The following is a 143593-nucleotide window of genomic DNA, read 5'->3' as shown; positions in this document are numbered from 1 at the left end:
TTTTTTTTTTTTTTTTTAATTTAACATCTCAAGCAATTACAAGAGTGCTGAACACACTGAAACTCCCCAACCACAGAATGATGCTTTTGGACACATTAGGTCTATATACTAGGTCTGCCTCAGCCAGGGTGGTGGTCTGCAGCATGCCTAGCCCTTCTCTGAGAGTAACCTCATTCTGCAATGATATCGTGGTTGTGTATTGCTCCTGTGCCTCAGCTGGTTTTAACACAGTTTATTCGTGTGCTGAGAGCCACAGCAGCCCACCACAGCCCATTTTGGTGAAGCCACTGAAATATTTACCCAGTTTCTACTGCATCCAGTCCCATGCTGCACTGTCTGCAATGTTATCTGTAGCCAAATTAGCTCATTTGAATCTAGCTTGACTGTGCCCACACAGGAGTGACTGCAATGTCAATGAATCGAAATATAATCGGTGGGTGTAATTGAAAGGAAGGGGGAACTGAAAGAAAGAGCAAATATATGGTTGCAGATGCCAGCTATGTGCCCTGATGCTGCCTTGTGCTGAGTGTCTCAATGTATTTCTTTTAACTGCATAGAATATGGTACACATGTATTTTTGACATCAAGACTCTTGGTTGGCCCTCTAATGAAAATGAAACCACTTGCAGTAGCAGCTTGTACATGTATTTTTCATGGCAAGCTAATGGAAATGACTTAGGTCCACCTGAAATAAAAAGTTACATTTATTCAGCTTCTTGGCGAAGGAGAATGTGATGTGCTTAAGGCAGTGCAGGCTGCACCAGGCTTTGCCAGGCTCCCAGACTGCACAGGGGCACGGGTGCTTTAACCCTGGCTCCGGATACTCTGCTGCCCATCACACATTTCCCTGCTGCTCGCCCCGGCAGTGGAGTTAGCAAATGATCATTACGGGAATGGCACTGGCTGCATCAGGGCACTGGCTGCATCAGGGCATTGGCTCTCTGCTGGCTGCTAGAGTGCAGAAAGTGCTCACTCAGGTGATTAAATGCTTCCACGTCTGCTGGAAAGTGCTCTGTGCGCTGTGATAGCACCGGCCAATGCAGCAGGAGTCATGCTGGGCCTGTTCCTGCTGGGACCATACCAGCTCAGAGCTGGAAACAATTAACCATTGAAATGAGTATTCTTTGCAAGGCAGTATTATTACAGTAATAGCTCCACAAGCTGTTATCTCAATGGAGAGCACACTCTTTTGCTTTCTACAGCAGGTTGTTTTGCATTGATCTAGGCTCATTAACTAAGTTTTGAAGCTGAAAATCCCCAAAATCCATCTGAAGCATCATCTACATTGCAGGCAGCACTAGGTTTTCTGTGTTTCAGAAGAAAAGGCAGGGGCAACTTCAGAAAGAAAACAGATGTCCCTTTTGTCCAGCGCTTTCTGTTGACAGCAACTATTCAACATTTCCTGAGTCTGCAGCACCAAATTAACCTGTGAGACTGGATGCAGCTGAGGAAGCAGAGCTCAGAGGGATGTAACAAGTGTCCCATCACCTAATCCTGAGTATGACCTCATGCTAATGTGAAATGTGGGCTGGGGGGTGGGGGGAGAATGAGAGGATTATCATTCCATTAGCCCCAAACCTGTATTTTTGTTGTTTTTGTTGACATTTACAGGAAGTTTGCTGAGATCTGAGTCAACCTTCGGCACATTTCAGGAAAGCACCAAAAGATGTTAAAAGGTCTTGAAAAGTTAAACAGAAAACAAAGGAAAAAGAGATGAATCAATGGCCTGACATCAGTGTTAGACAATCCAATAATTTGAGGCAATTCATTAAAATGAGGTTTAGTCAGTAAATTATTGAAAAAACAATGGCAAAATTATTGACAGCCAGTGTAGGCAACAGAAAATAAATCTCGTGAAACCCAGGTAGGTACCAGATTTTATCTTTGATCCAATCCTGAGCTCAGTGTATGTAAATTTATTCAAGAAGAGATGGATTGATCATGGTCTCCTGGTGATCACTGGCTGGCAGGTAGCATCCCTGGTCTGCTCGGCACCTATCCTGGCAAGGGGCCATGAATCCAGGATTCCTGAATCTCCATCAACCCCAACAGGTTTAGAGGGCTCTGAGACACCATGGGTGGCTTATTCCTCAGGATCCTCAGCTTGCTGCCTACTGAGCAGCTGGCTGCTGGCCAGGGCTGGCTTAGAAACCTCTCAGTGACAGCAAAATTGAGTTTCACTGCTCTGAGGGTGTGAATGGGGAGGATCTCACAGGGCCAGGCAGGCTCCAGCAGTAAGAGGTGTGGGGGGACACCCTCAAAATGCCCCTGGGAGCAGCCATCACACTTCCTGCAGAGCCTTTTTGTGTTTCACTGGACAGTGTTGCAAAGCAAGGAGCTGGAGAACAATGGTTTTGCCATTGCCCAGCGGCCATTTGTTGATCTTGGACTTGCTTTGCCACTATCCACAGCCCTCCTCAACTGAACATCTCACATCCTGTCCCCCTAAACTGGTAGCGAAAGAGGTTTCTGGACAGCTGAGTGGCACCAGAGCAAGCAACTGGCCACATGAGAAACACAGGGGAAGGGTTGTGTCACCTGCTTGCCAGCTCTGGAGGTCTCAAATGCCTCTTCCCTTCAGGAATTCTTCAAAGAAGAAAGAACAAAACCAAACATTTTCTATCTGAAGGAGGTTCTGCAGTACTTCAGGCCTATAAATGCAATGTTTAAGGATGATATGGAAGTGCTTGAACCTGATGGAGTGAGAGCAGGTACTGGTGAACAATGTCTTTTGGCATAATTGATGCAAAAAATCTGCCTACAGACCAATAGATTTTAAAGGCTAACTTCTTAGCATTTTAAGTTGGTCATAAAAGAATCTATTAATCTACTTTTGCATGTTTTAACATCCCTCATCTACACTGCAGAGGCTCTAAACAAATAAACTGAGTTTTATGATGAGGGATAGAAGGAGACAGAAGATGTTACTCAACAGAAAAACACAGAGTTTGCCTTCAGTGTTCAGGCAGCAATTGCAGTTCCTACCAGCCCACCATGTGATAGCAGTGCCTTTTCCAGCTCTCACACAGCCTTGGGGGGCTTGGCAATCACACTTTTACACCCTGTGTTTTCAGACCTGCTGCACTGGGCTCTTAACGGGCAAGGGTTCGAAAAGGCAGCTGATTAACTGCAGTGCCTGTGTTCTTATTAAAGGGAGCTATTAAAGTAATTGTTTTCTTTCTGCAAGGACATCTTCAGTAACACTTGTAACAGATGCCCGAGGGAGAAGACAGGCAGTGTTTTTATGAAGACAAGTAATAGCAAGTAGGAGTTAGCAATTTCATAAGCGGTGGGACTTACAAAGTCTGATTCTTGGTGGCTCTTTCCTTTTTTGATTTTCTGGTCTTTATTAATTAAACTGAGTCTCCATTAGTGTCTCAGTGGGGTCACTAATCTGGATATCTCTGTTCTAAATGGCCATCAATATTTGTGGCTCTTTTAGAAACTTTGTATTTTCGAGACATTTAACCTTTATCAAATTCACTTGAAATTAGCCCACGCTCTAATAAAATCCCTGGGGAAGGGATGAGGGGTAGAGCAGCAGAGCACACAATCACATGAGGTTTTTCTTGGGAATCCAATGTCTATGATGTGAGCTCTTTTTCCTGTAAGGCATTCTATACAGCTGCCAAACTTGTTGCAAAAAAGTGATGTCACCAGTGCCGTGTTGCCAGGTTACGGGTGTCACATCCTACAGAGAAATACAGTCAGAAGGGTGAGCAGAAGTGAGTCATCCTCATACCTTGATTAGGCTTCACTTGGCTTGGACTTGAGTCTGAAACGCAGACCTCTGCCTTCCAGAGGAGATCTCAACCAGAGGCTCACCAGTGCTCAGTAGGACAGCTCATCCTAGAGGGAAACAAAAGGAACCCAAGCTAGAGAGCACAATCTCCAGCAGAGTGTGGGATGCATTTTCCAGTTTCCATAGACATCAGGGGGGATTTGATTCTCATGCCCCACATCTGAGGTGACTCAGATGCCCCTTGGGCACAAGGATAGAAAAGAACTAAAAAATCCAGTCCTTCCTTGACCACAGACAGACTCATTGAGGCCACGCTTACAGAAGCTTGCCTACTCCAGGCCTCCAGTGGCGGCATCTCCTGAACTTCCCAGATGAGAAACATGGGATGTGGTGGAGCTGTGACCCAGCTAATGTTTTCTTTGAGGCCTAGTCCATCCAGCCTCCAGTAAAAATGCCCATAAATCACTGCTGTGTGAACATGGCATGAGGGAGAGTCAGAATTGGTGACTTGTGAGCCAGGTGCCTAAGCTCTCACCCAGGGCAAGCTGTCTGTGGTTCCACACAAAGGCAGCATTAAGTGGGTTTTTGTGGAAGAGACACAGGCAATGAGATTTTAGGCATCTCAAAAGCCAAGCAGGAGAAGAGGAGAAATAAACCAATATGCTGGAAAGGGTTGTTAGTATAGCTTTCAGCACTTCACACAGCACTTTGGTCATCAGCAGTTGTACCGTCAGCCTCTCAACTGAATAAATTATTATTTTGCATAATTTGTAATTTTATCCTTTACCTGTAGTTACTAGGTTACCATAATTAATTTTCTTGCTAATAAATTTTAGAGAAATGTGTAAAAAATCCAAATAATGTTTACCTTTTACTTTTCAAAGAGTTTCATGACCATTAGTTAACTCATGCATACAGCTTTTTAACTCAGTGATTCTACAGTTACTGTAGCAGCCACTGCAATTCTACCCAGACTTATATATTACTTATAACTTCTGCTGTTTGGGGGGTTTGCTTTTGGTTTGTGTTTAGGGTTTGGTTGGGAGTTTTTTGTTATAAAAACATAAGGGATTAGTCTCTACTCCTTGAACAGTTGTGTTTCAGACCCCAAAATTATTCAGATAGGCAAAATCTGGACTCTTAGTTCTCTTAATTTTCTCATCTATAAGGAGGAGTCAGTCAGGTTTCTGTGTGGTTTACTTGTGTCATGTTTGTTTCCTGTCTTTTCCCCTTCATATATATAATTCTGTTTGCTGAGAAGAAAATAAGCCACAAAGTAGAGTCAAACTTTCCCTTAGTCCCAAATTCTCAGAGATCTGCAGAGGATAGAGCCCCAGTATAAAACCAGAGCTCTGTTGAGGATCAGATCATTGGTTTATGAAACAGAAAATGTTTTGATTAAGACTTTTCACACAAAACATAGCACACTGCCTAAATTATCATCTCTGCAATGCTCTCCTGAGAAAATATGTCTCTCACATTTCAAGTCCTGTACCAACAATTAAAATGGTTTAATGGCTTCAACCACTCCCAGCAGACTTTGAACTTCTCTGAGGAGCCTCCCTGACAAGCAGCACAAGTTGCCTCATTGTTACAACACCTTCAGTGAAAGCTCAATCCAATTCCCATGAAGACAAAGGAAAATGCCCAGAATGATTTAAAAGGCTGCTGTGTTGATTTAGGCAAGCAGGAGGTCCTGCACTGTTGGTGGAATTGACTCGTGTGGTTCTCTGAGAGCCAGATTTTATTGAAATGAAAGCATGCAGGAGGAAGAACAGCAAGACAGTATAGAGGTCTTCCTCTAGGAACAGGTCCTGTAGGATGGCTGCTTGGAGGAGACAGGTGAGCTCAGGTCAGCAGCATCTGGGGAATGGGCAGCAGAGCATCTGAGCAGTGCTGGACCAGTGGAGGACAAGCAAGCCCCTGAGCACCTGGAACTGAACACCACTGAGCTAATTAAAACCAAACCGAAGGACCTAGCTTTGATCACTGGAAAGACCCTGGCACAAATAAGGATTTTAAGTCCTTGGAATGTAATTAGCTGTTCAAAAAACCCCACCAGCATGGCTGTACCAAACTCGCTTTTTTCTTTGATGGGATGACTGACTTGAAGGATAGGACAGAAACAGCTGATTAATGACAGAGGGTGTGGGAGACCATATACTTACAAAGCTTGTGGGTGGAGTCAGAAAGCCTGCAAGGACTTGGGTGGGTAGGTTGAAAATTCAAAAGCCAGAGGGCAAAATGGACAAGATGAATATTGGTAGAGACCTAGGGAGGAGAAATCAACATCATCCACTCAAATTGAGAATACCTGAGTCACAGATGGGTCAGGAAAGGCTCGAAAACATAAATAAGAGTCATCAGGGTGGCCCATTAAGTAGAGACCAAAGTCTGTTTCTAGCTTATCTCACTAATTCCAACAGCATGATTAGGAAGATAGCTGTGCATTGACACAGCTGCACTCAAGAACATGGTGCTTAGAGACACCATGCCAAAGTATTGGTGAATTGCTGCCAGATGTCATACACATTGCAAAAACCAGAATTCTCCCAAAACAAACCCCACAGCCCTGAAGTGCTTACTATTTTAAGGCTAGATACTAGTCCTTGCTTACGCTCAGTAATATGTACTCTAATAATTGGAAACACAGGAACTCTGAAGTTCTGTTGGACAGGAATTAAGCTTACATATCCTGGGGTGAGGAGTTTGCTGCCTAAGTAAAGGTTTAAAGTAGGTAAGATGTTAGAGTATTCTTTTTACTGTGTGTGAGGTTTTAGCTGAGGTCACATCCACAGCTCCAAACCTTGTTCCAGCCAAATAACATGTTTTGGAGAGACTTTTTCAAAGTTTGAAGAGACGTGAGAAAAAATAGCTGTCACCATGTTACACAAGCTTTTGCATTATGTCAGAGCACGAGCTCCCCACACTCTGCAGGCCGCTCATTCCTGCTCACCTGGTGTGTGCTCACCACCATGACTCACCACAAAAACAACTCAGCACATCTTGGTTGGCTGTCATTTCCATGCAAACACTCTTCTGGGTATTGTGGGATGTCTGTTTTTCCTGTGATGGATTCTCAGACTTTGCTGTGGTTCAGACATGGCTCCAGCACCTCCTGCTTCAAAAGTAATCTCACCAGGTATCCTGAAATCAGGTTCTAATCCTTCTCCCAAGTGTCCCAAAGCATGCAGTTGATTAATTCTGATTTCACACCACATATAGCCATGTCACACACACGCATTCGTGCCAGCCAGTAAATGAGCCACATTCTTCCTGTGTTATTCATGGAGCATGTCTCCTTTAACCTGTGCACTTGCAACTATGGCATGTGGGGTGCTCCTCCCATGACTCAGGGGATGTTCTTGTCACCTGACACTGCAAGGTGCTGGGCATTCCTGTCCTGATACCTACCAAGTGACATCAGGGAATGCTGGTAACCCACCAGCATCACTCCTAAGACAGGACAGAAGGAAGACAGGACACTCAGTGGGGTGAAGCTCAGAGAAATGGTTGGATGAATGACTCACTTAAGCTGACTAAGGCCCATCCCAAAAGTGCATGTTGCTGACTCTGACTGTTTCTGACTGTGCATGCACACATGCAAACTGTGGCAATCAAACACCTTTGGGAAGACAGCTGCTGCTCCTTCAGTTTATGTACCATATTGCCATCCCAAACTGGATGAGAACTCACTCCACACTTAGGATTGACACTTAGGGCTGACTGCAAGGTGGTGTTCCATGGGCTAGTGTCTTGGGCTTCAGAGTGTCAGGTATCTAGTTTGGATGTGCCAGTTCCCTTGGTCAGCCTGACATTCAGCATTGCCTTGGCAAAGTCACAAAGTCCACACACAGTTCACCCCTTAGACCATTAGATTTGCCAGGTATGACTTACCTTAACCAAGCAAGCAATTGTTACATGCACTGTCACCTCCATACTGCACAGGGATGGGGAGACTGATTTTCACCAAACCAAGTCATCACTCCTACTATTTATTTTTTTCACCTGCAATTTTCTTTCATGGTGTTTCGCTGCTTGCCATTGTTACTCCTACTAGTATAGGACAGAAGGGTTTTAGAAAGGTGGGTTAAAAGAGAACCAACAGGGGTCTCCATGTATTTAGAGAACTTCAGTACAGTAATTATCCATCACACCAATTGGAGTTTGTAGGTTTCTAATGGCTGCTGGTGAAGCTCTGCGAGGTCTTTGGATCTGAGCCTGCCATTTCCACACTGTGCACAAGGATCTGCCATCTGCACTGCCCTTGTTGAGTCCAGCCCTCTCTGGTGTGATGGTGACTAGCTGGAGAGTGGGGGATTGCCCACTGTGAGAAAGGGTATCAGCATCTGGCCTTCACAGGGGCTGTTTGGGACAGGCAGCCATGCACACTAAGAGCTGGCAAGGACACTGAACTGCATTCGCATCAGTCAATCTTGACACCACCTGCTTCTGAAAGGGCTGATTCTTCCAAAGACAAACACTTGAGGCTTCTTGCCACCTTTGCCATAGGTTGAAAAGAAATGGGGAAGGAGTTTTGCTCTGTCTGTATTCTCTTTTCTCGGTACTTTTAGATAAGGTGACACAAACTTGCAGATTCCCTTTGGATTCAAGCTAGTCATTGTTTAAGGCACAAAGATAACTCTGTATCACAAGAAACAAGTCATGAAAGAAACATTGTCAGAGAAGAAATCCTTCGAGTCAGAAAGGCACTGTGTTTTGTCCTTCATTAAGCTCTGAATTTCATTTGGTTTTGCTGGGTGGAGGCTGTGGCAGGGACAATGTTGGGTGCACTGCCCAGCAAAAACATTCCACCAACTCACTGCAGGATCATAAGTCAAAGTGGATACCAGAGACATATTCTCTACAGTGTTTGCAGGTCCCTCAGCAGTGGCAGGGACATTCTTCCCCTTGGATTTCAGGAAGGGTTAGAGATTCCCAAGAGATCAGGCCAGGCACGATGCATGAAAACAAAAAGGCAAGACAAGAATTTGTGTCAGCATAAACCAAATGGGGGAAAAACACAACAACAACAACAAAAAAACCCCAAAACAAAACAAAACAAAAAACCCAACCAAACAACAAACAAAAAACCCCACCCAAACAGAAAACTGTAAAAACCATCTGTTTATATAAAGGTCCAGACAGGTTTCTTTCACATGATTCAGGAATTTCACAGTGCTTCCTCTAACTCATATTTTTAAATCAAAATGTTCAAAACATTGCATCAAGAAGTTTCAAATTCCAGAGCTGAAACATGCAATAAATAGTCAACTATAATCTTGGTTTTAAATGTTAAAATAAGCTTTAAAACAAACAAACAAACAAGGAAACAAATTAGAAAATTGGAATATCCCAACAAAAATTCCATTATTAGCATAATTGCTCTTGCTCCGAGTTTTGGATGTTTGTGATGTCAAACAATTGCTCTAAGCTCATTGTTAAAAACAGCCCCCAGACTTTTAAGGATTTTTTTTTTTTCAAAACAGCATGAAAAACCTGTAATATTTGACTGATTTACGTTGTTAAAGGAATCATCTGTAAGGGTCTTCACTCATTATAGTGTGTCACTTTGTATGGTCAGATATTTAATGCTGACATATTTTAATCTCTGGACAAAGTACAGAGACTGCTCACAGATAAGATATCCAACACTCTCCAGAATGTCTTCCCAGTTGCCTCGGACTTCATTTCACAGCTCCTTGACTCATATGGTGTCACCACAAGAGACTTATACTCAGGTCCATTTAATATCAAGGAACAAATTATCCAGGAGAAACCATTTGCTTTGCTTCCCACCTTCTGTGCCACCAGCTCACCTTTCCCTTGGCATCCACCCCTGATCCTCAGAGTTATTTATGCCCTGGAGCTAGCAGTGGCAGAGGAGCAGCAGCAAAGCCTGAGCTGGATGAGGAAGCATGGGATGGCACAATGATTTCTCTGGGCACACCAGCATGCTCCCACTTTTATCTCCTCTTCACAGCTCTGCTCAAAGGCTGTGCCAGCTGACTGCTGTGGCGTTTTTTGCTCTCCCTGTCAGGGAAGAGACTCCTGCCTATGCCTCTGAAGCATTAAAGCTGTTGGGATTCAAATTCAATGCTCAGATTGCTGAGATGGAGGAGAGTCCCTTATGCCTGGATGCAAGAGGAGAAAATCCATTACTGCTAACCATGACCTGGCTATTAAGAGTAATAGAATTAATTTTAACAGCATTAAACTCCTGAAATATCTTAAATTTCAGCAGAAAATTCTGAGTGATCTTTCCCCTGTACATATGCCCATAGCAGTGGTGCAGCCCAAGGGCAGGAGTCCAGAGAACCTGAGGAATCACCATTCTTGGAGATATCTGAAGCACAGCTCTTTGTGGTTTCCAGTAACTTCAACCACTAGGTCAGACTAGATGATCTCCCTTTCGACCTAAATTATTCTGCAGCTTTGTAGAAAATGGTGGTCTTGGACTTGTTGGCATGATAAATAGGAGCTGGGGGAGGATTTGGTAAGCTGCAGAGAGCACAGATATTGAGAGAGAGAAAAAGGAATAGATCAGGGGTTGTATGGCATTGATAGTTTCATATCCATTCTTTGCAGATCCATGGGGATAATCATCCCATTTTAAACAATAAAGTGGCTTACAGCTGTATGGTTTGGGGTCTTTTTAGTTAAAGAAGATATGCGATCTAAGCTGGATCAAAAAAAAAAGAAACAAGCAGAAAATAGTCATCCATCTGTTCTCAAATAATTAAGATTTGTTTCTGATTCTGATTCTGCAGGAAGGGATATAGTGGTTTGTTAATACTGTAAGAATAAAATCCACACGTTCTGAACCAAAGCTCTGTTGAAATAGTCCAGAAGAGAGACTCCCTAGTCAAGGGAGTCACCTTCTGTGGGAGGAGAGGTACCTTCTCTGAAAAAGGAGAAACAAGGCAGCTTGCAACCAGCAACATCACAGAGTTCTTATTCTGCTCTCACTCTGCATGTTATATGGGGTTAATTTGAAGAGAGAGGAAAAAAAACTGCAGGGCTTCCTTAGCCAAACAGGGAGAAGTTCGATCGCTTCAGAACAATGGAAGCAAAGAGAACTCAAGGGAATTATTCATCTTGTAAATGGAATTTGATTTTCTAATGCGAAGAGCAGGCTTTAATTACAGCAAATTGAAACAATAGAACATTTCCTTACTAAAAAGTTGGAGGGCTTTTTGTTGCTATGATTACTATGTGAAGGGCGTGTTTGTGCTTAGAAGCCCCAGCAATTATAGAAAGGTTTAACTTCAGCCAACTACTTTGTAGAAGTTACCATAATTGACAACGGGAGTGTTTTCCCGTAACTTACTGCTCTTACAGCCCAAACACCAATACCATGATGTGTGATGTACTACATTGGAACAGAAGGGGACAGATACCTCTGGGACTGGGAAAGAAACACTTTCTTCATTGGAGAGCATGGCCCCAAAGAGAAGCAACACAAAAGGAACTCCATCTGCCACAGCAAATGGAATTTCCCATCCCTCAGAAGAAATACATCAAACACTTAAGTCACATTATAGTTCTACCCAGTACTGCATGAAACATCCTTGCTAGCTCATGGTCATTATACTTGTTAGCACCTAAAAAAGAAAAAAACCCTATTTTATTGTATTTTTTATGACTAGTTGCATTGCTAGGATAGCCCAAGCCTCAGTGGATATGATGTGATAGACATGATATGATATGATATGATATGATGATATATGATTGATACATAACACTCTGGTCAGGTGTTCAGGTTTAAAATGTTTATTTTAAAGTTTATTCCATAGCCACACTCCCATCATGTGCTGGGGCCACATGTACTGGTTGCTGGCATCACTTTTGGAAACAGAGGTTCCAAAACTTGTGGAAACTGAAGGAAAAGAAGAAATTCCCACAGTACTGTGAGACTTTCTGAGTATGACAAAAATTCATGCTGTGTTTCTTAGAGGCTGCAGTCACATTAGAGCTTAATTACATTAACATTTAATGCTTAAAAATGTCAGGAAAGGACTAGGGGGGAAAAATAAATCAGAACTCAGAGACAGATGAGATGCATACAAGTTTAAATACTGGATTTGGATTCTCAATGAGGAACTGTTACCATTACTTTTGCCTCATGCCAAACTGTAAACAAAAACTTAGTGCGTTTAATCTTAAAATGCCCCCACCTACTCCTTGCTAAAGTAGTTGAAGCTAACCAAATTGAACTACCACTTCAAAATGATTTTGTTCCCTGAAATGTTGTTTCATAATGAAAATTGTGATGGGGATAAAACAGATCATGCTCTTCTGTGGTCTCAGGGCTATCAGCCACGCTCCATTTAGCCTTAGCAGTCATCTGAGCAGGAGCTTCAATCTCTTTTACAGGGAGTAGATGTGCTCAGAGCTGACTTGGCAACTGATGCTGCGCCTGCATAACAAGGAGTGAGTCTAGAAGGCTGCTGCTCATGCTCAGCACCTTGTTTCTTGAGCCATGTAGCTCAGAACCTTGTGACTTTGGGAGACTGGTGCCTGTCAGGCTGAGGGGAGACCGAGCATACAGCCAGTGCATCCAGCTGAGAGAGAATACAGAAGCTCTACATGGGGACAGTGCCTGCTAATGGAAGAGGATCTATGCTGCCATTCTTTTAGTCACGAGATTTCTTGTCACCATGGTATTTTCTGAAAAATCCTCTTTGCCCAGGATTTTCTCCTGGGAAGCTGAGAGGCCTCAGAAAAGAATGAAAACAATAATTATCTGATTGCTTGGGAATGTGGTCTGGAGATCATTTACCAACAGGTGCATCTTTGATTGGTTCCATGTGAATTTTTAAAATTAATTAATGACCAATCACCATCAGCTGTGTTGGACTCTGAGGAGTCAGTCACGAGATTTCATGATCATTCTTGTTTAGCCTTCTGATGTATCCTTTCTCTTTCTTTAGTATAGTTTTAGTATATAATTTCTAGAATAGAATAGAACAGAATAGAATAGAATAATAAATCAGCCTTCTGAGAACATGGAGTCAAATTCTCATCTCTCACCTCATCCTGGGGACCTCACAACACCACAATTTCTCCTATCAGTAGCTGTACAGAAGACTGATCCTGGTTATCTACTTCATAAAAGTCAGATGGAGTATTTTTCAAGCTCTTATTAAGGAATAACTTGGGATTTTTTTATTTTTTGTTATTGTTTCAGTTTTTTTAATTATCATCCCTTCAAATATTAGTGAGGATTCCTACAAAGTATAAGTTGTACAGTCCTAGAAAGTCCAGTAAAAGCCTGTGCTTTGTGTTATTTGCTGAATGATTCTCCGGTGGGATCACATTGCCAAGAACTTGGGATTTCATAGCAAAGTGAAATTACACATTAGAAGAAAATGCTCATAAAATATGTTAATTTTTAATGACATTTAAGACATTAAAATACCACTCAGAGCTTTGTCTCCTCACTTCTGTGCCCAGTCTACTGCTACTGTAATGATCCCAAGGCTGGGAACCTGAAGAAGAGAGAGGCCTCAGTGTCTCTCTGTTAGTGAGATTTCAGGGTTTTGATCTCTTCATTTAAGAAATTACTTTACAGTAATGGATAATAATGAAAGTAAAGTGTCTGAAAGATTTGAGCATAAATGTTTTTGAGTGGGACCAAGGACTGTATGGCTCATGAGCCTTCTCACCATACATAAAACACTAAGAAGGTTCTCTCTCAGACTGTGGCAAGCAGGGCAGTGGCCTGAGGTCTGAGGCAAACAAAGCAAAGGATCATGAGTCTCTGAATATAGCCAGAGGGGTTGTAGAGCATCACACAGAGCATTTAATCTCTCCTCTCTTCTAACAGCAAGGTTCAGACATAATATGTGGGTATCCTGTGTGTCCAGGATAGGACATGCAGGGAGAAACCCTTTAGGAAACTACCAGTGAAGGTATTTTCCTGGAGGTTTCTGATGATCTCAAGCCACATTAACAAACTACTCAGAGGCACTTGCTCTGCCTGATCCAAAAGGAGCAGGTCTGAAAAATGAAAAACTAACCATGTGGGATTGGAAATCATTTGCTGAGGTCCTTTCCCCAATCTCTCTAATCTACGTGCTTAAAGAACATCACAGAAATCTTTCCTCATAGCACCTTTGTCACAATGAAAGTGCCATTAAGCTCTTTTTACCACTGAAAAACTGGAGAATAAAATAAAATGCCTGAAGTCTCAGAGCTTGATCTGTCCCAGGCTTTCCCCTTGCTCCTGGAACAAATGCAACATACAGACAACACTGTGTAGTCAAGCTGGGCAGGATAGAAAATTGGAACAGCAATTTGTTTTGAGAAACACCATTCGGGCACTGCATTTATCCTGCATGAGTCAAAGCAAATATTTTCTTCCTTCAGTACCCTCTCCTGCCAGCTCACCAATTTTTCAAGACAATATCCATAGAAAGGTATTTCTGTATGCATATGAAAATTAAATGTCATTGTACTGTAATGGCTTGTGGCATGGACATATATTGCATTTAAATCCTTGCTCATGATGGTTTTATTTCTGGACTGTGAAATCTTGGCCACCTGACTCTTAGATTAATATATTAACAAGATAAAATTATATACCACAAGGCTTCTTAGATAAAAAGCTTAGCTATGCAAGGGCTTCTTATTATCCCTTTTATCCTTTGCTGTGTCAGAATGAATTATAGCATCTAACTTCAGCTAAACCCCCTATTCAATACTTAATGCTCAACAGATAGGATAACATTTATTTTGTTTCGGAGTTTAACTTTAGATGAGGTGACGTAACAGAATGGAGCACAGACACTGCAAAACAGTCTCCTGCAGTGTGACAAATTACAGAGTATAAAGGAGTAGTGCAGAGGCAATTAAAAATGGAATATACCCCTGGAAGCTGGCATGCTGCAAACCCATGATTAACCCATGATTAAAACTCAGCCAAGCTGAGTCTTCAGCAATGTTTGTGCTCACATCTAACCATACAGCAGAACGTGATGGGAAGTCCAAACAAGGAGAACTTGGTCTGGTTCTGTGGCAGTGGTTATTTTTCTGTAGAAGAAAAAGGGTCACCCTATACATCACCCTTCCCTTCCTTGCCATTATTCATGCAGTCATTCAAAATCATGCAGTGTAGCTGAGTAAGCTGGAAGATCTTGTTTGTGCTGAGACCTCCTTCTCCATGCAATAAAGTTTGCAAGCAGCTGCTCATTTTGCAGAGTATGCATAACCCCACTGGCTTTAGTGGCCTGATGGTCCTGCATGCATGCTTGTGTTCCTTTAGCTGGAAAAGGGCCCCTTCACATGTCCCATTTGCCTGGCTTCTAAGAGGCTGCTTGACCTCAGGAACATGACCTACAGACTTGCAGGAGCTGGGATTGTCAGCAGTGTCCTTTAAGCCTAGCAATGCATTCAGCAGTTGGCCCTGTCCTCTGGAAAAGATGATCTATACTGCAGCTACAAAAGGCAGCGGGAGCAGTGGGACAGGTGGATTGAAATATATAAATTAAAACTTTAAAATGGCCATGATAATAGAGCAGGAAAAATGTTATTCCTCCTCCTAGCTTAGACTGGAGGGTAGCAAAGACACTTGGCAAAGTCCACTTCAAAAACATGCTAAGACAAAGAGTTAAGATGGGCCTAACTCCGAGTTTCACATCTATTACCAAGGCATTGTATAGTCTTGTTCAGCAACTAAGTTATCACATCAAGGCACTGAAATTAGTCACACAACAGAACACTGTAATTCACACTGTCAAGGCTATTTTTATTCACTTGGAGCTGTTTTTATGGACTGACATAATTGAACAACAGGTATGACAAGCCTTTACTGTGATCTTATCTTTACCAAGCCTATTTTGTTGTCTTCACCTTATCTTCACCAAAATTTCTATTTTATTGCAGGAGAGGTTGAAACACAGGGCTCTGACAAACAACCAGCACAAAGGAAGTCTACCTACCTCATTCATGGAAATCAGGGGCCACATTTTTCTTTCTCTGAAGCTAACACCAGTCCCACCAGAGCTACCTTATTGTTAAGACAAGAACTATAGTGATGTTTCATTGGACTGAAAACCAGTTATAAACACAAGACATGAACAATAGGGAAGAAGAAAGAGGAGAAAAAAAAAAAAAAGAGAAAAAATAATACAATATATTTTTTATCTAAATATTCACCTTTCTGCAAGCTCTTGACCCAGGCAGCTGGCTTTTGTTTCCACTTTCACCTTCAAAGTCCATCTGCAGACCTGACCACACACAGCCACAGATCTTTACAGCACATGTCATGTCAGCACAATAGGATTTATTCATTTCTTAACCTTACCCCTTGCATGAGGTTGGCCAGAGAAGTTGTGGATGCCCCAACCCTGGCACTGTTCAAGGCCAGGTTGGATGGGATTTTTGAGCAACCTGGTCTAGTGAAAAGTGGCCCTGCCCTTAGCAAGGGACTGGAATTAGATGATCTTTTAGGTCCCTTTACAACCCAAACCATTCTCTGATTCTATGTTAGCCCACACACCTCATCTTTACTGAGCCAAGCAATACCCCAAAAGAGCAGGAATTTGTCTGGACTTCATCATTAATAGTATGCTTAAATGGCAACTTTTTCACAGTGCTTCCCAACTTGCAGACAGACTGACTTCTCGCGTTGGCCTCATCATGGAAATCGTTAAGATTTAGCCTCATTTCACTCAATGAGCAATTCTAGCAGAGAAATTAAGTGAGAGTTCTGCAGCCACACAAGGCCACAAACACTGCTGCTTGGCACAATAGACTGTGCCTCAGCAAAGCTGCACCTACAGGGGCATAAAGTCACCAAAATGAAATGAAAGATTTACTGCCTCCTGATTTCAGCCTGGTCTGATAAAGCAGAAAAGGAAACCTTTGCAAACCATTCCCAGATTTGCTCTGAGAGGTTCTGCTCAAAAGCAGCTGGCAGCCTGAGGCTTAAAACCCACATTGATTACAGCTGACCTGTGCTGCGTTAGAAAACCTGATGCTTAAAAAAAGGCAGCAAGTAGCTGCATCCCGTGTCATTAGGAGATGTTTTCTCCACAGAGCGCTAATGAGCTGGCGCAGCTTTGGCTTGCAGTGGGAGCTCCTCGTCTTCCTGAGACTGCCTGACAAACTTCCCCAGGCACAGGCTACTTCTTTGTCATCCTTCCTGCGGTGTTTAGCCCTGGCCAGGAATAACACAGGCTGCTAAAACATGAATAAGGAAAAAAGCATATCCCACGGTGCTGCTGACACCGGGAGAGCTCGCTGCCTTGTGGCGAACGAGGCGATAATAATTCTACCAGTCCTGATGGGGATCACCGAAATGTCAAGGCTGATAGCTGCCCTTTCCCTTCTGACATGATCATTAGCCCCTGGGAAGGAAATAAATTACTGAGCCACTTAACACCTCATTAGGAGTTAAAACTATGTATTCAGCATCTCCAAGTCGAGTTTTAAAGCAGCTTGGGTGTTTAACAGCCAGCTGTTAAGTTAGCTCTGAAAGTATACAGCTGGCTGTTTCCTTAAGGGAAGCTTTTCCTTTAAATGTCTCCAAATCCCAGGCAAACTATGTTTTCCATTCTCCCGGCTTAACTGTACTGGTTTGGGATGTATAGTCTGTCTGTATTTATAAATAACCCACTTTGTTTACCAATTCTTTTAAGTATTTTCAGGAAAGGAAGGGAAGGAAGAAAACTAGGAATATTGCAATTGCCAGTCTGCCCTCATTAACCCAGTAATTATTGCACTGTAATTCAATTATTTCTTGTACTCAGTTCCAGATAAGAAGACTGCAAAGGCAATAATAGCTTCAGAAGTTTCCTCTTCTCTTTTTGTTCTTTTTTGCTTTATTCTCTAAGGCTGTTTTTCTCTACCTCTGCATCATTCCATGCTCCTCGTTATGATATACAGGGAGCTTGCTGCTGTGCATTGAATCACAGCTAAAAATAATTATCTTCCTTTCCTTTTGTAGCTTTAGATTGTTTTAAAACCAAGATCAGTTGGCATTTGCATGGTGCATACACTCTGAAAGCTAAATAAGTTTTATCTTATTTTGTGCAAATTAATAAAATTGGCAAACATGTTGTGACCTATTACTGGCAACTATGATGCTTTAATACCCAAATCTGTGATGACTCAAGACAGTGTCAGAGCAAATGCTTTGAAGTATAAACCAGCTTTTGATGCTCTTTGCTGTAGCAATGGAGGTAGGGGGCACAAACACAGAACTCCCATGTATGGAACTCTTCCTACCAGAAGTATGAATGGTGCAAAATGGTCAGGTAAGGATGGAGTTTCTAGGTGGGACCAGCTTCCTTCTGCCTGGGGTAAAAATCACCTGTCAGTCTGGGCTGCTCTGTGGAGGTGCAGTGTTTTGGGCTGAACATCACCTCTCATCTTCATGGGTTTGTTGTGACCAGAGGTGCAACCACAGCGGCATCTCTGAGGGTGAGGGCACAGAGCTCTTCCTCCCTGTGGTTTCACTGCAGTGTTGCATCTTCCCTCTCCTGTAACCCCAAGGCTATGGCTTGGTTATGAAAACACAGCTGTCATCTACCACAGGGTATTTTTCTGTCACCCACAGCATTCCCTGGCTCAAAAGTGTGTCATTTGTTCTCCATTCAGCTTCACATGCAAGTTGGATCATATCCAAAGGCTGCCACCCAATTCATTTGCTAAGGGGTCTTCTTTTGCTGACAGATCTGAGAACAGATTTGAGTTGAAGAAAAGTGACTCTAACCTGCTACTAGGAAGGGGGGTGAGGATGTGATGTTTAAGTACAGCTCCTCCTTTTTAAAAAAAGCAAGCCTCAGGCTTAACTTGGTTGATGTAATTTCCTCAGTCAGTGTATGTTGGACCAAACTGCTTTAGAATTGTATCTTGAGCCCAGCTGTAAAGCAAAAATTATTAATCCTTCCACTGCTTTACAGAGAACTGCATTTCAGAGCTTAAGAGCTTTCCTTACTTGAGGAAGAGTGATATATTCCTCCTCCTGACACACACACTCCTACATAGCTCATCAGAGCAACTGAGGAGCTGCTGCACCAAAATCCTACTTTATAGACCAAATGGCAGCTACCATCCTTCCTCTGCTTGGTGTTCGAGTCTGTGTCCCTTAGATTTGGGAAGCTCCAGTGTGTGTGCCAGATCCCACCACAACAGCCAGGTGCTGAGACTGGACCTGTGAAGGGCCATGCACCAGGGCAGATGAAGCATCATGCTCCACAGATCAGCTCCAAAAATGGGGAAAATATCTCTGGTTTCACCCAGAGGAGCTGCATGTAATCTCAATGCATTTATCTTGTTCATAAGCTGGCCTCTTCTCAGGGAAGCCAGGATGTTTTGGGACCTGCATGAGAAGGGGGAACTTCCTACCTGATCTCACTGATGTCTCTGTAATGGGAACAACATGCATTTGGATAGCACAGCAGGGCTTTTTGGTCAGCCAAATGGCTACTGCCTTATCTCTTGTGAGCACTCCAGATCCAAATGGATGGAGGAAGAAGAAAATGAAGAAAAAGATTTTTTATTTTTTCCAAAAATAAGCCTGGGAGAACTCTCCAACTCCCAAGAGTGATTAAGAACTGGTTTATAACAACTGTTCTCAAAGCCAAATCTTCCATTAGCCTCCCTCTCCCCAGAGGCTTTTCTGGGGGATTATTTTTGAGTCCCACCACAGTTACAAATGGATTACCCAAGTCCTTGCAAGCAGTGTTACCTGCCCCAGCAAGAGCATTTGGGGGAAGCATAACCCAGAAGAAGAAGAAGGGGTGGTAGATTCTGCTGGGCTTGACTTAAGTCAGGCTGAGTCACCAGAAGGGATGACAAAAAGCGGATGGAAATGTCTTCTTCAGAAAGTTTTTGGAAGCTACCAAGGTCTTCTGAGACAGCCTCAGGCCTAACTCTGTGTCTGAATTCAACATCAAAGTCTGTTTCAGGCAGTACACATCTTTGGGTGCAATGTGAAGTTCTCCTCAGTGCCATGTTTTTTCTCAAGGGACACACAGGACCATGTTAGCATACTAGTAAATGTCCTTTAGCATTGTGTTTCCAGAAGGTTTTAACACCCAGCATCAGGAATGGGAATGGCTTATCTTGCAAAGGAACAAGAGGGACGGAAGTCTGCTGCTGTCCTTGGGGTGGGGGGGAGTCTGTTCCACTCCTTGCCTTCAGTCCTGCCTTGGCAACAGTGAAGGAAATTATTCTTCATGTTCTGAAACTGCAGACATTGACTTACTTTGCAGATTTTCCTTCATGCTTGGCAGCAAGCACCAAGGACTGGTGTGAAGAAGAGAAACTAGGTCTGGTGACAGCAGCCTGAGCCTTTTAAGTGGTGAGAGCTGCTTTTCCCAGAAAGTCACTGGTGACTTTCTAAATGACCTTGGCATGCAGTGGTGTGACAACCCAGCTGACTGGTTTGCTACAGCAATGTCATTTCCAGGTTTACTGCAAGGAAATCAGAGAAGTCCAACACCACATTCTTCCCAGAGAGGGGATGGCCAAACAGGACTCCTGCTGATTTTCCTGTGCATGGTGGAAATTTAATACACCCCAGCTCTCTTATCAGTCCTGCAAGTGTGTCTGTAGCATTTGCAGTACATCCAGCAATGCTGTAGAGCAGCAGGATTATCCTGTAGGGATGGGTGAATTTCTCTGACCCCATTTCAGATCTCCTCAGGTATTGTGGATTGGAAAGTTTGTCTTAGATTCATGCATTTCTAGGGGTGGAATTAAAAAACGGTAAACGGGAAGAAAATAATGCAGGGAGGGAATGGTAGCCAGCCTTTGAAGCCAACAATATAAAAATTATTATGAAATTAGAAGCTGAGATGGGAAAGAGAAAGTTTAGTAAGTCCCTAGCAGGCTGTGCCTTGTAGAAAATACATTGGCTCTTGAAGGAAGAGGGAAGATTACTTCATCTTTGGATCATTATCTGCTCCCTAGCTAGAGCACACTTTCAGTCTAGATTAATGGATCACCCTAGAAACCCTAATGTAACATTTTGAGAGGTGGGTAGATTTGCAAACCTCTTCAAAAAGCAGAGCAGTTTGTAAAGCTCTGTGTTCCACAATATCTACTTTTGGTACCAGAATTTTGGGAAACTGCAGCAAATGACACCAGGCTTTCACCATAGAAGACTCACTCCTTTTTTTCCTTTTATTAATGTTATTTTTAGAGTAGTTCTGAGACTATTGCTTATCAATATCTGCAGTCCTGGGCCAGCTTGCTCCCTCAAGGTGTGCTGACCCATGGCAGTGCTGCCTGCCTACCTGCTCTAAAGTCACATTTACTTTCTGGGCACTCCTTCACCCTGACAAGGGAATGCAAAACTCAGGCAGATAGGTTTTTCAGGTGAGTTGTGGGGAACTGAAACATCTTGCTTTAGGATATTCAGCTAGTCAGGGGCAGAAGTGGATGTCAAATCCCAGGCTTTTCAAGACCAGGTCAGTGTTTTCTGCTCCGAAATGGAACTTGCTTCAGGAGAGCCAGATGTACTCATTCCTCTGCTTGGGACCCTTCAGCAGCACAGCCCTTCCCATCTCACACCAATCCTGGGGCCACACAGCATGGAGAGGGACCTCAGACCTGCTTCTTTCTCCCAGTCTCTCCTCTGGTGAGTCCCTGGCCCAAAACCCTTCTCATCTACCCAAAAAAGAAAAATGCTATTTTATGTTCCTGGATAGCAGGAAATGAGCATGCTGCCAAAATCACTGGTATGGTACAGCACTATCCCAGGAGGCAGCCAGCTCCTGTCAGGGGAAGTGCTCTGCAGACACAGAGGGATGTGCTGCCCAGGATTGCATGGTGGCTTTTGGCAAGGCTCCCAATGATGGGCTTTCCAAAATGATTTCCCAAAACTCCTCCTCCGAGGAGTGAACTGAGAAATAAACTCTCATTCTGTTCAAAGACATCCATTAAATTCCCATTTAAAAATGTCTTTGGATGTAATTCAGCATTAACTGTAAACATGGATTCTTGACTATGTGAATATTTTATTATTTCCATTAGTCATCTATATTTTTAGAAATAGAGGGCATAAAAGATTGAAGCAATTTTGCTTCAGTTCTTCCATGCCAGAGATCTTTTTCTCCAAAATATATTTTGTTAGAGCCTTGTGTTTCTGATGAAAGAAATTGAAGTTAAAAGGGAGATCTGTGCTCTAACACCTGCCTGAAATATGGGCCTACCTGGGCAGATGGCAGTGTGTAAAGTTTCATTTAGGCAGGTAGGAAATTCTCCTCTCCAGGTCTCTTCCCAGCACTGACTGTTTTAAATTCCTCCCTTATCACACAGTCATATCCCTAGGGCTTACCCCTTCCTAGATAAAAGCATACCTTTTAATTTTAAGCCACAAAACATTTGTGCTCCACTATATTTAAAGACTTACAGTGGCTTTTCTAATGACCCATGGTGCTCTGATGGCTAAATCCTGCAGAAACCCATATCCTTATGCAGGCCCAAGGGCTCCTGATGCTGCTTTAGCCCCAAGGATCCTAGTCAAATACCATTTATCATGTTATAAAATATTCTAATTTACAGACAGTTATAAAATTTGGTGCCTTTTTGCCATCAGTGATCTGCTCAGTGGGATTTTTAAATTCCTTTACCCCCCCACCCCAGAGCTATTCCCCTGTAACTAGGTTTTGGTAATGTATGGCTGTACATTTTCAGTACATCCTGCTAATTTCCAGCTGGTCCCTGGGTTATAGATGAAATTTTGGAGCTGCTGTAATTCATACCATAGCTGTTCAAAAGCATGGTACCACCACAGGCAGGCTGGAACCCATTAGGCCAGGAGGTTTTTTCCCATATAATACTATTTCTCACAGCTGCTGGGGGAGCACACGTATTCTGACTTCTAAATATAGAGAGCTGGGTATCTTCCACCTCACTCCCATTTTTCCACAGCTTGTTTTATATCTTCCAGACATGCATTCTTCTTTGAGCTTTACATGAGTTTCTGAACTCAACTGAAAGAGCCAGCAGGTCAGCAGGTCCTTGATGGAAAGTCACCACTTCTTAAGCTCAGCACGTGCAAGGTAAAGGAAGACTCAAACTATTGCCAGTTATTTCCCTGCAGTGCTCCTATTCTTTTTGTTTGGCACTGGTAATCCAGTGAAAGTGGCTGAAAGGGAAAATGTTTAACATAGGGACAACAGGGAATTGAATCTTTGGAGGCAGATTCTCTCCTTTTTTAAAAACTCTTTACAGCTTACACTGTTTTAAAGAGAACCTGATCAACAAACTGTGGATTCACAGACCTTAACCTCAGGGTGCAGCATGAGGGGATAAAAGACAGCCCAGAGACATTGCATTGGTCGAGATTTCCAACCATGTATTTCTCCCTCCTGCAACTCCAAGAACCAGACTCAGAAATGTGCCAAAAGGTGGAAACCTCTACACTGCTCATGTCCTTACAGCCCTTGTTTCTATGAAGCCACATCAAGTGACCTCTCAAGGCAGATATTGGTCCCTTTGTACTACTAGGAGCCAGACAAGAAAGGGGAAAGTTATTTGGTCATTAATGTCAACACTGTGGAACAGATACCGTGGGACCAATCTCACAGCCCTGGGTGCCTATTTCAACTCTCTTCCTGCTCTCTCATGCACATTTTTGTAGTCACAAGGGATACAGGACATGAAAGCTACTCTAATTTTTTTAAAATTTTATTTTAATGTCCTGAGTACTTCCCCATGTATCTGTGAACTAGATTTTAAAAATTCCCTTACATCTGACTGAAACTACACAAAAAATATTCCAGTGCTTAATGAGATGCCTGAATGCTGCCTTGACATCAGAACTGAAAAGTACCTGCTGGCTTTGCTGCACTGAAGTTTACTCCCCTAACTGGTGCACAAAGTCTACTTTCAAGCCATTTAGGTTAGCTGGTCAAAGTCACAGGGTCAGTTCTTACAGCCTTTGTCACTCCAAATCTCTGCCAAGAAAGGTCAGTTTGATAACAGGGTTTCTCCATGTTGTCCTTCTTTTCATCATTGTTTTGCTTTATCACGCTTCATGATGCTTGCATCATTTTGACCCAAAACATGTCAGCTTTGAATTAAAAAGAAAACACCACCAAAAATATCACACACACCAAAACAAACAAAACTGAGGGGCAGCCTCAGGGAAGAATTACACCAAGGGCTCATCTGTCTGAGTAAGTTTTGGCACTGCTATTAAATATGCTTAAACTCAATGATAGACATTTTACTCCTATTCCTGTGAAAGAACACTTTATGTGTTTCAGAACAGCCCATTGTTTATGGGCTATTCCCTTTGGGCCAATGGAGTGATCCTTCTCCCCAGAAATTTTACTCCTTAAAACACTCTTCCTAAATTAGTGGTGACCAAGTTAAAGGACCAAGCCTGTGACATGGCAAACTGCTGCTCTTGTGAGGCTGAAAACTCAAAGCTTTTTCCCTCCAAATCTGTTCATTGGAATATTTTTGTGTATGCTGGATGTGTCCCATGTCCAGAGCCCCCATGTACTGCATGGGATCCTGTGTCCTATCTGGCATAAGGCTCAGGAGGGAGCAGTAAGCTCTGCAACATTTGGCCCAGGGTTGTATTTTCCAGGAGCAAGAGGTCCTTTATGTGCCTGTGGGACTGTCCTTAATCTTACCCTTTCTTTCAACGTCTCAGAAAGCTGCACAATGGAAGCAAGAAGAACCCAACAGAGCTGTAGCTGCTTTGCTGGCCCCACTAAAATAATTCAGAGGATCCTGGTCAAAATTCATTGCCTTGTCCTGCTTAAAAGGAGAAAGTACCAGGGAAAACACCTGTTCCCAATTCCTACATCTGCTCCATGACCTTAGCAAAGGCATTTCAGCTTTTACTGCCTTTGTGTCCACATCTGTGAAGATAAATTGTGAAGAAACACATGGCATATGAGCAGGGAGAGCTGTAGGAAACTGAAATATCCCATATCCAAGCACTAGGGATATCAATCAGCAAATGAAGGCTGAACAAGAACTGACTGTCTCTGCAGACTGCTATATTTTGCAATCCTACTATGTTATTTTTCTTCTCTTTTCCCTGCATTTTCTCTCCCAGGCAGTTCCACTTCTACAAGGGAAGTTTGCAGCTCTCCCCTCTCCTCCCCTTCCCCAGAGAGAAATTACAGATCTCCTGCCCAGAGCTGCAATGGGCAGGATGCTCGTATTTCACTCTGTGCCTCTGTGACCTTTAAAAATATAACCTGCCAGTGATAAGAAAAAGGTAAAGCAGGAATGTGTCCAGCCTGAAGCACAGGTTTTCACAGCAGTACAGCCTTGTGGGGCACACCTGCATGGAGGGGCTACCAAGGCAAGTGATGAGAGCAGCTGTGCTGCGTGCCCAGAGCTGGAGAGACACCCTGGCACAGACTCTGCAGGTGCAGAGTGAAGAACTCTCACTGCATTCCCCACCCTGCAGCTCCCTGGCCACATCTGCTGTGACTGACACCCAGAACAAAAGAGGATCAGCAAAGGGTGGGGTGGCATTAGGCAGAAATTCCTGAGCGGGAACAGGGAACATTCAATCATGTACTGAAGTGGAGCCAGCCTGGGGACTGAGATTTACAGTTAATAACACCGTATACTATTAATCCCCCAGTTGCACGGGACAGAAATCCACCATGCTGCAGGATTTTCATCCAATGCCTTCTTCTCTGTTTTCAGCAGCAGAGGATAGAAAATAGGAAGGAGGTGTAAGAGATAATTAACACTGTTAACTTCAGCTAAAATCAATTAGGATGAGAAACAACTGCTTTATTCACTTGAAACAGTTTTTAGGAAAAGAACTCAAAGTCTGCCCAAGAAGGGAAAACAGAAGGAAAAGCAGATCACAATGCTTCTGATGTCCTCCAAGCCACACTCAGGGAATTGGGATAAACAGCCATGTGGCCCAATGCACAATTCCAGTGGTATCATCTATTTCAGTAAAAGAAGTTATAATACTTTTGAGAATCCCAGCAGCCACTGGGGTTTTTTGGTGATCCTCAAACCTCAGAGAAGTTGTCCTACAATCACAGGCTCCTGGTTTTCTATTGTCACCATTGGGTGCCATAGGAATTAATTTGGGGAAGTATGTGCCTGGACAATGCTCAAGCTGCAAAGAGCAAGGCAGCTGGATTGGCAATTTTATCCCAATGCATCACAGGAGAGGGATGTTAAAAAAAAATTAGTTCCATTTTGATCTGGCTCAGTATGTACCCATTTATACAGAAATGCTGGAGAAGTTTATTTCAAGAAGAGCAACGTTTTCCACATAACACAAAAATCCAATTTCACACTACAGGAAAAATTTTGGAAGAAAACTTAAAACAACTTGAGCATTTTCACAAATTATTTTGAGGGTTTTGATTTGAAAGGAGACATTTTTAAGAAGAAAGACATTGTGTGAAAAATCCAAATCGCCTGTAATTGAATCCAGCATGGACTGATATAAAACCCTGGAAAGAGCTTGCCAAATACATGTATCCCATTATTTCTTTCCAGTTTATTGCTAGCACATTTAAGAAATGGAAAGCAAGCAATTACAATGGTTGTATTTGACAAACAACACTTGTAAAATGTAAATTAACAATGCCTGTTTCTGGGATTCTGCCTCCTTCTTATGCCATTTTATAATGGAGGGGAAGTGCTGCTTGTGCAGTGCTGGCAATAAAATATTAAGATGCACCCAGCAGATAATCGACTTGTTTCATCTTTCAGCTTTGGCTTAGACTCTACCAGGAGAAGCTAATTTTCCCATCAGGGCCAGCCTGGAGAGCAAAACTTGGTCACTGACAGCAGAAGAAAGCATTGCTTTGAAACCTGTTGAGCCACAGGACGCTTGCAGCCCCTTTGCTACCTTTTACTTTTTGGATATTAAGTGAAGGTGGCAGGTTTAAAATGAAGAAAAAGAAGCAACCCTTTATGCAAAGCCTCATCAAGCTGTGTCACCTCATGGTACCAACCCCATCAGTTCACAAGGACTGCAGGGATGGCAAGATAGCCTAGAAGACAGAGTACCTGAGGGCCAGGAAGTACCCAGAAAACACCAGTGAGTACCCCATCCTTATACCTGTTGGCAGGCACTCACATGAGGGTAGGGCGGCACAAAAATGGGGACCACGCTGGTAGCCAGCCACTGGTTTGGGCACAAGGAGAGCAAGGCCAGCCCATCCCCAAAATGAACACAGCAAGATGTAAAGAGTTAATCATATGCTGAAAACAATGTGCAGATCAGTTTTGAGCTTATCAGGGGACAAGGGCTGCCAGGCTGTTGTGGCTCCAGGGTCTGTCCAGGCCACAGTGACACTGGCCGAAAAAACACTTGATTGAATTTTGCCTTGCTGACCTGATTACCTGGCTGCAGCCCAGCTTTTGACATCAGTCTTTCAAGCCAGAAGGGAAATGCTGACCCATGGCCAAAAAAAAAACCAAAAAAACAAACAGGGGGACAGATTGAGTTGGACAGGCATTAAAAACATTTTTTAGAAAATACATTAAAAGTCCTAAAGTACAGGATTAGAGAGACTAGGGTCTTTCATATTTATTTGAAACTCTTATATATTTTCTTGTGATAACAGGCAGCTGCTGGGTCAGGAGTACCTTGTGATTTCCAGTCTAATTTCAATGTTTTACTGCTGCCTTCAGCTGGTAAAGAGATAAAGGCATCAGCCAACCACTGGGCTCCTTTTCTATAGAAGTGGACATTGAATCAGAACTCAAGTTGGTAAGAAAACAGAACAAAGCAAAAGGTCTTCAATCTGAGTGTTTCTTTGTAAAGAAAGAAAGCTGACAAAGCAAAAACAATGCATTTTTTTTGTGCAAACCCCACTGCAAATGATACCTCTGCCTCCATACTGATTTCCCTCTCTGTAGGGGATCTTGATGTGGGGCATGCCCTGAGCCCCAGTTCTTGCTTCAGGCACTGCTGTGAAACCATTTGCCCAGAACCAAGAATCCACCAAGTCTCCAAGACACATAATTTCTACTCCAGAAAGCAGTACTTGAAGAAAACTTCGGGAAAAATTTTCCATTTCCTATAGCATTTACTCTGCACTCACTGGAATTAAACTTCTCAGGGCATTCATAGCTCTCTGCAGGTGACATTGCATATACCAATCAATTTTTATCCCCAGATAAGATCTTGATATAAGGTACAAGCCATCTTTCTTTTCTGCTTGCTGAGGGCCCTGGCACAGCTCCCACATCCTACTGTGACACATGCAATAAATAGTAAATCTTTGAATTTTTAAGGGGTAATTTAGTACTGGCTTGGGAGTTTCCTCAGATCCTATGAAAGGACTCAAATCCTACTGAATTGGCAGCTGTTTGATTATGAATGGATGTCAGCTGCAGTGTAGCATGCCCATCCCATGAGGGATGCCTTTGCCTCTACTGTAGGGCCCTCTGCAAAGTGTTGGGGTGTTGGGGCTCCTTGTTTCAACTTTTTCTAACTCCTTGTCAGCAAACACCAGAGAATATCTGAAAAGTGTGTTCAGCCTGGCTAGCACTTCCTTTTTTGCTATTTACCCCTTGCCCAATTATTTTAATTTCTCTAGTTCAAGGGTACTAGGGATGCTCAGGTGAACAAGGTGTGCTGCCAGAGAACAGACTTCAGCAGGGAAGACTAAAATAATGCCCAGCTAATGTCCCAACAGGTCCTTTCCTCACAAAGTGGTCATTGCAATTAGAAACCTCATAATGTCCAGAGTTAAAAAGAGTTGCAAGTGCCAAGTTTCCTCCAGCACATGCCCTGGAGGACACCAACCTCTCTTTCTATACAATTCACTTCACTTAACATACATTACATTTTGCCTCCTGATTTTTGCAGACCTTAGGCAGACTCAAAATAAGAGTCTATTTAGAGAACAGTGGATCTGTTGTGCTGGGTTTATAGATCAGTACTGATATAAGCAGTGAAGAGTACCAAATTCAGAAGTCAATTGTTCTTAGATGATGCACACACACAGAGAGCTATATTTTGCTCAAATAATTTATAAACTCCTAAGAGACATTTTTATCTGTGTGCATCTGCAGGTGTGTCTATATGTAGTTCTGTGCATATATTTGTATACTTGGCACCTCTATTAGCCTCACCTTAGAAGCATGGTATGCAGCTCCATCTTCCCCATTTATTTTCTTTGTTTATCCTCCTACTCACATCTCCTTCCCTTTTGCTTCACCTGCTTATCCTCATTCCCCAGTTTCTCTCATTCCTGTCCTCCCTGCCTAGACACCTCTGATACCCCTCTGAATACAAATCCCAGGGGTGCTGTGTGTCCCAAGGCAGCTCTCTACACCTGTGGCACAGGCAGCAGCCACAGAAGAAAGGGAAAATAAAGATTTATCCTCCTGCCAGCTCGCTGCAGCAGCTAACCCACTTCTCACTGCTAGGAGCAAAACACAGGCTCTTCCACCTGGTTCAGAACCCTTAGGGAAAACTACACTTTGTTATTATTTTTTCTCCCTATCTACAAAGCATGTATTCACAGGATGGCCAACAAAAGCAGACCAGGCAAGCAAGAAATTTCTAAGCCAAGCCAAAAATACGGTTGAGCCAAATAAACTCCCAAACATAACAACAACAACATAAGGAACAGTTTTTTTGATTTTGTTTTTCAATCATTATAAGTTCGAAGTGCCTTCCATAAAATTTTAATAAAAAACACAGATCAACCTGCGTGGGTGAAGTAAAGGGAAAGAACATGTCTATTATTGGCAGACAGTTTGACTTCAGCTATAGAAGAGCTTGTATCTTTTAACATCTCCCAAAAAAGTCACTGAGAGTACAGAGAAGGGGGGAGGGCAGTGAAACAGCTCTGGATTAACTTCCTCATGACTCACTTGCCACTGAATTTCCCCCCTCCCTCTCCTGCACCAGTGCTGTGGGGATACACGGTCTCCCCTTCTGCCATGGGTTCCCTGTGATCCTCTTGAGACGCTCAAAAAGCCACAAGCCAGGAAGAAGCAGGGTGTGTAGGAGGACACCACAGCTTCAGCCTTTGCTTCTAAAACTAAAACTTGGCAACTAAAACTTTAAATGTAACAGGCCCTTGCTGGCAGAGAGCAGCCAGAGCCAGCTGTGTGCTAGGATGAAGTCCTGGCACTTGATGGTAACAGATAGGGCTAAAACTTCCCAGCAGCTCGCTGGGAGGCCAGCATAGCTCAGCAGGCCAGGGGGAAAGGTCTGCCTCCTGGCTATAATTAGCAATCATTCAGCATGCTAGGAATGGATCAGTGGACCAAAGCAGCTGGCGCCCTTGCGCTATAAGCAGTTCAAAGGTTTGATTTCAGAGGAGGTCTGGTCCCCCCAACAGTGTCCCTGTCACAAGGACTTGGAATTGGTCTGGGCCACCCCAGATGGAGCCAGACCAGTTTTGATGTGCACATGAAGGCAGCTTCTGGTTTGGCTTCCTTCCCAGGCACCTGGGTCAAATAAGCCAAAGTACCCTGCAGGTGCATGCAGCCCTCACATCCCAGCACACAACTGTTCCAGGTGAGTGGGAGGCCAGCAGGCACAGACTCAGACTCTCAGACTTGCATCTCTGTGCTGGAGGAAAAGGAGGGTTGAGTACAAAGACAGCCGGCCTGGCTCTGTACTGTTGCTAATATGCAGCTTGGGCAGATAATGGTTCCTGCAGACTTGGATCTGTCCTCTCCCAGGAGCTGGTCCCTCAGTCCCATAATCTCCCAGTTAGAGTAGGGCTTGTTGGGATGGTTCTGCAGCTCCTTGCATGCCTGAGACCAGCTGGTATCACTGGTACAGAGATGGGGGTTGCTACAGACCATCATATCTTCAAACAGAAATGGGAGAAGGAAAAAGGAAAAGCAAGCAAATTTCACATCATGCTACAAACTGAGGACTTGCTATTGACTTCTACCAGGGAAATGTCATAGCTTTGGATAGCCTCACACCCGAGGTGATAAATGGACACATTCATCACAGCTTGTGGCATTGCTTGACCTTTGGGGGAGGCTTCAAGGAATTTTCTTTCCTTTTTTTTTCCTTCTTCTTGGGAAGCAAGCTATCTGCATGAGAGGGTTTTAATTAGCTCAAAAATGTCATTAAGAAATAAAGCAGGCCAAGTTTGTGAAGGGAGTAAGTCTCATGAAGTCAGCCATATTGTACTCTAGGGGGTCAATGTTCTTTCTGCATATTTTGTAACTGTGTTATGAAATATTCAAGGAAACAAATAGATCTTTTGACTGGAAATAGATTTCTCCAAAGAAGCATTTCCCCATTTTCACACGCCTTTCACCTAGGACTAAGCCAGCAGCAGTTGTGGCTCCTCATCAGCTGCAGAGCAAATTCTTGTAGCAGTTTGCATAGCTGAGGCCCCAGATGGCCACTGCCATCCGTGGGCTATTAATAAGGACTGTTTTGGAACAAATTATCATTTCACAAGCAACCAGTCTATTTATTAGCCTTATTATCATTACTGCCAGCTGCAAGGTGTTTCAACTCTGTCATGCGTTGCAGATGTGGCCTGACCAAAAGACACGATGATGCCAGCACAGGTGACAAGCTGGCCTCTGTGTGCAGCTTTGGGACCTGTCTGCCTGCTTGGATCTTTACAGTAATGATGTGCAGCAGCCATTCCTTGTTGCTAGAAGCAAAAGAGATGGTGCTGTTCAAATTATCTGGGTTAGTCCCCTCAGGTATTGCTCCTTCCTGGCACACACTCTGCAAACAGAGCTTGATAACTCAGACTGGCAGAGCTTCTCCCAGCTGAGTCAAGGCTCCAACTTACTTGTTGCTTTTTATAGATTGAGCTCTCCAAAATAATGTATTCTGCATGTTGAAGAATAAAACCACATGAAGCTATTAAAAAAGAAGGGAAAGCAGGAATGTATGATGAAGCAGCATCAGCCCAACACAGTACCTCAAGGGGATCCCTGCTTGCAACCCATCTTGAAACTTTTATTCTTTCAAATTCCTATCACATGAAAAGGCAGCAATGGATTGGGTGGGGTTTTTTGCTATATGATTTTGGTTAAATGCTAATGCTTTTTTTAACTTTTATTCCCCATTAAGTGTCTTCTACAAAAGGCTCTTTTGTCCCACCTGCCTCTCAATCCTCTTCACCAGCATTAGGAGGACAAAGGTAGGACAAAAAGGTTTGCTAGGACAAAGCCCAGTTTTCAGACAAGTGTTCCTGCCATCATGGTTCTGCAGAGCGAGGGCTGTAATGTGGGACAGGTAAAGCCCACCCTTCATTGCAGTGACAATAAACCCTTTCCAAGCCAAGGGGGCCAACAGCAGCTGGCACAACAGCATCCCCATTCCAGGGGCCACCAGGAAAGCACACACCAGGGAGTGATGCTCCCAATACCTGGGCTGCTCCAGACACCCTACTTCAAAATTTTCTGGAGACAGCAAAGCAACTCCCTTATATCTACCCCTTCATCCTAAAGGCTTCCTACCTATGGATTTTGCCTCCTTATATGAAGCCTTTCATAGTCTGGGGGAGAAGCCAGAAAGCAGACCTATAATAGAAACTCAACCGCAGCCTTTGGCATAGTTTGGCAGCTCTAATCCTGTAATAAACTCAAAGCACACGTGAGCCTGAAAAACAGCGTGGTGAATTCTCTATTCCTGTCCTCAGTATTTTTAGCAACCAGGGTAATTTTTAGCCTGTGCTTTTCTGTTGGTTTTTTTCCCCCTCCCTTTTGGTGTAAAGATGTTGTCAAAATACAGGCATTGCTCGCAGTGCAAGCTGCAGTCAGTTGATTCAGACAGACACGCCTGACATTTCAAAACACAAAATGCTCAGCAACCAAATTCCTGGCATGCTATGAAATGCAAAAATGTGAAACTGTTACCTATGGCAAACATTTCTCCATTTAATGTATCACAGGACAGTGGTGAGGAAATCAATGGAAGAAAAGAGAAAAAGTCAGAGTTTATGTTTTGCAGATAGCTTAAGGGAAAGGAATCCTAAATCTTGAGCAAATGTTTGGTTTTGCACTGTGGCAAAAATGTTTGTTTCCTTAATGTGGGGTGAATACAATACAATCTGCATTTTTGTTTAAAAATACTTCTCCTGCTGTCTGGGCTGCAGTGTAAACAGGATGCACTGAAATGTCAGCCCATCTGTGGGCTTTGCTCTGGCAGACACACACAGAGATCCAACACACTCTCACTCAAATCTGACCTGCTTCCCCAAAATAGATCTTCAACACCTTTACGGAGCCATCATTGTCTAATTACAGATCCCCAGGCATGGAAGAACATGGGGATGGGTAACTTGGTGGTTGTGGTTAGTGTGGCCTGAGGGAAAGGCTGGGGAATGAGGTGGGAGACACATCCATAGCCAAGCTGTGCAGGAGGGGCTCCTCAGCAAGGAGCCCAAACCTCACTGTCCATGCTACCTCCTCTCATCATGCCATTGGAATAAATCCATCCTGGCTGGCTACTAACAGTTGCCCACCCCTGCAGGGTTAGCTGATATGGGACTGGATTTGCTCCTTGAACTCCCCACCACAAATGTCAGGAAGAGATCAAGATGTCTGACTGTTTTTCACATTGGTAGAAACTTAAGAAATATAAACTTGTTTGTAAATTTTTCTCCTAAAAAAAAAAAAAAGTAAGACTTGGATCCTGCAAACCCCTCACAGGTCATGTCTTTGCCAGCCTCTAGGCAAAGCCAAGTTAAAGCACTAATAATTTGCTAGAATCATGGACATTAAAATCTGTACAGAGAAATGCTGCTAATGCTGGAACCAGCCTTTCTATTCTGCTCTCTCCTCCACTGAAAGTTGCTCAAATCTAATTTTCTTTAAAAGACAGATATGTGAGATCAATAGGAAGCCTCAGCTAATAGACAAATCAATACTGAACAGACTGCCTGTGACAAGGTGGCACCAGTACTTGGTCTGCAAGAAATAATTTGCCATAATCATGACTGTCATACAACACACATTTCTCAGTGAAAGCAGCTTCCCCACAACAGCTCCTGCAATGGTCTTCCGTAATAAAAATTTCCTTTGTGTTTTCCTGAGCCCTGATCCAAGACTACAGTTCAACACAAGGCTACCTTTAAGAATGCCTCTGATCGAGAGACTGTAACCAAGAGGACTGCAAGTGGCCTCCCTGTGAAAGGGACTCTGGGTTTCCAAAGCTCCATAATCTGGTTTCTTAGAAATAAATGTTTCTTGGAGCCTGGACTCTAAACACAACCTTACATATCTTGACTAATAAGACTTGGGTCTATGAGTATGCTCAAGTGCTTCAGTACTCCAAGACCTTATTCAGTGCAGGAATTACACTCAGGTTGAAAAACCTCAAATATTTTCCTACATCTCAAAGTTCTGACAAGAATAGCAGTAGGTAGTTCTGATGGGTGCAACCATGTTAAACTGACTCATTATCCCACAAGCTCAAGTCTGCAGAGATTCTTAAAACCGCAATGACCAAACTTCTGGTCTCCAGCAGTGGTGTCCAACCAAACTAAAGCTGGAAAAAAGGATTTGGAAAAACCCATTTCACTCAACTGCCATTTCTTCCCGAAACAAAATTCCCAGAAGACCAGCTGAGTTTTTATGGAAAAGCCACTTGCAATTTCCTTGACTGTGGAAAAATATTTGTCAGCATATCACAACTGCAAGGGGTAAGGATGAAACTAATTGCTTAGAAAATTACTTCACAAAATTAAATAAAGGCATTTGTTTCAACTCAGTGAGCACAAACTGCCTCTTGAATGAACCATCTTCTGTTTTCTTCTTTCTGGTTAATGACTGACCAAATTAGGCTTGTTTTTCAGTATGCAGTCAACAACTGTAATCATCATGGTCTCTTGAACCAAGTCTTTGCTCTCTGTATTTCAGCCCAGAAATCAATGACAAATGTAAGGCTATCACCTGATTTGCAGGTGGCTGCAAATCCTTTGACAAGAGATTTGTCACTGAGATATTCTTGGTCTCTCTCTAAAGCTGCCTTGGACTCTAATGGTACAAGGGTCTGCTCAACAGATTATTGTGTGCTGCTTGGTTCCATATGCAAAAGTGGTTTGTAACATGCAAATGCATCTGCTAAAATACAGCACACATTGAAGAAGGTGAAAAGATCCACACAGAAACAGTTATAACATCAAAAAAAGTTTTACAAGTGCAAGTGGGACACATTCCTTTTGGAAGTTGAGAGCCCTTCTGACTTGTCTTTGCTGGCAGGGAGTGGGAAGGGCTGATGACAGGCACTGTTAACAACCCTGTGCTGGGGTCACAAATTTGACCATCCACGTCTCTTCCAAATGGGGAGTGTTGCAATGCTAGACTGTTCCTGGAATTACCAAGAAACCCCTTTTCTCCCAGTGGCCAACATGGGTTTAGGGGTTTTTCCTAATAATTTTAAGGTGTGCACAGATGACCCATATAGACATAGACACCTTGTCATCAATAGAAAAAGACTTATCTGATCCAGTAAGCACTGTGTGAAGGTTGAGGAAAGCCAGCTGGGATGGCTAGGATGTTTTGGGTGGGCAGGCATGTCAGGAAGTGCACTTGGACCTCTGCTGACAGATTTTGGCTGAGCTGACAGGTGTTAGCAACATAAGATGAGGAGGTGGTAGCAGTCAGGAACAGTTGATCAAGCAGTGTTTACTGCTTAGAAACAAAACACAATAGGGTAGGGTAGGCCTAAACACTTGAAAACCCAATCCTCTTCTCTTTAACTTTCGTTGAGAACAAAGACAAATTTTAATGTAAAAACAAACCCACAACCCAGTCAGAACTTGTGTTGGTGTTACTAACACAGAAGTGAGGCCACATTTCTCCCTGTACTCAATCCCTGCTTGGAGTACATCTATATATGACAGGTGTTTTACCATGCCAGACTTTTGAGTTGGGGTCATGCAAACCGAAAACATCCACACAAAGTGTGAGGGATCTGGACACTGATGGAATACATACTGCCTGAAATTTCTGCTGCCTCCACAGCTGACAGGCAGCATCCTAGCAGTGGCAGCTCAGTCCCCATGACCACTGTGGGAGGGCATCAGTTCTCACTCATCAGCCCTGCATTTCTGGCCCACCTGCTTGCAGAGCAGTGCTTGAAAACATGCTCTTACCCTCTCCCCAAAAAGAGCCAGGCCTTTAGTATCGCTTTCTTGCTGAGGAGGTGAGGATGTTTTTATGGAGTAACAACAACTCATAGTTTCAGGCAAAGGATGGGCTGCCTCACGACTTTGAACTCTGGGAGCTGGCAAGGTGGCGAGGGTGAGGAAGCTGGCAGCTAACTCTGAGAAATCAGGCTGCCTTTTTCCCTCCTCCCCTCCCACTCATTCCCTGCACCAGATGTCAACTGCTACATGCTGAAATGCTTGCCATCCTCCCAACTGCCTGCCTGCTGCCTTATGGCACAGCCTTCCCAGCTTCCCAGCACTACCTGCCAGCAGGTCTTCTCCAGAGACAGCACTCGGTGCATGCTGAAAAGGCATCTGTGCTCGTTCCTCTCCATCCTCCTCCTCCACCTGCCTGTTATATATTGCAGAGGTGACTTTCAGATGTGATAGCAGATATGCAAAGAGTGCATTAAAAACATGCTAAATGAAAATCCTGACAGGGAGGAAGAGCCCCAGAGGAGCTATAGCAACAAGGGAATATTAATCATTTCCAATTAAATAAAGCCCAGTGAAAGCCTGCCTTCCTTGCAAAGCAGCAGGGCTTCCCCTTTTCTCCTTCCTGCTTTAAACATTGCACAGTTGGGTTGCTTCCCTACCAATTGAAGTGCCATGCTCAAGGACACCTTCAAATTATCCCCAGCCCACACGAAGATGGGCATGTTCAACAATTTTATAGAGCAACCCATGACAGCCTGATGTTAATTAAAAAGATTCCAGCCAAACATCAAGTCTTCCATGCTCTTTTGGACAACAGAGAGCCTCAGCACCAGTTTTGGGCTTTCAGAGCCCATTCAGCCCCACCAGCCTTGCAGCATCCCAGGCTGAGCTCATGCCATGCTTCATGGAGAGGAGCACATAACCCACCAGCCTCAAGCATTCCTGTACCATGGGGACCACAGGTTCCTCACTGCTCTTAGACTGGGAAGGCTTGAAGGATTTTCCATGATGAACAGAGATGCCCACAACTGAGACAGTTTTAAAGGAGTGGGATTTTTCCAAACTGCTGGGCACTGGCCTAGCACTGTCTCCAGAAATGTCGGCTGGAGTTAGACACCTGACTCTGGTGGAGCCTGCCGATGGTTTGTGCTTTCCAAACTCTTTCTCTGAGGTTAGAAACATGCTATCCTCCTGCCTTAACACTCCAAAAATGGGGAACTCTGCACAGCATGGCACTCAGAGGATGGGATTTATTCCCTCCCTCCAAGGCAGGGAGAAGTTTAACTGCTGAATTCCTCTGGGACCAAAGCCTAGATTGAAACTTTGGCTTGTGAACCAGCCCAAACCCAGTACTAGAAATACCAGCAAGGGAAAAGCTGAATTTGACAGACACTATCCATGGTCTGTGGCTGAGGAACTTCAGTTCCTTTGTCCTTTTGTCTTAAGGGAACAAGCCAGACTTAGTGCACAGCTCTGAAGGGACAAGGGAAGAAAGGAACCTGAGCATGCTTCATGACAGTGTTCTTCACACAGGGAGTGCAAAAAAAACCCCAGCAAGCAGAGCAGGGAGAGAAAGTCCATCTCTGATCTTACCAGTGATGGGGGTTCTGCTAAGGCACTTCTCAGCATTTTGTCTAGGTTTCCTACTCACTCTGAATTAAGTTGGAAGTCCAAGCCTGGATAGCAACACAGAATGAAGAAATAGCTTCCCCACCAGATGTCAGAGGGTGACAGAATTGCAGAGAAAGTCCAGGACTTTCTCTCCAGCTGTCATTACTTAAAAACAAAACTTCCCTGCACTCTACAAACAACTTTCAAAGTTTACTGCCATACTACCTGTATCTCCACCTACAGCTTCTTCAGCCTTTCTTGCCAAGCAGTTTTATACCAAGGCAATGATTTAATCATTCTTGTTAGAGATTGGTTTTAATAATTATATTTATTAAAGATTATAATTTCTGAAGAGGAAATAGACCAGATTGTGATTTTGAGCAGGAATCATGTTCAGTTTGAACATTTCTCCATCAGCTACTGAAGTCACCTCAGTATACCCTGTACCTGAAGGCAACCTAAGACAAAAACATTTGTCTGGAAAATGCTTGCACAGAATGAGGAGCAGCTCAATTCACTCACACATCTAAGGGGTCAAGATCTGCCAGCCACAAAACACCACCACACAGAAAGAATATCATATGTACTGCTGGTTATCTAAATCCCTCACAAGGGGAAAATAACAGAGAGGGAGGGAGGGAGAAGGCCTCTCTGTGTTTTGCCATTCTGCCCAGAAAGAGGTAGCACAGCCTTGCTGGGGTTGCTTTTCCCCACAAACAGCAACCTAAGGGCTTTGCAGCACCTTGTGCCCAGCAAAAGCCCAGTTCTATCCATGCTGGGATAGGGTGCAGGGGTGTGGGACAGGGACATGAAGCATGGACAGAGAGGCCTTGCATTGCACAGCTCTTCCTTTTGCCAGGAGCAAATTGTCACTTCAGAGAGTCACTCTGAGCAAGGACAAAATATGAAATGGATCCCATCCGATTCTGCCTGCCTCCAGCCCATCCTGCAGAAGCTGGTGGAGAAGAGCAAGGAGAAAGTGGGAGAAGCAGAGGGGTTCTGGAGGAAGGCTGGTACTGGTTACTGTGCCTGCTGTCTCTGCCAACCACCACAGATTGGCCTTCATGTTTCAAAGCTGTGATTTAAGATGATGCCATTTTGAGGGGTGCCCAACATAAATACTGCAAAAAGATCAAAGTTTCAGGGGGTTCTTAATGTTTTGAGAAAGCCTCCAGATGGCTGCCCAAATGAGAAACTGCAGTGTTTTCTCTTTTCTTACTTCATCTTCACTCCTGGCTACCCAGAAGATCATGCAAGGAACAGATGCACAGAAAAATGAAAAACAGTTGGGAAAACACATATAAAAATAGCAGCAGTGTCCATTTTGCAATGCAGAGAGCACAGCTATGTGAGGAATACATTTTGATGCCAGCAAAGAAACTCAGACAATCCTCTTAATTAAGAAACATCAATACCCAACTCCACTCTCTTGCTCCCATGACAGGCAACAGCTGTTCTGGCTCTAGAGCAGCAGCCAGCAGAGGAGCCCACCCAGTGGAGCAGAGAGACACAGGAAAGATGAGTTTAGTGGCCCTTGAGCACCAGCACTGATGCCTGCTTCAGCTTTCCCACCTGTGAGATGCTCCTCTGTGCTGCAGCACCTCTGAGCTCAGCTGCTGCACAGCTACACACAGCTAGTAACTCTGGAGGATCACTGTAGTAGCAGCAGCAATACAGGCAGGTCTGGTGAGTTCCTAGCTTATTTCTGGGACAGCATACATTTTTTGAAATAAGGACTCCTGAAACACAATCTTGCTAAACCTTGCCACAGGCACCTGTCTCCTCTCACAGCTTTAAGTCAGCTCAGAAGGGCCTTTGCTTCCCTGCATCATGTTTGTAAATCCAGTATCTCACTGCTTCTGATCCAGTCTGTTGGGAAGCACAAGCTGTCCCAGCTCTGCCAGCTGTGCTCAGAAAGAAACCTCCTACAGGAAAAGCCAGCAGCTCTGCCTTTTGGGTCTGGCTGTCTCTGCACTTTTGGTAATGCCAGTCATGCACCACCTTGTGCAGGGCTGAGCTTTCCCTGCATAAATGGTAAATAATGCTCTGGCCAGTCACCAAATGGCACATTTATCTCCCTAACAGCTCATTCATCAGCTGCAGCTGAACACTGGCAATGCTCCAGACTTCCAGACCTCCAAGGAAAACAACCTCCCTGCAAGAGGTACTGCAAGAGCACCAGTTCTCTGTAGGGTACCTCAAGTGTGGGTATGTAGGAGATAGGAAGCACATCCCTGGCAAGCCCTGGGATGCTCATGATGGCCTGAGCAACCATCTCCATGCTCCCTGCCTCAGCCATTGATGGGGAACAAGGCCCAACACCTGGAGAGAGGGGACAGCATAGGCTGGCTTTTGCTGCTGTCTCTGCAGGAGCCAGACCCCCCAGATGAATCATTGCACTTAACTTCTTTTATTACTCTCTTAAAATCATGCAAGTTTTTCCTCTCTGAAGCAGCAGTTTGGGATGCTGTTCCCTTTCCTACACTGCAGAAGTAGTAAACCACACCATGGTGCTGGCTGGACACAAGCAGCTCTGCTCATGAAGAGGGATTGGAATACTCCCTTGAGAAATGCCTCATTCCTCTTCCCAAATCACATCATAGCTTGGGTTTGCCATATCCTTACACACAGGAAAATGTGAAGGATGAAATAACAGTTCATTTCACCACCATAGCCAAGGAGGTGACAAGGGCAGCAGGTGGAAGCAGAAAAAGCAAGTTTTCCTCAGGACAGCAAGCCTGGTGATGGCTGCTACTAAACCCCACAAAATCAAAGCAGCCTTGCTGACAGCCCTGCCAGTGCATTGCCCCACACTCCCTGCCAGGACTGCCTGGGGGGGTGTGCATGTCCCTGAGTGGGGCTGGAGGTAGACAGGTGCACTCCAGCTCCCTCTCTCCTTTCCTAGAAAGGATTTTAGAAGCCCTCAAATTCAGTTTTGTCTGGAATGATTGAGGGTATGATGTGAGTCAACGTGAGTGAAACAAGTAAATGAGACTTGTCAAGGAAAAGACAAGCTGGGACAACAGGAACAAAGGTCTTGGTGGGAATAAAGAGAAAGCCTCAGATCAAGCAATAAATTGGTAAATGAGGCACAAAGGACAAGGGAGAACAACAACTAGCCTATTGCTGCTAATCCAGCCATAGTTTTCAAAGCAGGATCATGAGTCACCAGCCCCATCTAGGCTGGAACAGAAACCCCAGCTTACCACATGCAAGAGCAGAACATCCTTTCTTTGGCAAAGCCAAGGGTACCTCAAGTGTGGTCCTGTTCTTGGCATGTGGGAGGCTGAAGGTCTGGAGTCAAGTGCTGCAGGTACATGCATATATGCTCTGGAGACAGCAGGAAGGCTGGCTGGACTAACTTGCATGGAGGGATGCTCTGGGGGATAGGGGCTTCCCTGCCAGTTCAGTGCTGGGCAATGTGCCAGGCTGGGGCTGTGCTATGCTTGTTAGGGTTTCAGTCTTACTGAAACCAGGGCTTTTTCTGGGGTTTCAATGAGGTGAGTGTTCACACCGCTTCCTTCTTGCCCCAGCAAGACCCAGCACAGCCTGAGCTCCCACCCAGCCAGTGGTTTGGACTCTTTCCACAGCCCCAAGTCATGCTGGAGGCTCCGATCCTGCCACCAGTGGCATGGGGAGATCTGTACGACCCCAGCTCTGTCAAGGCCAGCCCACAGGAGCCAGCAACACCTCCTAAATTCTTCTTTGCCCATCACAGGCATCTTACAGGCACTTCCAGGGACCAAAGGGAGTGCGGTTTCTACCCTGTTTTTACACATCCTTAAGGAAGTTTTGCCCCTGCTTTTGTGTTGCACCATGTGGAAAACCTAAAAACACATAGGCCATATCACTGCAGATGGTACAAAGAGGTGCCTGCAAAGATGTTGCCATTCCACTGCTTCATGAACCCAAAAGGAAGCTGTGAGCAGAGTGTTGGCCAGGCAGGAGGGCTGTACAGGCTTTGGGTTTGTTTCTCCCCTGCTGTGCACTGCACATTTTGGGTGGGAGCAGGACAGGGGAGCAGTGCTACCTGGCACAGTGCAAAGCAGAAATTCTGGCTTGCTCCAACAAAAGCCAGAGGTCTGGCTCCAGGCCTCAAGATCTCAGGCTGCTGGGGTGCTCGCTGTTGCAGCAGATGCGTTCATGTGCATGTGGAAGTGTAGGCGTCTGAGAAAGCAGCCACCACAAGGAAATGAAACCTTAGAGATGCACTGAAGATAATTTTGGGAAGCCCAACATCCTCTTGTCACGCAAATCAGTTGGGCAGCCTGGCAGTGGTCAGGGCAGGCAGTCTCTCACTTTTCAGCCATGGAACACAACTCCCAATTTGGGCTCTGCAGTGTGGCTGGAGTGCACAGGGGCTGCCAACCTGGCAAACACCTCCTGTAAGCCACCAAGCTGTACTGCACCAGCAAAGCTGTGGGGATGGCTGCCCAACAGAGCCTGCCAGTTTCAGGTGGATCCCTTTTATTTTAAGCCCAGAAGTCATCATCATCAAGGCTCTGCTGGTTAGAAACTGGAAGCAAAGAGAAGTCTTGACTATGTTCTCTGAGAGATGCCTTTGTGCTCTTTTTGGGGTGAAGCAGCAGGACACCTCACCAGTCCTAAAGCTGCCTGACCTCTAGGAAGTAGTAAGAGTTCTCAGCAACACTTTACATCTATAAAGAGTGAACACCCACGCGTTGGACATTTCCATTGCATGGATAAAGATGTTTCATTTGGTCTCTCACCCTGTGTCTCAGAAAAAGCCCTGACCTGAGTATCCCTACATACCTGGCAGACATTTTATTTCTGTCCTGGAAGATGGGATAAGAGATACTTCCTCCAGATTTTAAAGGCTGCTGAGTGAGACAAGGAGAGCCACAAGACCAAGAAGGAATCAGTCTCAGCTAGGGAACAAGGAGAGAGATCCTCCAGTCGTGGTTCTGGCACAAGCCTCTCCTGCCTGCAAGTTCCCAATGGTGCTGTTTGTCACAGCATCTCTAAAGCTTTATTTAGGATAAAAGCACCCAACTGTTACAGAGCCTCTGGAGACAGGGCACCAGCACAAAACCATGTCCTTCCCTGGCACCCCAGGGCCAAACTCTCTGCCCTATTGCAGCAGGGCGGGCACGGAGGCACAGCTCCTGATGCCTGGGGAATGGGCAGGACAGAGAGACCAGTTTTCTTTTTAGAAGTCACCCCGTATGTCAGGAGAGATACAGGGTTCATTGACTCATTAAACAGGGTGAAGCTAAGCCCATCTTGCATCACCCACAGCTGGCCAATACCCTGTGGAGGCAAGAGTGGGGAGACTGATGTTTATTCTCCAGCCCCGCAGCTATTCAGCTTGGAACAAATGACCCCTCTGAGCGACAAGGCAGTAAATTGCTTAAACAAATGCAAAGTTCAGATAGTTGCAAAGAACTCGTCCCAGTTGCCAAAAAAATTACAAAACACCAGTGTTTTCTGAAAAGCAAGGCTGTGCAGCTCGCTCGTGAGAGAGGCAACAAGATGCCAGGAGCCAGTGGGCAGGGCAGATGTGGAAGGACTCTGGTTCTTTCCCAGACAAGACCTTTTGGAGCGGGGGCTGATTTTGCTGTTATTGCTCCTAAGACCAGGTGCAAGGTCCCCTGGAGCTCTTCACGTGTTTGTAGGGAGCAGGGCAGCAGAAGTCCTGTGGGCACAGCAGGTGAGGCAATGTTTGATCAGAGTATTCCTGAGCAGATTTGAAGGCAGCTCATTTCATCACCCTCTCAAGTTAGGAAGTGACTCACCTCAGCACAGGGTCTTTCAAAGTCCCTTGTCCTCAAATCAGTAACGACTTTCCATACAGTGATCCCAAACCACTTGAAGGAAAGGGCCAGTAGCCTGGCCAGCATCTCCAAACTATGAAACAACCTGTATGTGCCCTTGTTCCCCATGGGCAGGCACATGGGCATTGCCTACTGAAGCACCAAGCTTTGCCATGGCAATGTTTGAATAGAGAAACTGCTGCTCCCTTTTCTTTCCATGAAGTCTGGACTTTTTCCCCCCTCTGCACAACACCTCAAGCAGCTGGTAGCTGTTGGTGCTCCAAAAGCAGCTTAAAACCATCACCCCAAGCCAGAGTCTAGGAGCTGTGCTGTGCACAAGCCTAGTAAGCAAAAACTTCAGTAGTCAGAGAGTCACAGCCATCAACTTCAGCACAACTGCTTGTATTCAAAGGCTCAAGCCAGTAAGAGATTTGCACCCCAAAATCTCACCCACCCTTCACCATTCAAACTGTTATGCTGGAAAGTGTTCTTTTGCTGGTTTAAAGTGAGGAAAGAAACAAAGAAGGGAATAAGTCTCCAGAGGCCAGAAGGCCACCAAGAGTTTGCACAGCTGCGAACTGAATCAGCTGGGCCAGATTCAGGTGAAGTGGTGGCTTCCTGATTTCAGCTGCACAGAATTAAGAATCCAGGTACACAGCTCTTACACACTCCTCACTCAGGGGTGCTGCACTCTTCAAGTGCTCCTCCTGTCAAACTGCATTCCTAGGGTTCCATAAGTCTCCCAAGGCTGTTTTCTGAAAAGTTATTTTCAGCCCTTTTGCATGCAGAAAATTGTCACCCTTTACATCTTTCTGAAATGGTTTCCAGGTGAGCCACAAAGCATCTCATCACACCATCCTGCACTCCCTCCCAGTATCTGCCCAGACAAACTGTTCTAAGCCATGTGCCAGCTAACCCACAGCAGAGGAGATTTAAAACCTTAACCCTCACTGCTTCATTTTTCCACCAGATTTCATAATCTTCTTCTTTTTGGGTTTCCACTGCAGCAATAACAACCCACAGGCATATTTAGAAGGTAAAGCATGCTGTGAGAGGAGTTCTAACACAACAGCTTACAGCCTAAATCTTTCACAAATAAGCACAAGAGCATAAGAGCACGAGCACCTAAAATTTTAGGGTTTAATCTATAGGAAATAAAAATGGGAAACAACATGCTTTGTTTAAAACCTTACTTTTCTTTCCTCTCTGGAGCCTGACTTACCTGCCATCCCTGCTCTCAGATGCTGAAATGGCTTCTGAGGTCCCTGGTACAACAGCACATGGAACAGACCAGAAACACATCCACAGCAACAAAAACAACCTCAAACTCCTTACCTGGGAAAGGGCCGTCAGGTCTCTATATAACTTGGCCCCATAACTGGCAGCTGAAGGAAATCAGCAGTAACTCACTATTACCACTCCAGGAAGGGGCTGGGATCTCTGTGCCAGGAGAGGATGGATGCACTGAGCCAGAAGGCAGCAGGAGAACACCCTGGCCCCACCAGGATGGAATAGGACTGGGTCTCTCTGTGCCCTAAGTCTGTCTATTCCCTCTGTAGCCCCCAGAGCAAAGCCCACAAGGAGGCAAGGACAGCCTGTGTTACCTGATCAGTAAAACCAGGTAGATGGTAAAAGGGCAAATCATGACTGACATCATATTCTGGAAGATCTGTGGGCTAGGCTGGGAGCCTGGCTGCCCTACTGCTGCTCTCATGGGATGAGAAGGGATTTGAATGTCCTGTAGTGCCAGGGATGGGTGTGCATGGGTTTTCTAAGCCCTGCCAGAAAGGGAGAGGGGACGCAGAAAGGGCTGGTAGGGGAGGAAGGCAAGGCTTGCTATTGCCTGGCAGTGTAGGGAAAGCAGGAACATCATCCTGCTGCCTGGTGTGCTCCCTGCCAGCTCTTGGGTGTAAAGGCTTTGTGGAGCCTAGAAAAGGTGATGTGCAAGGCTTGTGAATGCCATCCCTTTCCCACTGCTGAGCAGGTGGGCTAATTAAACAGGCTGTGCTGCTAAATGGTACTGAAGTTGCACAATCTGGATCAGCGTGACAGACACCCAGCAGGGCCCAACACATCATAAAATTGTGATTGCTTTTCCACTTCTGCCTGGAAACAGCATCTTCATGGAGCATCCCCTGCAGCCACCTGCCACCACTGACTGAGGGCCAGCGCACAAGCAGCTCCTGCCACCAGCACTGCTTTGGCCCACTCCCTCTTACAGGCAGGTGGGGATGGAGATTTGGGAACATTTACAGTTCCAGAGGGATGATTTGAACTCTCAGCAACATTTGACTTGAGGAAAGCATCACCAAGGATTAAGCTATTCAGGCTAAGAATGGGCACATAAAAGATGGAAGCATCCCACACCAGTAACCATAGCAAACCCCCTCATCCCACACCTCCCCACGGCCAGGAAGGGCTTGTTGATTGCTTTGCATCTGTTGTAGGTCATGCTGACTGAAGCTGTAACACCACTGAGAAGGAAATCAACAGGAACACAGAGGATGAGGAGGAAATTCCCGTAAACACCACTGATACTGCTGCAAAAAATAGATGGGAAGGGTGCTGGTTCCTGATTTACTATTCCTTCCTGTGACTTCCCATCCACCAGGCTCATTTCTGCACTGTGAGAGCTGGGATGGACAACTTTCCATAGCAGCTGTTCCAGGCCAGCAGCCAGCTGACATTGCACAGCCTGTAGATGGATGTTTTGAAAGCCATTTGGCTTCCCCTGTACATGCATGCTAGTTAGGATAACCAGGGTGAGCACTGCTGAGAAACTTCATATCTAAGCACAGAGCAAGGCTGTGGTGCTCTCAGCCATGATGGTATCTCAGCTGTCTCCACTGGGCAAAGAGACCTTTTTCCCTGCATGAGGAGCAGGAAGCTGGGCTCCCAACAGGGTGATGGAGAGTAAAAGCAGCACTGCTGGGAGCTGGACACTCTGCAGCAGTGTCCCCAGCTCATTGGAAGGGGAGCTGTGCACCTGCTGGGTGAGGATGAACAGTGGTGAGCAGTTCTGGTACTCAGCCCAAAGCTGCATCTTGCTTCACCCGATGACTATCTAGCAACTGGTTTTCAAATGCATTTTTCACAGGCTGTTTCCTCCCTGAGGTAGCAACTCAGCATTCAGAGTTGCCAAGAAAATGGCATTCACCACATTATTCCTTTGGCTGCAGCCCTGCTGGCTGGGGAGAGGGACACACTCCTCTTCCAGGAGTTGATGAGAAGCTGCCTACTAATAGCTCAACCTTCCAAGACTTCTCACTGCTCTGTGCTGCCTGTCAAGCCTGGGAAGTGACCACAGCAGGGCTTCAACAGCCATCACTGGTGTGGGGCAGCACTGTCAAGAGGCACCTCTTGCCCATGTCCCAGCCACTGGGGTCTCAGCGCAACCCAGCTTCTTCAGGGCTTATTTGGCTGCACACCTACCAAATCTGCTTGCATTTATACTGTGGGGAAGCCCAGCTGCAGGGCTCTGAGCAGCCACAGGCAGGGTTTGCAGGGCTGTAGAGAAAAACCCCAGCTTTTCCCCCATTATGTTATGTCCTTGAGAATTCCCTTTGCTACATGCATGGGGCAAATCTGTTCAGCCCATATTTAACCATTACAATGCCTTTTCTCCTATGATGTTCTAAACCAGTATGGGATGGTCCAGCCCTGCCTCTGTTCTGCTCCAGCTAGCCTTATGATTTCAGGGCATCAATTTTTTGGCCATGGAAGTCTTCTGTCAGAGTGTATTAAGACAAAAGAAAGTTGGGAAAAGGCTGCTCCACCCATGCATCCTCCAGCATGCAACCCCAGGGCAGCACTGCTTTCTCCAACCCTAATCCCCCACACCTCCATTTTGGTGCAAAGCCAGGAGGAAGACTAATTGCTGACTGCATTGCCAAGAAACCCAACATGTCCACAACCATTGTGCTGTTTTTAGCATCCTCCATCCAAGAATCTCGCAAGCGTGTGACTGAGGAGGTATTTTTACCTTCCTCCCTCAGCATTCCAGGCAGGACAGCTGGTCCCTCTGCAGTGTGAGCCAGTCACTGGTGGCTGCTGTGAGCCATGACCAGCAGCTGGGCCCGCTGCCAGGATTGCCAGCTTCCATCTCCCAGCAGCCTGGGACCCCACAGCTGTAACAACCACCCCATTTCCCCATGGGGTTTAGTCTTTGGGGTCAGAGGCACGGCAGAGTGCTTGAAATCCTCCCCCAGTGCTTCTGTAAGCAACACCAGAGAAGATTAGGAGGAATAGCAAATGTGAATTAAGGACAAAAACAGTGCAAAATCGTGTGGGGTTTTTTTCAGATAAACAGCAGATGAAGGCTGGGCACAGCTCTCCTGATGTGCAGAGCCCTTTCCCATATATGCCTGAGCTCCTGTACCCAGAGCTGGGCTCTTATGGACCCCTCCAGATGCAGAGCTGGCCAATAAAACAGCAAATGAGAGGTAGGGGTCAGACCTCAACTGGCACTCAGCACCCCAAATCCTCCAAATCCAGCCTCCCTGTCCCCATGCTGCTGCTCTTGGTGTGACAGAGAAAGCCATGCATTACAAGGGTCCCTGCAAGGCTCATTCCTCACAGAAAAATAGAAATGGTGAGGCAGGCAGGACCAGGGCAGTGACCACGGCCTGTACTCAGCACCAGTGAGGCCTCACCTTGAGCGCTGTGTCCATGTCTGGGCCTTGCACTTTACAAAGGACACTGAGGGGCTGGAGAGTGTCCAGTGAGGGCAACAAGGCTCTGAAAGGTTTAGAAAACATGTGAGAAATAGCTGAGCCAGCTGGGCTTCTTTAGTCTCAAGAGGAGGAGGCTCAGGGGGCTCCTCATTGCTCTCTACAAGCGCCTGAAAGGAGGCTGGGGCCAGGTGGGGGCCAGTCTCTTCTACCGGGCCTGCAGTGAGAGGGCGAGAGGAAAGGGGCTTAGGATGAGACAGTGGAGATTCAGATCAGAAAAAAAATATCACTGTTGGGGTGGTCAGGCTTTTAACTACACCACCTCCCTCCTGCCCAGGAAGGTGGTGGAGTCACCATCCCTGGGGTGTTTACAGGGCACCTGGATATGGCTCTAGGTGATGTGGGTTAGGTGTTACAGTGGCAGTGCTGGGTGGACACCTGGACTTGGATGATCTTAAAGGTCTCTTCCAACCTTGATGATGATTCTGTAATCATCATCATTCTGGGAGAATCTCTCTGCACACCTATTCCTTGGTAGGTACTGCCCAGCCCACGCTAGTTCATTCAGACTGATATGTGGGGAAAAAGAGGGGTGTAACTCATTGGCTTTCTTGAGAGTCATCAAAATAAAGCCAAGGTCTGTGAAAACCCCTGGGGTTTCAATCAGCCCAAACCCTTCTTTGACAAAGTGATGATCCAGAGGAAAAGGATGCAGTCTCCTGACTCTCATCTGGACAAAGCCAAAGGCCAGCAAGGAAGAATGGGCTTCTTTCTTTCCTTAAGGCAGGAAGGACAATGCTTGATGCAAGGGTGACTACATATTTTGCTGGAGAACAAGAACCTTTTCCCTCTTTGGGATATATTAATAAGGATATCTCTATTTTTAAGGCATCACCGAGAGCCACTTGAAGCACTCAGCTTGAAGCAGCAGGGAGTTAATATCCCTGACAGGAATCCCTCCTCTGGGAAATCAGCCTTCAATGAAAGCCCAGCACGCCATCCATCCTTTCACGGCGCGCAGCAAATCGGCTCAGGGCGCTGGAAACCACGGCGTGTGCCATCCTCCGGCGCTCCTCCGGGGCCGGGCACGGCTGCCCGCGCAGCCGGGATGCTGCCGGCGGCACATACCAGGGCTCAACATTCCGGTGCCCCGGGACAAAGTGCGCTGCAGGGACCTGAACCTGCGGTGATTGCTCCTGCTCTGGCAGCTGCTGCTCCGGGAAGCTGGGAGATGTGGCAGGAAGGGCAGGCGCCAGCGCCCAGATGCCGAATTAGGTCAATGGAGTTGAAACATCTGGCCCCGTAGCTGCCTCTCTGCGGGGATTAGGCACAGGCGCCACGCAGGCACTGCGACATAAATACCCCGAGATGCAGCCTGCGGGGGTCTGACATCTGTGCTCTCCCTGTGGCCGAGGGGCTCGGGGCTCCCTCCCAGCAGGGACACTGCGTTCCCCTGTCCCATGGTGCTGTCCCAGCCAGGCTGCTCGGAGGCACTGCCCTCCCCCAGGCCGGGAGCTGGGTCAGTCACCTGTGAGCCACTGCAGCACCATGGGAGGAGTCGCAAACGTGAGCAAACATTCCCGGGAAACCGGGGAGAAACGGCCAGAAAAGAGGCATTGTCCAAAAGAGCTCCCCAGGAATTCAGGAAACCCGGCTTAGTCATGGGACAAGGCCATGGGCAGGGGGGACACCAGCTGCTGAGGGACATTCCCATTCACCATGCAAAACCAGGGCCAACTTTTTACATCCTGTATATAAACACAGTGTCTCTATATAAACTCACATAAATAAAGACATACAGGACATTGCCCTTGATTAGCATTTTAAGCAGCTCAAATTTCCTCCTTTCTCAGTCATGAGAAGGCAATTAGGTTTTCTGTGTGGTTTTGGGGTGGTTTTTTTTATTTTGTTTGTTTGCTTGTTTTTTGGTGGTTTTTTTGTGGGTTTTTTTGTTTGTTTTTTTGGTTTTTTGGGGTTTTTTTTATTGCTTGGTTTTTTTGTTTGTTTGGTTTTTTTTTTTCTTGACTGCAGAGCAGCAGCAAGTAACACTGCCAGGTGGTCCCTTCTTGATATTCTGCAATGCTGTTGCCAGCTTGGGCTGCTCTGTGTGCTGTGCTCTTGGGCTGTGAATTTCAGGCCAGTTTGGTTCAGGCTTTTGCCTTTGCCACTTCCATTAGAGCAACCTGAGGGACACAGAGTAAGACAGGCTGAAGGACCATGATTGTATTTCAACGCCCTGCTCAAAGCTCAGAGCAGGGTACTCGGGATGCTCTATCCAGCAGGGCTGTAAAACCTCCAGGGATGGAGCCCCCCCAGCCCTCCTAACCTCCTGGGCATCTGCACAGCCACCGTGGGGCCTCCCTGAACTCGCTGCAGTTCATTAACATCCATCAGGTATAGGTAGGAAGGTGAAATGTGAAATGTAGCATCCACATGTGGTCTAACAAAGGGCCAAGTGGAGGCAGAGAACACCTCCCCTCGACCTACGGCCGTGTTTCTGCCCCCAGGGGTGGGAGGTGCCGCTCTCCATCGCTGCCAGGGCACGCTGGGAGCTCACACTCAGCTCCTGTCCCACCCCCAGGACTTTCCACAGCGCTGCTCCCTGGCCAGTCCCGCCCCAGGTGTGCTCTCAGGAGCGAGTCCTTCCCCCTTGCTGCAAGTAGGAAAGGAGCAGGTTTAGCACTTGCTCCTGCCTTTTCTGAATGTGAAAATTAAATTTCTAAGTACACAAGACCACTTTTTTGGCATGCTTTCTCCATGCAACTGCATTTCTCTAGCTTCATGTGGCTAGGGATTGTCCCTGTAAATAGGACAGGAAGACATATAAACCTGGAATTTAGGAAGAACAATGGTTAAAGGAGGTTTCAAAAAGGAAAAGTTTAAGGCAATGGAAAAGAGCAGTATGAATGACACACCAGAAATACAACCACAACAAGAGCAGAAGGTGAAATAGAAAGTGGAAGCAGGTCTATTGCCAATGCCGATGGCAATCCTCACTGCTTACAGTCACTTTGAGACTTCATAAGCTGGCCTCCTCACCCAGATCAAATGAAATCCCCTGAGCTTCCAGGCATTTATTGTTGATCATCTGTCTTTACAGACAGAAATATTTTAGTATCTCTTAAATCAGTGTCATGTGTGTCTCTTCAGCAATTTCTAGGAATTTCTGGGCTGCCTTTACTGTCTACACAGTTACAGACATAATCTTTGTTGTACCACAATCTTCTGATCTGACATAATTTTCTGGCTGCTTCTTTTTCCATAATAGAGTCAATTTGTTAGCTCTTCTGTGTTTAAAACAATATATAACCTTACCTCTAGCCCTCAAGATTCTCGGTCAATAAGGAGAGTTTGAGAGCAGAGACCAAATATGCTTCATAAGAACACAGCTGTAGGATGAAGACAGCACATAGAAGAAATTACTGAAGTTGTCTTTGATTCATTAGAAATCATACAATTAAATCGCTTGGTCTGGACTCTGGGCCCTCCTATGCCAGGAATATAATAATTTTAGGCTTCTTCAAGCAGCTTTCATTTAAAAACTAGCCTTTTCCACTTAAAGATAAACCCCAAATGTCTTCCCCCATCCCACCAGACTGAGACTGAACAAGGTGGTGGATAAAGCACACAGAAACAAACAGTGAATTGGGTCAGTGGGTCTACAGCTTTTTTGAGAAGCTGAGGTTCAAAAATGCCTGAGTTAGGCTGTGGACTATTTATGAGTTGGTGGTTCCAAGGACTGCAATAAAGCCACCATATCTCAGGCCTAACCACTGTGATATCAGAGCGGTACCAGGATATTTCAAGTTAAGGCTCGAATTCATATTTACAAGTGTTTTGTTTGTGGCCCACTATGGCCCACACAAGGCTTCAGGAGCATACTGAGATTTAGCAGCGGGAGCAGAAAGAATAGCAGCAGCAACACCCTTTAAACAAGAGACTTGATGCTTCATTAAAGGCAGTATGAACAAGGCACACGGAGTCATGCTTTAAAACATCATCCAGGATGGGTGCCCAGCTTGCAATCAGGTGCATCCCAAACACATGGGACTACAGCTCTGCTACCTCCCATCTCAGCTTCAGGACACTTCTCCCTACAGGCCAGAGCCAGCCTTGGGACAGCTGAGCAGTCCCTGTGCCCAACATCAGGAAAAAGAAGGTGGAGAGCTGGAGTGCATGAGGAGCCATGAACAGGAGCACAGGAGGCCTGAGCGCTGCTTGCCCAGCACAGCAGTCCATTCCCAAGTGGCTTTCCCTCATTATCCCCTTGCTCACTGGAGCAACAAACCCCTCAGTACAAGGAGCTCTTGCAGGCACAGTGGGCCACAGTGTGGAGAGGGAAGATGAGGTAATGGCAGGAGAGGGCAGTGGGGAAGCTGGAGGAGAGGAGCAGGATGTGTGGGGAGGAGGCAGCTCAGTGGGGTCTTTTTCCACAGACACATCAGTCACTGTAGGAGCAGCAGAAGAAGAGGCTGGGGCAGGAGAATCAGGGCATGACCACAGGGAAGGCAGCAGGAGGCTGGGGAAACAAGGGCAGAATGAGGAAAGTCCGGGGGCTCATGAAGCTGCTCTGCAGGGAAAGGCTGGGAAAAGGAAAACAGAGATGTTTTTCTCAATTGCTGATTTGAGAAGCCGCTAAAACATACATCTGCTCACATCCTTGTATTTAGGGAAATCTTTTTTTTTTTTTTTTTGCATCTTTCCCAAACCAACTAAAGCCAGCATGTAGGCAAAGCATTTGTCAGTACACATGGAGGCATTCCTCTGTGCTCTTGCACACATCACTGATTGACTGCAGGTTACGCTCAGTGAAGACCATTCAACCCACAGGGGAAGAAACACCCTCTCCAAACAGGAACTAGAGCACAAAAGTCAAGACACTTTCCTACTATGCTTCTGCAGACTTTTCTTTGGAGGTACTGGCAAGGTGCTCCCAAGAAAGACAGAGGCTGCAAACAGCCTGAGGTTTCTCTTGTTCCAAAAGAAGGAAAAAGAAACTCTTCACAAAAACCTAAGATTAATTTCATCAGACAGAGGATGTTGCCACCTGCTGCTTAAATAAGGACAGACTATTTAAGTTCCTTATGGTTTGGGTCATTCCTGGGATTTGAATTTTTGTGCAGGGACTAATAGGTTATTTCTTTTCTGCTCATAACACATGTGCTCGCTGTACTGCTGGCAAACACAAGCAGATCACAAAACACACCTTTCTCTGCACTATTCACTGTAATCAGGTTTGCACATCAGGTGGGCTACCACAGCAAGCAAACATCACCTGAAAAGCCTTCAGATGAACCCAGCTGTTTACTTAGCTGCCACTTTTTCCCTAGTGTCAACCTAGCGTGAGGTGCACACACCTTTGGAGAGAGCCAAATCTTGAGCACCCAAAAGCAAATTAAAGACAGAAGGGACTTTTAAAATTATTTTCAAAGAACTGTTAAAAAGTCTATGACCTACACACACTAGGAATAGGAGTGAAATCGCTGCTATTTGCAATTCAAAGAATTAGGTTGCAACGTTGAGAATTAGAGCATACATTCTTTGTGCAGGATTAAATAAAAATGCTGATGTTTCTGTGAGACAGTAGCTTGGCAGACAATGAGAATTGAAATAAAATGAGCCTGGGCTGCTCTGCAGTCAGAGCTGATGAAACAGCAGCACTGAATTTCTATTCCCCCGGGGAAAATGCCTCTGGGGAAAAATCTATTAATCACAACCATCTGGAAGGGAGCCTCAGCTGCAGATGCAGATGGGATACTGGGAACAGTGGCTTTGGCCAGGAAGGAACAGCAGGGACTATGCTACACCATCTGTGGGGACAGGGGAGAAACCCCACCAGGGTCCGGTGCACAGGAAAGGAAATGCAAAGCCTTGGGAATCCCACTGATTTAATCTGAATTTAATTTCTGTAAGGCTTCCAGGCATGATGAAATTACTCTGCAACTGGTTCATTTTCTGGGGGCTCAACCAGTTCCATGCAGGGTCTAAAATCACCAACACAGCAGCAGAAAGGGAAGGGAGCAGGACACTCATTCACTGGAGCTAGCCAAATTAGCTTCATCTACTTTGCCAAGACCCACTGCCCTGCCTACATCTCCTGCAAGTAAAGAGAACTTTTCTTCTGCTGGGAGGCACAAATCTCTGTTTCCAGAGGGAAAACTGAGGAAAACAACAATTTTAAGTGACCTTCCAAAGTTCTCAGAGGCCATTACTAGTCATATGAAGGCCTGAATCCTGTCAACACAGTTCTCAGGCATGGCACATACAAAGCAAGCTTTCCTCTTCACCAGGAACCACAGAATGATTTGGATTGGAAGAAAATTTAAAGCCCATCTAGCTCCACTCCCCTTCCACAAAAAGGGCCACCTTCCACTAGGCCAGATTGCTCAGAGCCCCATCCAGCCTGGCCTTGAACACTTCCAGACATGGAGTACCAACTCAATTCTCTGAGCAACCTGTTCCAGTGCCTCACCACCCTCACAGCAAAGAATTTCTTCCTAAAACCTAATCTAAACTTACACTCTGTCAGTTAAAAACCATTATTCTCCCTTCTCCTGTCACTCCATGCCCTTGTTAAAAGCCCCTCTCCATCTCTCTTGTAGGGCACATATGGGTGCTGGAAGGTGCTCTAAGATCTCCTTGGAACCTTCTCCAGGCTGAGCATCCCAAACTCCCTCAGCCTGTCTTGACAGGAGAGGTGCTCTATCTTTGTGGCATCCTCTAGACTTCCTCCAGCAGGTCCATTTCCTTCCTGTGCTGGCATCCCAGAGCTGGATGCAGCACTGCAGGTGGGATCTCACCAGAGCAAAGGGTCAGAATCCTCTCCCTGCTGGCCATCCTTTGGATGCAGCCCAGGAAACATTTGTTTTCTGGGTTGCAAAGGCACATTGCTGGATCACACCCAGCTTCTCACCCATCAGCACCCCCAAATCCTTCTCCTTAGGGATGCTCCTCTGCCCAGCCCATATTTTGCTAGGGACTGCCACCACACATGCAGGACCTCAGATGAGTCAAGTCTGGGGAGAAGTAATTCAGCAGCTCCCCAAGGAGAGAAGGAAATTCTTAATGTTTCCAAATGAGAAAGTCTTGAGAGCAGAAAAAGGATTCCTCTTTGCCTCTCTGTAATCTTGCTTCACTACAAAAATCTGGTCACTGTGACATGACTGCTTTTTCCATTTCCCTTCATTGTGAAAGGCAGATTGGGGCAGGGGGTATCTGAGAAGCAGAGGAATTATATTCCCTTAGTAAAGCAAAAGCACAAGTTTTATCTCAACCTATGTGGTCAAGCTGTCCCAGGGCAAGCTGAAATATGATCGTCTTCATTAAAAAACTGCCCAGTCTGCACAAAGCAAACATCTTGGCTGCCTCATAAACCTCTCCAGATGACAGTGCAGAAGTGATATGTTACAGAACCAGAGCTGCTTTTTCAACCAGGAGGGGAACGGATAAAAATTTTGACTCGCTTTCCTGTCAGTCAGCAGTTCCTTATGATACTGCTCAAAAATCTGTTCCACTGGTCATCCCCTTTTAATAGTGCAAGGGAAGAGAACAGGGTGCAGCATGCAGGAATTATTTGCAGCTGCAGCCACCACAGCAGCACTGCCAGGCGCCCCAGGCCACTTGCAGGTCCCCACCTGTAGTTTCAGATGCCCTCCTGCATCCCCTCCTGCTCATGCAGAGACACCCCAGGCAGCTGTGGGTACCCAGTGAATGGGTCAAACTCTCCAGGCTCACAGCTATATATTCCTGGGACCTCCTGGGACCAAAGCAAGGGAAGGCCTTCTGTTCATTGGGCTTCCCCACTGCTGCCGAGAGCCAAAGACAGCCAATAACCTCCATCAAGCCAATAGGATGGGAACAGTGTTTTTTTCCAGCACCAGCAGGCATTTAGATCTGGGTGTGGGGGAGGAATCCCACTGGCACCCCGTGAAGGTGACCTGTGCCATTTTTACCAGGATGTAACACACACTTCTAAAGAAGGAACACTTGTGACTAGTTAGAACAAGGGAAGCTGCCAAGAGGAACAAGCTGAGTAGTTCCTGGGAGAAGTAACCATGTGGCAACAGGAAGGCAGACTGGGCAAACCCCCAGCATGGAGCAAAGCTCCAGAAGTGCTCCATTCCTGAAGGTGCTGGGAGGGCAGCCCATTTTCAGAAAGAGTAGCACAGCAGAACCTGGTATGAAGAGCAGGCTATCCTGATGGCTGGCCACCACCAAACCCACCAGGCACCCAGCAGAACAGGATACTCACCAGAATGTGGGATGAGGCAGGTGTGGCTTGTGGGGAAGAGAGCGACTGCCTTTGCTGAGCCTTGAACAGCTTAATGTCAGGAAACAGAGATGTTGGCAGTGGAGAAACATCAACTGCATTGAGAGAGGCTTGGAAACCCAAGAACTGTGTGCAAAAACAACCTCATCAGGTAGTCTGCAGGGAAAAGTACATCCTTTCCTTGGGCACTAACACAGCCTGCCCTCACCACCCACAGACAAATCGGCCTGACAATGCTGCACAGACAGGAAAATGAACCCTCCATGTATTGGCTTGCTCCACAACTTCAGCTACACTTTCTGCTTATTGTCAAAGCATGAACCAGTGATCCAGCCCAACTCTTGACACCTATATTGATTTATCTGTATTGAAACCTTTGAAAGCATTATTTTAAGCCATTTATATTTAAATCACATTGAGGGGTTTCTTGAATTAATGAAGACAAAAGCAATCCTCTAACAATTAAGAATCTCTTATGCTTACTGTGGAAATTATGAAGGGGAAATGTAGATTTGCCAAATTCCCTGAGGTGCCCAATTGAGGAATGCTTTTGGCAGCCTGACCACAAGAGTACTCTGGTGTCACCTGAACCAAAGAGGTCCAATGTGGCCTTTCAAGGAGTCAGGGCATCAGCAGATCACTCCCTATCAAATGGGAAAACTGCAGTGAAAGCCAAAAGAACTACATCATTCCCTCAAAACTTTGTACTTCATGCTGGAAGCAGCAATTTCAGCATCATGAGTATCAGGATGCTGAACCTCCATTGCAGTCAACCAGATAAGGTACCCAATGTGGGAATGTATTTTATATCAGAAGAAAATCCCAAATTTGCAGTCTTTACTCCCTTCTTCATATATAAAAATATAAATGCATTTTCATACCTATATTTATCTAAAATGGAATATACCTACCCCCCATATTTAAGTGCTATTGCACATTCAACAGGGCTGTTTGCAGTGCCACATTTGGCAGGAGCAGGATTATTTTCTCTCCCTCACTACCTCTTTCACAGAACATACACTAAGCTGAAGGGAGATCTTCATTCTCACAAGAAAGCAGCAAAATTTCCAGCCCCACAACTACCTGGGACTGTGTTATTGGAGTGACTCCTGATACAGAAACGCTCAACAGATGCACAGAACTGCTCCTTAACAGCTCCTGTCCTGTGCCTCTGCAGAGCAGGGGGTGTTTCCTGCACACTTTAAAAGAAACAGGAGACAAGTCCAGTACTATCCAGTGGCACCTGGATACAACAGGTTTCTGGCTGATCCTCATACACACCACAGAACCTCTGCTGCATGTACTCAGAGTTCTGACACTAATTCAGGGAAATTTTAGTACCCAAATATTAGCAAGTAAAATCAGTTTTGGCTTTGCAGAAATAACACATTTAAATTACATTTTATTCAGTGGAGGAAAAAAGCCCCACAAACCTGGGCTGTCTCGTGGTGCTTCTTTAGCTCACAAATTTTGTACTGGCCACACAGCTACTGTATTGCAGAAGTTCAGACATCATTCTCAATTTTACTTTTTTAATACAAAAGCCCTAGTGCAGCCCAAACTCACCATGAAAAGCCAAAGCATTTAACAAAAAAAAGCTGAGGTGACAGAAGTCTTCCCCAAAAGGGCAATGCTCTATTTCAGAAGAGAACTCCAAACACATGCTCTGCATTTCCATTCAAGTACAAATGCCATGTAATAGATTACATTGCCTAGAGAAGCTCTGGATGCTCCATTCCTGGCAGTGTTCAAGGCTGGATGGGGCTTTGAGCAACATGGTATGGTGGAAAGTGTCCCTATCCATGATGTGGGAGCTGGAACTAAACTTACAGAACATTTTGAACCCAAACCATTCCATGATTCTATGATTAATACAGAAGATCCAATGAGCTTATACAAGTTTCTGATCACCATGAGTGAGTGTGAGAGGCTAGAGTGTAACAGTGAGGAGAATGAAGACAAGCATAATGAAACCAAGTTTCCTGATTAAAGACATCTCTACTTCAGAGCAAATGGGGATGCTAAAGTTCCAGCATATACCCACACAGAGTGCATCCTCAGTTTTGGTGAGTCCAAAAAGCAGTTCAGAATTCTGTCCTAGATGGTAACTGTTGCCTGGTTATTAAATTATTCCATTTACTGAATTAAAATGAAACTTGAGGGGCAGATGCAGGCAGTGTACATCCTCTGAGACTCATCACAGACTAGATTTTGGAATTCTATTTACTTTCAAGGGAAAGAAATGTCCACTTACTGATACTCAGTTGTCTTCTCTGAAAGAGATAGGCGGAATATCTGAAATGAGTTACAAGGAGGCCTTTATGCAGGCTACTGAAAATGCAATTTCTTTGAGAAGCTAGCTGAATAAATCATATTCCTGTAATCATAATTCATGTAAAAGAAAAATGAGCAGAAACAGAGTGATAACAGAGATAATACAGGGAACATGTGTAAAAAAATGAGATATTCTTCATTATTCAAATAGACATAAGAAATCCCCATTGATTTTTAACAACTTACAAATGTGTTGTTTCCCACCCATCCACCAGATCCTCCTAAAAGCTTGCAGAAGGCAGTAAGAGCAGCAGGAAAAGCAGGACTGCCAGAAGGGGAGCTGGTGGGACACAACACAGGGTGTGCAGGCACTTGGTGCCCTCTCCTGGGCACGACAGAAAGATTCTTGTTTAGCCAACAGAGCATGGCCATGGAAAACGGGGTCTTCTACATCCTAAACTGATTCCTCAGGTGAAATAAAAGGCACAGGTCAATCAGAGAGAAAGTTCACACATTTCCAGAGACGTACTCAGCTGTTCAACTCCATTACAATTCCTGACACAGCAACGTGTTACATCACAACATTGTTTATTATGTAACTTTTTACAATACAAACAAAAATACAGAAATGCAGTATATGAATACAGCTAAATGCAAAATGGTGATGTTTTTCTCGAGGCCATATTCCCATTTCTAGTAAAATAAAGAAAGACTGCACACAGGTAGAAACAGGTTGGTAGTTAACTCCACAATTTTGCCTAGAAATGACCTATAAATGCATTTTCCTGCTACTTACCATAAAATGTAAAAAGGGAGTTAAAGGAAAGTTTTACTCACTGGTTCCTACCATATGAAAGAAGCTATATTCTATTTAGGAGGGACAATATATGGAAAAATATCTAAATTAAATGTTATTACAAAAAATGAAGCAGTAATGAGATCCTTCTGGCTAAAGAAGTTACTAAATGAGAATAGCATATATTTAAAGAATCCAAAACATAAAAGGGTTGTTATAAAAAGCTTAGGTGCACTGTAAGCTTACAACTTTTGTTTTTCCATGTGTCCTTTTAAACAATGGAAGTGTCAAAAATAGGGTCAACTGTGTTAGACTAAATTACATTATTGTATATGCTGCACTGAATGGATTTTTTATTATAATAATAGAGAAGCATTGTTTGCATCATATTATGGCAATTTATCCTCACTAAAAACCGTCTAGAGTCCTGCATTTTTTGATATCCTGTAAACCGTTAAACCACCAGAACATGATTGTACAACAGTAAAATGTTTTCTTTTGCATTAAAATGACACCTGTTTTAAAAAAAAGACTGAACAAAGGTACTTAGAGCTGTTATTTTTCCAAGTACACAACACCCTAGACAATTCAAGGCATCTCATTCTCCATCAAAATTAACAAAAATTTGTCATGCTGTTAAATCCATTACTATGGATACGACTGGTGCAAAATTGGTCAAACGGATCCAACAAACACTGATGTCCAGGCTGGCATATTGGCAACTAATACATAACTGGTGGTCAAAATGATGCATTTAAAATATCTTCCCTTTCTTCTTATTCTTTTCCAAGGTTCTAAAATGACATTAAAAAAAAGGTTTGTTAAATAATGCATACATGTTCTGATTTAAAACAAAAAGTATATACATCTTTTAAAACAGGCATTTCAATAAGGCTTTTACTGGTTACAACACAATGGATGAAACTGAGTACACAGTACGTGTACTGTGTGAATCAAGCAGTGCAATTATCACCAGATTTCTACTCCCAAGGACTGGGGGAATTAAACATTTTAAATCTCGGAACTTTATTTCTTCATCCCTCAGAAGTCTTGTTGCAATCTATCAATATAAACTTTTTTTCTTTTTTTTAACACAGATATATTTATGTGTAGGTACCAGGTTTTTGCAGGCTAAAACCTGCTTTAGAAGCTAATAATTTTCCCACTATTGCTGAAATATGGTCATTTATAACTAAAAGCAGTTCAAGATTTTTCTTGGCTTTTAAGTGACATCTCCATAGTGGTCAACAACCACGGATGGACCATTACTGTCTCAGAAAGCTACAGAACTTTTACCACGAACTGCAGAACAAGACTCCAATTTACCTGGAAGAGTTCTGTTGTTCCAAAATACGTTGTTGAGCCTCCCAGTTCGCTTTCTCATCCTCAAACTGACGACGCTTTTCCTCCAATTCTTTGTGTTGTGCCTCCAAATTCTTTTTCATTTGCTCATGGCGTCGCTGCAGCTGTAGAAGATTATGAACAGAGTCAGTAGGTGCAGTAAACACAGCAACTTTTGGAACTGTACTAACAAACATCAGTAACTAAACTTACTAATGCAACAAAATTATGTGTTCTATTTTTCTTCAGAGAAAGTAGCTCAGACTAAAATCTCTAAGGTGATAAGTACTGCCAGTAACAGAAACCAAAAGGTTATTAATCCCACAGCTTCATTTTACAGTTAACAGAAAATGCCCCAAATGCTACCCAGTTTACAAACAGAATTTGTAAGCAGCTACGTTTGGCAAATAAAAGGAAATTAAAAAATACTTTGGTATTTGACGCAAACACTAAGCAGCAAATTGCAGAGCATTTGAGTATCACTAATGCATAAAAGAGCAACATCTTTGACTTTCTGTGGGGGGAAAAAACCCCCAAAATATTGATTTCATCCTATAGCACTATAGGATGAAACTATAGTGCACTATAGGATATAACTATATTGTGGATCTATTTGGAAAAAATATTAATTGGATTAATTTATTCACTAATTAAATGAATTAGTATTATTGAGAAAGTGAATTGTCTACATTCCAAAAGAGAATAAGAATTCTCTCCTGCAAGTTGATGGGACAGACTGATAATCAAATGTGTTGTATGTAAGGGTGGAAATACTTGTCAAGAGACATGATTCCTTTCATGTGGTATAGTGCTTTTTTGAATTAAGTCATAGAATGGTTTGGGCTGGAAAGGACCTTAAAGATAATTTAATTCCATCCCCCCTGCCAAGGGGCAGGGACCTGGCTTGGTCCTATCCAGCCTGGCCTTGAACATGTCCAGGGTTGGGGTTCCCACAACTTCTGCAGACAACCTGTTCCAGTACCTCATCACTCTTATAATAAAGAACTTTCTCCTAATATCTGATCTAAACCTACTTTCTTTCCGTTTAGAGCCATTCCCCTTGTCCTGTCACTCCATACCCCTGCAAATAGTCCCTCTCCATCTTTCTTGTTGGGTCCCTTCAAAACTGGAAGGCCACAATTAGGCCACCATGAAGCCTCCTCTTTTCCAGGCTGAACAATCTCAATTCTCTTGGCCTTCACTCATGCAAGAGCTGCCCCATCCCTCTAATTGTCTTGGTGGCCTCCTCTGCACTCACTTCAACAGTTCCATGTCCTTCCTGTGCTGGGACCCCAGAGCTGATGCAGCCCTGCAGGTGGGGTCTCACCACAGCGAAGTAGAGTCCCCTCCCTCGATCTGATGTCCACACTTCAGAGAAAGTGATATAAAACTCGCTCTTTCCTTATTCTCTTGCATAACCCTGTTTTACACAGCTCTTGAAAATCTATTTCCTTTTACACATTTTTACACGGCACTGTCTGTTGCTTACTTTTCTACATTTACATAAATACAACAGAAGTTTACAAAGCCATGAATGGTGAAGAAAAAAGAAGAATGAATTGTAATGAACATAAAAAACTGGTATCACAGGATACACTCAGTCAAAAAGTCATGAGATAGTACATGAAAACCAGAAGTATTTCTGTATTTCACATAACAAGGAAAATGTGGACACCAGAAGTATTAAAGGGTTCAAAAAGATTCAAGACAGAAACTGAAAAAAGGATAAATCAAGTGGCTACAAAAACCATGATCCAGATAGAACATATAGCTTTAAAATCACCAAAATGCTGACTGGCATATCTTACTACTTACTATTCATATCCCTATCCAGTCAGTTCTCAAAAAAAAAAAAAAATCTAGATTAATTTTTTTCCTTTGATCCAGTATGCCTTGGCACCTTACAGAGCCTAGGCTGCCCAGCATTTCAATTACCCTTCCAAGTTTCCTCATTTTTCCTCAAATTTGGAGACAAACTTTCTTAAGGAGCTTTGACAGTTCTGAATTTCTCTATTAGGCTTCTTGTGAGAAACTGCTTTCCCAAAACTTAAAAAATTACTTAATTTTTTACTTTTACTTCAGAAGTTTTAAGTAAAACTTCTAGTTCTAACAGTCCCTTAAAAAGATCATTTTCAGAGCCCCTTGAAGCCTGTAAAAAACCGGTTTCACTGTGAGGACTTCACCTGGAGATGACAGAAATTAGAGTTAGGTATCCATAAAATTTGTTCAAATGGTACCAGAACACTGACGAAAACAAATCCCTGACTCTTCCTTAGCCTAGTAATTCTCATTTAGGTGAGATCCCTATAGGCATTGTCTCCAATTCCTGAAATGCTTTTTTAATAAACACAACAAATTATCATTATTGCATGAGCTTATGTAAGCCATAAAAGTCTCGAGAACTTTTTAAATCACATGGAAGAATAAGCACAAAATATTCCAAAGAAAAGGGAGAAGAAGAGAGTAAGGAAGTTAAGGAGTATTTTAACATGCTATGACTGAAAATAAAAATAGAACGCATGTGAACATTAAATTCCATTTTAAGTTTAGATTTATACCATTTCAGCAAAGGCAACAAGCTGAGGAAGAACAATGGTGTTGTCTTTACACATATAAACCAACTATGGAATCAATTATGTTGCAAAATCTTGGCAAAAAGTCCCATCTCTACACTTGTTCAGCCTCAAGTTATATTGGTGTTTAAAACATTTTGGTTACCTCAGCTTCAGAGTCCTTCAGTTTCTGAACTTTTTCTTTGACTTTCATCTCAAACACCTGTTCCATTTCCATTTCCATTTTCTTCATTTTGGCTACATGCTCCCTCCTTTCCTCCTCCATCTGTGCCAACGGGCTCCTGCCATAAATCCAGAAGAAGCAGTTAGCTAGTAAGAACTTTTTCCCCTGTCTGTTACATTAGGACATCTGGAAAAAGCAAGATAAAAATGCTGAAGCAGTAACATAAACACACTGCTGTAGGCACTGCTAGCTTAAATTCAATTTACATCATTATATTAACTGTTTAGATAAGCTTTACTCAAAAAGATATTTCATACAATATCTTTTCCTCCTCCACAATTGATTTATACTACATTTAAGTTAACAGAAACTCTTGACTTTCTATATGTAGAACCACCTGGTCATGGGAAGAGAGGAAATGTTAAAACAAGAAAAAGAAAATTAGCATCTTCCAAGTGATCTTCAGCCATCTTTTTCTTCCCCATAATTCAAATATATAAAAAATTAATGGACATAATAAGAAAATTAGGAGCACTACAGACTAAAGTTCTATTTTCTCTCTAAATCTTCATTGTCCCCAGGTGAGCCCAAGAGACACTTTACATTGCAACTGTGTTGAATGCTCTGGTCATAGTTTTAAACAGAGATCAGATTTGAAAAAAAGGTCTGGGCAACTGAACATCAATATTTCAAAGTGTTAGTTGGAAGGTTTTCCTTTAAAAAGCTATTAATAAATGTAAAGTACAAAATTAATGTACATTATTTTTATTTTTTCCATATACTTTATGGTATACTTTCCTGGATTGTTCTGAATTTTTAAAGCTGTATAAGCCTGCTATCCATGTTATGGTGATATGGGTTTTAAATAGTAAGTTTCACTGAAAACATATAATAAAACAGGATGATTGAGATCTAGTGATGATTGCTACAGAGTTTTGTTAAGACTGCTGTTCCACAAAGAGCAATCAAACCAAATCACTGGCCTCTTATTTCAGTTTTGAGTATCTATGGCTTAAAAGGCCAAAATTTAAACTATTGCATTGGAGAAAATGAACTGATTATATTTGGAATTGTTACAATCAGCAGATGACATCTAATCTATATATTAAACTGAATCTGAATTGATAGCTGCAATGCTTGGACTTGTGAGTAAAATACTGTATAATATGCAGAACTGAAATTGATCTTCAGTTTAATTTTTACTTTAGTCCTTCAAAAGGCCAACTGCTAGCAATCTTTTACAAGGAAAAAATTAATGGTTAAACACAGGTGAGGTAAAATAATGCAGAAAATACTAAAGAAATTAAAGAAAAGGTGAGTAGCAGTACTTGTGGAAGCTAAGCAGCTGTCAAAACTATACTATTTTCTTCTAGAGATGTAAAGTTCTCAAATGCATCTGCTCTTCAAAAGTTTATCTACAAAGTAGAATAAATACTGAGGAATCATTGCTTCAGTTTTAACTTGAAAGGGGTGCAGAACTGTTCTTTGATTGAAAACTTAGTAAATCCAATGGGGATGCCATGCAAGCTGTGTATTTGAGAAAGTGATAAAAATCAGTCTGCACAGAAAATTTGATTAACTGACAAATGAGCGTTTACAGCTGAGAGCTTTACAACATAGGTCACAACTGGTTTTATTAGGTCCTAAGCATGTGACATGGGTAAAAGCACATCACTCTGTATTTCAGGACAAAATGATACAAGGGATTTAAACAAAAACAAACAAACAAAAAATCAGACACAAACACGCACAAAAAAAAAAAAAAAGAGCTGAAGGGAAAAAAACCCCACAAATCACTAAACAAAGATGTAAAACATTTAACTGATTTCAGAGGACATGTGGTCTAATAACAGTCCTCTAAGTTATTCTGCAAAAATTAAAAATTATTCTAGATATGTGCAAAGTAGAATCTCTGCAAGCAGGTAATGAGATAAAATCATGGTCAGAAATTATTAAAGTTACTAAATCCCCAATTCAATGAAGAATTGTAAATTTACAGGTAAGGATAAAAATTCGACTAATTCTTTATAAGCATCTATATAAAGATGATTCAGCCATGGATAGAAACTGGGGGAATTCCATAATTTTGCACTTCTACTAATTTTTGAAATTTGACCAAATTTGACTTGAATCTTAGCCAAAAGGTTTCTAAAGAGGATTGGTTTTTACAGTGGTATTTGTCACTGTAAGCATTTATAAATGCCTAAAATTTACAGTAGCACAGCTTTAGGAAAAAAAACCAAACAAACTGCTAGTGGAAAAAACAATGCCAAGAGCAGAATACCAGGAAACTGTTTTAAATTTGAAACATCAAACAGTGAAATCCTTTTTGTGTTTATAGAATTTTTGTCTTAAGTTTTTTGGAAAAATTTAAATCACCACTTACATGCCTTCAACTGTGTCAAATCTAAAAAACAAAAAATACAGAGGCTTAGCTTAGCATGCTTAAATAAAACCACAAAACCAAAAAGCAATAATTTAAAAAAGTAAATTCAATATTATTAGATTCCTAAAGCTAATTATGTGCTCCCCCAAAAGCAAATTTTTCATACTAAAAGGAAGAAATTGTTAGCTAAAGCTTGTTATATTTATTTCAAATTCAGTTAGTTGATCACTACATCATGTCAATATTAACGCAGGTTTGATGCGCAGATGCTTTCAGGAACAATTTTCCTACAACATCTATGCTTTTAAAAAGATTTAAAATATTTTAGTGACACCAACCACCACTTAAGTTTTCGGAAACCAATGCCACCTGGAGGCTTATTCTCCTCGGTTAGAATTTGTCAGCTCGCAGAGAGCCGTGTATGGAACAGCCGGGAATGTTCTGACACTGCAGGAAGAGCACTTGGCTCCCATGGCCACCAGGGGTCTCAGCGGCTGCAGCGTCACCTCCCCCGGGAACCGGGATGCTGCAGCCAGCGCGCCCCGGCTCAGCGGAAAAGGGGCTGAAAACAGGCTCTGATCTCACCATCCTCTCACATGGGCTCCAGGGCACTGGGGCTGTTTCACAGAACCCGCCAAGAGTACAGGCAAGAGCAGTCACAGGGACTCGAGCACTGTGCATTTTGTTACTCTGGATAAGACCCATCTTTACGACGTACAATATGACTTGCAATAAAAATAAGATTTTACTTTTAAATTCACTAAAGATAGCAGCTTCATACAGCAAACCAAAAAGATTTCCCTAATTACATCATCGCAATTTCAGAGCAAATTTTCTCACGTCACATAGTACACATGTGAAACTACAATTACCACATGATTTAGAGACAAGTTATCTACATATGCGAAGACTACCTTGACATTTTTATTTTTTTAATGGTTAGGAGAAAATTTGACAAATCAGACTAAACCTAAAATACAAAAAAAACCCTCCATAACCATGGAAAATACATGCTTTGGATTGCTCCTAAGTTAACAGGTTACTTACAGAACAGGCAAGTTTCACCAAATCAGAGTTACGATTATTAACTGGACAGAAAAATGCTTCAATTAATCTGCACAGTATTATTAAAACTTGTAGCACATACTTCTATTTGTTTTCACATGAGCATTTTTGTCTAAAGAAATATGTTAACAGCTGCATGAAAAACTGAGATCTGCTAGGATCATAAAAATACAGCTGTTTTAAAGCTACAAAAGGTCAGTCCAACAGCTCCAACAGCTGCCAGCAGGAGATACTTTTGGAAAAGTACAAGCACCACTGCATGTCTCCTGGTATGTCTGCCCCCCCAGTCTCTCAAAAACCAGCAGCTTAGGAGTTTCCAGAGCCAGGGGGTGTTTCTGTGTTTAACCATATGCTTTAATACCACCAGACAGCATCAGAGCACGTCTCCATTCTCACACAGATACAGGATCTGTCTCCCATGCAAGAATCAATATTGCCCCAATTTGAGACACAGACACTTCTTTCAAAAGGCCAGCAGGCAAGCATAAAATTCCTAAGGGGAGGCACAGATAAACTGTTAATATCTGTTCCTCCCCCTCAGTTTCCAGGAGGCACATGGTTATTAGGAAGATTCCTTCTATGCTGCTTCAACTATACTAGATAAAAAAACCAAAAGCTACAAAAATACACTGAAGTCAAAAATGCATGTTAAAGCATAAAAAAACACCCAAAAAACTGCAACTCAACATATGGTTAAGGTAAAACCAGAAAAACAGCATCAGCTGCTTCATAACCAGCACAGGCATTCAAGAATTTCATGTATTTACTTATTACGTCACCCTGTGTTCTGGGGAACAAACTCTTACAAAATGTTCAAAATAGTCTTTATAAGTTTGCAATAGACTTTGCCATCTTTCAGATGGCTAAATCAAACTGCAATTATTTACTCATTCTCTTGAACAAAAAAAACCCTGATAGCAAAGAGCACCAATTGTATTTATTCATCTCTGAGCTGCAGTACTGCAGTGCTCCAAGCAACAGATTTCTAAAGGAGAAAATAGGCATTTTCACAGGCACGTTCACCTGGAAATAGTCAGGTGGGACAGCACAGTGATGTGAAGTGACAGGAGAGGCAAAGTGAGCATGCTTCAGAAAGCAAAGTAACTCCAGACCCTGGTAGTGTATGTAGGTTCTGGCTCAAAAAGAAGTATCAGGAATGCTATCAGAAACTGAGTGGGGTGGAGGGGTGAATGAAGGACACAATGCGTTTTGAAACCTACTCATAGATGTATTTTTGTATAAAGTAACATCTTATTGTGTCTGCAATATGGGAACAAAAAATAATTTTAAATAGTGACTCTGTTATTTTCAAGAATGCAGAATAACCAGTCTTCTTACATGGATGAGGTAACAGACTGAGTTTGTAGGTGGAGACTAACACAAATCTAAGCAGGCACAAAACAAAAATGGTGAAAGTACTGTCACTAAAGTTCAGATTTTCCAAAATTTAAGAAAAACATACTAAGATTTTGAAAGGTATATAAGAAACCCCAGTATTTACCAACACACCCAGGAAAATGCTAACAACTTCCTTTGATATCCCAAATAACAATGGGGGGGGGGGGAAAGTTTCACTTTTCAGTACAGTAATAGCAAATAATAATACAGTAAAAAGCACAATAATAGCAAGTTAGAAGTCCTAGAGAAAATGCAGAATTTTCTCTTCTGCACTCCTATTACTACATGTTCATCTGACATACTTGCTATGTGCACTCAGAAGCCTTGAGCTACGAGTCGGGAATAACATGATGGCAGAAACATGACAGTGAGAAGAAACCACAGTGTGATGGACACATATATTTGAAAACTAGTATTTAAGACTTGACCTCATTAGAAACGCTATTTAAGTGCAAGTACACTTCTGAAGAGTTGCTATAACTGACATAAACTATTACATTTTTTGTCAGTGCCATGCAGGGAAGTCTCATGTAGACTCACACTAGATGAAACTAAATCATGTCCACTTAAATCATTCCCTCACAACTTTTAAAGCATTAAGAGAGTGTAGAATAAACATTTCTTTAGTGAAAAATGGCTTTGTAGCTGTCATATGGATGCAAACAGCAGGTATTTCCAACTATTTTCAAGGATCTTTTTCAGGAAGAACAGCTTAACTTTGCATACCATTAGCTGAAAAGAACAGTACCCTATATTTTGATTGAGAAATATGTACTTAAATATAGTACAAAATAAGAGCACCATTCATTAATAATTATTTCATCACTAATTACTGTTGATGCAGTTACTACACGCAGAGCAGAACATTTGAGTGTAGTTATTCTCAAATAGCAATTCAGTATACAGTAGAGCCTACTTTTAAATCTTTGACTAACTTCATCTGGTTGGCAAGTAACTTCTTGTCAGAGGTAATAAAAATGAGTTTGAAAAAACAGCTACAAAAGCCCCCAAACACTGCATTGCAACTCCCTTCTCACAAAAGATAATGATGTTGCAATAATTCCCCTGCCATGATGAGCATCCATATGAATTGTCAGAGCAGCATTTCAAAGATGACAGTAGCAGGTCTGCTTTTTCAGAGTTTCTAAATAAATACTAACCCATTCTTCTCAAAAACATCCCTGACACAATCGTATTGATCATTCACACAGAAGAACCAAAAATTCCACAAGTAACATATAAACCAAAATAGAAACTAATGCACAAGAACTTTGCAGTATCAGTGAAATAAAACTCTGAGTAAATCTAACAGTTCTCTTCAAAACTGAATCTACTATTTAGCATGTTCAGTGAAACTAGTGTCAATCTTAGTGAAAGAGGGAAAAAAACCCCAAATTACAAGTAAACAAGAGGCTGTCTCTTTTCAGACACACTAAAGAGAACTGACTGAAGGCTATATATACATACAAACCCACCAGCACCCCTCCCCAAGAAACCCAAAACACCACCACACATTCACAAAATCAGCCAACCAAAAAAAAAGAAAGTAAAAAGATAAAAGTGCAATTCAGCCTTAACAGGAACTTACTTTGTTAGCTGCCCTTTATTTTTGTTGTTGTCAACACCGTTGTATGTAACAGCTGCCAGTTTTCTGCTTCTGTAGTTCTCATAGTGTACATTGTTAGTAACATCCTTCAGGTCCTGCATATGAGTTCTGTCAATAAGTGTAATTTAGCAGCTTAGTGCACAAATACAAAATACTATCTGAAAAATCAGTCCCTGTTCATTTTGCAGATTGACTTGAATTAAATTATACCCCTCCATTAATGTCCCATTTCCCACAAAGTTTTTGCTCTACCATTTAAATTGGAGCTCTCAAGACAGCAGAGGCACAGAAATACCAGCTTATTTTGCACCAAACTATCTAAAGCTTGCAATATCCCAAACACTAACTTACAGGACCAGTCTCTGGAAAGTTTGAGTTCTGTGGATAAACTTGCAGGTATTTGATAGGCAGATAAGAGAAGTGTATATTACTACTGCAGTAGGTGAGAAAAAGCATGTCAGGCAAGAAACAACAAGCCAAAACTTCCTAGTTTCTATCTTTTAATTCTACAAAAGCTAAATGTTAAGTTCAAGACTAAGCCAAAAGAATTCACTTCTTTTCATAATTTTCCATTGTCAGCCAGGAGAAAAGCAAAGCTTAGGAATCAGACTAACAGTTTTTACAGCAGATGTCACCTAGTGGACTGCTGGGAGCACAGGACTCAGCACCTAACCTAACAAAGCACAGGCAGTCTTGTTTTAGGTTTTCAGTGCTAAAGTTTTTAGAAAATGCCTACAACTACATACACATCAGCACTAAGAGAAGACTCAGGCTCCTCTGGACTAGTAACAAGTAACAGAAAAAGTAATCACAAAAAATTCACTACCAACACCACTGCTTGCTAAATATGTGGTTAAACAAGTTATCCTAAAATGTAAGGTAACTGTTTACAATTAAAAAAATATGAGAATTCATATGAACTCACAATCTCAAATTCCTTTTTCTCCAATATATGACTTTCCAATCTCTCAGATATACCAGAAAACTTAATGTTACCTATCAGTTACTCACCTTATCAACATGTTCCTCAGAATTGTGAAGTCACAGTGTTCACCATTTTCAACTGCAAGAAGAAGTAAGCTTTTGTTGAGATGTCAGCCAAAATCTGTGCTTTACACAGAGGTAAAATGTCACTCGTCTACGTTCATTCCAACAACAAATTACTCCCACAGCCTTTCCTTACTCAAACAACATGTGTGTTAGCAGAAGGAAAGCATTAACATAACTATAATAATGTGTCTTACTAGCAGAGTTCCTATGCTCCCCTAAGCCTTACTGGCAAACTGTTCTGAGTCAGTGCAGCAGAATAAGCTACCACAACAGAAGCACAGTTTTGCCAGTTTAACTGTTTCATCTTTTGGCTGCCTCACAGCACAGTTGTGTAAGGATCAGACACTAAGGGAAGACTTCAGTCTAGATCCAGCTATATCCAAAAACCTTTAAAAGACAGACTCAACCTGTTTGTCCCTGCCCAATAAGTTGCAGAAGTCTCCATTTTAATTTTAAGATGGATTTAGTTCTTCATTACTGAAGCAAAGGTTGTGTACTGAATTTGATGCACCAACCTACAGATCAAGAGTGAGCTGGCAGCTGTCATTATGATGTCATTACAGATGCCACTTATTCCACTGTGCCCATCACCCCACTGAAGTAGAAGAGGCTGCTGCTGTGAGTGGCATTTCCCTGAGAGATCATGAAATGACACTGGAGAAAAATGCACATTCCAGAACTCTCTGATGTGCAGACAGAGAAGGCAACAGACAAAGCTCTTAGCACACACAAAAGAAAGGCATAGGGCAGCTTCCAATGTGCCTCTGAAGTAAAGACAGACATTATCATGGCAAGGAGGGAAAAAACCAAGATGAAGGAATTAAAATAGCCCAAGTAAATTCAGTGAATCCTACAGAAAAATGCAGAACATTGCCACTTTGTGTGTTCATTCTTGTATCTGCACTCCTGCATTATTTTATTCCATGGCTTTACACAGACTGGTAAATTCCGCTCAGATGGTACATGAAGTCATACTCCCAAAAAAGCATCATCTCTGTCCTGACAGACTGAAAGCCACTCCAAGAGGCTCCTTTTAGTTAGGCTAGCTCTTCCTTTCCAAAAGTCATACCACTGCGAACATGAAACCTTTCAGAAATTAGTTTTAAAATAAAGAAAAGCAGCACAATTTTGCACATCTCCAAATGCCAACAGAAGAGCCTGAAATAAAGCTTGATCTTCTCTGATGCAGCTGGTTTTTACTTTCTGCCAAACCTCATTTCCTGCCAGACATGCACTTCAAAGTGCTGCAGCATTCCTTTTTAAATATTGGTCCATACACTGCTTGTTGGCTGGGGTTTTTTTGTCTGTTTTACACTGCATCCAATTTATAGTCCATTGCCCTTGGAAGGCAGAAATAGTGAGAGAAAAAAAATTTCTCTTTATTCAATACATGCACACCAAAGGAAAAAACTCAATGATCATGGAAAAACAGTCTAATAGTGATTGCTTTACTACAGAGTGTGGTGCAAGTCATGCCATGTGGCATTTGAAATATATGAACAGCATTAAAGCATAAGAAATGGCTGCCAGAAGAACATGCAATTATCTTCAAGTCTCTATAGCAGTAGAAAGTAAGTTTCAAACAAACTTTTAAAAAAATTACTCTATTCATTACCAGGTAACTTCCTGTTGCTACACCCCAGTACTTAAGACTCAGATGTTTTGGGAAAAATTTTATTTATAGCAATTGAACTGATCAAATTAATATTTATAATGTGAATGCTCTAGAAAGAAGAATTTAATACACAGGTTTTAGATGAAGATAATTAAGGTAAAAAAGCTAGAAAACAACCGTAATTTAAGTCATATCATCACCTGCAATAAATTACTACAGGTTTTACAATTTCTCACTAAGGCTTCAAAAGAAATCTGCTAGCAAAGTTACATGTTGTTGAAACCTTTACCATGTTCCAATATTGTCAAAATAACAAAATGGTATATTCAAAAGATCATTGAAATTAAGCATTTCAAACATTTCAAATACAGACTAATGTCTAGTAAGTTTTAAATGGATTAAAAAAATCACAAGAAAGCCTTACCTTCTGCAACACCCCATGGGTACTGCCTTCCTCTAACTCTCTTGCCATTGACTTCAATGATCGTATTACTACCTACCACAGCAAGAGGTAAACGGTCCTACAAGATAAAGTATGACTTTAAAAATCAAAATCTGCTGCCAGAAGATACTGAAAGCATGCCCATGTATCAACTTAACATAAGCTAGGTCAGTGCTGTAACACTGCAATGCAGCTAACCCAAAAGTGAGAGAATAGTGATGTTTATCGACCTCTGCCCAGTTTAATGACTTATATATACACACACTCCTTCTGAATTCCTTATGCTGCTGCATTCTGTAAATCTAGTTAAGGAACAGACACTACTGTTACTTAGTAAGCTATGCAAGAGGCAAACAATTTCCTATTTATTCAACTGCACAATTATTTACCAAGTCATATACCCACTGGCTACAAGGGCTGTTACTTTGACTGGATCTTGTACCCAGTTTTCAAAGGTTTGGCAAAGAACTACGTCAAGTTCTTGTTTTCAGCTGAACTGAGAATGCCTCCAGTGTAACAAGCAACAAAGGAGCCAAGAGCAGCTTCCAGGGGCAGAAAGGGACAGAGTACTAAGCTCAGTATTTTGCACTTTTGTCTTTGCTTTTATTCTGCTCTTCTCTAGGCTTAGTCCCAGAATATCTTCCATTTTTTGTCCTGTTTGTGTTTATCTATCCTAGGAGATTTCCCCAGTAACAAAAAAATTTAAAAGCTCTTACAAGCTGTTATAGCTACTGAACAAACAGAAGCAAGGCTCAAGAAACATACACAAGATGGACTCCAACATGAAAGAACAAACTGAAAACATGAGTAAACTAAGAAAAGGCCTTTCAATAGCCTGACAGTCCTTTTGATTTTCTTTAGTCATTTATCTCCATTAAGGTCTCAGTGTATCAATCAGCCAGAGAGCTATTAGCTGTAATGCACACACTTTATGCCACTGCACACCTCTGTCTGAAAGAAAACCCATGCCTCCTTCAAAGCTCAGAACCAAAAAAAAAAAAGTGGAAAGCTGTGGAGGGTGGATAGAAGTCAAATAAGGATGAATTTTAAAAAGTGATCTTTAAGAGTTCATTATATCTATCACTATATCTATCTTTAATAAACATGTGATCTAGTGCTCTCATTCTGAATTTTAGCCATTGAAGGACTTAGATGACTTAATAATGTCATTCATTGCTTCTGATAAGGAACACTGACCCTTAGGACAGCTTTACATCTGATTTCTATATTCTAAACAACACTGGTGGGCTCTTCATTAATGACAGAAGGCTTTTCAAACTCAGCTCCCCCCTTGCCCCTCCATAAGCACTTTTTCAAAAGAAAATTAGTTTACCTTTATCTTTTTAACAATCTTATTTTCTTCTTCATCATCTGTTTCTGGAAATTCATATATTTTAATTTTGTGTTCTTGGATTTCTTTCATTATCTAGAAACAAAATTATTATATGTTTGAGGATTTCATACTTTATAACAGCCTGATTCTCCTCCTTTTGTTAGATACATAAAATCCTTTAGATTACCTTGACTTAAATTACAACATAACTTGTACATTTAACACCCTCAGGTGACCTCAGGTTAATAGTGTGATCATCCCTCCTTAGCCAAGAGAAGACACAATCAGAGCTAGAGCTCCCAGCTACCAGAATATTATCCACCAATAAAAGACAGCAAAAATTAATACCAGTTTTCTATAACAGGACAAACAAGAGGTTTACTCTAAAGGAAATTCTACCTGCATAGAGTTAGGTGCAAAACCTAATACAACAAACTTTCAGACCAGTTTTGCAAATGGGTTCTTTAAAAACCAGATACTTGAATAGATAATTGCAGGCACACTTTATCCCTTTGAGTTCCCACAACAGCTACTGCTGTCACTCCTTTTCAGTTTTCATCATACCTGAGCAGCACTTGCTTGAAGCAGGATCACCTGCCTATTTTAATAGAGCTTGTGACTGATGGACTAACTCTAGCAGTTAGTACTGCTGAAAAACATTCACAAGCAATAATAAAGTGACTGTCCTGTTTTGATGCTATATTTGTCTGAAGGGTATTTTTAAAAACAAGCTGATTAGTTTTGCAGAATTTTAGGATGGAAAAATATTGGACCATTTAGCCGACAGCTGCACTGCAGAGCCCTGGGGAATATTTCTAGCTCATGGGTTTGCAGCCTTAGGAGAAGTTAAGTTTCCAAATCATGCAAGGACTTATTTTCAAAGTTTGGTTTAGGAAAGTCCCCCCTGCTTAACACCCACTCATTCATAAAGCTACTTATATATTTAGAAATATTCTGTGCTCTACCTTTTTTTCCTTTCTGTCATCTAATTTTTAATCTTATCTATTTAAATCAAGAGTTTTACACACAACACCTCTTAATGCCACCTTCTTTTCAGAACTCTGTGTTCTTCTAAACTGGGACTGGACAGAGTTCAATTAAAAAAAAACTTTATGTCTTGTCTTGTTCTGGGTCCTCCTTGTCCTCTTCATACAATACTACAAAGCTTAACTGTTCTACTCTGATAATGTAGCTGAAAATAAAACATAAACCACTTGTAGACACTCACAGCAAATACATTCTACAAATACAAAGACATTGTATCAGTTGTATCAATGCTAGAATTATCTCACCATCTTTAAAATGCATTACCACACCCAAGAGTAAACAAGTTTACTGATTCTTATATAATACCTGAGGTATCTTTAATAATTACAGTGTATCAACATAGAAGTGGATACCCCAATGCAATCAGTAAAACTATGATACTGTTGAATACCTTATTTTTTTGAACACACTTCTGTTAGGCACCTAAATCCTGAAAGCTTCTTTCCTCCCTTACTGATTTTTATCTCAGCAGTGAATTATTTTACTTGCCAAGAAACATACTAGACTTGAAACCTCTTCCCCTGAGGACAGAAACAAGATTATTTCACCAAGAATTATAATTAAATCTAGAGATATAAATTACTTAGCTTTGCTGTCTCAAGTTATTGCTTCAGGGTTTAAACTCTGCTTGTAAGTTAAATCTCACCATTTCCATAGGGACCAACTTACTAAATTATCCTGTGTTGTAAATATTAATTTTTCAACTCACCTGTTTTTTAAATTGTTGGCATTCCTCGGGTGTAAGTGTGTCTGCTTTGGCAATAAGTGGAATAATATTCACTTTTTCATGCAGGCGCTTCATAAACTCTATATCCAAAGGCTTAAGTCTGAAATAGAGCATTAGAGCTTTGCAATTTATATCAATTAAACAAGACTGTACAAATGATGAGATTTGTCCTGACAACTACTCTTAAGACACTGATTTATGAGTGACAGATGACTGAAAATGAAAAGGTTACCTGCAATTATTAGAGCAAATCCCCTAACTTGTATAATACAAGAGGAGTAAGTGGTAAGTTAATATTACTAGCAGTCATGAGTCTTCTGCTAGCTGAAAGTACACTCATTTAAGCAAGATGTAAGAACTCTATGAAGGTAGTAAAGTTTGTGTTATTAGCTGGAAGATAATCCCACTTAAAGCCTGACTGATAAGAGCTCACAGTTGTGAATTATGCTCTGTTCACACATACAGTTGCAGGTTCTGAAAGTCTCAGTATGCTTCCTCTTGAGAGTGGGCTAGGAGACTTTTTATTTTAAGACCTTAAGATTGCTGAAGATGGTAACCCCTGTAGCCTATGTACAAATGAATTAGAAATATCTCACCTCTAAATTGGTATGTAAAACAAAAAGACATTTATGAAAGTGGATGACAGTGATAAAAACTAAACCATCATATGGGTATAGAGTGGCTGTGCGGTTGTATATTCACCGTCTATGTGGATCAAATTGGCCAGTATTTCCTGTTTCCTGAAGTAAAACTAGAGAGGTTTTGATGCATTAATGACAGCAAGTTTAGTCAGGCTTAAAGGATTCACTTAGAGGATTTAACAAGATTATTTTTCATCCTAAAAAAATTAGTATTAGGAACATTAAAACCAGATTAATTTGGTACTGAAATTTCTGAAAACCATACATAAAAGAATGAAGAAAATGTTCAAGAACTCATATTTAACTTCATTTTAACATTTTCTACCTGTCACTGATTTCACCAGTTCTCAACATGTGCCCATTAAATAGCTAATATTAAAGCACATCTACATTATAAGCACTCTTTTGGTTATCCATTCACCTTAATATGCTTTCCCTCTGCTTGCTTCAAAAAGCTACCTAGGACAGCAACACTGGGTTGAAGCACGGCTGCCAAAGCAGAGTTGTTCAAAAGGTCTTCTCAACTAAGACTTGAGTGTTTACAAAGGAGACTTAAGGAGGAAAGCTTTTATAGAAAGATTCCAAAGTTGCAGAAAGATTGCGAATTCCATCATCACCCCATTCACTTACCTGGAAAGCTCCTCCTGCCCCTCCACTCTCTCCCCCTGCTTCCACAGAAACCAATTCAATCATTTCAGGTGTTTATGGGAATACTAGCTAAAACCGGTGGGATGTATTAAATGGAAGGACTTTAACTGTTGCTTTTTTATAATATCTAAAAGCAGGCTTTTACAGATGTATTAAAATGACAAGTAGAAGCAAGCTCACCCACAAATGCTTTAATTCAATGTAAATATAATCATGCATTAAGAGTAAAGAGGACACTACTTGGTGGGTTAGATGTGCTGCTGTCTGCAGAGGGAACAGGAGTAAAGACTGCATCACCACAAAAACCAGGTAGGAAGTGAGCTCTGTCCTTTCAGAGAGGGCAGCATCTTAAAAGAGGAAACGAATGCTAAAAGCAGCACCAATTTTCTTCATTAACTTCCTTACTGAGATGACAATTTTAAGCATTTATTCCAAGAATTGAAAAACAGTATGAAAACATAGCATAATTGTACACCTTTTTCTCCCCTAAAAGAAATATGAAATACCTGTACAAGGAATATACTTTTATGGCTTTTAGCCTCACAAATTTAGTGACCAAATTTTAATCCATTGGAAACATTACTTTTCTTTTTCCTTAAGAACAACTTGTACCTCCCACTGATTTAGGAAGTTCTAACAGACATGGGGGTGTGCAGGGAAGACATGCTTTTTGAAAATTAGCTCAGAAATAACTGACTAACACAAGGAATCATCTTCCCATTATTTAAATTACATTTTAGATTTTGCACACTAGTAAATCAGCATGTCAAGAATTCAAGTGTTTGCATTTAAAACTGACATGCATGTTGAGCAAAACTGGCATTACAAACATGCCTGTTGAACAACAACAAAATGCTTAATAAAGGCAAGTCTACATAAAAAAACCTCCACCCTCTGGCATTTTTTTCCATATTTGGAAGTATCTGTACAGTTCAAAATTATTAGACCCATTCCAATGCTAGCTACAGAAGCTAAGTATAATAGCTGTCAGTTTTTACTGCCTGAGGAATACTCTTTAAATTCTTTCATCACTCCCTTCAACAAGTTTTACTACTTTTGACCAACACAATAGAATCGGCTTAAACCTATCTTTGTTTCCTTCTGGTTTTGGAGGTATAACTTAAGAGTCTGCCAAATTCAATCATGATACCATGATAAAAAGATACACAACCAGTTTCAGATAGTTAATCTGTACCTAATACACCTTGGAAATGCAGTTCTCCCTGTCTACCACTAGATAGAAGTCTGATCTAGTAAAAACTGTGCAGGGGTGGAAGATCACATAATAACTGAAAAATAAACTGCAATGCCTATACTGGAATTGCCACAGACAAAATACTACACACCAAGTGAATTATTGGTATGCTTACAAGGATGTATGAAACTTTCCATCTTCAATTTACACTAATGGGAGGGAGGAAGAATGGACAGGAAAAATCCTTTTGCTTTACATGAGAACCACTTTCTCCTAATGTGATCTAAGGACATACAGATCACAAACAGACCTGTCACCTGTGAACGTCTTTGTATTTTTCATTGCTAGAATTCTCTCTTGTTATGCCATTAATATGCAGTTGTATTTTCTGGTGTTTGGCTTGCTAATGTTTGACAAGCCAAAGTAAACTCATCTTTGAAATTAAGCATGATCTGCAGGCCATTGAGAAAATCCAATTTGGAACTCAGATTGACAAATTTGGATATTTATCTGAGATAAGAGAATGAAAACATAAAATACACTAATACAAACCCATGTCCTGAAGGAGCAATGAAGTATAAACAACACTGCACTCTATTATCTGGCATCTGGCGTCGGTTCACTCGAGATTCTGCATTCAGGTAGTCCTCAAATTTACTGTCAATGTAGTCAATAACTGGCTGCCAGCTGCAGAGATTACATGAATAAAAATCTGTAAGTTACATTATTTACATAAAGAAACCTCTTTTTGCTAAGAAATAGATGTTCACAATTTCCCCATAGCTTGGGATGGGTATTTTTGCTTTTCATTTGCTTTTTTTTAATTAGGGTACTTCAACACTGCAACTGATCAACTCCTCAACCTAAAATTGAGTTACATAGTTCTGAAGATACAATGTGTGAGTCCACTGAAAAAAACCTTTCAAACACAATCACCTTCATTGTAGAAGCATTAAAGAGAACACTTAAGAACTGTAGCTAAAGTAATATGTTTCACTGATCGCATCTTGTGACAGCACAGAAGATAGTTCTGCACACTGCATGTGTGGATAAAGAGCCAAATGCACCATTCAGTTTAAAGGGAAAGGCTGACAGCACTCCAGTCAAGTTATAAAGGCACTTGGAGTTACAGTAGTTAGAAGTTTTCAGCTAAATGAAAAGTTTAGAAGTGTTACTATTTTAACTGAATATTGAAGCCTGCATTTTAAAATATGTCACAAGGTATTCTCACACACACACAAAACGCAATGCAGAATTATCACAGGAGAACTTACAAAGAATCTCTTACCAATTACTATTATCCACAGCATCTCCAAATCCTGGTGTGTCAACTATTGTAAGTAGTAACTGAACACCACCCTCTTTGATTAAAACTTTTGACTGCTCAACCTGTAAAATGAATACAATAAGATTAGATTTTTAGCAGTTTAGTCAACTATCTTAAACATTGGGAAAAGCATTCAATGAATAAGAAGCCTGACAAAGAATTGCTAACTTTTCTGCTTCAGAGGTACGCTGTGTCTGTGTTCTGCTTATAAAATCACAATAATTTTACAATAATGACTTTTTTAAAAGAAAAAGATCATTATTTAAATAAAGTCAGTGATAAAAGAACTCTCTAAGTATATGGGATATCTTAATATTTAAGTTCCTGATAAATGGGAAAAATCTTAACCAGGCATTAAACTTGATAAAACTTGCAAACTTGGTCACTTCAAGGAAAATGACACTTTTCAAAACTAATCCTCCCCACAAGCACCTTAGATACTTCTAGTCGTGTTCATGTATTTTTAAGAATACATTTATTTTTCAGCTAGCATAATGGTTGGGAACCATCTCAAAGTGATGGTTTCCTATTACAAACAGAATTATAATCGAAAGTAATACAATCTGTCTGCAATCTGCTGAGCTAGACCTCATGCGACTAATGGATTGGGTTCCCATTAGCTCAAGTCACTGATGGAAACCCGCCTCAGAAGGCAACTGTATCAGCACAAGGAATGATGCAAGACTGGGGTGTGGGAGTTCATGCCTCCAGTTGTGACCACCCATCCAGAGCACAGCTCAGGCAGCTTGCACTGAACACGTCACCCAACAGATTAGGCATGTCATGACAGAGAAGAACTAGGCTAAGCAGCACATGGACTGCTACCCTCTTCTTCCTACTAATATTTCAGTAATCATTGATACTGCCAATGTCGGGCCCATCTGCCTGAGAAAGTGCTGTACGCCACTGTACTATCAGTGAGATGCACCGCAGTATGAAGTGACAAACCCATGCTGGCTTCTTTCCAATTGCTCAGACATTTTAATCATCCTTTTTTTTCCCCCCAATATTAAAACAATTCCTATTAAATCACGAGTTACACCATTTTCTAGATATGGATTCAAGAGATCAGCCATGTAAGCCATTTATCCAGAAGCACATGAGAGCCAGAAGACTCAAGGTAATGCCATCTTGTTGCTCATTGCTTAACATTCCTTAAGCCTCACAAACCCTAACTGGGGAAAGAAAAGAAAGTTCTATTTATAATAAACCATATCTGGATGGTCTCTTGACCAGTTCACGAGTTGAGAAATATCATACTAATGCTTCTTAAGTGCTTGCACATCTCTGATTGTTATGCAAGCGAAGCAGACTCTCACAGCCACACCTGAACATTGCTGCAAATGCTCTGCAATCACTGCTTATGTGATGCAGTATAAGCCCACAAGATAAACTAACACTGCAGGAAGTCGAACTAAATCCCTCTTGCACGAGCGTAACACTGATTCCAATTCAGAAGAGAATATCCAGAATCACAGAAAACCATAACTACCTACAAAGAAAGCTTCATATTTAAATCTCTGAGTATGCAGGATTTTATCTACTCATCAGTAGGGATCCTACCCAAGTTGGATCAGTCCCTTTCACTGCTAGTTCTCAAACAGTTAATGGCTACCAGGATACTGGTTACAGAAGTATCCAGGTTGCGCTGGACTTCAAGACCACCCCATTCAAACTCCAACATGAACAGGCCTTACTACAAGGTTAGGAAGGCGTAAAAAACAACAGGAATTAAAACCAACCAAACAAAACTGTACATGCACCAGCCTAAGCCACCACCAAGTTACTCTTTGACAAACTATACAGCTCTTGTCCTTCCAAAAGCATGTAGCTGAAAGCCATGAGAACCTAGGAATGCATGCACTGCTTTAGAAACATACATTTTAATTATGGCGAGTCTATTTCCCCCATCCTCTAGAGTTCTATCAAGAAATTTTATTGTACACAATTGATACCAGAACTCAAGATAGTAATCCCCTGACACAGTCAACTCAGCCAAGAGTTTACTACTCACAAGCTTTAGCACACAAGAGATTATCTTCTGATTCCTTGCATTCTTTTGGCTATCTTACATATAGTAACCACACAGCCTTCCTATTACCAAGCTCTCTGCAAGTATACAAAACCCACAACACTTGCAAAATACTAGAGATGATAATGTTAAGAGATGTACTCTTGCCAAGAGCTACAAGGTATCAGTGTTATTCTCCAGCACAAAAATTCCCAGCAAGAACCATTAAATTATTATGGGCTCACAGTGGAATGCCTTTACAAAGAAGCAATTAATAAAACATTATCTTGAACATATGTTTATAACAAAGGAAAAGAAAGGTCAGGAGATCTCAGAAATGTCACGCCAAGCATTTTCCCTGATTGTGCATGCTTGTAAAATCTAAGTGTGGCTGAAGTCACCTTCTGACAAACAGTCTGCAGCGACTTAATCTCTGCAGACAATGCTAATACATTACTGGGTTGTGAGGATTTAAATTTTTTTCTTACTTTTCATAAATTCATGTAGGTATCTCGCTATCAGAGCAGGATTTTCATAAACCTACAGAACAAGAGATATTAGCTGATGAATTCAAAGTCCTATGCTTGTGCTATGGACAATCAGACCACATTTAGGATATATGGTAAGCAGTGGATTCTACAGGTAGGAAACAGAAGACAAAGACCCTGCCACAAAGCCTCCACAAAGTTGTATTTTTCTAACCTAAATGGATGTCTCCATACATGGTCAAAGTCACAGAAAGTAGCAACACCTGGAAAAGATCCAGAAAATCACTCTAAACTAGTGTCATTCACAGTTAAGCATCCAACTGCATCCCATCATCTGATTTACAAGTATTCCCAAGGGATTCATGGAAAGCATTAGTTCAAGTCTTGGAATTTAAGACTTTTTAAGAAAAGTCTCCTCCAAAGAGCCATTTTCCCATGCACTCCAGTCAGCTGGGTCACACGGGTCTCCTTGGCAGTAACTACACAGCGTTCATCACTTGGTGCTTGTTACAGCTTGACTGCTTTTTATTGGATGAAACATGCCTTTGCCATCCTGCATCTAAGGCAGTCAGATAATGATCAGAGAAAACACATTTAATACCCTCTCATTTCTCAGTGTGTTTCCTTTGAATTCATCTGACACCAAATCACTTACTCTTAAACGTTTTTCTGCATTTTCTATGAGATTAATGCCAAGGAGCTGCCAACAACTCCTAACTGCAATGGTTTTCAAGCCCAAACCACAGTTTGTGTTTATCTATGTGAGAGCCTCATACACAGTTCTTGATCAGTAAGTTGTTCCCACTATATAAGAACAGGTGATTATTACAACCAAGATCTGAGGATGCTCAAGTGAGGTGGTTTCTCTCATCCCTACCCTGCAAAACCCTTTTATCAATCCTCAACTTACAAAGGTTTTCACTGGCAGAGTACAAATCCAGTGGATCCAAACAGCAACTCCCACTGCTTATTCTTTAATATTTGACAGGAAACACCTCCACATCATACACATTGCCACCACACACGATTTTCAAGCTTGTAGGGGGGAAACAATTTTATCCTCACTTACACTGACAATGAAATAAGATAGTTTCAGTTTCTTTCTTATAATGCTACACTGACTTTTCATTCATCCCAAGAAACTGAAAGAAAAGCTGCATTGTAAGTATATTAAAAAAAAAAAGTACTTATTAGATGAAGTCAAAATTAGTTTCTGGAGGGGAAGACGGTCTTTAAATCTATTTCATTCCCACCATATTATTTTCTAAGTCAGCTTTAGCCCACATAGTGGAAGTAAGAAGAAAATGCAATGACTTTTCAGCCTGAGCTCTGCTCAAACCCTTTTCTTCCCCTCTCCAGCTTTACATACATACATACAAAAAAAAAATCATTAAGTTAGGCTTTATGGAAAGTATGTGTCTTTTACTGAAACCAGTAAATCAATACAAATCAAACCACCCTGATGGTCAGAATGAACAACAGATCACCTAATCTTGCCCCCTAACAGATGAAAGTACTTAACTCAAATTCCAGAAATTCCACACAGATTTTCATATTTTTTCTTACACTGATGCACATTTAACTAGGGGGGCAGTGAGTTCTCTGGAAGATGTCTTGGTTTGGGTTTTTTTTTTGTTAGCTTAAGTACAAATTCTTCCAAAGATTTTTCCCAACTGAAAAAAACAAAAATCTTCCAATAACAGGGAACCCATCCCACAGTTACTTAAACTAAAATTCAATGAACATAACCTGAATTGGTTTAGCTTCTGCTAAACTAAGATGTAATCATCAGTAATGAAATCATGCTACATGTCTCTTCCAATAAAAATGTCACCCATCTATTTGGTTTTCCAACAGTCACTGATTGGCTCAGTAATAAGTATATTATATGAGAGTTTAACACTCTGCACACCTCTGCCATCCCACTTAACATCTCTTTAAAACAAGTAAGCTGTTTCAAGACCTTATTCAAATAATGGTCTGATGCCCCTGATAACAAGCTTTCAAGTCCATTTTGTCAGTCACTGTGATTTTACATTGAACTGATAAAGCAGCATAACAGATATGAACAAAGCTAAGAAACTATTATATTGGTAATCAAACTCTGGATGCTCAAAAGCTTTTCTCAAATAAGAAAAAATTATATTCTGCAATGAATTAATTTTGTAATAGTATTCAAGCTTTAATGTTGAGCTAACTGATAAGCAATGCAATTTAAACTTCTCGATATGGACATAATAACTAACTTTATCCTTCTACTGTGGTAATGATTCTGTGTTCTGATATTGGATTAAAAAATATCTTACCCAAAGCCCCAACCAAAAAAACCCCGAGGTCCCAAAAAGCAGTAAGGACAGTGGTTCATGACACTGGAGCCTAATTACTTGATTCCAATGAGTAAAAAAGCACTCTATTTTACAGCTTCTGTTTAGCACCTTGCATACCCTCCTAACACAACAAAGGGCTTAATCACTTTATGACAACTCTGCAATTACCCAGTCCCTTCAGCCACAGTTGAATTTTGCAGCTGGAGGAACTCTGTTGAACAACAGCAGCAATGGTGAGCATCCATGGTTCTCACCTGAAAAAAGTTAGATTATCACAAGCTATCTTTACCAAAGTCTTAAGCAAGTGCACATCAAGAGAGGTAAGCAGAGCTCATGCATCCTTATTCAGCTCCTCAGCTGTGGAGGCAGAAAGTACCTCACAAACACAATGACTCCTAAACTACCCATAGCATTATTATTTCTTAGCATTAGGTAACTGTTATTTTTAGAAATCTTTTTATAAGACAGAAAACATGCTCATTTTCTCAAGGGAAAGTAGCAAGTAGCAAGTTATTACACAAAAAAAAAAAAAGGATCAGCTTCAGTTTTCCAGTCTTTGGCTTAATATTTTATGTCAATCATGCACTTGCAGCAACATCACCTTTGCCTAGGTCTAGTGCTTAAAGTCAGGCAGGTTCACCCTAGTCCCTGATGTTTTACTGTAACAACTTGTCACAGGTAAACAAACAAGGTACTACTAAATACCACTAAAGATAGAGTCTGCAGAAGACTCACAGATACTTTTATACCCAGGTCCCTGCCCTTCTGTCAAATCATTTACTATTTGGTCTCTAAAAGCCTGCCTTTAACAGACAAGTTTTACTGCTGATCTATGTATTTCTACAGATTTCCTCACTATTTTAATTGATAATAAAAAATATATTTTCAAAAAGTTCTGTACATACATGTGCTTTTTAATCTACAGGCAAAACACAAAACACTTCAGGGCTCCCACATTTCTACAAGCTACAGGTTTGAGAACCTGTAAGTTTTGCTGTTCAGAGACACTGTAAGACACACTGAATATTTCTTAGTTGTTCATATCATGACTAAATGTATCTTGAAACTCAGGTGCTTGTGTGACAACTTACATTACTAAATTGCAAGTTACAAAATTCAGGCTGTACCTTTTTCCCCCCAGACATACCTGTACGGTCTTTTTAATTCTGTGTGAAGGACCTGGATACTCTGGGGAATACAATTCTGTTAAGAATAATGAGTTGATTAATGTTGATTTTCCCAGTCCAGATTCACCTAGAAGAAAACAAAACAGTTTCAGTAAAACCAGGAGTATCATGTCAAATATAAACATTTAGATCCACATTTCAAACGCTCTTTAAACATAGTACCTGAAAACATGCACTGCACTCTAAGACTTTGAGAATCTATATTTTTCAATTTCAAGGAAAACCTTTCAAATCCAACTGCCACTGTTGGGCTCTACAGACATTAATTTCTCTGATCATATTAAGAATTGAGTGCGTTCAGCACTTTTGTCCATTTCTCCCATTACAAGACACAGAGATGATATTACATTGAATTTTATACACAAGCTATCTTCCTGGTATAACTCATCATAATGCCAAAGCAGATTAAGTTGTCTCCTTTATTTCAAATATTATTTATTTGAGAGTCTTTATTATCAGGGTGAGGGTGGGAGTAGGGGTGGAGGGAGAAAGACTGAGATTAGCTGGCTATAACTATTAAAGCCACAAGAGATAAAATGAAGTTTCAAACTACATGGTTTGCCTGGGAATTTTGTTGTTGGGGTACAGAAGGGGGCTGGATTTTATTAGGCTTTTTTTGATAATTTCTTCATGACCAACAGTAAATCAGCCTTGCTAAACAATGAACTGCCATGACAATCCAAGCAAATACAGCTAAAGACACCACAGCAAAAGTTATCCTCCATTTACAGCTCTACAGAGACAAGGGCAGGAATTTCAGATCAACTATTTATTATTCTAAAAGAAAAGTCTTTTGCTTAGTTTTTTTTTTTTTGTTAAGAAACTACTTCAACACAACAATTCACACTGGCATTAGAGCTAAGGAGAAAGGTATAAAAAAATGTATTTTTTCTGTTTAAATTTCATATGCAGTCTGTCAGTTCATTGACCTAAACAGAAACAGACACAGAGAAATTTGCTTTCAAGCTAACAAATTTGAGGGCAAACCATGTACTTTCACTACAGTAAAAGAGAGAGGAAAATTAGCTGACCTGGGCCCATAATTGAAAAGTAATACTTCACTAAAGCACTAATCACTCCAGCCCCAACAAACATTGTGTTGATTTAGAGACTGAATTGAGAAAACTTCCAACCCTGTCTTGAGATAAATGTTCTGGGTTAATGCAAGAGAGTTATGTAACAGGAAGTAGTCAGGAGCTGTCTCCCCTGTAATAGGTATCAGGGTTTCCTACAGGAGCTGGCTCACACACAGCAGCCATCTCGATTACAGCGGGGTAGCACAGAGTGTCTGCAGCACCGAGCGGAGCAATCTCATTAGCTACACTGTAAACGGATTAGCAGCTGATGAAACACTGCAACCAGAGCTCCTGCCGGCTGTCTGTGCTCTCAGCAGCGCTTGCTCCTCAAACCCCACCCTCTTGGACAGATGAGCTAACCCGCGCTGCGAGCAGCAGCTGCCCACAGCCAGGCTGATGGAAAGGGAGATAGGTACTCAAGGTATGGGTGTCAAGAGAGCAATGAACACTAACCCCCCACCAGGACAGGTTTAGGCAAGCCAGCAGGGACGTGCTTGCTGAGAAGATTTCATCACTGCCCTGCAGATTTTGCCTTTTTCCGTGGTCAGATGCATGAGACACCTACGAACTATGCCTCCGAGCCTGGTTTTGAAAAACACCGGTTTGCTACTCTGCATCTGCAGGACTTAAAGGGCAGGGACAGCTGCAGCCGAGGGGCCTCCCCACCAATTCTGAAACAGAAAGAAGCTTCTGAAATGCCCAACTTTCCATTGTCATAGACGCATCCTGATTAAAAAGCTTAACCTCCATCTCTCAACCCTGCTCAAGAGATAGACATCATTCCAGTTAAACTGAAGGTTTTTATGTACCCTACGGAAGCCCTCAAGAGGGTGGCTCTGGTTTTGAAATGTACAATTCATATCCTTTCAGTAACCTTTGCTTTTTAACTTGACAATAATCTTGTAAAAGGCATCCTACTACAGTATTGAAGAAAGCTTTTAGCATCAGATTCTACTTGAGTATACAACAAGGGCTGCTCCTTCTTTCTCCCTTCTATTAGGGTTACTGCCAATCTTAATATGCTGAAGAATTTCAGGTGAAAAACACTGACAACTACCACTTCTCCTGAAAATGAGTGCCTGTCAAGTTGTCATTGAAATTCAACATATGGAAATAACATTTTCAGCTTCAAAGGAGTGTAATGGAAAAACCAGCAGCTTGCCCTAGATGGCTTGGGCAGCTGTGGCACTCCATACCAAGAAGTGTCTGAACTGCTGAAGCATTACACCCTGAGAGAGCTGAGGTTTGTTCCCCTCCTCACCCTTCATTGCCCTCACAGCTGCAAGGATGTGAAGACAATTTTGAGCTGAAATTAGTGAAAAGAAAGTAAGCTAAAGATATTTAGGCTCAGTCTTGTTCCCAAAGGTGCCCAGCATCCTGGATATCCTTATCATCATGCTAACTTTAATCAGCCAGTGCAGATTATAACAGTTTAAACTGCTTAACTGCTAGCAGTAATTGAGGTATCACATGTAAGAAAGAGTCTGCATCAATGCACCAATCCTGGATGCAGTTGTGCCTTAGACCACGCAAGGGTCAACATCTGCAATAGCAGTAAGAGGCTATAACATCAAATAAAACAATTGCACTGAAACTGTAGGTAAAAACTCTAACTGAAATATTTAATATTATAGTATAGGAAGTCATGCTGCTTCCACTGTAATAAAACTAGAGTTTCTCTGATGACTACAGGGAAAGCAGAATTAGAGAGATCAACTGTAAGTGAACATTCTATCAGCCTTTCTGGACACACTAAAATATTCTAATTTTCATGAGAAATACAGTAAGAAGTAAAAACAAAACAAAACAAACAAACAAAAAACCCACAAAAAACCAACCAAACAAAAAAAATCCAAAAAACCCCAAAAATTTCAAACCCCAATGAAAACAAACCCCCCGGATTCCCCAAACACACACACAAAACACCCCAGCCAAACAAAACCCTCTGTCCTTCCCAAAATTACCTAAAAGGATTGCTTACTGGAAAGGCTGAGAAATCAGCTTCCAGGGATGCAATAGGCTTTGAATACGACTAACAAAACTGCAAGGGAGAAGGGAAAACAAGGAATTTAATCTGCCTTTACAGAAACAAAATGATACATCCCAAATAAAATGCATCTTCTCACTTTCAGTGGGCATGTCTGATGAGATTTTTCCCTTTGACCACTGCATGAACTGGCAAAATGATGCAATGTAATAGAAACTTTTCAACAGCAATAACTTCCAATCACTTAATGAATTATGATGTGGTTAGACCTAGGTGCCTAATTTAGAGTGAGCAATTTTTAGAAATTTGTTTTAAAAAGAAGCAAAAAAGGAAAACATTTATTTTGCAGGGTAATCCTGAATCCACAATGTTAATTATTTCTGGTATCCAGGTACTGCTTTAACCTTGCCCTCATTCTCCCACTAAATATTTCACATAAGAACAATATTCAGAAGAATTTGAAGCCTTTTCTTCATTATTTTGTATCCCATATTTATGAACAGCTTAGTGTTTCCAAATGTTAACATTTTATCAAGCTGTTTTTATAGTCACATTCAAACACATGAAGCTGGCCACTCTTGTTGGCAGAAATAAGCACATACTTTTACTAACATACTTTTGTGAGGGAATACCTTTTGTGAGCCCTTACAGGACTAGCAGAAGTTCCAACTCTTCTCAAGTCCATGGATTTATAAATGGCTGTACAAATAGAGTGGAACTCTTCTTATACACTTGTGTTAACGATTACCTCTTGACCATTACCATATTTGTAAATATGGCTCATAGCACATCACTTTAAACTAACCCTGGATAGCAAAATTTTTTCTTCTGTGAACAAAACACTGACCAAGTACCTTCCTTTTTCCTACACAGATAAGACTAGCTGTTAACATGAGAAAACAGACCAAGGAAAAAACCCAAAAACCAACACATTCAGTCTCCTCTTTTATATCTGAAGCATATAGATCTCAAACATACTGCTGGGGATCAGAGAAGACCACTAGGAAACCACTGGGATGGTTTGCAAACCATGTAAATAGTCTCCAGAATAGTACTAAAGCAAGTTAGCAAAGGAAATGAACAACTAAAATACTGGAACAATGGTGTAAAATCCATGTGAATAGAGGAAAGCATTGCTCAGGTAAAAAAATAAGTAACTAGCTCAACTGAACTACATCAATCTTTCACCTTCATTTCCAAATCCCTCCTCATAAATGAACCAGAAATCCTAATCTGTGACAATCAGCTAGAAAATCTACTCACAGCTAACTCGTTTCCATCAATTCTTGCTATGACTTCATTACTACAAAAAGCCTCAAATTGCCAGCACCTGGTCCCTGTGATAACAGGAGTGAATTGTTACGTTTAATGATGCTTTTTTCACTGTTCCTTTTTCACTTCACTTTCGCTGTGGCACATTGAGCATGTAGCATATTTCCAACCTCCTCCAACTTTCTAGCCTGTGCCATTCACACTCAAATATCTATGAGAAAAATGGACAAGAAGTCCAACCTAGGTTTCTTTCTTCCAGCTTTATTTGTAACCTCTGGTGAAGACCAGTCTTCTCATTCATATATTGCCCCTCTCAATAATGCATCACACTACATCTTCTAGATACCACATCATTCTAAAAATCCAGGATCAGTTTTCTTCTATATTTTTAGGATCTTGTTTTCTAAAACTCAAACCCCAAAAATAGCACAACTTGCATTCTTAGATTTATGACCTCACACAAGAGCTCATTAAACATATCAAGTGATCAAGGTGAGTAGCCAATCTTGAACATTCTCAGCGTCCTCTCTGCATGACTTCCTACCTCTTCATTTTAAGTTACTCTTGCAGAAATAACCAGAAGTTTTCTATTCTTCACTAACAATTACTTGGCTATCTACCACTGAAACAGTATTTCAAGCTTATGACCTGTGACAGTCAACTGCACCACTGGGAACATGACCACAAGTGCTACGTGTATTTAGGAATTTCAAGTTGCTTTCCCAAGCTCCAGGTGGGACTACAAGACTGCCAAGGAACCACCCAGCAGCAAGAAAAATCTTTTGCAGCATTAGATGCTGAGAGTTCAGTTAAACTGCTCAAAGTGATTTGCTTCATATATCACCACCAAGAAGATGGCCCAGTCTCTCTGTCACTGTCTCTATTAGCCAGACACAGCAAGAACTGCAAACCGAAAAGAAGCATTAACTGCTAGTTCTGATGGCTGAGAGAAGGTAACTCATCTCAGTGAGACTTGTAGCTCATTAGAGAAAAACTGCCAGTAAGTCCCATGGTAACCAGGTTTCTACAAATTGCACAGGGTTTTTGGAATCTTCCACGGCATTTTAAGTAGATATCTGTATTTTGAGTTCCTTGATACAGTCAAGCATAAGCTGCAGTTGCTTCACTGCTTTTTCAGAATGAAGATATCCAACAACACATTTCTTCTGTGATGAAGTGCATTTGATAGCACATTTGATAGCCACAAAGAGTTATCAAAAGGGGATCAAATTCAACAGAAAAATGCTGTACTTCTCCACAACCTACTTAAACAGAATGTTTACATCAAAGCATATTTTAGTTTTAGCTAGTGAGCAAGTTTTTTCATTGAATTTTTCAATTTTATAAATTCTAATTATTGTGACGGGTTTTGCTAAAAATATAATCCCATTAGTTTGATGCTGGTGACTCAAAGAAGGGCAAAAAGCTTGTCAGAAGGCATAAAAAATAATGCATTTCATCTTCTTTCATCCTTGTACAATTCACAGTTTATGTGCACGACAGCACCTGCAGCTTTATGCAAATGTGCAATGGCTTTGATGGCACTGTAACATGCAGGCTTTTGCTTTCATACAGAAGGGAAGCTAAAGGAATAATCAGAGAGCCTGAACTACAGCAAGTGGTATGACAGAACTGTCCTCTTGCCAGGGGGAAATGATGCTCTGCCATGCCATTATAGACAACCACAAAAATGGAGACTACAAGATGCTTTTTATTTCAAGTCTGATTTTAGAAGCTTTCGTAAAGGCTAGTTCCTGCCTTCAGTACAATACAAAATACAAACAACAGTCCAATAAACATGTAAGAAAATCCAAATGAAACTTGTCAGGAGGAGGATGGGAGCAGGACCATGCTGCTACCACATATTTGCTTTTCCATGTAGGATGGTGTCATGTGAAATCTTGCAAATTATCAACTCTGTCTTTTACAGACATTTATAAGGGGAAGAAAGTCAAAGCTCCATCATTTAACAACTTGAATGTGAAGCATAAATTATGGAAGCAACATATGTTAGAGCCACAAAGATGCTTCTAGCAAAACAGAAGAACAAGGAAGTCTAGCAGCAATAAATCCATTTCTGCCTGTCAGCAACTGCATCAACAGCAGCATAATTTCAGCATTTAGGATACAGCAAGACAATTTAATCAATTTTCTTAGAGCCAAATTTAAAGTGCAATAACTGAGGGCAGACTCTTAGTATATCATTCTTGTCAGAGATGACATTTAAATAACTCAGAAAAGCCATTAGTAGGGATGGGAAATACCTCAGAAGAATATTGCAACAGATCCTACACAGCATTTTCCAAGTACTATTGTTTCCTCTCAAAGCAGAAGCAGGTCTAGCATTCTACAACTGACAGACTAAAGCTGCCATGAAACAGTGGTTTAATTTCACAGGTGAAATTTTGGCTACTGCCAAGAAAAATGGTCCCCTACTCCCAGTCCAACTCTTGCACTAGAATTCACAATGGAGCATGGGAAGCAAAAAGCAATCCAGCAAACTAGGGCACACAGGGCTTCAGTATGGAAAAATGAAGGGGAGATGACACCAGCTAGATGAGCTAAGTCAAATACTCTCCTCTCTTTTTGGAAACAAGGATAAGTGTAAAAATCTGCATTTAAAACTAGACCTCTTCTCTGTCACAAAAGAATCATCAACAATTCACAAGTCAAAGAATTTGTGGCACTTCCTGAAGAAAGTCTTATTTCCTCTAATTGCATATACAGGCTTTGCTCCTGATAAACAGCGTGTCTGACAAGTAGCCATTTAAAATAGGACATGTTACCTAATTTAACATGAGGCATGGAAAGAAATCTTTCAGCATCTTGGACAAAAATTTGCAGCCCAGTAAAAACCAAGGAACCAAAACCACAAGTTTCTCTTCACTTCCAGTTCTTCAACATTACTGCAGATGACAAAAACACTGCATGGCATTGGTCCCCTCTTATCTAGTACCTAGAACAGCTGAAATTTAACAATCTGAGCTTCAGAGTTACAAGCCCACCATTAGCAGCTGCAGTCCAGGCTCACCAAAGCTTACCTTTGTTTTCAGTTTAAGGTGAAATAAAACTCCTATGTCTGATTAAGCTGTAGTCATACTGCAATGCAGCTTTAGAGACATTACAAGCAGCAAGAAGTTGTAAAAACTGACCTACATGGGCAATCTCAATGCACAAGCTCTCTGTGAAATAACTGGGTTAAAGAATTCAATTGGAAATGACAGAAGCTGAAGAGTTCCGGGGCAAATCTTCTGTGGTGAACAACAGACAGAACAAGAGGACACAGTCTCAAGCTGTGCCAAGGGAGATACAGGCTAGAATTAAGGAGGAAGTTTTTCACAGAAAGAGTAGTCAAATACTGGAATCATCTACCCAGGGAGGTGGTGGAGTCACCATCCCTTGATGTGTTTAAAAAAAGACTGGATGTGGCACTTGGTGCCATGATCTAGCTGAGGTGTTAGAACATGGGTTGGACTCGATGATCTTGAAGGTCTCTTCCAACCTAGAAATTCTGTGATTCTGTGAAATCTCACAACCAGGATATACCTTCAATTTTCACAGGCTTTGACAAAGCAAAAGTAAAGAGCCTTCACAAGAGAAGAAAAAAAACCTTATTGCTTCAAAAATCAAATCAAGAGGAACAGAAACTGTTGTGAAAAATGATAAAGCTATGTACGATGTACGATGCTCTGTTTAAAGCAAGAGTGTAAATATCTGAGTGTAAATATCTGAGACCACCACTGCTGCAGAGCTGGACTTATTCTCTGGAGGCAAATGCAGGGATAAATAGAATTGAATTCCCTGATTATACAAATTATTAATAAAAAAAAAGAGGGGAAGATTATAGGAACATGAGATTTGTCATCTCCACATTACTGCTGACAACCAATTGTACAGCATTTCCAGCACATAACTGCTAACATTTGCTGACTAAGGAATAAAAAGTACATTAATGAACAGAGATTGCAGATTAGTCACATTAGGCTCTTTCTATACCTGGACAGAAACAAAACTGACATGGCCATCAAAATGCTAATGAAGAAATAAAAAAGACTGATGGGGTTTACTTAATCATTAAGATTAAAACACTTGGTACAGATACAGGGTCAACATCTGAATGTGACATGCATGCAGCTCAAGAACAAGACGCTCTAGACATCAACCTGAGCAAAAGGTGAAGCACTTTAGCAGCATCTGTTGTGTTGTGTCTATAAGTTGGACTGTTCTGTTCCCCCCTATCCTGTAATGGTTCTACTCTGATTCTCCCTTCCCTCCCTTGTGCTACCAGTTATCCCAACTCCTCCCCAGTTGCCTTGGAGATCAATGTACCCTTTCTCAAATCCCACCCCAGTGCCCTGTCCGTCACTCGGTGCTCCCACCCTTCTCTCTAGAACCTTCCAGCTAGAGCGTCAAGTGATTGGCTCCGGGGCCAGGGCCCCACCCTCCAGTTATCCCCTTTGGGGTTTTCCCTAAGTCAATCTTTTGTATCCTAATCCCCTCTGAAACCCTATTCATCCAAGGACTGACTCCTCCCCTGTGTTCCTCCTTCCTTATAAGCTGTTGCAACGCCTCCCTCGCTCCCTTTGGTTGTCAGTTTCCCCTGGGACCCAATAAACCTGGATTCACCACAGCTGCAGAGCGCTCTCTTATTTCTGCTGACTGTAGCCATAAGCCAAGCCACATCCTACCACAAGGTCGTGCTGCTGTCATAGCACAGAGCGTTTGCCTTAGGTGCTGTCCCAAACCACGGAGATTGGGATAGTGCCCCTGTACTGCCAGTGGTGCTGGATCGCTAGCTGGGATGTCCAAAAAGGACAATCTTTCATCAGCTGAACTGCTTCAAGCATCCTCCTCAAAACACCATCAAACTGATACACCTAAGGCATAAGTATCACAGAAAATTTCAGAAGGACAAAAATCAAAATTCTTTTTACTTACATGGAACCTAATAAGTCTCTACAGAACAGGACAAAGAGCACTTATACTGACTTACTCAAATCTTCATCATAGCTTCCCTTGAAAATTTATAACAGAATAAAAGCTACTGGAAGTATATTGAGTGCTCTCAAAATATCCCAAATGGGACACTCTGCTATTAAGCAAATGCACCAAACTTTGTCAGAGGACTTAGAATATTTCTTGTGGTAAGAACATTTTCTTTCAATACCTTATACCCTCCCTCTTGCTGCCTTCTCTCTTTAATATCCTTGGAAGCACTTTTTATAACAGGAAACTATGTTATGACAAACCCCTTAACTGGCACAAGTGGCAAGAGGAAGATACAGACAGCTAGACAGAATTCTGAAAATACACCCCAGTGATATGATTCCTGTGGCAATAAGGAACAGGAAATTAGGGCAATGTTGCTTGCAAATTAGGGTAATTCTGCTTCTTTGGTCTGGTGTTAGCCAACCAAGGAGCAAGAGGATCACAGAGATGTACTCTCCTGGATACACTGCTGCCACTTCTTAGCAACCTTGGAAAAACGTACTTTTGTTTCCCTAAGACAGCCTCTGCTGGAATTGTAAAAATGGGAATTTTAACTCTAAAAAAGGATGTGGAATAAGCTTGTGTTGTCAAGGCTATACCCTTTTTAATATGGTAACAACTGTTCTGCTTAAGTGCTAAGCCATTATTTCCAAACTGCTGCCACCACTGTTCAATTTTCTAATAATGACTTAGAAGAAAACTGAGCTGCTTTTGTAGCCAACAGAAGCATCCATTTACAAAGTGCAAGGGAAAACAGACAGGTCTGAGGAGGTCATATCCTAAGACCTGTCTAGAACGCTTGCTATGTTTTGCAGTGGATAAGTCTGAAGGACAGACAGGGGAGGTGGACCAGGAATCCTGGAATTCCTGCCAGCTACAGAGGACACAGCCCAGAGCCAAGGACGCTGAATCTGCTAAGTGATAGGCTTGTCCTTTACAGAAGGTGAGAATGATACTCTCTTTTGAGTTTAGTCAAAAGAGATACAAATCATAATTCTTAAAATATTTTTCACATAAATTCTTATATAAATCACATAAATTCTTAAATCATTCAGTCAAATAAAATGCAAAAAACCCCCTAACATGTAAGTATGTAAAAATATGACATACTCTTTTCTGTCTCAATGCCCGCTGAGTTGCAGCTATTGTTTTCTGCTCTGCCTGGCACTGATGTAGCAGAAAAATGGTGAACAAATACTTGTCAATACCCATTTTCCTTTAAGTTAGCAACTTCATATATATTCCACACTTTTGCCAGCAGTGTATATCTCTAAGATTTCAAAAATAAAGAAATCTTGCAATTTCTTCTCCATGACAATGTAATGGTATCCCTCTAAATTAACCTTTTTAATACAAAACATCAGTTTCACCTCATCTTTTATTTCAATATTTATGCTACCCTAAGGCTGAGTTGGACTGTGGATTTCCAAGTTATTTGCCTCTGTAGGGCCAGAAGGACATGAAACAGCCTCATAATTTCTATATTCCATAAATTAGAATACAGCAATACCACCTTTGCAGCACTATGTATTTTTGTTTTATCCAGACTTCAAAATCTGAATTGAAGAAGTCCAATGTTGCTCTCCCATAGCAAAAATTTTCCCATACCTCAGGTGTCATCCTTAAAAATTTACTTGCGCAATTATCATATTACTATTCAAGTTTGTTGTCCAGAATGATATATCAGATACATATTTCTCCTGAAATAGTCATTTTAGTAATAAGACTTTAAAAAATAAAGGAAATTAAACTAAACTTCAGTGAGGCATGGAAGTCCAAGTGAGATAGACCTGATTAACATATAGTTATTTATAGTTTATATGTGAAAGCTCCCCATTTGGGGAGCCATCTGAAAATGCATATTACTAAGATTTCCATATTCCACAAATGTTTCATTTGGAAACAGACATCCTGATTTGGAAACATGCAACTAATTTAAAGCCAAGACTGCACTATGCTAAAGGATGTGTCATTTACAAACATTTAAGTTGTACTTTTAAAACCAAGAACAAATATTTGCCTTCATCCTACACCACACCGAGCAGCAGCTGCAACAACCAGTGCTTAAAGGAAGTGTGAACTCAAAAGGATGTTGCCAAAGTTATGTACATCCACTAATATCAGCTGATCTGATGTGTGATTTCAGCTGAACAGTGCTACAGTTTATGCTCTTCCCCTGAGCTCTCAAAAATTTCACGTGCATACAGAATTCAAAAAACACAGTTTCTAAACATTTATCTAGTAATATTTTCCAATTCCACCCTACAAGACTGACTTCTGCATAGCCTCATTTAGTACTTTTAATAGAAAGTTATCCATAGGATACAGTGCTCTTCCAATTAGAGAAGTCAAAAAAAACTGTTCAAGGAAAAAATCTCAGACATAAACACAGATCCTTCGTTACAACCACAACATTACATAATGCTCAAGATTTTTAGTCAAAACATTAGTTCAATGCAACCAAGGCTCAGTTTGACAACTTTCTGAAACAAATGCCTCAAATGACTGTCATATCAACCAGTACTGACGCTGAAAAAAAATTAAATCCCAGCCTCCAAGCCATTCCTCCTTTGTGCTGACACAAGATTTTCCTTTGCTGTGTTGTAAGCAGACTGAAGACTAACGTTCCTTGCAGCTCCCAGAAAACACTCCAGCTGGATTTGCACACTAATCCAATTCAGGCCAAGTGCTATTAGTTCTTTCAGCAGCAGCACAGACTTAGGCCAGGTTAAAATCTGAACCTCAGCCTAGAGGAACAGCTGCTATCGCTGGATCACAGCTTTTCTAATTAAACCAGGAGGACACTTTATAAATGCCACTGAGGATGTTATGATTTTTCCAGTACTTAAAAATTATGAAGAATCATTTCCATTCTCTTACTCATGCCACTGACACCCTCTACATCAACTAAATTTTCCCATCCAAGTATCTTTAAACACTTGTCCACTGCATTAATAAATAGCATAAAAAAAGAATTCCAGCATCTGTAAAAAAAATCAGGGACTTGGAAAAAAAAAAAAAAAGCTCTACAGAAGAACTAGTCAAAAGGAGGCTGACCACATATGGAATGCATAGTATAATTTTTTCCCCCTTCACTTTGTTCTGTTTTTCATTAAACAAGCAAACCTTTTATGTTTTGGGGTCGTTTTATGTGGGTTTGTTTTTGTTTTGTGTGTTTGTATTTTTTTTTGTCGTTTTGTTTTGGTTTTGTAGTTCTTTTGGCAAGGAAAGTACACAAGTCTCATTTTCCTCAAAGCCACCATAACGTGGTCTAGGAAAGCAGCTGACAAGCACACGATACTTAAATGAAAATATGCATCCAGGTTTTATAGTTTTTAAAGACGTGCAATTATTGAAAAGCTAGAAGAAAATGAGAAGAACACAGACCTTGAAATAAACAAGTCTAATAGTGAGCCCAGTGCCATAATCAAAAAGTAGTTTTCTGTCTTCACAGTGTTTTATCCATTAACATCTGTGATGCTCATCATCCTTGCCATGTTCTGATGGGAAACCTCTCAAAGGACCCAGCAGTCTTGAAGACAGCAGCTCTGGTTATTTTATTTTCCAGTGGTAACTTTATGCTGGTCACATTACAGATCTACCAACATTGAAGTGATTGAAGGAAGCCTAGAGAAAGACAGTTTGCCACCATCCCATTAGTCGGTGGAAAAAACAGCCATGTCAAAGAAATCCACAGGTACTGATACTAAAAAGAAAAAAGCAGCCAGATGGCACATAGAACTCCAAAACAGATTTGTACCTAAAGCACTGACTGACAAGGACTTTCTGCTGAATTTAAAACTTTTGAAAAGAAAGATCCAGGTCTGGGGTTTTCCTAGCCATTTCTAAATGCTATCAACTAGTAGTATAACAGCCTTATAAGAAGAGTGGGGAATAGGGAGGCTTTTACAATTTCAGTAACATCAGCTATTGTTCAAATTTACTATGATGAAAAAAACAGCGTGGTTTTTTGTACTTGAATACCTATAGTGCTATTGGGAATTCCGTTCTCCAAAGTACAGGCAAAACAACAGCCAAGTCAGCATCACAAAAATGAAAATGTAACTAAGCACTCTAAAGGATAGGGAATTAAAAAGATGAAGCCAGCAGATTCAGTCATTATGCTGCACTGTAAGGTGTCTCAAACATAAATACCCATCCAAAGGTAAACCAGCATGCAGGCAAGTACCAGAATCAACAGAAAACCTGGGGCTGGAATGAGGAGAACAGTGAGAAGAGAATGTTGCTAAGTGTTCAAAAAGTACAAGACAGTTTGAATAAAACTGAAAAATAAACTGCTAACTATATCTGAAAACAGTAGTTACACATAGGCAGCCCAAATCTATCTGCTACTGAACAAGACTTCTCAACAGTGAAGCATCTAAGTCATGCACAGTGGTCAGAGAAAAGACATGGACAGAGTCCCAAATCAAATATAATACTGGGAGATCAGCATCAGTCACCCCAGCATCCAGTTATATGCTGCAGTGAGACAGTCCTGCAGAAAAATCAATTGGAAAGCTATGGAAAATGGTTTTAGGCAAGATTCAAACTTCAGCAAAAATATGTTGTGCTGAGCTGTGTACATCAGTGTGCATCAATAAGCCCTCTGCTCCCAATACCATTCTTTCCAAAAATAAACTCACCATAAACAACCTCAACAAACTTTCTCTTTCTATAATGTGTTTCAGGTTGACTACTTTTTACAGTTTGAACGTAATTCTTCTAGTCTGTAAAATAAAGACCAAGGTTGGCACTGTCACCCCTGCAAAACATAATATTTTCTTCAAAGTTTCCATTAGGATTTATTTTTTCCTCCCCACTCATCTGTAATAAGGCTTCATTTGAATTATAGGCCTAAATTGCTCCAGAAGTAATTCAGGTACTGAAGTGACTGACAGAAGTTTCTTGTAATTGGACTCAACTTGCTACTTGTACACCGGAGTTACATTTCACAAAACGTTCTACCCCCTCAATTAGAGATGCAGGGCTGCAATCTCCATCAGGATGCTGCATTGTTTCTTTCAACCACACCAGTTAACTCAAAAAGAAGTAAAAATTATCCTTCTTTGTTAGTTGACTGCCCAATTACTGGAAAAGGAGTATCCAGGGGGTCCCTAGCTCGCTACGAAAACAATATGAGATGTCCTCCCCATCATGACCACAGCTGCTTGAAACAATCCTGAAGAACTGGATGCAATGCTGGCATATTCCTGCATCAAAATTCTTCCTAAAACTTACCCAGCTGTGATTCTGAAAGGAGCCATTTAAAAGATAAACAACGAAGATTTAAACGGAAATGTTTCTTGAAAAATAAAGTACTTCAACTACCAATGCTGAAGTCCTTGTACCAAGTGTACTAAAGGTACTCCAACAAAATACATTTTCCCAGGTTGGGTATATTTTGGGTTTGTTTTTTCTTGGTGAGAGGGGCCCACTGTGTTTTTTAACTTGAAAAGCTTTATTTCAATGATTAAAAGAGAGAATTACCATGACTGGGGGAAACCACAAAGTGACCTTTCAGTCCCAAAGTATGTCTTTTTTAAACTTCTTATTTAAGTATAAATAGCCCACAATAAGCTACATTAAGATGTCTAATGTGATAAACAACAGTGATGTCTGCAGCACAGGAAGAAATGGAAAAGCCATTTTCTGCTATAGTGACTCTGATACAAGATACTCTTTTAGCATTAAATTTGTTATTTCAAATCAGATCAGATCTGCTCCAAGCTACATTCATTTCACAACATCTGTACAGTAGCACAAAGTAAACTGGTCTTATTTTTAATACCAACTAGATTTTTAAGAGCTTTTTACTGGCTTTTTTTTCTGTCAGAATCAATTTCCTTATCTTAAAGATCATTATGACTATACAAATATTATTTAACAAATATTTGTAACCTCCTCAAGCCTACTACAGACACACCACACCTATGTTCTTGCATCCGTCTTCATACTTATTCAACAGTCCTGAAACGTCACAAATGGGAACAACCTGGGATTGGGACAATCATTAAAGACTGAGAGACTATCTGCTGATTTCCTCACTAGGAAAAGCAAATGCAGCAAACCCATAGCAAACGTTGAAGTGTTAACCTGTTTTATGCTAAGCACCTTGACATTTATTGAATTAAGATGAACAAGCTTGAAGCTTTTACCACTGAGAGGTTTGCAACACTTGACAAAGTAATCTATTAATAAAATGCAGTCAGAACTGCACTGGCTAATTCAATCTAACTTGAAATGTTCAAGTTATAGCTTACACCCTGCATGTTAAACATGTCACGTGCTTTTATGGTTTCTCAGAGTTTTTACACATAAAAATCCCCCAGACTTCTAAAGCTTGTACTAGACATCTTATTTCCTTATATCCTTTCAAAGAAATCATCCTCACCTAACAGAAAATACAAACTACTTCCTACAAACAAGAAAAGTCAAACACTGCAAAATTTGCATAAAAAGTTGTATTACAGGAACTAAGACTTTACTACACCTAAGGCCACATTTACACTTTTACTGGAAACAGCTATGCCCAGAAAAATTGCCCTCATTTGTAAGCACTTATTATGGGCTTAACTGTAAATATAGACTTACAAAAAGGTTTATAAATTCTATTATTGCCGATGTTATTCCACAACTGACAAAACCAAGTTTGGTTTTCTAGACACCAGTGGCCATCCCTTCCTCCCAGGCAGTTAGCACAGGTTCCTCTTTTAGCCCTCTTGACTCTTTCTGGATGAAAGTCTCAAGGCAGATGGACTGAACTCTAATCAGCAAACTGACCCCATTGCCTGTAACCCTTGACAGGACCTTCTGATTTAATATTTTTTCTGAAAAGAAATTGAGTTCACATGCTGCCAGGCTTCCCCATGATATGAATGAAATCCCAGTAAATGGGAACAACTGGGAGAGTTACTTAAAAGATAAATTTACATCTTAGCTAAAAATTAATTGCATGCATTGCAACCAACTAGCACACAAGTGAGACTTGCTAGCCCATTACACTTGTGCTAATTGTCCAACTAACATCAAGTGTAGAATAGAAAAAGCTTATGTATATTCTCTCCTGGGAAGAGAAAGTCACACAATTCTACCAAAAAAATGTGCAGTAACAGCATCTATGTAATTATCTGACATTTCTAATCTTCAGCACCTTTTTAAATACTCTGAGAGTATTTAAATATTTTAAATATTTAAGTATTTCAAGTGTTTAAGTATTTTAAATACTCTGAGAGTCATCAAGAGGCAGTAGAATAGAAGGGATTTGAGAACAGACAGCTTGACCACTGTGACTTCCACCCACAAGGAATAAGGAGTAACATAATAATAACAAGTATTCTGGTACCAGACAAAAGGTACAGGGGGAAAACAGCTCCAATACTTCATACAAACGTCTATATACCTGAATTAGGCAATCAAAGCAGTAATGTTAAAACCTGAATGCAGAATGCTTTCCCAGTCTTAAGGAGCTGTTTTGCATGACCACTGTTGCTGGCCTTAGTTATCTCAAAGTTTTTTCACAGACAAAGTATCTAATTATAGGGGCATAATTTATATACAATCCAGAAAGGAAACAAACCTCCCTTCTCCCCTCTTCCTCAAAACTTTAGGGTCTGTCTTCCCACACCCAGAATTGGGAGTGAGGAAGTTAGCTTTATTCAACCAAACAGGAACACACCCAAAACAGTTTTTTCCTTACATTCTATTTCATATATATCTGTATTAATGCTTTTGACTCCAGCTTCCTTGCATGGAGCCTTGCTGTTGCTGTTTGCTTCTTTTCCCTACAGGTGCAGAAGCACTGTTTAATCTAAAGCAGAACAGCACTTTTTAGTCCTCAACCCCTCAGACAGCCTAAAGCAGCCACCAGTGAGTCAAAAGATACTTTACTGACCCCATCAAAACCAGTGCTGGTTTGCCAACCAAAGCAGCAGCATTCCCACAAAATAGCAGAGATACTCTCCCTTCCAGAGCCAAAGCTGAGAACTCTAATATTAGTGCCTTGGAATATAATTACTGGGAGCAACCCATTGACTCTGCAATTAGGGAGGGATGAGAAATTAGTTGTATTCCATTCTATTAATGAATCCCACTCAAGAAAATAAACCTGAAAGAGTCTACGTAAAATTATGCAATTTTTGCAACCACACTTCTACCCTCAGAGATTTCATAGCCCACTGAATACATTTTATTTACAATTCAAACATTGGTCCATTGACCCAGGCAGCAATATGCTGCAGAATATGGTTAGGCTATTTTCACTAGTATTTTGGCAAGTATACATGAATGTCTTAAAAGAAACTGAATTTAGTACCTCTGGATCTTAAAATTCTGAAAAAGAAGGGTAACAGAGTATATAGCAAACATACTCCTACATGAAATGCGTCATTATATAACAGATCTCATGAAACTTCATAACAAACAACACGTTTGAGCACCCTTTTGCATACAAGTTTTATATAAAAGTAAATATATCAGTACTACTGAAAAAAAAAAATCCCAAAACAGTGCAGTAATCTATCTATCTTTTTCACTTGCTTCTTTCCATAATCACTGTTGGACTTAGAGCATAGGAGAAACACTGTTTTACAACTTCAGTGCATTTAACTGAGAAGGATCAACATTAAACAACTAATACATCTGGTATATCCTCAAACAAGAAGTGCCAAGAAAAACATGCCTGTAACAAGGCAGAAAGCTCTTTTACTTCATCCTGTTTAGAGCATACACAATAGTGCTTAGTTTAGATTTATGGTCAACACTGACTACTAATTAGCAGGATTAGAACAGAGATATTAAAAAGCCTGTTCTGAAAGGCAAACTAGAGTAGTTTCGACAAGCTTGAGTAGATAAATTATCAACATAGTACAAGTCATAGTCATTATGCATAATCTCAAATATGCCCAAGAGCAAATGGAGACATGCTGAAAAAAATCCTAAAAACCACCCAAAAACAGCATTACACAACAACTTATATAAGCAAGTAAAAAAGGAAAGATTTTACTGCATTTTAGCAAAACTTTATATTAAAAAGGTTACCAACAAAGTATTTAAAATTTTCTTTGCTACTTTGTTACTCTTAAAAAACAGCCGAAACACAGAACCATTATTTCCATATCCAGGTTTTGTTTATTAAAAAAAATACAAAATCCAGATCCTGCTCTCAGGGACTTTATAAATAAATGAGACTGGGATTACACATGTCAAGAGAGCTAATGAGGGTAAAGAGCTTCAGAATAGCTTCTATACATTCTTTTGCATTCTTTTCAGCCATCTGTAGTTTTAGACAGACTTCAGATCCAGGCACCCTTTGAAAGCAGTAAACTGAACCAACTTCTGAGTGAGTTACAAGGCAAAAAGTGAGAAAACCCTTCAGAACAGCTGCAGCCAACACATCCATAGAATGGCCATGAGCGAATGGATCACTACATCTGTGCAAGAAACAATTCTGCGCTTAACCTTTTACAGTGCCTGTCTTTGTGAGACATGAATCCCATGAGTCAGATGAGGAGTTACCCCGAGGATTACTGACTGGATTTAGTGGTACTTGATGACAGAAAGGGCAGGACCAAAACTCATCTAAGGCTTCAACAGCAAATACCCACCAGCTCACATGTAACAAAAGCAGCAAAAAAAGCTTCTGATGAAAGGGGTAGAGAGAATTCATGCTTTCAAAAATTCCCCGTGATACAATATTCAGAGCACTTCCAAAAAGCTCATGTAGAATATAGGGAATTGCATTAATTCTGAACTGTGTCTATGCACAATGTCCCAGGCACACCTGACTGAAGATAGGTCACGAGCCTCCCCTTACAAATCTGCTTTGTAACAACCTGTTAAGTGGCAACTCATTTATCCTAATCTTTTAGGGAAACATGGAACATACCACCCTCTGTTTCACACAATTCTGTGATTCCAAAATCAAAGTTTGATGAAAAAATGCTGTGGTATTCAGCAGATTCAAGATAAGAAAAATCCTTGTGGGGCATGGGGTACCATCTGACAACCTCTTTTGGCAAATTGCCAGAGGCTGAACAGAAATTCGTGTTAGCAGGTTCAGCCAAGGAAGAAGGTTCTCCATGAGCCACAGCTCTCTGCTGCTCCTGCCCACCTTATCACCAGCCAGTCACATGGTTTCCAGTTCTTCAGCAGCACCCAGTGCTAAATTTGAATCACAGGATTCAAAACAAGAGAAGCAGCACACAGCAGGTATAACTGTCCCAGTCACATTTTTCTACCTTTTTATCCATGGAAATTCAATTACTAATTATTTTTGCAAATCAAAATTTACATCTCAAGAACAATACAAAAAGTTTCCTATGTCTCCTGTTTTCACCTTCCCTTCAGTACTTTCCTACCTTCACACCCAGCATATAAGATCCTCACTTTCTCCAATAATAGCTCAAAGAACCACAGCTTTTGCTTGCTGCTAGAAGCAGACAGCTCTGAAGCTATACATGTGTTTTGACATATGCAGTCACTTTGTCAGAATATGTGGAAAAAGCTAAAAATGGTTTTTGAACAGTAAGTAATAAAAAGCCTTCTGGAAAAAGTTCAAAGTGCATCAACAAAAAAGCTGCAGCCAGAAACATCAGAAACAAGAGCACTACAATTTATTGGGCATGAAAAAATGCTAAATACACTCAACAGTACTGCTATGACACAGCAGTTTGAACTAAACAGGTAGAAAGGCATACAAGAGACAACCCTTGATCTTCCATTCTCAGAAGCATAAACATATTAAAGATACAGTTTAACCAAGAAGTCACATGTGAATATCTACAAAAAACAAAAACTGTCTCTATAGTTATCTTAGTCTTAGCTGAAAAATAAAAATTACTGCATTTTTTAGGTTTATTTTTAATAATTATTTCAATGACACTTCATTTAAAAGCTTCTCACTGTATCAAGAAAACCCATCTGAGTTTACATCTTTTTGCACCTCCACACAGCAGAATTTACCATAGAACTTAATCTAAAAGAGGCTTTATACAAAAGCCAAAAAAGGCCAATCAGCAAATTGAGGCTACAGATTATTACAAGCAAGAGAAACTGCACGTATATGCCTCTTTGTAATAAATAGGTAACATTAACTGAGATGTCCATGTCACTCAGATAATACTATTCATATAGTAATGAATAGCATTATGACAGTAATATCTGACATGAAAAAACCCAGGTGTTTTAACAGGATAGATACTTTATGGGGAAATATGCAGCAATTACTGCCAATCTAAATTGGGCATATACACCCACTTCTCTAAAAGACATCTCAATCTGCAGTAATTCTGTGTCAAAGTTTATCATTTTTCTTTCAGTTGAGTTAAAAGTGCTGAGAGGCTCTCTCTTCTTACCCAAGAAGAGCCAGCCTCAAGCTTCATCTGAAGTGCATGGATAGTAGGTTTGTTAGAACAGTACATTTGGGTTTTTTTGCATGAACAAAACCAAGCAGCTTAAGATGTGAATTCTCTAGGATGTGACTCTTCTACTTTACTTGCAGAGGTATAGTTCCCAGCAGCTGAAGAATTAGGAAGCAGTATCCAGCTCCATATTAAAAACCTACAAATAACAACATGAAAAAAGCAAAGAAAAAAAAGAACCCCATCACTTTATTAATGTTTGGATATGGGCAATTTCTCAAGAAGGAGCACAATCCATAAAAGTGTTCTGTAAGGCACAAATATGAAGAGCACATAGAAGTTAAGAAAAGTCTCCCCAAAACCACTGAATGCAGTAAGAAAATAATCATCTTTACTGAGGCTAGAGATTGAACCTGAGCGCTTATTTTTGCATTTGGCAAATTGAGGATATCCTGACCTAAATGTGATATATCTACATCAAACCACTAAGAAATATGCAAACAAGTAAAATCTTACTAATAACAGGGAAGCCTTTGTCTCCCTGCTTTTCAGCAACACAAAACAGAAAAAAAAAATCCAAGAAAAGATGCAACAACATGTCCGTTTTAAGATGCTAGTAGAATAAGATAGTCAACTATGGATTTACTCACTAACTGCATTATCTTTTCTGTAGCAGTTATTAAAAAGACAAACACCAAGAAAGATCTTCACAATCTGCATATTCAAATTAGTGTAATTAAAATAAGAATTGTCATTTGATGCCATTTAATCAAATGCTAATTTCTATTAATTTTCATCTATTTTGAGGCAATTCAATTTCATCTTTGAGTAAAAAAAAATCTACATTTGGGTAAAATATTTTCACTTTCTCATTAACACAATACTTCGAGTGGCCTAACTTCACCTGATTAGCAACTGCAAAGCATGTCAGGACGCAAATTTAACCACAGACGAATTCTAAAAGATATTAGATCCACAAAGTCTTCAGAGTCCTATCAACATCTTCCATCTTCCTGAGCTCTGCTTCCGTTTGAAATGGTACAAAAGCATTTTTGCAGTTCAGCCTTTTTTGAGCCAAAACAAACCACCTCAATGGTTAAATGACAAAGCTGAATGGCAAAGATACCTTTGCAGCATCTCATCCACATGATGAATTTCTACATGACAATGCTGTCTCTAGAAAGGCTTGGACTACTGAGTCCTTAAACTGATTTGACAGAAACATTTGTCAAGTAGTTTTAATAATCAGACTAGAGAGCCTACATTTCACCACAAGTTCAAGAAGACAACAAACACCAGACCACTATCATCAAGTGTGACTCCAAAACGGGACTGTGCTTATTTTATCCAATCCAGCATCCTCCTCCTGAGAAAGGACAAAAGCAGATGCTCAAGAGAAACCACATGAAAGTGCCTTGAACAGTGGTTGGACCAGATGACTTTTGAGAGATTCCATCCAAACAAATTATTCCATGATTCTGTAAAAAGGCATGCAAGCAAACAGTGGCGCTTCCTTGAAATATCTCTTACCTCCCAAAGTTTATGGTGCTAGCTGACAGTAATCTTTATTTTGACCTCTTCACAACATGTGTTTTTGAGAAGTTATAAATAGTAAACAAGAAACTATCAACCAGGCCCACACACCATTAAACTCAAAATCTGTTTCTCAAAAACCAAAGGCACGGACTTCAGCAAGGCGCAAACTTCAAGCACAAAATGGCTGCTTACCATTTATTTGCAGGAGGGCTATTTTGAAACCTTTTAAAAGAGCTGTATAGATAAGAGTCAAGAAACTGCAGGAGGCATGAAACTGGAGACCTCTTCATCCATCTCTACAGAGAGCTGTTTTCTCCAAATTAGTACCATGACATGATTTCAGCTACTGTCATTATGATGATCCTCCTTCTGATTTCCTACTTATCCTGCTGTCTGACTCTTTGCCTGGTCTTAGTCAGCCACTCAACACCATTTAATAGGCACTAGAAATACAATTATAGCACTCTACACTGTGCCCTAAAAGCAAATTACTTCTTATAAATGAAATTTATTTATAGAAAAACGACCAAATAGAAAACTTCATATGAGTGCCAAAATAGGGAATAAGAATGAATACATATATATACACACACACAATGCCTAGAAGCTTGTCTGTTGATTACATAGCACAGCTGCTGCCTTGAATGGTAGGTCTCAACTCCTTTCTAATTAGACAGGTATATAAAAATGTTATGCAACTAGCTGTAGAATAAATGCATTTACTGTTACTTAAAGCAGAAGCTGTTTTTGAGTGGAACCTCAAACCGTCCAAGTATCTGCAAAGCTCATAAAATACTTCCTCTGAGTCACTTTTATTTTATTCAGCTATCTGAATGCTTGCCATTTGACATAAATCAACCACAGCAGATAAATTCACAGTCAAAAATCTGGACACTGTCCTCAGCTCAAACCACAGCCAAACAGTATGTAAAAATCACATTCTTTTACTTACTGTAAACTGAAATAACTGTGATAATTCAAGCCAAACTTTTTCAATTTGACAAATATTAAAAAGTAAAATGTGACCCAACCATCCAAGTATTAACTAATTTCTCTGCATTCAGCCACTAAAAAGTATCTGATTATAGAATGACTTCACTATTAAACAACAGTAGCTAAAAGGATCAAATTGTACAGACCAAGAACAGTATTTCAGAAACACAGCATGTTTTTCTTCTTAAGAATGTGGATTCAGTTTTTTAACCACTAGACAGTGTTAGTCTATTAAGTGGATTAGTAAGCACCATGCATTATTGGATTAAGGTCTACCTGCATTGAAGCAGAAGTGGGTATTGCAAAATCATTGACAGAAGACATTGCCCTGCAATGGTAATTGGTTTAGTTTTTTAGTTTCAGTTACTCAGAAATAGGAGACAATATACATCCTTGAAATAATAATTCAAATAAAAATTTACTTACTTTAAGATAGTAATAGAATAAAAATTGAACAATTCCAGCACAACTTTACAAAATAAGCAAATGTAAAATGCTATTTTTATTGATACAGTAAACTACATATAGGAGCAGTTTTGACAGAGCAACTAAGATCATGCTCTTCAAGGTCTGACTTGGCTGGAGTTTCACTCAAGTTAACCAATGCATCACAAATGCTGCCATGGAACATAGGTGGGGTGTGGGACAAATGGCTTCTTTTGTCCTGCTCAAACAGCCTCTGCACCAGTTCCCTCACAGGCTTCAGAGCACATGGAAACAAGGTGGCTATGATTTTGTTTAAAGCTAGTTTTTTCTGCACCGGAAGATTCATACTAACAAGGTTACCTCTGGCTTTTTCAGAGCTGGGAGTGTCATACACTGGATCTATATAAAGAGATTATATGATTTCTTTTCACAACTACCATTGCTGAGAGCAGTGAAGAATGGTTAGTCATAAACCAGTGCAAACATCAAAAACGTTTTTACATTCCTCAGAGTTTTGGCCAGAAGTCTGGAGATACAAGGTTAGAATCTGGTGACCAAAATGTTCAGAAGGGACATCCCCTTAAAAAAAATTACAATAAACTTGAACACTACTTGATGTTGCTAACCTATCAAGCAAAGCACCATCACACTTCATCCAAGAGCCAAGAAAACTCATCTTCAGGTCCTTAAAAATCCCCTTGTGTTATTTTTGTTATTCAGTCCTACATGAAGAGAGGGTATTTTTACTGCAGGGTATTACATTAATTGCTCAAAGGCTTTTATGACAGACTGTGCTAACGTCATGTAAGGCATTTTCTTGGACGACAAAAAGAAAACAAACCAAATAATCTTCATCAATGTCAGATGAAAATAGCTAATAAGGAAAACAGCAGAGCAAAAAATAACCGGAAACTGACAATAAACTGTCTCCATCCATCAAACCAAGGAAGAACAGATGGTAAAAAGAGAATTGCTGACTTTTGAGACAAAGAAGTTGCCTCTCAGAAAACCTACAGCTCCCTTTAAACTCTGCAGCGTGGGACAGAAACTTCAACAATATCTTGTCATCAGAAAAGTCATGTAGATGTGAAGGCAAATTAATGGATCACAGTTTAACACAGAGAGAAAGTAAATGTTTTACACATTTACATCACAGGGTCCAAGGAGATAGTTATAGATGAAATAACAACTGGCTCTTTACCAGATTATTACATCCCAGGTGAACCACTCATATCTTTCATGAGCCAAACTTGGAATATTCCTGAGATTCCTCCCTATCATACTTGTGGATACAACACATAATATTTCTATCTTGAAAGACAGACGACACAGGCAATGTGCATGAAGGCAAGAACAACCGATGGAAGTGTGCAGTGTTACTCCATGTCATTTGATCTGATTTGTTACTCCATGTCATTTGATCTGATCAAGCATCAGCAACTGCTTATCTGATAATTATATACTTCAGCAATGGTGTGCTTCACAGTTGTTCAGTTTAACACAATGCTCATGATCCTGTACTGAAAAGTGTTCCACAATCATCCAACAACTTCTTTCCACTTCAGACCACTGAATTACTAATTTTTCACTATCTGAGCAACAGAAAATGGACCCGTAATTCTGGATTTGCCCATAAATTCAAAATTCAACATATAATGACCTCAGACTGTTATTTTAAAAGGCACCGCTGCTTGCAGTTTGAGATGCCACCTGGGAATGCTCCAGATTCTTTTCAAAAACACAAGCTGTCACCTTATACAGAAAGCAACACCACTTCACAAATCCCAAGCAGTAAAACAGCGTAGCCAGATGCTGTTAGAACTGACACTTGATGTTTTCATCCAGCCCACATTTATCTCTGTCCTTCCATTGCATTGCTTCTCAGTCCACAGAAGGCTGAGTTCAATCCCCTCCAATCACAGACCATTTCTGCCCTTCTGAGGAAGCCTTTGCCCCATGAAACACATTTGTTTAGCCTTCAAAGGAGAAGCTTCATGAGAAGAACCAGAATTATGCACTTTGCATTAACTTTGACAGACACATGGATCCAGTCTGAAGATCAGCACAATTCTGGCTTAAGGTTCCATCTATGACCAAAACCAAACTTTCACTGATAAAAAGCTAGAAATAACTGTGAAATTAGGAAACCAAGACCCTCAGAAAAAACTTTCACTTCAAGTTTAACAGAGGGAAGGAACTATATCAAATGCCATTACAAACTTAACATAGCTTATATCAACATGGACATAAAATTAGCACTATTCCAAGATAGAGTGTAAGAGTTCTCAAATTTGTGCTCTCGGTAAGCTACCTACAGAGAAAAATTAGGATGAAAGTAAAGGATGACAAGAACTCAAACAGAAAAAAGTAATTTGATTAAACAGTCAGCTTCAGCAGCCTTTCTCCCCTCCAGCCACTGATAAATCTAAACAGTCTGCTTAAAGTACTGCATTATGGTAAAAATTACTGGAAAATACCATCAGATACACCATAAGATGTGAGAAAAAATATTAGAAGATGCTCATTCTCTTTAATAAGAGAAATTCAAGACAAGAATATGGTATAAACTCTTAATTTATCAGTAAATGTGCTCAGAACTTCAACAGAAAAATATCCAAACCCCAAAATGAAACAGTTGCATATAACAGCCATACTACATAAAGAAAAAAACTGGAAAGGAAGAAAAACTAACTCTTTCAAATGGATTGACAAGGAAGATCTGAACTGACTGTTGCAAAATCAGCCAGAGGGAAAACAATCACACTGAATCACATTTAATGGGTCACATAGGCTTTACTAGAACTGGATATTTAGACCACAAATACTCCATCCAAGAATATCACTTTGGTTAGAAAATGAACCTATTCCTTGAAAAAGTTGTCAGCATTTCCTGATACAGCAGGAAAGACTTACATTTTCAGCCAACAAGAAACAAGAATGAGAAGCAGTTTTAAATTCATACTGCATATTTATCTGTACGAAAAACTGGCTCCTACTTTGAATCTCACTCTGGGCTGGTAGCAATGATGGCATCAAAAACCAGTGCTGCAGTATAGTGTCACCTGATTATCCCAGGCTAAGGAACTGGAAACAGTATTAATGTGACTTCTAACAGGTCACTGCTTACAAGATGTGCAACATTTAGTTCACACCCTGCTCATGCATGTGACAGCTCAGGACAATCTGTTGAGTAGCATCAAAACAAGTGTTGGCCACCTGATAATCAGTTTAAGAAATAAAACATTCCATTTGTTTGGTACATTCTCTAAGATGTGTTCAAGTTCACACATTACTAATTATCCTTATTCTAATATCAAAATGCCAGACACATTCATTGCAGCTAAATTGTGATCTACAAACCTGTCACCAACAGCAACAAGGACCAGGTTCAAATGCTGATCTCACCAAAATGAACAAACTTACTACAAAAAACTAAATATCAACAGAGTAACTGTGGGTTTGTGCACACACAGCTGGATGCGTAAAATCAGCAAGCACATTTTTATTTAGAAATAAAACAAAAAAGGTAATGTAGGAGAAGAAAAAAAAAACTGAAAAAAATATTTATGCAGTGAGGAATACAGCAAAGATGGCCTGAAGACAGGTAGTACTGAGTACTGCGACAGGATTGATTATGAAGAGAACCACCAAAAAAATCCACAAAGCTTCAAAAGTGAAAATGGCACCTACACAATGCAGAGCATAATCTCTCATTAGATGTTTTCTGTGAAATTTCCTGAATTCATCTATTAGAGATCCAGTAAAATAATTCACAGCATTTGTTATGAGACTGACAGAAAAACAATTTATGGAATAGAAAAAAAATGGTTTGCAACAGAATCCTCACTTTTTTTTAAATAAAAGCCATTTAGATTACAGGCAGATTTTTGCCAAATTATGGGTTCACATCCACACACTTTGAAATACAGGTCTCTTCCAATAAAAAACTTTGCCAGTAAACAAAGCATTTTAATAGATAAATTAAAATTTGACCAAAATACTGCCACATGAGAATCTTACAATCACCAATGCTTTATAAACACATTTTCCTTGCTCTTCCAAGTAATGCTTTAATATACTAATACTTAAGGTACTTGGTACTTAAGGTTAGTTGTCAAAACTTGAGTCATGTAACAGCAAGCATCCAATAAAAAGTACCTTACTGTAGTTGGCTTTCATATAATCTACTCAAGAAGCTTTGCATCCAAACACTTAATAAGAAAACAAAAATCCAAAGGCTCTTTAGAAGTTATCCAGTAAGCACTACAATTCCAATTAATGTTGTAATTGCAAACAATTAAAAAATGAGAATTGAAGACCAATCCTATTAAATGCCAACTTTAGTTCTGTTCATTAGAACCTTTAAGCTACTGCACAGAGAGGAAAATGTTTAAAATGAGCTTAACAAAAATTAAGATTTTTTTTTTTTTCCTATTGAGCGATTAAAAGCCACTATGCTACAAGCAATCTGTGAAAGTATTTGAAGCTATTTGATAAGCTCAAATAGGTCAATTAGCTGAATTTCCCTGGCAATAGGTTTCAACAACAACCCACTGTAAAAAGTTTGTCTTTTCCATCAGGTTATATACACTTTGTGCAGGTTTCTTTTCCCAGCCATAGAAAACAAACAGCAATACACCAAAAAATAGGCGAAAGCAGTAAGTATGGTGCCAGCTGTAGTTCACAAAAGAAAGAGGAGGGGTAAAAAAAGAAAAAAAATCCATCCATAAACCAACAAAAAAGTATGAGAGAAGATTTTCTAACTGAAGCCGAGTACTCACATGAATATGTACTTCAAGATCCCACCTGAAAGTAACTCACTGGAAAATCATGCAGGCCAGTAAACTCACTGTTAAGTTGCTGATCTTTCACATCTTGGAGAGACACTTATTTCTTCATTAAAGATTTTCAGAATTCATCTATTCTGCCCTCTCAAAAATATGTTTATCAACCTCTTTCCACAAAAAGGAGTAACAGGTGACTGATGAGGCATTATTCTAAAACAGAGATTACTCCAGAGGAGCATGTCATCTGTGGGCCTACACTGGCTCCATTCTGAGTTCCACCAATTTCCTTGCATTTTACCTCTGCCAATTCTCCTACGTTCAACCTATTTTGCTTTGGCATCCCCATCAGGTACTTGTTAACATATTCAACCATCAACTTTTATACTTTCTAGGCATCATCAGTGGAATACAATAACTTCTTTAAAGAATTCAGTAACCTTAAAAACAACCTTTTCTATATGAATACTTCAGGGAAACCTCATAATCCTGTGAATAGAATCTCTGCAACTTTATTTTATTTATTAGCTAGTTTTCTAAAGGATCTATTTCTGTTATAGCACAACACTTGAACCCAGCCTTCAACATCTCATTATAGAAAAAGTCCCCTGAGAACTGGAAGAGTGCTGTCTAACCCAGCCCTAGCCCACTGGCACAGCTGTACCATCCAGGCAGTTGCCATGCAAGGATGTCCAATGGCACACAGGGCAGTTTTCAGAGGATGAGAGAACTAGGGGAATTCAGGTATTCTGAAGAAAGGAACTTACAGGGGAATGGAGGATACCTGCAAGAAATCTTGCTAGTTCTTTTCCATCACATGCTTCTATTTTGTAAAAACAAGAGGAATCTACTCCAGTCCTGCACTCCCCTGGCCGTATGCACAAGGCACTGCACACTCAGCAATGGCAGTGCAGGATCCTCACCAGCCAGGTAATGAAGGTCACACCAAAGGCCAAACACCTACTCAGATACTGTGGTAGAGACACGACTGAAACCTTAACCAGGAGCATTTCAAATCACAGTAGATGAACAAGAACTGGCAACATCCCAAAACTCTTCCTACTTAGTTGTACTGCCCACACACAGGTTACTTTTAATTTAATTATTCTTCCTATCCTGTGATAAATGTTTTTTTTCTTGGCATTAAAATTGACAGCAAGTAAAGAATAAATATCTGTGAGTAGCTGAGTGTCTTAGTACTACTGGTTGGTTTGATAAATAAATTGCTTTAGAATTACCCCCTTCACTTGCTCCCTTTCTGATCAGAACATGACCCATCACCAGAAGATACAAGTATTAAATCCATCTAAGCTTTCTTCAGTGAACAATAAAAGCATTTTAAAATCAGGGTGTGCTGCTTCTTTAATGCAACTTCAAGTCTTGCAAAATACAGTCCTTTTCTTTGCATCCATGCCAAAAAACCATGTTTAAACCAAACCCCTTGAGTGTACATATAATTATAAATGAAGCACTCCAACAATATTGCATGGCATTTTCGTTCCAGCTGTAATCTACAGGTGATCTACAAGGCTAAAGGAACAATTTGGAAACAAAACAGGCAATTCACTATGGGAGAGGTTTCAAAACAGCTTTCAAAGTCACAGCTACCAAACAGTTGCTCAAGAACTAGGAACTGCGTAGAAAGGTCCTGTGAAAACCACTCAACTCTAAGTGTTCTGACTTTGGAAATCAGATGACTTTAAAAAAACCCCAAATTTGAAAGTTCAACTTCTAATGCAACTCATGAAGCCTGAACACTTTGAAATACACAGCTCTAGGAAAAGTCACCATAAATACATGTTCTTAAGTACTTAAGGTCTATAGGAGAAATGAATTTTTAAGAATTATGACTTTTTATCTATTTGGGTGTTGGTTCAAATCCCATTTCCAGTGTCATTTCAATACAACAACAAAAGAGGGATTTCCTGACTCAGTGTTTAGAAGGAAGATACACTGAAAAATAACTATTTGTTCCACACCTCATATACACTAAAGCAAAAACACACACCCACTACTTAAGCAACTGTAATTATATTAACAAACAGACAGAACCACAATTCCACAATTAAGACTTTCTTTAATTGTGAGTTACTAACCACAGTGATATTACTTCTGGAAATTTTGTTTTCTTAAGCATCTGACTCAAACATGTACTTTCCTCCAAAAAACCCGTACAGCAGAGAAATACAGAGAATACTCTTTGGATTTCAGACAGACTAAATATTTATGTCAGGTTCTCAAGTGTTTCAACAAATGTCTTATACTTGAAGAGATTACACAAGATTATGAAGGAAGCAGGCTACCAAGGCAAACTTGACATTTTTTCCACTGCTGAGCTTTAGTGCTTCAGATGTAGAATCAGTTGCTTTAAACCACTACTTAAGTATCTTACTTTGAAAGCATCAAGAATGGAGCTCAGTTGAATGTATATTTCTGCTCACTCTATGTCATATCCTGAGAGGAGGCACTTCTGAGTTTTTATTCTGCAAAACCAACTTGTTCCAGAAGCAGCATGACAAAAACTACTGCTTAGCCTTTGAGAATATAACTAATATGAAATTGTCTCATGAAGATGACAGACAAATCAATGAAAACTGATTAATAAGGAAAACAAAGGGCTATCTCAGTCTTCAGTTTCTCAAGAAAAGTTTAAACACTAACAAAAGAATCAATACAACTTAGAGAAAAGAAACAGATATAGAAATGTGAAAATGTTTATTATGGCTAAATATTAAAGAGTAACATCAGTTTCTATTAAGGTTTACTTTTCAATAATTCCTAAAACATTTGATATAAAGAAGGTATTTTAACATCCTTTTTTTATACTTGTATGTGTGTAGTTCATAATCACTTCACCCATTAGTTATATTTAATGTAAACACCATAACACTTGGAAATCAGCAACTATGCTTTACAGAAGAAGAGCTCACTAACATTACAAGCCTCAGATAGATCAATCCTACCAAGTCCTGATTAAAAGAGCAAGTTACAGACAGAAAACTGTCCACATGAGCCCAAAGTAATGCCACCAACCAACTTAGCTCAGGAGGAGAAAACTTGCTCCAGAAACCATTCTCTAGGCTTTTCAACAACTACTAGGCCTTATGCATGCCCACATTTAAAAGCCCACTGTCCAACTTCCCTGGCACAAAGAAGAGCAGGAAGCCACCACACACTGCTATGGGCAGCTCCATCATTCCAGGGCAATGACAATAACTGGGGAAATATGCATTTTATGTACTCACATTCATGCTTTAGGCACAGGAAATGTTCTGCAAAATTAATCTACTTCCCTGCAAAAATTCTTACTGGAAACAACAGATCTGTTTGATGCTGTACTTACTACTTGCTCAGTCACAGAAATCTTACACTGTTAAACTGAAAACAGAATTGTTTCTACAGCAGTAGAAACACACACAATAGTACAACAGTACTGGCAAATTCCCCCCAAACACTGCTCTGGTCAATTTTCATACTACACATTCCAAAGACCAAAAAGTGAGATATAACACTATGCACACCTATTAAGTTTATCTGATAATTCCAGACTAGATGTACAACAGGAAAACAGTTTCTAAACAAATGCATTAGCTGCAATATCAAACCTCATGGACACCTGAAAATAGCTGGACACAGATCCCAGATCCCAAATATGATTTGTTTTCTCTGTTGTACCTGTTTACCAATGACAAGCATTGTTTTTCTCTTTTTGCCTCTCAGAACAAATGGGTAACACACTGACTACCTCCATATAGAGCAGAGCCAGCAGACCAGTAGTTGTGCAATCTGTAGTAAAAGGTAGCCACGCACACACAACTCTTAGTAGTAGAAAGACCAAGAGAAAATTTTAGATAATCTCCAAGAGGAAATACATCCATTATTCTTATTTTCCCAGCACTGACCATACACAGATAAACACCGTTTAAACTTAATCAAGCAGATTATAGATAATTCAATTTGCTATTACAGATTTGTATCATTATGTCAGCTAAAGACTTCAAACCAAATTAAGAGTACACTACCTCACAGGATGAATACAGCAACAAATAATTACAATCCTAACAATCTACTTGCAGATTACATTACAGTGTTTACCAGCATAAGTGATCAGTAATACACAAACTAGTTCATCTTCATATTTAAAAACAAACACATTTTTTCAGGGCATACTATTATCAGGCACTTAACTTTGAAACAAAATAATTTCCCTACCCCACCCCTCCCCAAATGTCCCCAGAGGACTAAAAGATCAGCTACCATTTTGTTTAAACATTCACTTTCAAGTATCTGATTTCTATACTTGGGGGTCAAAAGAAGAGAATTAGTGGCATTTTTAATTCAGGAAAATACTGCCACCTCTCCTAGTAAGCTTCCAGACAGTGGCACAAATCTCCATGCAAACAAATGAAGTCTTAGTAATAAGCACAAAAATAGTAAAACTAGTCAACATCTCATTTTCAATCTAATTTTGGAACAATTTTTCTTCTTCCATCTTCTACAACTTTCCTAAATGTAATTGCTTTAAACTATACTACAGGGAAACAAGAGAACATTGAGGTAATTTTGCAGATTTTCTCCAGGTGTATCACATCCCTACATCAACCACTTATGAGGACAGTTTCATCCCTTCCTCCTTTTTATTACCTGTAGACAGCAGAAAACCAAAATTTACTTTAGACTTAACAGTTTTGTACTAAATAATTATGTACCTGGATGCTAGACTATGAAGGAACTCATCATTAAGTTCCAAAATAAAAAAGCAACCCTCAAATATTAAAATTCTAGCTCACTTTTGTAATCAAAAGAAAAATATACATGACCTATACAATGAGTTTGCACCAATTTGCCCTTGATATCTAACTGTCAATAGCACTGTTATGTTACAGGCTACATGCACATAAAGCCTGCACAAGAAATCCATTGTGTTGATGACAAAACAAAGCACTCTCAAGCTAGCCAAATTACAAAAGATAAAACTAGATAACAAAGTGACAGATGGCTATTATAAAACACTTTCTAAACTATTATTATTATTTTGCTGATTAGCATGCCAAAACAAGGTCACATATCCAGTAGCATCAGTTACACGTGAATGTACCCAACTTTACTAAGTCTATTATCATAAAAGTACTCAAAAGAGCAAGAAAAGAGAAAGAAATGAGATTCCTTAGCAGGAAAGATGACAAATTTGGGTCATCACTGAAGCCTAAATGAACTGTTCTGAATGGCATTATTTCATTCAAACTAACAATAATTTCCCATTTACGGTAGTCCATAGGGAACAAACTGTTTACATTTGGTTTTCTTTGCAACCATACAAACTAGAAAGGTTTGTTTAAATTAAAGCTTTGATTTTGCAGCATAGTTTTGTGGCCACAGAAGTGCAGGATAGACAGGATCCTACTGCCTGGTTATATACAAGGTTTGCCGTGTTGCACTCAACCATAAAAATTTCTTTTTTATTTAAATGACAATCAAGTTCAAATTACATCAGTGATACTTACAAGTAGCATTTTAAACCAGATCCACACTGAACTGTTTTCCTAACACAATGTGAATTACATAGTTCTTATCATTTATTTGTCTCCTCATTAACTTGTGGACCAGACATGTTCTTTTTAACCAACCTAAATTTATCAGTCCAGTAGGGGAAGATCCATGTTTTCTCCTGAGATCATACAAAACATACTTACATCATCATCACAGATTTTAAGAACTATGTCAAAATACTTCTAACTATCAACACTCAAAACAAAGAAAGAAACTTACCTACTACCATGAGCGTGAACTCAAATCCTCTCTTCACAGACTTTCGGTAAACTTGATTTGGAAGATTTGCAAACCCCACATATCCTTCAAGGTTCTTCTGTTGCTAAAGCAAGAGATATTTAGGAAAAAAAAAAGTTAAAAAGAAAGCAAGTAATTTCTTAATTGGCTAGTACTCTTACTTATTGAAATGTTCATTTCATTTTCACATTTGTAGAAAAGTGATATCTACCCAACCTTTCAACAGCCCAAGCTGTCTACATTCAAGACAGTATAATGAATTGCAGCAAAAAATACAAAAAAAAAATTTTTTTGACTGGATGGTCAAAAAACTGGCACAGAAACTCAGGTATACTAGGAGTATTTTGGGCAAATGCAATTGCCATATTATGCCTGCACAGTGAGCATGTACAAACAAATTAAAACATAATCAACTTGGTACCAATGGCCATTTGACACACAGACCAGCAGTATGAATGCACCTTTCCTATACTTCCAAGTCATGGTGGTACTGCCTCAACATGATGGGAATCAACTTGACACCTCTGCTTTTGTGTCATTCAACTGGAGGTCTTCATGTTAAACCCAGACTTAGACTAATGCAGCATGCCTTGCATAAACTCTCCATACAGGCAAAACTTCAGTTGCCTTGCACTCTGAAAAATTTACCCAAAATAGTGCCTACTGTGAAACAAGAGAAGAATTCTGGATGTTAGCCATTACTTCTTCTCACCACATTAATGAAAATGCTGGAGGTACTTAAAATGCCTCCTCCTCACTGTACTAGACCCAGCAGTCTTTCAAAGCTCAACTGTGCTACCTTTACACCATTCTTCCAGCACAATCCTACAACTGTTTGTTTATTAACACAGCAGCTCTGAGGATTGTCTTATGAGACTGGGCAATTTAGATATTTTACAGAGATTCTGAAAACACTTTCTTGAGACAACTGTCTACTAAAAGCAACACAAGGCACTGCTTGTCATGGAGCAATGATTTCAGCCTTTAGGCGTTATGTCCATGCAAAGTTGAGAGGATGTCATGTGATGGTGGTACTGACTCAGTTTCAGAGTTTGAGAGCTGTACATACCCACACAGCTGAAGTCCTATCTACAAGTTCAAATTCCACTGCCTAAAATTATCTTTATGAGAACAGAGGAATTCTAAAAAATAATTTGTAAAAGAATTTTCTCCTGCAGGCATTCTTGGCTCAGAACTTCTCTGTATGGGATGCAGTTTGGTTAATTCAAGTTTGGTATGTGGTTGAGTCATTTATTTTGAAATTCTTTCTTTCTAAAAGTGACAGAATAAGTTCAATGCAGTAATAAACTCAGAATTTTTAAATGAAAAATATTTCTTTAATTAAAGCGAGGATATAAAACCACTATCACCTTTAAAGTATTGAATTCAAGAACTAACCTCTTGGCAATCCAACAGCACTAGTCAATAAATGGACTCTGTGTTTTAAGTCACCTAACTGATTTCTCCATTTGGCAAATAAACTATTAATAATCTCAAACAAAACTACACCATTGCAAAGACTAAATTAGAGGCTCCAGTTTAAATACTCACAATGCAACAAATGTTATTACTTCCCTAAATGTAGGAATCTTTGTGTTGTGTCATCAAGGAACTTCTTTAAAGAAGCTTTTTGTTTCAATATAGCCTTTGGTGCAACTGTAATCTCATCTGAAAGGTTTTAAAGTATTTTAAAAATCAGCCAGGAATTTAAAATCCAAATATTTGTTTTAATTGTCCAATCTATTACTGCATGTAAGGAATGGAATTTATCACAATCTGAAACCCTGAGCTGGAGCCAATGCTTTAGAGATATTACATGACATGCAGGTCAGTGCTGTTAAAGGTATTAAAGGGTTCCTTAACAGTGCAGGTCCTTAATAACCATTAAGGATGTGGAACTCCTATTCATCCTACCAGATATGAAATATCTAATCACAGTCAGACACTCCTAATAGTTCTACTTGTCAGCCACCTGCATTTTTTAGTATCTACATACCTTTTAATGTGTGTCATGTTTACCAGAAACAACTCACCCCCTCATTAGCTAATTCTTTTGCTTAAAAGAATGGGTTTCCATATAATTTTTGTTTTGAACTAATGCTTTTTCTCTTCCCCTTTATAAAGAGCTCCACATTTCAGATAGCTTTACCCCTATGAACTTCTAAATCACTGAGTATGAAATTCTAAAAAAGAATAGATGGCAAATTTTGGGTTGTTTGCTTTATTAAGTGGGTCTACATTAATTACACCCACAATTTTAGATAATGAAATAAAAATGGTAGTAACCAGAAAGATGACGATGTACGAAATGTTACACTGGGCATTAATGCTGTGTTTAATGTGAGCATTTGTCCTCAGTAGGAAAAAGCCTTTTAAAAAATTGCAGCTGGATGCCAGATTCAGATTTCTGGTACACCAATTAAAACTGAAGGTTTCAACATACTGGTTTTTAAATGGTTGCCTTTGTTCATAATTTGCCACTTCTAAAGAGACCAAAACAAATTAGGAATTGAGTTTCTTTAATTCCTGCAATAGCTTTTAAAAGAACTTAGTACTTTTTTTGGTAAAAGAGTTGACTTCCATTGTCTTGAACATGGTGCCCAATAAGATCTCATGTTTCTAATACTTACAATACTTACCCTTAATACTTACTTACCCTTAATTTTTACCCCTTCCTGATTTTCAGCCAGCTGCTACCTAAGCTCAATTTTAGTTCATCTACTTAAAACCTAATGCTGCTTCTATTCCTACATTAGCTGTAAAACATCTGCATCAAGGTAATACTTACAGCTACTTTGTAAACAACACGTTTCCATCATTTTCATGATTGAAGATATCAAGAGAATGCATCCAGAAATAGTCCAGTAAAATGATGAATTTGAACCATTGCAGCAACAAGTCCATGCAGGTGTAGTCACAATCCAGAGAGAGTAACAGGGGCAGTGTGAGAAAGAAAAGAAAAGAAGAAAACGTTACTTACATTTGATCAAAGTAACTCCCATCATCCCACAACAGTATTTTCCATCTACTATGCTCAGCATGCAGCATTTTAAGCAGAATCACAGAATGGTTTGGGATGGAAGGGGTATGGAGGAACATCTACTTCTAAACCTCCTGTCATGGGCATGCACACCTTCCAGTAGGTCAGTCTGCTCTAATCCCCATCGAACCTGACCTTGAACATTTCCAGGGATGGGGCATCCACAACCTCTCTGGACAATTGGTTCCTCACCACCCTCACAATAAAGAATTTCTTCCTAATAGCTAATCTGAACATATCATCTGTCAGTTGAAGGCTATTTCCCCTTGTCCTCTCACTTCATACCCTTGTTAAAAATCCCTCTTCACCTTTCTTGCAGGCCGCCTTAATTGACTTTGTTAGTACCTTAATTTAGTTTGGATTACACATAAAACAACCTAATTTCATGGTAATATTCTACCTGAACTCCAGCCCTTTAATGATCAATACAGGTAGCTATACAATAGCTCTTTTTACTTCAGTTATTCAACATGATTTTGTTTGCCATATGCTACCTGAACCTGTAATGGGTTCAGGGTGTTTCTTCTTCTGAGGTGTTCATTAGAATATGCAATCTCATTTCACCACACTACTGCATAGCATCTTTATTTTAGTGTGGAAAAGGTAGAAAGACCAAAGCCATCATCTCTGCAAATGTTTCCCAGGATTCTGTACTTCTAAGTACTTTACACATTCAGTGAACAGTGTCAATTTAGTTCATTTGCAACACTGAGCATTAGAGCACTGCTGCAACCTTGGGAACAAGTGTCATGGTTCAACAGCCAGAAAATAAAGAACAAAGCAGGGAACACAAGCTAAGTATCTGTTCAACAACATCTAACTCTGTGTGTGACAAGAGGTCTACAACAGTTCTCCAACACACCACTTACAATACCTTAACTAAAAGCTGTATCACGAAGATCCTGTTTGTCACTAAACATCTTCCCAGGCTTGAGTATTTCAATACATAGATACTAAAAAATTAAGTAAAAAAACCCATCTTAATAGCAAATTCTAGGCCAGCAGTTAAGATGTTTCTGCATCTTAATACCTAATTTTTAATCAATCCCATAGTTCCAGAGTCTGAATTTATTTTTAGAAACTCTACACTGTGATGGAAACTGCACTTGAAAGTGGAACTGAAGTCTCCTTCTGCTTCTCTACCTAATGCAATATAAGCTTTCTGTTTCTACAGCCCCCCTTCATGGTGTATCAGCATCCAGAGCCATACCAGCTCAGCACATTGGGTATACTGCTGCTGTACTCTTCTGAAAGGACAAAAAAGCAAAGCACTGCTGATCAATGCCAGTCCTTCTCTGTGCCTCACAGAAAGGTGGCATAAGATGCTCTGGGAGGAAGCTCCCTCTGTTTTGGGAGGAAGACAGATGTATATGCAGCAGAACTGGAGCAAGTGGTACAGGCTGGAACATAACTAATACTGCAGATCCCACAGCAGTCCCAGTACTCCAAGATTTTAATATCAACCACCTTAAGTACTACATCACTATCAGGTATCATGTAGCACATCACTACTTTCAACTGTGAAAGAAGGTAACATCATCAAGCACTAGTTCACTGAGTGCACACCGGGGCCTCCTTCCCTGGACAAAACCAGTACTATTTGAAATCCTATCATCCAGCAAGAACAGCCAAATGGGTCACACCAAAGTTCCTGCCTTCACTAGTGGCCAAAAACATACATCTAAGGTAGCACATACAGCAGAATAAACAGAGTAGTGTTTCTCTTAATACCTCCACAGTCACCAAAGATCCACCTTGCAAGCATTTAGGATGGACTATTTCTTCACTTAAACAGCATTTGACCAATTTCTCTTCCATGCACACTCTTATCACAAAAACAGCATCCACCAAAGTCCCTGTAGCAAGAACTCCCTCTGTACATTGTTAAAAGGATGACTTTTATCATTTTAAAATTACCTCCTGCTAGCACAGTAGTATCTTCATTGGAAAACAGCCCTAATCATCTAACATACTGCACTCAAAAGAAGCCATTTCATATCTCTGCTTGCTCCTGCTGCTCTTACATAACTCTACTCTAGCTCTGTACTCTTCTGAGGAAGCCAGGGCAAGAGCTACACAGAGTATCCAAGAGGCAAACACAGATCCAATGTCTGATCATGTGCTATCTCTTACTCTGTCAGCCTTTTATCAATTCCCAACATGTAACTTATTTGAATCCTTCCAAGCACTGAGCTGATGACACTGTGAACTGTACACAAGACCTCACTCCTGAGCTCTAAAAAATGTTCACGGCTTGTCACTGAGCATACAACACAGCAGAACACGTGTATCACTTTACATTCATCCATGATGCATTCCAGCTAACATTGTATATCAAGTCTTCTAATATTTTAATCTTCTAGTAGTTGTCAGCTATCTCCAATCTAACTCAGCACAAATGAAGGCAAGCCATACAATTATAAACTTGGCCTTAGATGACTTTCAGTGCATTCACTCCATGTACTCAATGTTGCTTTAATGTACGTCTCCCTCAAGCAAAATGTCACAGCCCACATAAACCAGCTGCAGAGCTGGTGTTTTTGGATCCATCATCTGAATCAATGAATTAATAGCCAGTAGCAAACTGCTCTAACTATGCAAATGAGTGAAAAGAGAAACAAGGCATCAGTGGCTTACCAAGCAGTTCTAAAGAAGATCCCTGATATTAAAAAAAAAAGTAGTTTCTTTTAAATAAGTCTGTCATCTTCGTTATTGCCCAGACACTGTAATTTACCTTTCTCCTTTATTCTGGAATGACTGTATTCAGGAATGATAAATTTAAAGTCATTCTTCAGATATTACCATCTGGGCCAAAAGATGAGAGCCTCTGGCCTAAGGTCCAGTGCCTGACAAAAGAGCACACCTTATCTCTCCAACTAAAAGGAGACAGAAGTCCAAGGTGAGCTAAAGCCATTTTTTACCTCTATGATGTGCAACCTGAGAGTTCAGCTCACACTCAACACGGGTAAGTGCAGCTTCTGTGCACTGGTAGCAACCAACAGCCTGTAATATGATGTTATGAAAACTCTTTGAGGATTTATGACATCGCCAAACTAGCAGCAAATATTAATGAAGACAGCTGGAGAGAAAATAGAAGACCAAACAGAAAAGCAGTGTGACATCAGGGAGTCACTGTCCTTTCCAATCAAAGTTGGCTTTAAGTGCTTCTCAATCAAACTTACTCTAAGTAAAAAAAATACTTATTTTTCTTCTAGTCACCTCCTAGGAAATACTGCTTTTAAAAGTACCCAGGAATATCACAGAACACCCAAAAATTGTTGAAATCTGACCATAACACAAAGTGATATTAGAAAGGGCAGATATGCTCTGCATTTGGCATATGATAACAATGTTTGTTGTTATCAACAGTGAAAAGAAAAGCTGATCATTCTTCATGTATTTCACACAGCTGGAACCAGGAGCATCCTCTGAACACTATTTTATCTTACAATTTACATTTGCTATGGTGTCTATTTTGGTAAGGTAACTAGATGTAGGGCAAGTTTTCTTTATATACCATTTACTTAGTGCTGCTAAAACACAGGAATTTGCACCTGCTCTAACAATGATTTGAAGAATTAAAATAGTATTTCTAGAACTTCTAGCTGAATTTCTGCAAATCCTTTAGCCACAGTATTTCTATGCAATATCCTACCACTGTGCTGTGAGTATGACCAGTTTGACAGTTTCTGGTTCTATGCATAACAACTGGTCTATAAGCATTGCTTACTTCTATTTCCTCCATTATCCCTGACATGGTAACTTTTTATTTTCTTCTTTCTAACGTTGCTAGTTATTTGAAGTCTCCACATCAATACAGAGAAGTCTCCAAAACTTGCAAGAAGGCCTTACCAACTTCTTCAAAACCCCTTTAAATTTTCTACAGTTTATCTAATGTTGCATTTTTTCAACTTGTCAATATAGAGGCAATACATAAAACAAGTAAGACATCTCCCCATCTTGTCCTCCCACATCTCAGAGACACAACTGCACATCTTGCAACTTAGAGTTTTTGTTACTGCATTTTTAAAATAGAGGCTTCAGGTAGCAGTATTTAGTGTAATAATGCTTCTATAATCCATGAGCACTTGTTAAGATAATATGTAGTACCTCAGCATTGACTTTTTTCTCTGCAAAAACCTTTAAGATAAACACAACCCATATTAAAAAAAAACAACTAACAGAAAAAAATCCAAAAAACAAAGTATGGAAATAACAATATAAAAGGGAAACTTATCAGATCTATTTGCAAAGTTAAACTTAAGCTGAGCATCTATGAACATGTTTGTCCTTTCACTATTCTAAGTAAAGTAAAAATATTTGCTGGATCAGTAACATCTGCTGTAATCTGCATGGCAGAAGTCTAGCACTGATGGAAAGGAAATGAGCACTTCTATTCCCTCAAACAGACATCAGCTGCAGCTTTTCTTTGCAAGACAACAACTTGATTTCCAAGTGTGAACTGAGGGTATGGCCTACATTAGATAAAACAAAAAATATTTCCATAAAGGATTGAAAAATAGAAAATCCTTTCAATGCATAACCACAATTAAGAAATGAGGATGTTTTTTGGTCTCTAGTAGCAAGCTGAAGAAGTCAATAAATACTAATTTCAAGCACTAATCCACTGAATGCACTAATTCAACTGTTCCTCAAAATCACACTGGGCATAGTGAGTGAGCAGGTGAAGAATGAGCTTTAGGCTTCTCTCTTTTTCCCATACCAGACACCATCATCTGGCTAATTAAAAATAGTGCTGAAATACATATGTTGTCTACAAGCAAAAGGACTCTGCACTAGAAAGAGCAGACAGCATAATCTGTCTGTTGAGCTACAGGCAGCATGTCCAGGAGGAAAGCAGAAAACTCCAAAGAAAAACAAACAGGATGTTGTAGGCACACTACTGAAGCTTAAGTTCTCTAGTAAAAAGAAATATGAGAGACTTCAGAGCCAGTGTGCAATAAATATGCACAGCAGCTATAGCCAACACAGCCAGTGCTGCACTTATTTGAGCAGCCAAAGTGCAAGAAAGCTGACAACTACAGGAGAATGAAGCCAGTCAAGCAGTAACTAATCATAGTTATAGAAAGGGCAGAGAGGGAGGAAAGTTGTCAAACTATAAAAGCAGGCCTGTATAACTAAAACATACAATATTAAAAAGTTCTACTCATGATGACTCTACAGAGAAATTCAGGCCAGCCACACATGTTGACAATTTTTTGTAATAGTTCAACCTCCACTACAACTAGCTAGGCAACTAATTCCTTGAAAATAAAGAAAACCTTTTTTGCATTTTAGATGAAATTTTAAAGTACAAAAATACTATTTTAAAGCTGCTTGAATGTGCATTTTCCCTTTTATTCTGGCTTTAAAAAACTCCTTAGTCTGCCTGCAGAGAGGAGCACACAAACCACCATCACACTTGCATCCAACTGAAATGACTGACTAGAAATCACATTTGACAGTGAAGTGACCGATTATCTTCCACTCTATAAAGTCAGGGTCGAAATGAAATGGCAGCTGGGGACCTCATGTCAGGAACAGCATCAAGCACACATCACTTGGTGCATCAATCACCACCATTAACCTCCCTAACTCTTCTTCCTCAGTTTTGCTGCCCTTGAATGTTTATTGCAATACAAACACTGAACCAAGGGCTGAAGATGAAAGATACAAAAGAAAAAAAAATATTAAAAAAACACCAAAAAAACCCAACCCAAGTATGGAAGATCCCTGGATACGAAGCCTCCAAGGGAAAAAAACCACTGAACACAAACAAACAACTCCAACAAAAATGAAAACAAACTATCTGCTATTCAACTTCATATTTAACATGTCTCATGTCTACTTAGCTTGTGGATATTTCCCAAAAGACATGGAAATAAAAGATTTTAAAATAATTTTAAAGCCTCCCAAAAAACCCTACCAACCAATACCAAAATGGCGGCATCTTTCAGACAGTTTTATCTCGCACTACTTTCATCTCCTATGACATCAACTAAACTATGGCTTTGAAAAGAGCCATTTTTAAGGAAAAGGATCTTCTCCCTCAAGTAGGTCAGTGCCTCTACATGGAGTCCATTTCGAGAGTCTCGAAATGCACTGAAAACACAGAAGGAAAAAAGCACAGTAAGTATTGAGAAACAAACTAACAGGCCTTGCCACAATGTATCATTTAGTTCCTTTGTCATATCCTTTTTCAGTTCCTTCATGTTCACCCTAACATTGCATTTTCCTTCAAAATTTGCATACAGATGGATCAGTTAACTGAAAGATTCAGCAGGGGATGATAAAAAAAAATCCCCAAAATTAAAAAAAAAAAAACAAGAACCCCAAAAAAACCCCAAGAACAAACCCAAACCAACTGATTCCCACACCAAATCTCTGGGTGAAGCAGCAGCAACAGCACAGGTCTCTCATATAAGCCCAAGCACAGAAGGCAGCTTCTCAGGAAAAGTAGATTGCTGCAACCCAGCTGGCAGTATTTCAACCAAGGGACTCTGAAAAAGGCATTTGCAGGTGTGCACTGTGCACTTCCTTCTGTTCCATGCCTGGAATCCCCACAGAAGTGAACTCCTCAGCAGCACATCCCATCCTGCCTCCTCATGAAGCAGCTGCAAGGATGGCAGGACAAGAAATAGCATTATTACAGTTCTAGCCCAAAGGGTTACTATCAGATCTAGTAAAATTTCTTGAACATGTAGGTGCAGAAATGCTAATGAGAGGTGAATCATTCATGCAAAAATACTCAAGCACATTCAATATAGTCTAAATGAAGTGTCTTCCCCTTAAAGAGAGAAATTACACTATTTCATCCCGATTCTTCTGTTAACATGCACAATTCTCCTTTGAGAAGTAACAAGGGTGAAGGGCTTTTATCATATATTTCTGTACAGTGGATGCAAATCATTCCAATATGGAAGTCATCTGGTTTTCTGTATATTCATATTTTCCTGCAGTAGTTTCTGTACTGAACTCCTTATCCTCTGCCATAGAGAAGCTTTCAAAAGTCCTGCTGGTTTCACCATGGCAGATATTTTGAGCTAAAATTCTAAGGCACATGTCCCTGTTCCCCCTATAACAGCATATTTTAATGATACCAAAACACAGATTTTCGGCTTTTTAATTACAATTTTCATGATATGCTGAAATCATATTTTTTTTCAATTCTTCTACTACAAGGTTCATCAAACCTTGAGAGGAGTCCATAGGGATATTATTACATTACTAATACTTGGAGAATTTTACCTTTTAACTATTTCCACACTGAGTTCTCTATTTAGAATATAAAGAATTCTAATGAGACCAAAATGATTTTAAAAAGACCCAGGTGTTATTTCAAAGGATTATGCCAAGTCAAGTATTAAAAACCACTTCATGTGTTAAATTTAGATGTTATGAAACACAGCTGGCTGGATGCATTGTTTTTAATTATCTTTATTTTTAAGCTAGAGAGATACCACAGAAAGATAGCTCCCATTATAATTACTGTGTAAGGAAGATAGTAAGTAAAAGTTAAGATTGTTTCCCTGTGAGTTGCAATGGCAACTGATACAAAGAATGGTCCATATCTACAGTAAAATTTACCACCCACATTTAATAAGACTATTACAATATATAGTTGATAAAACTACCATTCATCTGTAAAATAGTTTGGCATTTTGAAATCCTAAAGATTTATTTCATTTATTCTACATCAAAGATTTAATTTTTAACTTGGTGTTTACTGCACATGTTTTTCAAAGAGGAAGGCAACACATCTGAGAGCAACCAAATCACCAGTAGTCAAACTGCTTTGGACAACAAAACTAAAGAGGAGTAAGGAGTGAAGCCGCAGCTGGATTGTAAACCATCCCAGTGATTAACAGCACCAAAGCTGTTGGTTTCTCAACTTCCCAAATCCTTTTGTTTTTGGCTTTAGGGAGGAAGCTGGCTGTGAAGACATGGTCCAACATGTACACCAGCTGAGCAGCTATCCTACATGATTAGCCCTGCCAAATTTTCAAGTGGGAGTTAAATCCTCTCCACACCTTGCTGCCACACCAGAGTACTCAGCAGGCAAGATGCACAGCCAGAAACACGACTCAAAGCAGAGGAAACCCAGGATCTTTCCTGATGCCCACAGCCACAAAGAACTGAACATACAGAAAAACAGTCACATTTACCTAGGGGGACACTGGATGCCTGGCAGGCAGATCACAAGGCCAGGGCAAGTGAAAATCATTCAGCAACCAGATTAGAGGCCATCCATTAATACTCTTTTGCAGAAGCTGTGTCTTAATCACTATCAAAGTCTTCTTCAAATTAACTCTTGCATGTGTTTGGACAAACAACACATCAGTGACCCTTCATTACTAAGGTATATCGTATATAACAGTGTATATTACATTTGACTGTCAGTACATTACTAATATAATGACATTCAAATAACTTAACTTGGTCTGCACAAAATACTGAGCATTAATATGATTTTGACTTCCCCTGCTGAAAATTTCAACTGTTCAAGAATTCTGAACAGAATAAACCTCAAAACACCTTTTATAGAATCCCTCTTATTAAAGACATGAAAAGGAACACCACCACCCAGCTCAAAAATTAACTTGCTAATTTTGAAACTGCTGGTAAGGAAAAAACTCCCTGCTGAAATTCCCAGCTTTCCTTGCCAAATTTTTATGGGGGGGGGGAGCTCATTACCCCTACCTTCTCCTCTCTTCATGCATCTAGTCTTCAGCATTGTTTTGAACTTGCAACATTTAGCCATTTTTTCTTTAACTGACTGAAAAGGAGATTTTTTTTAAATTCACAATCCTCAACTGTACAACAACCACATATTATGGTTTTTGCCCCAGTCTCTTTAAGGTCTTGTTCCTCATTGTTTCACTCTCTCAGATAGAAACTGCAGGTTCTTTCCACTGCTCTGAGAACTTACTGGTTTGCAGAGGCCCACGGAATTGCAAATAAGAGCACTGAAGGTCAATATTTGGCACAGCTGAACAGTAGGAGGTGACTGCAAACTTCAGTACCATACTGCAGCAGTTTGCAGTCTATTCTCCTCTAAGTTCTCCCTCAACTTAGGGCTACAAAAATAAAGAACACAGAAGGCAATAGGATGGCTTCCTTCCCTTTACCCATCATCAAGGGATTACTCAGACCTTGATTTCACACCATCTGGCAAAGCCTCCCAAGAAGAAACTAAGATAATCTTGAATCTCTTGGTTTGTTAATACACCTTTACTAACTACAATAAGGACATGTTTGCTCCCAGAAGCACGGGATGGGGAGAAACAAGAGGATGAGTTTCTTGGCATAAGTCTACTTTGGAAATTTTCACTGTCCCAAATGTGAAAGCATTAAATTACATTTAATCCATCATCTGGAATTTTACTACAGTGCATATTGGTAAGATCACACATTCAGAAAAGCCTCTGCTGTCAGAAAGCTTACAGAGAATTACATTTCTCCAGCAACAGCTTTTAATGCCTCAAAACTGGTGGTTTTTTTTCCTTTTTTTTTTTTTCTCCTTTTATAACAGGAAGTCAGCTAAAACTCTGATACCACCACAATCAGGATCTGGTCATGACTACAAGATCCTCTGCACTGTGAGATTTCTGCAGCCATCACTAATGAGGGCCTTAGTTTTGCAAATCACTCTAGAAAAGTCCTAATGCTAATATAATATTACCATAAATGTCATAGGCAATGATTCAACAGCCTGTAATAAAAAGCCTCACCTCACCCATTCAGTGATCAAGGACTGAGCGACAGGAGCTGAAACCAAAGCCATTAAACTTTGCCCACCTGTGTTTATCCTCGGGTAAGTCACCAGCTCTCACCAAGAGGAGAGTACTACATTCTCAACCACTTGCACTAATTCCTCCAACAGGATACAGTCTTCCTCCTTCCCTATCTCAACCACTGGCAGAGTGGAAATAAACAAGTTGTACAACAAGATCAACTACCACATATCTCTGCTGTGTTGGGCAGAGCAACACAGCAACTGCCGGCCTACATTAGGATTCCGTGTTTGGGTGGGAACAGCAAATGAAGCTCTCTTCTCTTTGCAGCAGTGCCGTGTCACACCAGCCTAAAGCACACACTAACCAAGGCTGCACACAGCTCTCTACTGCCCAAGTGGTCAGCTCAAGTTCCAGCTCTTGCCTCAACCCCACTTGCATTTCTTTTTCCATGCCAACACTTCTGTGATCACATGGTATAAAAGGTTCAGGGAGCTCAACTAATAGAAAGAAAAATCATTTTGAGGAAGAAAAACAGGCAGACCCTGTGAGCTGAGCTCCATGAACTGACTCACTATTGGGCTGAAGAGGCAGCAGGGTGGGCCAACCAGCAGAACCGCCTCCTTTCAAGCAGCTGGCCTAGATTCACCCAGGAACTGCTCCACCAGGGTGAGCTCAGGCTGCCCTCCTATCAGTTCTGATAAGTGCACATCCAACAAGTGAGATTAGCTCACACACCCAGCTGAAAACTACTCTACTGTAAGGTTAACTTTCCATTACATCAGCAAGCTCATCTAATCACACCACCATATGAACACACACGTTTTCATACACTGTGCATAGAAAACACATACAATCAAGACAGGATTTTTCAACTGCAGTGCAGTTACATATCAGTCTAAGCTATAAAATCATATGGTAAGGCTCTTACAAAAGAACAAAAAAGAAAGCAGAGGACACTGCTGGGCACACTAGAATTTCCTGCACACTGTAACAGAATTACACATAAATGAAATTCAAACACTGCAACTGGCCAACACTGGAAAGGGTTTGATTTAAGCTTTATGTTAATGTTAACTTAAGTATTCTTGGCAATTTGAACACCTCACTAGGTCAAGTTTCATTTTATTTAAAGTTCAGTATGAATTATTACATGAATAGTCTTTTAAATGTACAAGATATAAAGCCAGGCAATATTTAATGCATTATTCTTCTAAGAATCTACCTGCCCATAATTCAGTGACAATCACTGGTAGCAGTACCAACCTTCATGCCATCTTACATTTTTCTCAGCATCAACTCCAATGACCTACAAGGCTTTCTCAGACAAATGTCACTCCAGAAATTCTGCCATCAAGTACTTCAATTGCCTTTCTGAAAGGTTTATTTGTAATAACATCACTGTATGATAGGCTGATTTCTGCATTTATTGAGACTGCTTTGATTAGAATTTGATAAAATACTACTTCGTAGTTCAACATTCACCAACAATGCTGAAGAGCACACCTCATATACCTAGTTTGCATTTCTATTTTTCTGGTCATTCTCCTGTCATGCTTTACCTCACGGCATAAAAAAAGCCTCATAAGGGGTATTTTCTACTTTAAGAGCACACTTCTACAGACCACTCTCATCCTCTGATCTTTTTCATCACACAAAAGAGCAGTTTAAGTAATTTTTCTTTTCTTCAGGTCTCACATCTTTTGTGAGTATGATGCAATCTTCCCATTTAAAAAGCTGTTCTAAAAGTGTCAGACCAAAACTTTGTGCTGTATCTTAATATTGATCTTCCTTGAGCTACAATGGGTCACGGGAGGAAGCACCTACCTAACGCTTTAATCAATCCTCCCCCTGGTTGTAAGTCAGTATCTTAAGTATTCAGATTAAAAAATAAGAGGCACACAACTATTAATAGTTTTATGTAATAAGAGCAGTAATAGTAATAAGCAAAAAAAAAAAAAATAAAGGCAATTAAGAAAAGCTGTATCTGGAGATGCTATTTTCAATGTTGACCAAAAAAATTTCTTAATCTTCTGCGCCACTAAGAAATAATTCAGTTCTATTTTAGTTTAAGTGCTTCTGAATGTAACACCCAGAGTGATATTGTTCAGCAATACTGCTTCCAAAATTATTTTTAAATGCATACTGAGCTATCACTGCGTTAAATGACAGAAATGTGGCGTGAAAACAGCCACACAAAGAGCCATTTGAAAATAAGATACAGAAGTATTCTGTTCCCCATGAGTGGCTTTAAGAAGGGCTGCTGGGCAGTGACTGTGAGCAGCAGCCCTGCCAGCCTCTAAGACCAGCAGGCTCCTGTAAGGCACATCTGAAGCATGGAATTGCACTGATGCACAAAAAGCAGAAGATTAAGTGGCTTTTGGGGGAAGGAAGTCCAGGACATACATCAGAGCAAGGTTTAGTCAGGCGTGTGTTTTACATTGCTCTAACTCAAACTCTGTCAAAAGGGAAGTGGATACATATTGGCTTCTGAAGTGCTTGTGAACCTACTGGCTACTTTTTGATTTTTAATGTAAAGTAAGGAGGCCATGGCTTACAGGAGTTTCACAGCCACATCCACACAATGAAGCCACTACCTGGTTTCACAGGGCTGCTGCATTAAACTAAAGTTTTGAAAGTAAATACTGACCTGATTGTTTCCTATTTAAAACCCCCACATAATAGAAAGGAGCCACTTTTACTGATAACATTACAGAGTTATCAGTATGCAGCCACTAAACCAGGGCTGAAAAAAAAAATTGACTCATCCCTAACATACAGGAAACTCACTCTGGCAAGGTGAACAGGAAATCACTGGTTTCTGTGAACTGAGTTCCTGGCCCCTGCAGTTGAGAAATGCCTTCACCTCCTTGTGCCACCATCCCCACCTCTGCAAGACATCTACTCCACAAACATCAGCTCAAGACGTTCAAACCCTCCCAGGGAATAGTTTGTGACTGCCTACAGTTTAACACTACCCCAAATTTGAATTACTAATTTAAGCGAGGCTTAACTAAACTACTTAAATGGTGCCTAAATGCCATTCTAATTACAGAGCACACATTTGCAATTAACTAGCTCATTTCAAGAGCTGGAGCACCAACTTAGAGAAAACAGAACGTCACTCATACATACATACACATCTCTGGTCTAGACAGGTTAAGTGAACAGTCTGGCAGTAAACTGAAGCTAAAAATGTGTGTCATACTACAGTCCTCTCTCCTACACCTTCTCAGAGGCAAATTTTCCTTCACTGACTTAATGCTTAAAATGAGGTTTCAAAACTGCAGCCATTGTATTTGTAAATCTTTGTTGTCTTAATGGGTATTTTAAGGTAGTAATAAAAAACCCCACCACAGCAGCACTGAGTTACTAGAACTGAAGAAAATAAAGCACACGAAGTATGAGCCTGCCCCATGAAAGAGACCAAATACCACTAAGCTGACAGCCAGTTAAAGAAAAAAAATTCTGCTGCGCACGTTTACACATTTCTATGCAAGAAAAAGCAAAACCTCTTGTATTTTAGCTTACAAAGCAGACAAAACTGATCTATAATTTCTGCACAAGATAAACAATCAAGTTTTTATCCATACACACAGAAACACATATGCACTGAGTACCTATATGAAGCACTGTTTCAACTAAGACCAGTTACTTGTCCTTATGGGTAAGCAGAAGGAAATGCTGTGAGTTATTATCAGTGCATGGATGAGATGCACAGTTCTTGTTACAATTGCTTCATTTTCAAAATGACTTAAGTAACAACCCTTTCTTCCATAGTAGCAAACGCAGAACAGGTGACATTCCTGGATTCCAATTCAGATTTCAACAGACAAGGTAGTAATTAACTTTAAAGCAATGGCTTCTTGAAACCCACTCTCCTAAGATAAAAAAATTCTATTTATTGATTTTTGTTATTCTCGAGTCAGCTTAAAAAAAATGCAGCCATCCAAAGTCAGATTGAATTACTGCTCTTATGATCACAAATCAACAGCTAAAAATGCTAGTAATCTCACAAACTAAGCAGGTATCAACTGAAAGATGCTAAACACTACACAAAAATAGATCTTCCCTTATTTCCTACCATTTCAGCAGGTAAAAACTTTATTGTACGTATAGAATAATAAAGAAGAAATAATACTAGTTTGATACCTCAGTGAAAGTTTTAGACATAAATTAAATTATCATTTAGCACTGAGCAGCTATTACTACAAAAAAAAATCTCACTTCCATAAGAAGGTATGGTCTACCTTTTAAGCCCAGATACAAAGCAGTGACCCATCTAACTTTCATGGGAACTAAAGCTACATATTTTACATAAACTGACATTTTTTCGGTCAAGATATTAATACAGACCATAGGTATTTCTGCATATAAAAGCATTTCTTTCACTGAGCCCAACCTGAAGCCACTGTCAGTCAGAGGGACATTACAATGGCCAGGAAAAAACATTCAGTGAATGGTTAGCTCTGACAGTCTTCTGTTCAGCGATATTTCATCTGCAGGAGGCGGCACACAAACTGCACGCAGAAGATTCCTGAACGCTGTCTTTTCTTGGAATTACATTTGCACATAACTGGTTCAGCGTGAAGCCAACAACTTCACGCTAAAATAAGTTTAGCTGCTTTTCCTTAAGTCGCCCATTAAAACAATCTTCGTGCATAATCGCCCCTCTTCCCAGCAACCTTCCTGAAACACTAAGCACCCCTCCAATTTATTCTGCAAGACTGGTTCGCTAAGCGAGCGGATCAAACAGAAACTGCTCAAAAAGGCGTTTCATACAGACTCCCGGGCAGCTGCTCGAAAATTGCAATTTCTACTTTTGCCTTTTTACGAACGACCGGCCGAGGAAACCTCCGGCTGCAGGGGCACGGGCTGGGCCGGCGGGGCAGCGCGGGCGGGCGCCAATAAAAGCCAGACCCAAGGGAGATACACCCCTCAAAAAACGCTCTAGAGAGAAAGAAAAAAAAAAAAAAAAAGGAAAAAAAAAAGGGCAGGAGAAGGCAGCAAGCAGGCGGGCAGGCGGCTGGCGGGCTCCCGCTGCCACACACGCTCCCACCCGCGCACGGGCGCCCCCTTCCTTCCTTCCCCCTCCTCCCGCGATTCCAGTCCCACCCGCTCCTCTCCCGCATATTTGAAAGGCTGCTTTAATTCCTGCAGCAGCAAATTCCTCCCTCCCAAATTTGGGCGCAAAAGGAAAAAAAGGGGAGGAGGGACCGGGATGGAGGGGGAAGGGGAGAAAAGCTAGGGAGAAGAAATATCTCCGGCATTCTCGCCGCCCGGCTCCCCAAGCCCCGCGCAGGCATTATACAATTTCGGCGAGGCAGGAAGTGACTGGGGGGGTAGGGGGGAGAGGCGGCGGCGAGGGGGGCCGGAGCCGCATCTGAGGAGGAGGACGAGGAAGGTGGGGGGCGGCCAAAGGGACGGGAGGCCCCGCGGCGGGGCCGCCGGGATGCGAGCCTCGGCCGTGCCCGCTGTATCCCCCCCTCCCCGCGGCGCCTCTCAGCCCACCCATCGCGGAGACCCCACGGCCGCAGGCTCGCACTGTCACGGCCCCACCGCCACGCCTCGGCCCCGGGCTGGAAACTCACCCATGGCGCTGGCCGGCGGCGGTGCGGCTGCCGCTGCTGACGCTGGGCTCCGGCTGGCTGCTCGTCCTCCCGCCCTGCCTCCCTCAGCCGCGGCGGCACCGAGCGGGCCGCCCCCTCCTCCCCGAGCGCCTCCCGCCAGCCAACCCGGCGGCGATTCTCCAACGCCCCCTACGCCGATTCCGCCGAGGGGCCGCGGCCCTTCCGCACACGGCGCCTACGCGCTCCGGCGGCCGGACGGACTTAGCGGCTCCGCTCCCGCCGCCGCCTCTGCCCTGCTCCTCCTCCTTCTCCCCCGCCGCCTCCGCCCAGCTCCTCACACGCTCCCCGCCCGCCTCTCCGAGCACACAGCAGCTTCCGGCTCAGCCCCTCCGCCCGGCGCTATCCCCACGTCTCTCCCCTGCCCCTCCCAGCCCGGGGTCGGTCACGCTGTTATTTCCTCCCGCGCCGCGCCGGAGAACAGAGGGAGCGCTCGGAGGCCATTTTGGAACCGGGCTCACGTTGCGGGAGCGCGCAGGCCGCACGGCGGGCTCTGCCCGGACCAAAGATGTCCGCCGGGCTTGACGCGCGGGGCGAGGCGGTCGCGCCGCCCCCGCCTTGCGCCGGGGCCATGCTCGGAGCGGCGCCGCTCCGTGCGCGCCTGGCGGGGCCCGGCGGGGCCCAGGCCGGGGTCCCTGCGCCGCCCGCGGCCGCCCACACAGGCGGCGTAGGGAAAGGCCGGCGGGAGAGTGGCACCGGGATGGGCAGAGCGAGCGAGGCCCTCAGCCGCGCTTAGTCCCAGGGAGCTTCGGGCTGCGGCACTGCGGCGATCGACTCGCTGCTCCCCCCACATAGTCACGATTGGGTGCCCAAGTCCCCCGTAATGAATGAGGACACAGTGAGAAAACACCAACCAAAACACAAGCAAACCATTTGAATGCAGCTGTTGGCAGGCGCTAGGTTACATTTTTCTGGGGGGCCGAAGGGATGCTTGGGTGCCCTGGGAATCCCAGTGCCAAGCCCTGCGCCTGGGCTGGTCTGTCCCGTACGTCCCTGAGAGCCTGCATTGGCTCCTTGGAAATGCTGCTGCCAGCCGAGAGAAACGTCCACTGCAGTACAGAAGTGAAAACATGGATTCCAAGAGAGGCAGAAACATGCCTTTTGCCTTTCCTATTCCAATAGACCTCTCAACGTTGTATTTCTATTTTATGTTTTGGACAGGTATCTATCCAAAGGCTCCAAGAGCCTTTTAAAATCTGGGATATTTTATGCCCAAACTGGAATACTGGAGAGCTGTATTTATGATGTGCGATTTGAAAGTTAGCATACTTTCTTTTGTGTCAGGGATTTTCAAGTATGGTTCGTTCCTGGCCTTTTCTTTCACATGAGGCACGGTGCACTTCTCTAATCAGGAAAGGTGGTTAGCAGAAAGGTAAAAATACATTAATTTACTGCTTATTATATAATTTGTGGCTGCCGTTATTAAAAGTACATCTTAACATCATGCCCTGGTACTGGGAAGATGAAAATAGCAATTTTCATTTCAGCAGCAAAAGGAAATTTTTCAATAATGCAATATTTCTGTATGCACTCATAGCCAGGCAGGCAGGAGCAACAATGAAGACACAAAGTTTGCCTTTGTTTCTCACAGAGTTCCATCCAATTCTTTCCTGTCTAGTGTATTTTATTTTATTTTTTTTGTGCATTTGATAAACAAATACTTTTTATGACAACAAGGAAAATGCATAGTCTTTTCAAAAAGGTATGCAGCCCTTCACAATGTGGTTCAGCACTCTTTAAGAACTGGAAATGTTAAAATATGCTGTGGTTCTTGGGTGCCCAAGGGAAAGAGATTTTTATTATCGTTGGTCACAGGACTGCCAAATGTTATCTCGTAAATCCATGTCTTTCACAATGGATGAGGTAAGAAATAACCTTTTTTTCATTCTGGTTGGTTTAGGTGGTAATGTCCATGGGAATGAGATAGAGCTACATTGCTTTTGTGGTTATTCGAATACCAAAGAGGGACATTTTACACCACAGAAGTTGTTCACTGAATGCAAAATATGGTCCCCACAGCTCTCCCATAAAAATACATTGTGGGAAAACAAACAGTACGAATAAGACTTGTTTTCTCTCTTGTAGTAAGGGCTTCACATTCCTTAAAAATATTTATCTTGGTTTTCAGATGTGTAATGTTGAGAAAATAGCATGTAAGTGATGGGGATATCTTCAAGTAGGAAATAATGATTTTGGGGAATTCCCTTTTAAGTAAAACATTACTTTGTGTATTGATTGTTGGAAAAACAAAAGTGTGCTTGCACCTTTGAAACCTTCTGCAAAACTGGCACAGGGTTAATGAGGAAGCAAGATGCAAGCCAGTGGGTTTTATGTGAGGTTAATGTCCCATTTTTCTGGGTTGTGAATAGCAGTGAGGGGGGTGTCTCTTTTCATACAGCAATTCACAGGCTTCGGGAGATTCTGCAAAATTGTGTTCATTTTAAGAAATAAAGCAAATGCAAATGGGTCCCTGAGGTTTGAAAAATATTGTGTTCTGTGTACAATATAATAAAGCCAAACTTTTTCCATTCCTGTGGTGATCTGCTGCTCCTCTTCAAAAGCAAAGGCTTCATTAAATATGTCATTGAACTATAAAAAACTGATCTCTACAAGTAAATTTCAGGATTCTGTAGATTGTATTTATTTGATTCAAATATGGAAGGTACAATTTTGTGACTGCCTTTTGTGAAATTAATAAAAAAGCTTTGCTAAATTAAATGCAGGACACTACCTGCCATAACTCAACCCCCATCTCTGTCCCTCTTGTCCTCAGATACAGAAACAAAAACCACTCACCTTATTTAGAAAATCTACTAACTAGGGTTGCCTCCAGGTTGGTTCCCAACCAGCCTAGCCAGTTTCAGTCTCTCCTTGCCAGTGAGACATAGGAAGACTATTTTGTTTTTGTATTTCTTTTAATGCGAGCAGACGTGACTCACTAGGTGAATTTGCACACAGCATTAGCTCCAGCATGAGATGTGGTGGAATAACTGCACTTGTAGTTGGCTGACTTGCTCCTGCATGGCAACTCCAGTCCCTCCTGGGTTTGTAGGGCACATGGTGCATCTCCAGACTGAATCATGTTGCTCAGTCAGTCCAAAGTATGCAGCATCCTTTGGAGCTGCTGTGCAAGTGTGACAGATCTTTGTGTACCAAGCAATGTCTTGCCTAAACAACAGTTTTTTTACAGCAACAGGGTGAAGTCCCAAATTCCTGCTCCTGTCTACAGTCCAACTCTTGCAAGGTAGGAGGCGGAGGATACTCAGTGGGGATTAATAAGCACAGCATCCTCTTTCAAACCCATCCTTAAATTTCAGATTTGGAATAATGCCTACCAGCATCTTGACCACTCTTTGACCCCTGCTTGTCATGTTGACCAGAAGTGTCTCTTGTCCTTGTACTGTGTTGCCTCTTGGACACCTGTTGCCCCTTACATTGGATGATCTCTTTGTAAATGCTGCCATTTTTCTTTGTTCTCTAACACAAGAAACAGCAGTAATACAAATGCTAACAGTTATGTGAGGCATCAGGTGTCACATCTGTCTTGTCCCTCGACCCTGTCTTTTGGTGACATACCAAGTCAGTATGGTCATTCGCCTGAATAAATGTTTCCAGAGTCAGTCCTGTATTTACAGCACTTTTCTGTTCTCAGAGGAGGAGGGCTGTCATGAAACAACCCTTGCAAACTCACAAGCAGCACAGTAACCAGCTAGAGGGATGGAGCACCTCTCCTGCAAGGAAAGGCAGAGAGAACTGAGTTTTTTCAGCCTAGAAAAGAGAAGGCTTCAGGGTGACCTGATTGTAGCCTTCTGTACCTGAAAGGAGCTTACAAGAAAGAAGATGCACTTTTCACTGGAGCATGGGGGAATGGCTTCAAACTGAAACTAGGTTTAGATTAGATATATGGAAAAAATTATTTTCTGTGAGAGTGGTGAGGTATTGGAACAGGCTGCCCAGGGGAATTGTGGTCGCCCCATCCCTGGAAGTGTTCAAAGCCAGATTGGATGGGGTTCTGAGCAACCCAGGCTAGTGGAAGATGTCCCTGCTCGTGGCAGGCAGTTTAGAACTAGATGATCTTTAAAAGCCTCTTCTAACCCAGGCCATTCTATTATTCTATCCTATCATTACTGCTGCATCATGACTGGCATCTTTGGCTGCCACCTACAAGATTATTCTGCAGATACGCAAATAAAGCAAGATAAAATGTTCACCTCTTGCCCCCCTTTTAAGTTTTCCCATTTGCTTTTTTTAAAAAGTGCTCTGCAGCAATAGGAAAGAGCCACATTCACCAGCAAGTGAATGCTGTAAAAGTTATGAACACAGGCTTCTATTGAACAATTGCTACAGGAAAAATACAGCATCTCTTGTTTTGTAGTGTGTTTACTGTATCGTCCTGGTATACATCCATTACTTCAATTATCTAAAGAAAGAGGCTTTGATAGATTACAACCCAATGATGTGATCCTTGTGAGAGGCACACACATGCACTTATTGTTTAAGGTAGAAAATGGTTGCTTTGTGCAGTTCTAGTGTGTAGCAGGGAATATAGCTCAGTAGAAGCAGGAAGGCAGCCTAACCCTTAGCCCCACACTCACACTAACAACTATTACTTCCTTAAGTGAGGTGAGATACAGCCTTCATGGCAGTTTCCTTCATCCATGCAAAAGACTCCTGTCTGGGGAGACATAGGAGGTTTCCAGTAGTGTTAAGCTATTTGAAAAATGCACCATCTAATGCATTGTTTGTATGAGAGTCACAGATGCAAGCTGGTGAGCTGACAGATTGAAAAATACATTTCCTACTCCAGGGAATCAGAGCCTTGAGCAAAGGCTCCTCTCGCCCTTCCACCCCTCCGCTTGCAGGCAGCAGCAGCTGCTGCTGGTATGACCAACAGCAAGGCAATGGTGTGCGCCACGTGTCCTGTAATTCCTCTTCTCCCTTTGATTACTTGTTAATAAGTAAACCCCACTGGGGCTGGGCAGGTCTGGGTAGATCCTTGTGAGGCTTTCCCTGTAGCCAGCTGTGTAATTGTTCATGAGCAGTGCTGCAGCTGAGCAGGCTGAGGGGCCGCTGTGTCTGAGCAGGGCACTGAGGAGGGGCTGCTCAGGCTGCCACTGCTGCGAGAGCCAGGCCTTCGGGCAGCTGGGCTCGCTGCCTCTTTACATTAGCAAGTGCTTCCTAGCCTGGAATAAGGTACTGCTGTCACACTTTGCATATTAGATTAGGGGCAAAAAATACTTAGACATGCATGCAATGTGACATTTTAT

The 143593-nt window shown here is 41.1% G+C and overlaps 1 protein-coding gene across 3 annotated transcripts; it reads right to left on the bottom strand.

The window, feature by feature from the left end:
- Window positions 1-58920: 58920 nt before the first annotated feature.
- Window positions 58921-122717, bottom strand: SEPTIN7 (septin 7). Of its 3 annotated transcripts, XM_071429647.1 has the most exons (14): window positions 122714-122717; window positions 119908-120010; window positions 85676-85782; window positions 79664-79764; window positions 78928-79062; window positions 75874-75991; window positions 74118-74210; window positions 72767-72863; window positions 70689-70740; window positions 69660-69785; window positions 65609-65629; window positions 63205-63340; window positions 60472-60611; window positions 58921-59939 (listed from the first exon to the last, which is right to left on the bottom strand). In XM_071429647.1, the coding sequence occupies exons 2-14, from the start codon at window positions 119915-119917 to the stop codon at window positions 59900-59902; spliced, it is 1176 nt and encodes a 391-aa protein (XP_071285748.1). In that variant the 5' UTR covers window positions 119918-120010; window positions 122714-122717; the 3' UTR covers window positions 58921-59899. The 3 variants fall into 3 exon arrangements, with proteins under 3 accessions (XP_071285748.1, XP_071285747.1, XP_071285749.1); XM_071429646.1 differs by lacking the exon at window positions 122714-122717; XM_071429648.1 differs by lacking the exons at window positions 65609-65629; window positions 122714-122717.
- Window positions 122718-143593: the final 20876 nt, after the last annotated feature.

This window comes from Agelaius tricolor, unplaced genomic scaffold (genome assembly GCF_023055355.1).
Source record: "Agelaius tricolor isolate 1412-34295 unplaced genomic scaffold, bAgeTri1.0.p SCAF_6, whole genome shotgun sequence".
Classification (NCBI taxonomy): Eukaryota; Metazoa; Chordata; class Aves; order Passeriformes; family Icteridae; genus Agelaius; species Agelaius tricolor.
Note: the sequence above shows the minus strand (reverse complement) of the source record. Positions and strands in the feature narration are given on the sequence as shown.

Excerpts from the sequence above, each read along its gene's own strand:
- SEPTIN7 (XM_071429647.1), bottom strand. Across the intron at positions 74,211-75,873 it reads GCCAACAATTTAAAAAACAG|ATAATGAAAGAAATCCAAGA; the intron begins GTGAGTTGAAAA and ends TTTTGTTTCTAG. Across the intron at positions 65,630-69,659 it reads AATAAAGGGCAGCTAACAAA|ATTTGACACAGTTGAAGGCA; the intron begins GTAAGTTCCTGT and ends TTTGTTTTTTAG.